General features: G+C 38.8%; 2 protein-coding genes across 5 annotated transcripts; one reads left to right on the top strand and one right to left on the bottom strand.

The window, feature by feature from the left end:
* Positions 1 to 51,242: 51,242 nt before the first annotated feature.
* DKK3 (dickkopf Wnt signaling pathway inhibitor 3) lies at positions 51,243 to 78,994 on the top strand. Its single transcript, XM_086472229.1, has 7 exons — positions 51,243 to 51,431; positions 53,430 to 53,567; positions 54,072 to 54,155; positions 70,707 to 70,799; positions 73,566 to 73,710; positions 76,216 to 76,372; positions 78,544 to 78,994. Exons 1-7 carry the CDS (start codon positions 51,243 to 51,245, stop codon positions 78,785 to 78,787), a joined length of 1,050 nt encoding a protein of 349 aa, XP_086328355.1. The 3' UTR covers positions 78,788 to 78,994.
* Positions 78,995 to 81,805: 2,811 nt separating this feature from the next.
* On the bottom strand, positions 81,806 to 138,459 carry USP47 (ubiquitin specific peptidase 47). Of its 4 annotated transcripts, none has more exons than XM_086472443.1 (28): positions 138,405 to 138,459; positions 121,358 to 121,561; positions 120,306 to 120,419; positions 119,020 to 119,158; positions 117,244 to 117,340; positions 116,559 to 116,704; positions 115,682 to 115,761; positions 114,632 to 114,781; positions 108,388 to 108,483; positions 108,145 to 108,297; positions 106,566 to 106,733; positions 104,151 to 104,282; positions 102,815 to 102,891; positions 102,417 to 102,472; positions 99,559 to 99,671; positions 98,573 to 98,677; positions 97,508 to 97,715; positions 96,965 to 97,080; positions 95,791 to 95,910; positions 93,738 to 94,515; positions 91,802 to 91,977; positions 91,536 to 91,616; positions 90,345 to 90,460; positions 88,846 to 88,964; positions 86,416 to 86,546; positions 84,444 to 84,491; positions 84,225 to 84,355; positions 81,806 to 83,217 (listed from the first exon to the last, which is right to left on the bottom strand). In XM_086472443.1, exons 1-28 carry the CDS (start codon positions 138,441 to 138,443, stop codon positions 83,043 to 83,045), a joined length of 4,068 nt encoding a protein of 1,355 aa, XP_086328569.1. In that variant the 5' UTR covers positions 138,444 to 138,459; the 3' UTR covers positions 81,806 to 83,042. The 4 variants fall into 4 exon arrangements, with proteins under 4 accessions (XP_086328569.1, XP_086328571.1, XP_009946818.2 ...); XM_086472445.1 differs by lacking the exon at positions 138,405 to 138,459 and adding an exon at positions 124,366 to 124,401 and having other exon boundaries at positions 120,306 to 120,422; XM_009948516.2 differs by lacking the exon at positions 138,405 to 138,459 and adding an exon at positions 124,366 to 124,401.
* Between the last annotated feature and the right edge of the window lie 5,720 nt (positions 138,460 to 144,179).

Below are 144,179 nucleotides of genomic sequence, written 5' to 3'. Positions count from 1 at the left end.
GTGCACATTAACCTATTTTCCTGTCCACTTATCTAAGCATCAAAGTTACAAAGAAGATGTGGCTGACCTGTAGCTCTGCTCGTGTCTACTGTACTGCACGGAGTAGCTCTGCAATATGCGCTGGGGAGTATTACATCGCTCATCACTCCTCTGCTGCAGTTTCAGCTCAGCTACCTACTCCCAAATATATACCAGGTATCCAGGACAAGACCAGTGCTTCATTAAATATTTGGCACATTGTCTCAAATTACCTTTGACACACAGGTTTATTTATACATCAAGGCACATTGCATGCCTCTGCGACAAGACAGCATCACACAATACTGTCCGTCAGGAACGCAGGCAACAGATTTAAACCAATCCCCACTTCAAGACACTTTTTACTAGGAAGCAGGTCACAAACTGAGTAATATCCGTTTTGTGCACTGAAAAATGTATTCTATTCACTTCCAGGAAATAAAGTCAACCACCCTAATCGTTCTTCCCTCTCACATACACCTCCCATCAGAACAACAGAAAGATGGTTTCTTTTGTCTTAACAGGTTTGCTGTTGGGATGTATTTAGTTCTTTAGCCAAGCCTTATTCTTCCTAATGCATTTGCTAGGACATCTAATGTTGACTCGGTGCAAGGACAGTTTCAGAGAGTAATTACAGCTTGAGGTATTTGGTTACATCCAGTGAATTCAGTTTTGAACATGCACCAATAGTTCATATCTATGGAGCTTGTTTCCAAGTCCTAAATGTGCACATTTCTGATATTCGTTCAACCACATTAATGTTCTGAACACAAATATGTACAGAGGAGTGTCTCAGCTGTTACTTTTAAAAATCCATAGGTAGAAATGGGAGGAACCTACATTCTACATTCATCTTATGAAGCAAAACTCTGAAATGTGAAAAATGGCCCCAGACTTCAATAATCTTCTGTCCCTACCACCATGCAATTACCTAAACAATTTTCTGAACGGATAGAAACAGATGGCTGCATAGGTGGCAGCAATAGAAGTTTGTAGCACTTAGTGAAAGCAGAAAACAAAATACTGAGCAAAAGGCTAGGAGTTCGGATCTGAAGGAGAACACATTCACATAAATAATCCAAACCCAAATAGCTCATTCCATCAGCAGTTCCTTCAGTTCAGCTAGGATGGAAGTCAGACCTGGAGAAGTAAGCTCTCTTCTCAGGATGCTCACTACTTTACAACCTCTAACAGGAGAAAAGCAATGGCAACTCAAGTGTACAAGTACATACTGTGCCAGATCCACAGCTAGGGTGAAATGATGATGACAAGAAGATTTTAAATTAATTAATTAATATTCAGCACTGACTACACACTTACTACCATGAAGTCAAACCCAAGTACTTCCTGCAACACAGGCCCGGAATTTTCTTCTAATCAGCTCAGATTGCTACTTAAAATTATTCCCCAGCTCAGCACAGAGAAAATACATAATAAACAGCCTGATAACAAGCGTACAAGAAATGAACCTGTATGAAAGGAAGCTGATCTCATGAGTAAGCAGAAACCAAAAACTACCCAGGATCTTGTCAATTAAAAACTTGTGAAGTTCATTAAGGCTAATGTTTAACCAGAGGGGTTTTTTCAGCTGGAAAGGGTGTCAGCAGAGAACACTGTGTTGCATTATGAATTTCTGCCTTGCTTTCAGCAACTGCCTTCAGAGACTGCATTTGCTTCTCTAAATCCTTTTATGCTGCTCCCTATGTGCACAAGTTTAGAGGTCAAGGGTAGTGCACATCCCTAACACCACTAACAGATGGGACTCACCTCAGCCAATAACACAGATTACAGTTATCGCGATATACTCTCATCCAATTACACGCAAAAAAGAACTCCACTATCTGCCAAACCATGTCTTCTCAAAGAGAGAGGAAAACTCATCTTCAGCTCCTGTGTCACCTTCTGCTTTGCTTTTTTCAAAACTGTTAATAATTTTTGCTGAACTCCATCATATATGATTTGCACATGATAGACTAGGAAAAAAGCCTCGGAAGATTTAAAAGCCTTCCAATTGGCTACTAAAGTTGCCTAGTCAGGTAAGAAAATGGCAAAATAGTTATCTGAACCAAGTATTTTAATGTGCTTAATCTTTCAAAAGTAACATATTAAAAAAAAATATGCAGAAGAGTTAAGATAAGCAATTGTACTACCATAAAACTATTTAAAGTTGATTACAAAATATGCCCGCATATTCCCAACAAAAATTTCACATAGCTTTGGAAATTCTATTTTGATGTTTGGCTATGGCAGCTACACAGAAGGACGAACTGTAACACCCCGTTGGGCATTACTGCAGTCTACAGAGGCAATAAGCTGCAAGCTTAAAAGGTCTGAGAAGGATTTATCGTGGACTAACGGATCCAAAGAACCTACTTTTTAGGAAGCCAAAAGTCCACAACACACACTTACAATGCCAGCACAGTCATTTTAAAAACCAAATTGGTTAATATCCACTTGGCTGAATGCAGCAAGTGGAGAAACCACTGGCATTGTTTGTACAGGCCAACACAGATGAGACAACAGTGACAATAACAAAAGTTTGAATCTAATCCGCATATTCCCATCACAAAATTCAACAAACCATCTGCCCTAAGGAGTCAGGGCCCAAATAGAAAGCTTTCAGGGACAAGTTAACAAAATATAGTAAAGTGTCCAGAAGCAGACAGGCAGATGATCTCTGAACCCATGGGTTGGCTTCAGAATTATTCCCTCCTCACCAGGTCTTATAATCACAGCTTTAGGAGGAAAAAAAGCGAGAAGAAATGAACCCAAGTTACATCCGTGTTACTAGGACACTGAAGTAAAAATAATCAGAACTTGAACTGAATTAAGCCAGGACAGTAGAGTCTATTATAATTAGCGTTGTCGTAGGGTTCACCTTTCCCAACAAAGAATCGGGCTTCTCTTCCCCCCTTCCCCATGAGGTAAATTGTCCAGAAAATTTGGAGAGGATAATAGAATCAAACCAAAAAACCCCAAATCAAACCCCCAATTTTTACGGCAGTCCAGAGTAGGAAGAGGGGTGATAGCATACACAGCTCAGATTTAAGCACAAGTCAGATTTTTTTTCCTTTCATGGAACTAAGAGTCTAAATATGACTAAAGATCATTTTGGAGAAGTTTTTACTTGCTTGTAAATGTAACTATGCATAGATGAAAGAGTTATTCTTAGTCATCTTCTCCATGTCAAAAATAAACCCAGCAATTTCCAGAATGTGTCACAATACAACATTAACTATGTATCTGCACGGTCACTGAATCAGTGGACACTTAATAGCCTTAACATAGAATATCTGTATTTTCTGGAAACAGTCTAATGTACCGTGCTGGAATACCCCGAACTACTAATACCACTTCTGAAGGAGTCAATTTGCAGCATAAACACCTCTAAAACTGGTCCTAGTGATGAGCAAAGCAAACAGCGTGCCATCCCTTAGCAGCCAGGCTGCCAGACACAGGGCAGAGGCTGTGTTTTTCAAATTAATGGACTCCTCACACAGAAACAGGTTGAAAAGGAAAGGTGCATCAAAGATGCTCCTTTGCTCATGTACAAGAAGCACACGCTAAACGTGTATTATACAGGTACACATGTATTATACAGATATATGCATGCCGGGCTGCCTGTACAGCCATACAAAGCAACCCCTCAGCCTTCCTGTAGCTTGTTGGCGCCAGATACAAGACGCAAGCAAGCTGAGAAAACAGAAGGACTGTAAGGAGAGGCAGACCTCAATTTCGGTCATCTGAAATTGTCTTCATTTTAAGTGAATCAAAACACACTGTGCCCCTAAGAAGCAAAGCCTCATCCACTAGAAAACAGTTTTTCTGCTGACGCCAGGGAAATCAAACTGAGACAAAAGACTCCTAAGGAACAGAGACACATCACCGAAGACTCACCACAAGTGTTACAGCCACATGGAAGAGTCCCAATGGGAAATATATAGCATTTAAAGATTTTCCCTTTAGTTTTCAAGACGTTAATTATAAAATACCAGAGCAGTGAGACAGCTGGAGCAGATACAAGGTACATGCTAAAAGAAGTGAAAGACTTAAAGCATACTCACAATCACCTCTCTTGTTTTATGGTTAAAGAATATCCACAGCCAAAAAAGTCTCATCTCCACAAGGGATGAGACATGGACACCAGACAAGAAAACTCCACTTCAGAATATCTTAGAAAAAAAACAAAATCTTTTCAGATCATACTTCTAGATTTGAGACAAAACTGAAAGAAATACGAACTCCTCACAAACAGCAGTGCAACCACTACCCTGATATCGGGGATATTTTCCTGCTGTGAATATTTAGGGCAGCATTAAGGCAACAAAAAAAACCAAAACAAAACAAAAAAAATTCAAAGTTTCAAATAGAGACAACTTCCCATTTCTGTATTCTTTACTGGTTTGCTAAGAATTCATCTAGGTTTACAGAATGGGCAGGGAAGTCACGTCACTTTCTGCAGGCCACATGGCAAGAGGAATTTGGAAGCAGTATCCTTCAGTTTCCCATCAGAACTTCATTTCTCCACCACATAGTATAAGTGGCATCTCCAATATCTTTTTCTAGTACTATGAAGAGAATAGCACTAACCAATGTCAAGGAGCATTTAAAAAGCTTTATGTCAGGTGTCAACTTGACAGGTCTGTTTAAAGTGGTGGATAATGTATGTTTTTCAGTAACAATCTAGAAAAGGAGAACTGAATAAAATGCACAAGTTGAACGTGCTGGTACCTGGCTGGTCAACCCAGTCATACAGCAGCCTCCCAGCACACGGCCTTGCAGTATGGAGAAAGCAAGACATAGGAAAAGGACTGTGAATTTCTCAACCCAAGGCTTTAGCTGAAAAAGACCATTACGCCTGTACTATAAGTACGTGTGTCCATTCACACCAGCTGATTTATGCAATACTGATGCCTTCTGGCGTGTGTCGCTCGTGACCCCAGCATCCCCCAGCCCTGCCACTGCAGGCTCTGCTATCTGCCCTAGGGGGGAGGCAGCAGCGATAAGGAGAAGGTGGGGGGAGATTCAAGTCAGGGGAGTAAAGTGCAGCAAGTAAAATGGTTACAAAGATAAATCCAGCACTTGTATTTTAAAGACAACTTGTATTTTCAAGCAGAGAATCATAAAACTGTTGTACATTTTTCCAGTTTCTAAAGAAGTGAAACATGACAAAAACTGAGACTGAACATAAGATTCAGTCTGAGTAAGACTAACATCAAGGATGTGTGGAGTGTTAAGTGAGTCAACATAACTTTAATTCTTAAAACATTCACCGACCTCATAATCGACAGATTAAAAACGGTGTAATATCTCTAGAGTTAGGAGCAAAAGTTTGCTGATGCTTCAGTGCAGTATTTTAGAAGAATACTTTTCATATGCATCCCCCAGAGAACATAAACCCCACTGTATTTAGAGAAATACCCAGACACTTCAAACTAAGCACACATGGACATACATTTATTTAGAGTGCTTGTGTAAATGATAACAGACATAAATTCCAGTTTCGTTGTTGGATAATCTGTTTTCCACCCAGGTAATACAACTAGCAACCAATATAGAGTGGTGAAATGAGGGGAGCGATGCCCTCTTTTCTCCCAGATCAAGGCACTTCATGAACATCAATTAGACGTTAATATCCCTGGGAGGCAAGTGTGACAAGTCTTATTAAACCATTTTAAAGATTAGGACACTGAGTCACAGAGAGATTAAGAACTTCCTCAAAACCAAGAGCAGAGTCAGAGAGAGGGGGAAAGCTACATCCCAGCTGGGCCTGGCAGCATGAGACTGCACTGCTCCACCTTACTGAAAGATTTAGAGTCTCTAAGGCCACCAAAAAAAAAAAAAAAAAAAGCACGTAGTTTCCTGGCTATGCCAACGTGCCTCAGTTTTGACCTGCAGTGACCATCTTTAGGTAGAAGAATGCAGCGTGGTTTCCATGCTCAGATCACATTTTGGCCAGAAGTACCCAGCAAGATTGCCAATTGTAAACAGTTTTTAAAGTCGATAGAGACCTCCAGATCTCTTCAGATAAGCTTGAGAGAGAACTTAAAACTTTTGATACTGGTTCAACCCCATAAGCCTAGGGGCAAATAAATCTACAATCATCAGTCTTCGAGCCAACCCACAGCCAACTCTCTGAATTCAAGTCACATGCTGAATTTACACATTAAAAACGCAGTGAACACGACAAGACAATTACTATCATAGGTTAACACATGCTTCAAAGCACAAAGAAAAACCCAACAGATGCCATATTCAATTAGCCCAAAAGGTGAGCAGAGAAGGATGTAACGCTGATTAGAACCCTCGTTAAGACACATCCAAACTAACAGCCCACTTCAGCGTTGTAACCCGTTTGGAAAGCATTTTGCTGCTTTAATCGCAGGGTACTCACGAAGCTAAACATTATTTTTACTTTTCCGGCGTCGCCCTCCGACGCAGCACCGGAGCGGGCCCGCAGACTCCCCCGCCTTACCGCAAACGCGCGGGGGGGCAGGTACAGCCGACAGCCGCCAACAACCCGAATCCCCCCCCAGTAACGCCCCGCCGGGCACCAGCCGCGCAGCCCTCCGCGCCCCGCGACGGGACGGAACGGCACGGCCCCGAGCGCCGCCACCCGCGGAGGACGAGCCCGGCTCCGGGTGCCCGCACCCGCGGAGAGACCGCCCCGGCCGCCGCTCCCCGCGGGGCGCCCGGCTCCCACCGCACCTGCTCCGCCGGCGGCAGCGCGCCCCCCGTCCCGCCGACCTACCGATGGCGACTGCGGCGCTCCGCATGCTGCCCGCGGCTCGGCGCGGCTCGGCTCGGCGCCGGGCGGCTCGGGGCGGGGCCGGCGGACCGGGGCGGGCCGAGGCGGGCGGGCCGGCCGCCCCAGCCCCGTGCGGGCCGCAGCCGGGCGCCAGGGTGCTTCGAGCAAGGTGCATTTCCCCCCCGCCCTCAGGACTGGGGTTTTTTCCCCACGCCCCCTCCTGGCTTTTCGGGACCGGCTGTGCCCCATGCCCCGTACCCCGCAGCCCCGGCTGGCGGCAGGGGCTCACCTGCGGGCCCGGGTCCGGCCCTGAGCGGCGTCTCCCGTGGCTGCTCCCCGCGGCGCCACCGAGGGGGCGGTGGGGAAGCCGCCACCTGCGCGCTGGGGAAGCGTGTCAGCGCACCCGACGGAGCGTGAAATAGGGAACCGGCAAACCGTTTCTTTCGTCTGTCTCCGTTCTATATTTGAGGAAGCTTAAAGCTTGTCATATATTTAGGAGATTTAAGAAGAATTAGGGCAGCGAGCAAATGGAAGACTGCTGGAAAGAAAGTTCAAGATTGACAGGTAATGTAACAGCTCCCTGACTTTTATTAACAATAACAGCATCTGGCTGACGGCAGAGGTGAGGTTTTATGGAAAATAAAGGTAACACTTGAACTGCTGCAACAGGGACGGTAAAGTACTCCACAGCTAAAGCTCGTATCTACTAACCTAAAGGTTTGATAAAAACCTCAGCAGGTCTACTTTTAGGTAACTTAAAACATTCATAAATATTTTGACATGTGCCATGCAGACACTGTACCTTAAGTGACCTTGAAGAAGGCTGTGGCAAAGCAAGGGAGCAGGACCCTCGTCTGCCATGACACAAGCTACCTGACCTTTTTCACACTTGCCTGCTCTGAGGCAAAGTTAAAGCTGGTTTGGATAATGTGGAGAGAAAACAAGTCTGAATGTGGCCCTATTTATCCATGCACAGCTGAATGTAACACAATCTCGAATGAGCCAAGCATTTAACTAACTCTCTCAAATAATTTGTTGACCTCAAGGTAAGCATTTTGGTGTGGAAAATACCCCTCATTCAGATTGAAAATTTGTCTTCTAGCTTCTTACATCCTGCTTGGCTGAATCCAAGTTTTACTCAATCATTAACTTTTGAACTGCAGTATGTTTATCTGCTTATTTAACTTTGGGAGATTAAACGTACTTTTTCCTCAAAGTGATAAAAGCTCGACTATTGAAATAATGGTGCATATCATTTCCCTGTTATCTAAAAGGCCATCTTCTTTAGCAGCCTTGAGGAAGGCAAGAACGAGGAATGAGAAAATGCTCATGGCAAACTTCCAGCAAAAGTGATCTGTAGTTAGCAAAGGAGGATGTGTGTATGAAAGAAATAATATCTATATGATTTGTACAACGTTTTCCTAGATTCAATCCAGCATTGAGAGCCACATGAAGGCAAGATTCCTCCACAGAGAACCCAGAAACTACGAAGTCAAAAAGAATTTAACCCCTCCTGGGAAATGTTCCAAAACTTCCTTCTTTAGGAAAGATGTTCCTTCTTGATTATGGACGATGCTTACAGCACTGGCCTCCCATGTATCTGTTCCCACTCACCAGCTGTCCTCTTCCCTCCACTCCCCTCAGAAAAAGTTAGTAAATCCATAAAAAGACAACCCTCTCCTGCCAAGCCCTTCCAAAATGTCCAAAGGGAGATATGTCAGGGGCTGCATGAAGACCACCAAGGACATTGCTATTCTAATAACTATAATTAGTATATTTACTGATTGTCCTTAAACATTTGACCTTTGAAAATGGCCAAAAGATGAATGCATAGTTCACAGTCACTAATCTTTATTATCTTAACCATCTTTTAAAATTATGTTTCATTAGATGCTACTTAACCAGAATTAAGAAATTCTTTATTCATAGTCACACCTACCTCTCTCCAAAGGAAAACATAACTGAGATACAGTCTAATCACTCTGGGCTAAGATAAACACACTTCATTAAAGATTAGATTAATAAACACTAATCAAGAAACACAAATTTGTCATTACATGTAGCTCTGTTGGCTACCCTGTCCCACTCTCCCCAATGTGAAGTGAGACATGCAACCATAAAGGGAAATTGTGACTTCCCTGGGTGCTGCACAGCCTCCCCTTCCAGTGAGACCAAGATCCTAACCCATTATTTTTAACAGTGCAGCTGCTTTGTAAATTTTTTGTGTTCTGTCCTAGCCTGTTCTCCCCCATTGAAAGGATAGGAAAAAGGAAAAAGAATAGCCCTTATGAGAAACAATCCAGCCTTATCAATCAGTATAAAGCCAAGCCTGCCAACCCCACTGTAGGATGTTCATCCTCTCTCTGGCTGATTATGTAAACACTCTCTTTGCTGACATATGCAAGCCTATCTATTCAAATTCTTGCAAATACAATACTATCTACATATCCAACACAATCAAAGCCCTTCTTGTGGTATTTAAACAACCTGTCTGATCTTTTCTGGTTAATTGTGGATTTCTTCAAACTTAACTGATTTTTTTTATGCAAAAGAGATGGTCTGGTTGATATGTCACAGCCTAGGTCTCAGGAGACGATGCTGAACTCCCTCCACCACCACTCGTCTCCTTTGACTTTGAGAATTCACACGTATGTGGTGTGTATCAGTTTGTGATCTATAGGGTGAAGGTAATAGGACTTCCTCACCTTATGGGGTCTTACGAGGGTGAAACCTTGACATTCTACTACATCACGTGAAAGGCCATTAGGGGCAGCATAGGTATTTTCCTGCTCTTGGTTTGTCATCAAATTAATCTCTGGTGAGAACCAGTACTTAAACACAAATTTTCATATTCTCTTCCTTCAGCAATGCTTTTTGTTTTAAATGAACACATAAAACGATTAGAGTGGTTCTTTTAAAGGAATTTTTGCTTTATAGATTGAGGAAAAGAAACTAGATCTAAGGAAAGGAAGCGGAGTTCTTTATGTGGGAGCATATAATTTTCCTGGAGCCTGGAATAGGTGGATTTTCTTACCACATGTGCAGGAAATCGCCCTTCCTACCCGATCCTAAATGTATCAGCTAATACCCTTAGCATACAATGGAACTATTCTATTGTGAGACACCTTCTAAGCAACACTTCTGTCTGAGTTTCTAAAGACATATACATGTCTATTGAGGAACAGTTCAGAACACTTTGGTTCACTGGTAAATAATGAATATTTAAACTATTCCACAGGATCCTTATTTCTTAATTAAAAAAAAAAAAGAAAAAAAAGGCAGCAGTACCAACAAAATATTCCTAGCTAATTTTATAGCCCTCTTCCCACAGATGACTAAAAGTTCATTTGTTAGTTTGGGGATAGGTCCTTCCTCATATTAGCAATTTCTTATACACTCACTGCTTCTGCTGCAGGAACAGTCGTAGGCTCTCCCGCATTGGCACAGAACTGCCAGCATTTGTATTTGCCCTGTGTTGCCTCTATCCTTTAAGAGGGCAAGCTCTAACAGCCTGTCCCACAGGACATCTGGCCACTAACACATCCCCAGGTTGGTAACACTAGTCCTCCTTTCTTCAACACAAATACTCTTGGGTGTGTACAGGGGTGGGTTGGTGTTTTGTTTTTTTTTCCCATATGTGAATATTTTCTCTAATATTTTGACAAAAATGAGATAGAGCTTGTCTGATGCAGGTTACTGACACAATCTAGGAAATTTCACTGTTTGGATCACGTCTTCACTGGTTAAATCTCCCTGAAGCTAGAAAGGACTATACTGCTGTGAAATTTCTAATAATACACCAAATCTGAGTACAGGATGATCTCTTGCTCCCAGTATCATTCAATATTAACTGATTAATTTCCTAAGACACTTTGATAACTGCCAGCTCATATAAGAGTACTCAGCTGGCCAGCACCAGCCTCTTCAAAATCTTCAGTTCATTAATCAAAAAATTTCTTCTTTGAAGGTAGAAGAAACAAGCCTCACGCTCTCTAGGATAACTGTCATTTTAGTAAGGCATAAAATTATAATCCCATATTTATTCCTACAACAGAGTCACATCTCAGTGTCATTTCACTTCATGTAAGGGATAATGTCAACTTTGGTGATGTTGTAACTACAAATCATGGAAACACTTTTTGAGTCCTGAAAAGCAACAACCAGAACCTTAAGAAGTTTGAAACTTTTCTTGGGGCACATATAATTTTGTAAGGTATATTTGAATTTTGAGAAGATTTGTGAGATAATCAAATAAGGTGGACATTATGAAAGGCAAAATAAATCATTATTAGATCATTTCTCCTTCTTTTTCTGTCCTTGTTGTAGGCACTTTTAGTCAGCTGTTAAAAGATTTAGTCTTCCATAGGGATGTATTTGGATTTTTTTCCCTAAGGAATATCACTAAAACTCTTCATTTTATTAATGCTGAGTCCTCAGTGCCCTAAGGGCTTTATTCCACAGATACTTTATATTTTCATTTCTAACAATTGGGTTTGTGTGCTCAGATACAGTTTTGATTCTGCTTTGACTTGCAGAAGTCACTACTCTTAGAAATACATATGAGAGAATATCAAAGGCATAGAGCTACTTCTGTTGAAATAAATGTCAACATCTCACTGACTTCAGAGAGAAAAGGATCAAGTAATTAAATGTTGTTTTGCATGGATTCCAATAGGCCTTTGCATCAGGCCTCATTTTCCTAGCTAGTACTTGCAGCTTTTCTGCTTTGGATTCTGCTGACAAACGTTTTACACTAACCAACCAAGCTCAACAAAGCTGATAAGGTTTCCTTCCTGCACTGCTGTGCTAACACCTTCCCTGAAAATGTACTCTGAGTTTGGTCGTACTTGATTTTAGATTAAGACTTTGCAGAGCAAAGTGAAACCTAAATGTCAGCTAAAGTGATAAATTTAAGTTAACGCAGTCTTTCAAGCCAAATGATTCCAGGCTGCATACAGCTGGTAAACAGATTCTGCTTTGTTAGGCTGCTAAAACACCTGCATGAGCCAGTAACTGTCAGCTGCTTAAAGGATGTCACATTGCAAAATAGCCAGCTAGGTTACTTCAGAGATGTTGTGGAAATTTTGTGGAAAAAAACCACCAAAAAAACCCAACCAACCAAACAATAAAAACAACACAGAGGACTTGTGTATTTAGCACACACCTGCATGAAACAGTTCCTAGAATGTGACTGTCAGTGAATAAAGGGAATCTTCTGTAAATACATGCTTAATACAAATTAACCATTCTGTATGTGTTGTCAGCAAGAACCCGAGATTATTTCTCGTCTGTGGGAAACCTTCTGTCAGAGACAAAGATCACTTTCCAGATGCTTTGATGTTAGCGTATTAACATTTAATTGAATAAAGTCTCTGCTAAGGTTTATTTATGTTTTGTGGGTGTTACTGAACAAAGTCTTCCCTGAGTAACATTAATGTAAGAATGAGAGAGAGTTTGAAACAGTGAGGATCATCATGATATGTCTGAGTGCAGTGACAGTCTCTGGTGATATTTTAGGGAAATTACTGTTTCTCAGACAGGTGAACACTCAAACAGACTTGCCTAGCTAAAGGATGAAACCACAACACTTCTAACTGCCATGCTTCCAGTTGCACAGATTCTCATTCCTCATTTTTAAGTTAAACACATCTAGTTAGCCTGTGCTATTGTAATTGTTTAATTAATATGACTCCATTTGCATTAGCAAACCCATGTTAGAAGTTTAATGCTAAATCTCTTTTTTTTTTTTTTCATTCTCAAGGAAGGAAGTACTTTCTTTGGCAATTCCAGAGTTTACTTTGGGAGATTCTAGTGACTGATCATATACTGTGCTGCATCATGCTCTATTAGAGAAGAGATGACCTCTCTTCTCATGCTTAGCCAGGAAGGAATGGCTAGGAAGATGTAGACTTTTTTAAAAAAATTATCTAACACAAATGTTTCTAACTTGCTCTGTGGAGATAGTAGAAAACAATCAGCAGCTGCTGGGTATCAGTTTTGTCTGTTATACATTATTGTCTGTCTTGACAGCATAAAATAAATAAATTATATGTATTCAACACTGCTTTGTTTGAAAAATAAGCTTGCTAAGAAACCAGAATTATGCATGTTTAATGCCATTTACAATGAGCATTTATATAAGAACATAAAACGTAGCCATGATGCACTTGAAGCCTATTACAGTACAACTAAAATGCAAACTCGTGGTCTGGGCAAAGAAGAAGAAATGTGAATTTTAGTGCCATGTAGTAATTAGGACTCTGGCCAATGTATAATTACAACTTCAAAAGTTCCTTTCTATTTTCTGGATTCTGTAGGAAATGTCAATTAACATCACTGACATTTTTACTCTCATATTTACTCTTTCTTCAAGATAATGTTGACACAGATTTCCAAAGGATACTGTCAGTAAGAGTGGAATAACTACGGACCTATAGGTTCCACAGAAATTGTGCATATTATGGTTATACATAGTTCAGCAAGAAAAATGTTGATGCATACAAAAATTTGCTTTACCTGTAGGTTTGCATTTCAGTCTGATTTATAGGTGCTACAAATATTTGCACATCTAAACTTTGTTCAAAAATTCTCAGTTGTCATGGTTCAGGAGGTAAGTGGGTATGCTCAATGAAATATGCATGTTAACATTTTTCACTACTATGCTTATTAGTAAGAAAGAAAATTTCATCCAGCCTCCTACCTTTCACTGGAGTTAATCCTATGCTCATTTAAACCAATAACCAACATTTCTTCTGACCTCACTCAACTGCAAAAACAAAAACAAAACAAAACAAAGACTGAGACATCTGTTAAAAGGCAGGATTCCACAGTCCTCATCGGAGGCCAAATAGCAGCACAGCAACACAACTGCTAAAGCTAAAGATATTCATGGCATTGATAGGCTGCCCACAGTACAGACAGAAAAGAGACTTTTTCCTAAACCTGCTGTTACAAAGTTGTGAGTTATAGGTCTCTAATCACTACCTTAACCTTAGGAAAATTATCCTTAAAAGATTGGACTTGTTTCTGGGTAAAAATTACAACAGTGCTTGCAAACTGCTACTCAGGAATATGTTCTTGAAAGTTTAATTGCTTTTTAACTACCCACTGCAACTTCAGTTCTTTTATTTTATATCAGCTACAGCAGCACTGCAGATTTCTCTTTCTTTCTTATCTGATCACAGAAAAAAAAGCAGCTTATTCCTGTTTCCACCCTTTCGTCCCTGGTGTCTTAAATGGGGCCTAAAGCCATTTACCTCTTTAACCTTATATGATAATTAAGTTGTTCAAGCTCAGTCAACTTCAGTTTTCCCAGTTAAATTGGTCCCCTTCCAGCATTGTCTGTTTTCCATAAACCTATAGGGAAATTTCAGCCTTACATAATGCTTCTGCTCCCAGAGGAGCTCAGCACTGCCGTACAGACGCAGGCCATGCACAGACAGCAGCGCTACGGAATCCATCTGCCAAATTCAGAGTGGCTTGGGAGGACACGACCCTTTTTGACATCGCTTATGAGAGGAAAGTCAAGTGGTATAGCCCACCTGGCAGAGCAAAAGAAGTTTTACAGCAAGCGTTTGACCTGTTGAGACCACATGTGGAATAAGGCCACAGTCATTCTCCTCCCTGCCATAAGCTTTGGTGATTTCAAAGACTGCAGGTAATTCAGCCCCCAGTGCTGCCTCCCCTCAAGAAGGCAGGCTCTGCAGCACCATGTTTCCTACCACCACTGGGCTCTTGGCTTAGTGCTTGACAGGGAAATGCCACCTCATGAATTGCCAACCAGCTCCCAGAGTAACACTAAGGCTTGTTGAACAGCCTCCTTTCTGTTGCTTGGGTTTTGTTAGCTGATGTGATCTCACTAGATCACAGCACAAGCAATATTGTTCTTGACAACCTGTAAAATATTTTTATGAACTCCATAATTCAGTATTTAAACATGTCACGTTAGCAACTACAAATAAACAAGCATAGCTTAAAGAGAGACCTTTTCAGAGTTGCACCATCTGTCAATAGCTTTCCAGTCTCAATGCCAGCATAAAAAAAAAAAAAGGTATCCTTTTTTCCTTTTTTTTTTTCTTTTTTTTGAAAAAAAAGCCCCTGCATCTGCAAATTTGTCAACAGGGCAGCTGGCATCCCTCCACCCGTCCTGCTTGTGCATACCCAGAGTTTGAAATATCAGATTTCAGCTGGTGACAGAGGAGCCTGAACACACCAAGAGCACAACCACTTTGAACTCTCTGGAATGGCAACAGCAGCATTTTGGGAGAAAACAAAGCCTGGGCACAAGAGCGTTTTCACAACAGCTGAAATGAAGACATCTAACAACTGCCACATTCCCAGGGGAAATCTTGTTGAACAGAAACTTAGTCCATCAGCTTGTTGTATGATTGCTTCATGTTGTTCATAGAACTGGCATATCTTTTCAGTGCCCTTCACAAGTTATTTAAATTTCATACATGAGATTGACCTGAGAAATTCAGCACAACTGAAAAGTCTTCTTTTGGCACTCAGCCTTCCTGATTTGAAAGCACTTCTTTCTGCATGTGAAGTGCTTCTTTTAGCTATATTGCATCCTTGCAATTTTCTTAATGAGCAGCAATCATGCTGCTCTTTCAAAATATGCACCTGGCATCACACATTCACCAACATACTGTTTAACAATGTATAAGCTAAAGAATAAAAGGTATTTTCAGTATTTAAAAAAGTCAATTTGAAATAACTTCACAGGATTTAAATGCTTTATTTACAGTACTGCAATACTTCCTGGTGATCTAGAGATCACTGTCTGGCCTTTCACCCACACAGAAAAACATTTATTGTCAGACAGTAAACAAAAGTTTAGATATACATGGATAATTCATATTAAATTTCAATAAAATACTGTCATGGTCTAACAGATGGTTTCAGAGAATAGTTTACTGTGAAACTTTACAGATAAAACTTCCTTATTAAAAGTTCTACATTTCAAGCAGACTTCTGTCTTTAATGGAATTAAATAGCTGGTTTCCTTCATGAGCCCTGCCACTTCTCTTATTGTTTACTCCAGGCAGTGATAAGAGTAGGATTTTTTTTTTCTTAGTGTACAGTAGTAGGATTTTTAGCCAACACATACATTTCACTGTGTGCTTATGGAGAGAAAGTTTATATGTACTTTTTTATTTCACAATATACCCAGATTTTGGAAACTTGCCCAGTCTTGCCTTCTGTTTTCCTTAAAACATTAGCCTATATAGCATCAATAAGCATCTTTAACTAAACTAATGTCCACATGTCATTGTTTATAAATGTGTAGGCGATTGCCTGAAGGCAAAACAGTCCATAATACTGCTACCATTTACTGTTATTTATATTTTACCTTTTCTTTTTCAGTGAGGGTTTTCCTATAGCATTTTTTTGTTTCAGGTTTTAGTTCAGCTTGTCCTTGGGACTGTATGTTGTACCATTTTCACTCTAGCAGCTCTGTACACCAGCCAAAGGTCAGCTGAGAGCAAGAGGTTGGAGCATCTCCCAGGGCCTGGCTGGGCTGTATTACTAGCACTTCTGTGGACAAATATGCAAAGTTTAATGAAGTCAGTGGAAAGACTCCCACTGGCTTTGGTTAGTTTCGGATCCAGCTATAAGTTAAGAAAGTTTGATTTTAGTTCCATTACTTGTCCACAATGTATTTTTCCCATGTTAACAACATAGCTCCTCTTTAAACAATGACAGAACTGCTCTTTTCAGTCAAATGATCAGTTTGTCAGTAAGTTACACTGTAATTATGACCAGATAGGGATCCTAAGGTTGCTGCTAACTGGAGAGGGGGGAAAAAAAAGACACCCCTTCTAGTCTTATGGACAAAGTCATGGACTTCAAGGGAATCATACAGTATCCTATTATGCTTTGTATTCAGGATGTGGTAAATTACCATTCTGAAATAGAGATTAGCTGTTATCCTACCTTTCCAGAAGGACAAAGTGAAGACAAATAAGTCCTAGGAAAAGCTAGGGAAATTATAGGAAAACTTGTCTAAGGCAACTCACTAATTAACAATGGCAGAAGCAGTATTAACACAGGAATTCCTAGCTTCTGTGTCCCATTCCTTGCTCCGTCTGTACACATGACATACAACATATACATACTGTATCACAGAAGAAAGCACATAGGAAGTGCACAGTAAATCAGGATTTTGTCAGTTTAACAAGCGTAAGTCTAAAATATGATTTCTTGGAATCAAAAGCATAGGCCTTGAAAACAGAAGGACAGCTATCAAGGCAGTTTAATTTGAAGTTTAAAAGTGATTACTGTCACTACACATTCATCTGAGTAAGATAAAGATATAAAGCAATCATATTAAGTAATTAAACTTTAAAAAATAAATAAAATTTTCCATTAAAAAATACTGGTCTTGTACAACAGACAACATCTATGCAGTCGTGTATCAATAGAATTTGCTTCCTGAGTAATGATTTTCCCTCAGAACATTTTCTATTTATAAACCCCCTTAAGCCTTTTACAGTATGTTTCCTGTTCAGACATACCACTTAATCACCAGAAAATGACTCAGCCAATCAGCCCAGGCACTTCCCAAACACAGGATTCAAAACTAGGGAGAAAATTACGAGTATCTTAAAACTTGACTGATGAGACAAAATACTGTTTAAACTGACTCTTTTTTTTCTAGATAAGGAATATGTTAGAAATTGTTCACCTTCTCATTGAAAGCACTTAGGCACTTGTTCAGCAAGAATAAGAATATTTTGCTCATTCATTCACTCTGAAATGCTTTCTATTTCTGTAATCACCATAATATTATATTTCAAAAGCAAACAAACAGACATGACCCAGATTTGTAACATGGATAACTCTCCCGCTGCTCTTCTTTGGGCTGGGGTGGATGTTGTTACAAAAAAATGCTTGATCTTTTTAGCTTGCATAAGAAACTATCTTGGAAACACAAAGACATAACTGGCTAAAATTGTCCTTTTCAACTTATTTACTAACTCACTTCTAATTTTTCAGCTCTAGAATATCAGAGCTCTTGTTACATTTTCTATGCACAAAAATGAATGCTGTTTAAACATTCATCTATAAACATCATCCGGCATATTCATCTGCAAAAAAAATTAGAGATGGAACTGGAATACAGAGCACAAGCAATCTCACTTCTCCTTTAAAGAGGAGAAGCATTATCAAAAACTAAGGACGGAGTTTCATCCTAAAACATTAACTTGTGCATAACTACTATCTGCATGATTCATCATGGAAACAACCACAGAATTTCATCCACACACCACAGTAAAAGAGCATTAGAAGTATTTCCTTTTGTCCAGATGTAAAACTGCCAAATTTCTGGCATTTCAACCAAGTATCTTAAAGACAGCCCCACCTGCATGCATTGTCCTAATCTGTATGCACTAACAACCCCCCAAAATATTCCTGACCCTTTGGAATCTCCTCAGGAACACAATCTACAAATAAATCTCAGATCTGTAACACCTTAGAAATAGTACCATAGAAATAATAGAATTTGCATTATAAAGGACAGTTTTTTATTTTGAGGACTCTTGAGTCTCACCCTGTTTTGCAGCTGTGGATGTTGTGGATGAAGGAAATAACTTGCCCACAGTGCAAGCCAATGGCCAGGCTGAACGGAACTGACCTACAGTCCTAGCTTTCACCCTCACAGTCTATTCACCAAACTCTCGCCTGGGTTATTTTCAATGGCAGGTAGGGAGAGGGAAGCGATGGAGATGATACCCAAGTAACACCATTTACTCAAAATCTGTCTTTTAGATAACAGCTTCTTTTCTGTTGTTGTTTTAGGTGCTTTGCAAATCTGAGGCAGGAAGGAATAATCACTTACAGTTTCTGAGACCTTGATCTGTTAAAGCAGAAAAATACCCATGATCCACAGCAAGAAAATTATCCTCTTTTTTTTTTTTTTTTTTTTTTAGAGACAATAAACAGTACTTCTCTAATCCCAGTGGTTTCTTTCAAGCAGACTTTTAAAACAGGTTGGAAGTGACAGAGGAACACGTTAAATATCTACACACAAGAGGACTTTTGAAATTAAACTTTTCTCATGTTAACTAAGCTATCATCATATTGAGTCTTAATATGCCATTTATGGGTATATGCATGGCAGTATATGCCCCCATCCTGAACTGACCTGTTTCCATGCCAAAAGTGGTCGGAAAAATAAGAATGCCGTATCGTCTGACAGACGATGTCATTCTGATAAACGTCCGAGGTCACATTCCAGTGCTATCACTGCTGGCCTTTCATCTGCAGAAGCTGTTCTCTCACTTTCACAGCCAGCAGTACAGCAAAGTGACTCAAAAGCAGCTGAAAAACATACAAGGATAACTAATATAGCACCATCAGGGAAAAAAATCAAAATACTAGAATATTTTCAGCTACAAATGCAGCTTCGAATGTGTAAACATCTGCTTCTACTCAAAGTTTTGTTCAAAGTATCTACTTTTCTAGAGCACTACAGACATACCACAGGTTCATATGGAAAACTGACAGAAGGTGTGAGCAATGATCTAGCGCTTACAAAAGCTTTGTATATCTCAGTATCTGCAAAATGCCATGATTCCTCCCATCTCTGAATGGCATTTCAAGTTCCACATTTCTCTGCCTCTGATATCAAGTGAAATGATGGTAATAATGAAGCTGCTTGTCAACACTGCAAAATCTAGAAATGCTTTACTAAGTCTTTGCTGTTGATCAGGAAAAAATTAAGCTTCTTAGGTAAGATATGCCTACCCTCCCTCCTTTTTCTGAGCCAGAGTTCTTTCAACTGGTCCTATATGGGACAAGGTAACCTCAGCTTCTCCTGAAAAATAACATTTTTATAGCTCTACATTATGCATGTATTTACTGGGAGAGGAAGGAGAGATGGGTCTGCAACATCATAACAAGTTTTCCTGTTGACCCCGGGAAAGTACATGTGACCCTCGCCCTATAGCTGCAAGAAGTTTTGATTTAAAATTTTGTTTTAAAATAGATTTGGACAACTGCCTAAGTCTGAATGCCTGGGGCTGTGTCTGCAACAGATGGGGAAGAGGGAAAGAGGGAGGAGGAAAGAAGAGGGAAAGAGGAAGGAGGAAAGAAGAGGGAAAGAGGGAGGAGGAAAGAAGAGGGAAAGAGGGAGGAGGAAAGAAGAGGGAAAGAGGGAGGAAATCGGATTTAAAAGAATTCTCAAGTAAACAGAAGTGAAAAAATTAAACAGGGAGCTTGGCAAACTATTTCCCTTAAAGTTATTAAGAAACAAGGATCTGAAAATACATGCAAGTCAGCCAAAGTATAATTAAACAGTTCAATAGTGTACCTTTTATTTAACAAAAAGTCACTATGCAAATCCATTTTTTAGAGTAGATGGAGAGAAATTAGATGTATACAGTACAGAACAAAAAGTAAACTAATAACGGGCACCAATATTACTTCAAAGGCCCCTGTTTGTATCGTGTTCTTAAACAACTCCTTCAGCCTCTTCTGTGGAAGGTAACTTGCTTAGTTTCTCCTTTCCACCTTCCCTGCTATTCTGACATGGTAAGTTCAGAAGTGGACGGAAAAAGCAAGCCAGCTAGAATTCAGCTTGGTCACATCCCATCCATAGGTAATTCAGCGTACCTTTCCAGGGAAGTCACAAAACCAAACTTCATCAAGACAAAGCAAATTAAGAAACACAACTAACTGCTATTAATATATGTTCTGTCAGATAGAACAACAAAAGCAAACACCAAGGAATAATGTATCAGTTGGCCTTTGGTTAAGAAATGCTCAAGAAGCAAGGATCCATCAATTACACCAGAAATAGTTCCAAAAGAAGCACCAACACCACAGACTCGGAGACTCTTCCTTACGTAGTAATTTGGGAAACTTGTCACCATAGACTGCTGATTTAGGTAGGAGGGAGAGAAGACTTCCCAAAGTGACAAGTCAGATTAAAGCTTCTTCTGTAACTTGACTCTGAAAAAGTCTCGCTAGCCCCAGAGGGAACTCTGTCTCTTAACCTGAAGGGATGTAGCATGAGCACATTTTTGCACATACAAAAAGTTCACAAGACTAACATCCATTTAGCTTCATCCCAGTTCCACTGACCTCGGTGGTGCAGGACCAGATCTGCATCTGGGTAATAAGAAAGTAACTTAATTTCTTACAACAAATTATAACTTTATTCTTCAATGCTCTTTTGGGAAATGCTCACATATGACAAAAAGGTAAGGCTGTAGATAGCATAGGTTAAGTGATTCTAAACTCAGTTACGTCCTGATGGCTAGGAGTTACTATTCCCTCAGATGCAGCACTTCATCTGACAGTAATGTCATTGTCATGCAAAGTAAATGGATAATCTTAAGTCATGCTTTTTACAGGAACTGATCATTAAGGCACTCAAAGTATTGGCTTATTTTAAAACCATTCACTACTCTTGCTGGTTCTGATAAACTGCTGTGTGAATTATTGTATGTGTCTGTGGAAATAGAAAATAACAGGAATGGAGCCATGTCTTCTACTGTTTCAACATACATTGACTATACCCTTGATAGCAAAGGTGATTAATAATCAGAAGGAAAACAGGTTTCAAAGGAAGATATATACATACATTAAGACCTGAGGAACTTTATCATCATTTAACTTGACTTCCTATCTAACATGGGCTGTTAATTTTAAACCATATACTTTCTGCTTGCATTATGGTATCCATTTTAGAAATATTTCAGTCTTTATTAAAAAGGCTCAAGTATTAAAGAAGCTTCTGCATACCAAAGACAGTTGTACCAAGAACTAGCTTGCCTCAGAATAAAAAAACCTGCTGCTGCAGGTTATTTGTGGCTTGACTGTATCTAGTTTCTGCTTCCAAATTTAGGGTGTTTTTTTCTGCTTGATTATAGAACTGACAGTCACCTTTCCTTTACTTGTGGGCTGTGATAAATGGTAACTCTTAGATTAAACAAATAAATTAGTCTTTATTAGACTGTTCCTCCATAAGCACTCATTAATATTCCAACACATATTACTCAAGTGATCATGCCTTATCAAATTATTCAGGTCAGGTTTTATTCAGATTTTTATGTGGAGTCATCAGCATTTTCCCTGTTGACTACAATGAAAACATGGCTTTTCATCGGAGCAGGAACAAATTCTTGGGAGTAACAGAAATAATTCAAACTACCTAATCTTCTAACAACTTTTTTATCCCATCAAGGCTAACTAGCTATTTAATATTGCATTTTTCTCTCTCTCTTTTTTTTTTCTTTTAAAGAACAATTTCCAATGTCCTTAGGATGACTGAATCATATATTAGATCAACAAAGGTATGTTTATTAGCCATACTTAAAAATGCACATTACACATCCATTGTCAAGCTCTATCACCCTGAATTTCACGATCCATACTTTTTCCCAGTTTAAATACTGGAACATCTTCAATTTTTTTGTCCATCATATCTTACAATTTGGTAAAAATGCCACTTGATAAAAAAAATTCTTTAACCATCCCACCTATATCCTATGAATTACTGAACTATAGTCAACGCTGCAACCGGATCTTTTTATATACAACAAATTAAAAGTAGGAATCAAGAGGCACACATCATCACACAATGCAAAGAATCAATAATGGAGTAATGTGACTTGAAAGTTTGAAAAGATTATAAAGTTCTGCTTTCAATATATTGACTCTAACAAAACCTTTTAATAGCAGTGCCTGGCCAGGAAGTTTGGCAGGAATCACAGTAATCCAGTCTGCAGTAAATAAAGGTGTGGACAAGTTTCAAAATATCTTCGGTGGTGATAGGGTCAAAGCCTAGCACTCTTCTACAAATGGTAAACAGAAAATGTTCAAATGCTTGAAACACTGTTCTCGAATGAGAAGATTCAAAAATAACACAACAGCCTGAATCCGAAAGGATACAGTAGCTGAAAAGTAATTCCATATAAAGAAAAAAAATAAAAGTCTGTAAATTCAGTAAGTGGTTATATTTAGAAGGCCTTAGTGCCAACTTTTTTTCTGGTAATGAATTGTTGCCAACCCTCCTCCCTCTAAAGATAAATAATATCAAACAGGTAGCTTTTTGGTCATGAGAAAAAAAGCACAACGATGGCCAAGACTTAGCAGAAAAAGATAGTGAAAAGCTGCACTGGATCACATGTAGTAGCTATGTAAGGGATCAAAACCTGATATCGTGGATTTCTATGGCAGAGTTAGATCAATCAGAAGAAAATATTTCATTCACAGAGTTGACATCCTTGAATCTTGGACAGTAAGTCCAGGTTTATACTGGCCCTAACGCCATTCACCCTACAACAAACAAATGTGACCCTAAACTAAAATCAGTGCAAAATCAGAACACAAAGCATGACAAGTAACGTTTGACTTTGAAAATTCACAGCAATATTTTGTCTTTTATGAAGAATTTAAATCTTCCAGTAACTTGCAGTTAATATTCTGAAAGGTTTTTCTGAGTTAAGCTGTGTTCTTGTCCCATTGATAGATTTTTTTTTTATACTTTCTCTAAACGGAGTGATTGAGTGGATAGAATCGCTAGTTATTCACACGGGAGAAGACTATTCATCTGGTTAAGTATTCTTCTTGTCCCAAACACTGATGACCAATACGCTAGAATTGGTAATGCATATTGAACAAAATCCAGCTTGTGAAGAAAGCCATTTGTAAACCAAACAAATAAACCAGCTGTGATTACATGCAAGACAGGACAGATTTTTTTTCTCTACAAAGCAACAGAACAAACCTGTGTCAGCTGGAGATCCTAAATTTAAACCAAGCAGCATCAGGTTTCAGATATGCACCAAAACCACGTATATCTCAATATTTATTGGGACTTTTGGATCTGTAGATGCATTTGAAAGGAAGAAATATGCTTATGGAAAGCAGATGTAACGAGTTTTAATCCCAGTTCCTGTCTGGGTAAACTTGGCTTCTTCTCTCATCTTCAACAGGATATGACAGTATTTAGAAATGTTTCTTCTATGTGAGGAAGACCTTACTCATGTGATTATTGGGTTAAGAGGTAGAGATTAATGATTGTAAAGTGCTTTGAAATCCTGAGATGAAAGGTATATGCAAGAATGATGAATTTATACCATTTAATATCAGTTTGTTCAGGATGATGTCATGTAATGAGAACAGAAGTATTCTTAAACTGGACACTCAGATATGGCAAGGGAACTTGTATTCTGTCTGCAACAAATTTTCCATGTCCATGTGGCAAGCTGTATCACAGACTCTCACCTTCTTCACAACAAAATAGAAGTGATAATACTTTTTTCTTTTTTTTCCCCCCTTAGTGTTCTTAAGCAGAACTAATGCATGTTTGTGATGGCTGCAAAGCTGCTTGGGTGGAATGGCCTTATAACACAAAACAGCAGGATTATCATCATATCAAACAAGACAATGCAATTTCTGTAATCCTGAGATAAATTGCAAACCACGTGGGGAAAAATAAATACTTTTTTTTTTTTTTTTTGTACATGAAGTCTTCCAGTCTAGCACATTGCCTGCCTTTACTGGGCCTTTGGCCTTTCTAGTTCATTAGCAGATTTCTCACACACAGAAAAAGAACTCACCGCAAAAAAAAATTTTTTTTTTTGCCTAGTCTTCAATCACCTGGTTCACATTTCAGCAATACTCCCCAGACATTCAGGGCACCTCTCTCCCGTTGTAGGTCATCCTATATCTCCTGCCAGCCAGTGAATGAAAAGAGTACTGAATCTCTCCCTGTATCATTTCCCTAGTCCTGCTTGCCACACCTGGGAAATAAAGGGAAGTTTCTCCTAACACAGGAAGGGTAGAGAAGTAAAATGAAAGGATACACATAGATGGAGGAAAAGAGAAGACCCCAGAATATTTTTGTACCAGCAGTGGGAAAGGGTTCTAATGATTTTCTACTTCACTTTTTACAAAAGCCTAATATATACAAGCTGCTGAAGTGCTATAAAGTGTAATTCTACTTCTGCGATGCTGCCCTCTCTAAAGAAAGGCTTAGTCTCCTGGAGAGCTCTAGGCACAGCAGTCACTGGGACAGGGCCACGGCAGCCTGCCTAATGCCTCCATGTCACTGCAGTAGGTAACCCACTCATCTCAGACCGACACGAGCAAAAACTTTACGTTTCTCCATGCAATTATATAAGTAAATACATATTCTCCTTGCACATTATATAAGTAAATACATATCTCTGTGTATAGGCACATAAAGGAAATATTTACACTGCTAAGTATTTGGATTATGAAAGCATAAATAAAGTGAAGGCTACTGGAGCCACTGTAAACCATCAGTTATGCTAGCCTAAGTGTGATGAGACACACTATATAGTATGCACCATTATGTCACATGCTCTGGATGTGTCAATACTAGACTACTGAACTGTGGTTTCAGGAAAACTGTATCTTCAGTAGGACTGGCAGCATCTTAATCTCTTTAGTATGGCTCTGATACACTGATCATCAAAATCTAGGGCAGGCCTCTGAAGTAGCTGGATCAGGCTCTAATACTCCTTTAGATCATAATCCTGAAAAGATTTAACATTTACAAATAACTTCATCATGTGAGTAGTTAAATGGGTTGTTGGAGGACCAGGGTCAGAACTGGAACATTCAACAAATTCCAGCTTTGGCTATATCTATCAAGGATACAACAGAAACTAGAAAAAAAGTTAGGATGGCTTCTGATAGAACCTGAGTCTTAGGAATATGCAGCCTTTGAGGATTTACATATCAGCTTAAATTCACCCACAACTGTTCAGTCCTACCAGCTTCAAAGGATTTTAATCAGCATGCAAAGCTAAGTACATCTACAAAAGAAAGAGACCTAGGCTGTAGCAGTCTTTCTTCTGACACAAATGTTCTGCACTCTGCTGTGTCCCTCCCAATGCCTACTCTAGTGGATTTTGCCCCTCTCTTTCTAAGCCATCTTTTTTTTTCTTTTTTTTTTTTTTTTTTTACCTTCATCATCCAAACCATCATACAGAATACCTACCTGGATACCTCAAGAGCACAAATGCTGTGGGGCTTTTAGCTGTAAGAACACCCAAGATAAGGTTAGACAGATGCTGCTCTTCAATTTAAAAGCTAAGCAATGAGTGTTTATAGCCCTCAGCTGAGCTAGGCTACCTTGCCACCTCGAAAGTTTTGGCTGTAGATTTGGCCTCTTGCCTTTTGTGTAAAGCATTGAAAGTTTAATTCGAGAGAAAATAGTTTCATTTCTTGAACAAGTTTTGTATAGTTTTGCAGAGAGGAGAAGAAACAGCAGAAAAAGAGGTTTCCAAACGAAATATATTCTAAAACATCAGAAGACTATAGATGTGTCAGGAGAGAAGTATTTTCTGAGTCATTGCTAGGTTTGATATTGTATAATTAAAAGAAATTCACTATTTCTCCATGAATGTTTCTACCTGGGGATCTGCTACAGCCTTGCTGTGTTAATTTTGGTGTTTGTTGTTAGAAAGCCTCTGCCCTGATGCTTACACATCTGCTCTCACAGAGATAAAATAATATGATATTTTTGGAATAAACACTCTCAGAAAAATGCAAAGTGTTCTGGAAATAAAAGAGGAGGAAAACAGCTACCTGGAATCTAATTTACTCAATTTATACATGATGAATGAATGCCAGTTATTGCATATTTTTTTTTACTTTTTCATTATGAAGAAAATAAGACCAGAGAAAAAACAACAGTGATTACTGCTGGGTTTGTAGATCAGTATACAATTAAGATTCAGATACTATTGGGAGAAAAACTGGCCAAGACCAGAGTATGAATGGTAAATGTAGAAATTCCTGCGTATCAGAAAATTACGTATATAAGTGTTCAAATACTGAACAGTGCAAGTATTGCATGTATAAACGAACAATCTTCAGCAAGTTACCAAGAATCTAATTTTGTGCAATATCTGCCCTTTATTTATAAAATAAATCCATCTATTTTATAAGTCACATGTAAAAAACACTTTCACTGGTAATAGAAACATTTAGTATGAATGCTTCTTTAGAAGTTATCACTTCCTATTATCCTTTATAGTTCATTTCTAACAGTTGCATAATGGGTCAACTCTTTTTTTATAGTCTGCAGTGATATGATGCATGTAAAACTGAGGTTATGAAATGCAAACTATTTTACAACAACACGTCCCTGCTATCAGAGAGTAGCTTCCACAGCAAATTCACAGCTAAATATGTCTGCTGTGCTCGTATATTGATTTCACTCCTGACAAACAAATAAAAGTCCCCCTCTATCATTACAGGATGTCTGCTGCAAAATTCAAGGTTTTGAACAAACCTTTGCTTGAAAGTAATTTATTAAAAGCATTAATCTTAAGGTCTTGAAAAGCTACACAAGTCAGAAATACAGTAGCAGTGGCTAAATGCAAAATATGTCATAATATAATAAAAGAATGTTCATTTCTAAATGACATTGTTAGAGTTCATCAAGATCCCATATGTGCTTAAAACCTTGCAGACTGAAGGCCTATAGTAGTCATTTTCCAATATTTTAAACAAGTTTCTAAAATTTATTTTAGACAAAGAAACCCCAAGGTACTAATTAAAGTGTCTTTCTATAGTTTCTGAATGAAGAGTCAAAGGAGATGCTACCATTATTTACTACAGAAAACACTGTGTTAATTAGATTAGGATAGAAAATTTGAATGCTTATTTACTTGTTTAAAATAAAAGTGAGAAGGTACAAAAATAGGTTGCTACTTCCAAACCACACAACAGCCTGGTAAGAAAAAAACCCAACCCATCCAGACAAAGCCCTGAAAGTTGGGGGTAAGTTTGGTGGGGTTTACAACTCTATATCTAATAACAAATTTTATCTCAGAAAGTTTTACAAATCCTATTTTTTCTAGTCATTCCTTAAAATACAATGTTCAATGTAGAGGTTTCCCAGGAACTAAAGGCCACACCCATTTCCTGGTTTAGAAAAACTTATAAGAAGGACATCATCTGACCAGACCATAAAAATAGATTTAATTTTCATAGTAATTGGCTAAATTATTAGTCACATTTCTAGATGTACTGAAAACTACCATGTGCCTAAGACAGCACAGTCAGTAAGTCATTAAATTCCTAATCCGAAATTCTCCACTACAGAAATCCTGTCCTGTTGCTTATCTGCTACTAAATGACAAACAACTATGTATTAAATACCACCAATCCCAAGCATTCTAAAATCATGGCTCAGGCCCCCCAGTCAGAAGTTTTTTTCACAATAAATATGCTTTTAATTTGCTTTTCACATGCAACTGAGCAGGTTATTAAATGCTTTTCTGCAACCACAAGAGCTTGATATGTAAGCTATTTTCATGTTTATTTTAAGGAAAAAAATCCAGAAGCTAGAGCTTAACAGAACCCATGAAAAATCATGACATTCGTGATATTGTGAAATCTAGTGATGAGACATATGGAAAAATGAAGTGATACCTTATGTTTAAAAAGCTGCTTATTTAGTTTCATCATGGCATGTCAAATAGACCTATCCAACAATTTCAGCATGCATAATAAAAGAGCTCTTTTATCAAAAGGCATTAAGGTAAGACAAGCAGGCTAAAAAACAGAGTTCTGAGAGATCAAAAGGGAAAAAGAAAACAATTTGCTTGCCTGCAGGAAAGGGAAAACATCATTTAAATAAACACCCATGAGAAATGGCAGCACCTACATAGCTTGAGAAATGCCTTCAGTGGTACAACCTATCCTCTTGAATTCATCAAATGGTAAATGACTGTACATACACATAAGGACAACCAGCTACATTCTGTTCTTAGTTGTAGTCACGCAACCCAGGCACGAGCACTAGAGCTTAACCAGTGACTGCTTTTTTACCTCTCTGTGTTCAAACACGTTCATCATTTCTGTGGATGTAAGAGGCCACAGTATTTGTCCCATATTTCTTCCACCACTGCATCTCTAGCCATTCTTGTAAAATTCAAGGTACTGTGGAGACAAGAACAACTGATACCGTGGGGATTTTAAATGGGCTCCCCAATTCCCTGAAGAAATGCTGGAAATGTAAGCTGTTACTGCTCAGCCAGTACAAACAGGCTGTAGTCCAGCCCTGTCCTCACACGTAGCCTCCATTCACTACAGCAGGATTTCACAAGAGCAACTGGGGGCAGAGTGCAGCCATTGTGTTTGAAAACATTTGCAGAATGTTTGGATATAATTCTTTGAAGAGGATTTAATTTTCTTAATGAGTCTTAGTAAATCATTAGCCTTCATAGTTGCACAGGGAATAGTTCAGGAGATTTCATTAGGTATACTTTAGCAGAGCAAAAGACAAAGTCATACTTGTTGAACACAAGATCTCAGAACAGAGCAAGCTGTTCATCTAATATTTTAAAATACTGAACAAACCAGTCACACTGATAATTTTACTATACCAGAGACTATACATAAAATTTTTCTTGACAATATATTTAATATTCCTTCTCATATCGTGATTTTACCATGAACATGGATATTGAAGTGCCTTCATCCCTGAAACAAAATTAAGGAATTATTTTGATAAGTGGAAATGTGGAAATGTGGAAATCTTAAGCAGATGCCTTTGGAGCCAGGTCCAGTTCACTCAACATACAACATTTACTCGCTTTCTTTTAGTGACCAAAGATCTGAGTGTTACACTCCAGAAAACAACTGTCACAGTGTCTGGATGAATGGCATTGGCCACGAGTCCACCAGTTCTGGACTCCAAGTGAAGGAAGCGTGATTTAGCTGTGCGGTTCTCCACGTGCCTCCTTCTGCCTGACTCACCTTTTTGATACTTTCCCCGCCCCAACTGGTCATACTCGCACTCTGCCATCTGCTCAGCCTATCTCAGCAAAACCCATGTCTTGTGCAAGCAGCAGTCTTTTGCAATCTCTCAGTGGGAAACAGGAGGCCCATGGGAACAGCAGGCACCCTCCACAACAGGGCAAAAAGCTTCCTAAAAATAACTATATCTATGACCCTGTTGTAAAAACTGTCTTTCCTGGGGTTTATTCCTCATTGCCTCTCGCCTGCCAGCAAAGAACCTGACCCTTTCAAATCAGTATCGACTTAGGTGGCAGGGAGCCATAGGAAAGCTAGCACTTCAGGTTAGCACTCCCTTCCCCCTGCTTTAACCTTTATAATCAAATATCAAAAAGAATGAAAACAAACTGTGGCTGCAGTCATTGGTGCATTACATTTTCCGTTCTCACCAGCATATTTTATAGGTCACTGGCCAATGAAACATAACATGGTGTTCCTTTACCACTTCCCCACATTTGAAAACAGGTATCTTCTTCCAAGCCAAACACTTTTAACTACTGAACTTCACAGAAAAAGAATGTCACAAGCTGACTCATCAACAGCCATAATAAATGTTCTAAAGATCCTGGACAGGACATCAGATCATGTAAGTTATATGAATGCCAGGTACAGAGATACTCACCACCCAAGAAAACAGGTGTATGTGTTCTTAAGGTTTACTATGATTTATGAAGTAATAAACGTATTACTTCAGGCCAAAATGTCCTGGGCTTGATCTTCTACTGCTTGTCATCTACGTACACCTATATACATCTTCTACACCCCACGCACAGAGTGAGGTTTCAAATAAATCAGAGCGGAAGGGACTTATATCCCTTTGTGTGAGGCATAAACGCACAACTGTTGACTTTTAGAAGCCGACCTGCCAAGTTCACAGAGAGAGAAAAGGACAGTTGTTAAAAAGAGCCTAAGAAACAACTGTAAAGATGCCTTCATCCAAACAATATATATTCCAAGCATGCAAAATACAGAAAAAATGTCCTTTGCAGTAACTATTTAGCACCACCAGCTGGATGCTCTAAGGAACTAAGAAAGAGATTTTACTGCTTAAAACTGGAAATACCAGCAACGTGATCTTGTGGTTTATGGTCCTGTAGACTACTTTGTCTTGCTGGTAAAGTGTCATTTGAAATATGTTGTACCTTCTGCACAAGAGAATGACCCTGCTGAATTTTATTTGTTGTGTTGAGCAGCAGTCAAGTGAAATCTTGGAAATACCACAGGATGCCCATCTGTATGTATGTCTGGTGAGATCTCATGCCAGTGGATGCAATATATACCAGGGTCCCACATGGAAAGGGATTGTCCATCTCATCACCTGCCTCCCCACCCCTATGGATGCAAGTGTTAGTGCAGAAGGAGCTTGGTCTTATGGCTCCCAGCCATACCAGTAGTTATGTTCTGGGAAAGCGGCCGAGCATCCTGTGTCAGGACAGATGCTCCAGAGTTGAGAACATTTCACTTGGGCAGATTGCTGTAACATGTTGTTGTTTCCTGCAGGGCTGTTTCTTACACCTGAGATAGTAGAGGGTGCTAACAGTGTCACCAGAAAAGTAAGGGGGAAAGTTTTACAAGTCTAGATGTAACCCTACAGGATTTTTTTGCAAAGCCCATCCTAGTCCCAGTTGGAGTCTTTGACAAACTTCCACTTTGTTACTGTCAGAAGAACTTGGCATGTATCACTCCTTAGGAGGAGTACACAATGTGAGCTAAGTAGGAGCAAAGTGTATCATTCCGTTTTCCCTGCTGGCAGAAAAACCCTGAAAGGATTAAGTTGTGGGTAACACAATATAGTAGAATGGTGTAACTTAAGTGATGCAAAAAACATTACTTCTTAATACAGAGCAGCACAAACATATCAACTGCACAGCAGGTTTCTGCTGTACTTACCCCTTTGCCAGGGGTGATGAATGGCATGAAAGGAAATAAAAATGACCTCCTGTAGATTCAGAATAGTTGTGGTGGTGGCAGGAGGTTGTATCTCCCAATCCTGAAGGCAAAACTCCTGCATACAAACATCAATTTTGTTTGAAACTGGATACTCCTCTCTACATAAAAGACAAAGTAGTTCTGTTACAAGCACAGGAAGGGGAATGGTGGTAACTGCCTGAAATATTAAGTTTTATGTCCAGTGAGCTCAAAGGCATCATCCCTTTCCCTAACAACTTTTGGTCTGAGCAGAGTTGGTTTCTAAAGCTTTGGAAGAATCATTTCCCCTTCCGAGACCGAAGTCCTGTGCACTGCATGGTGGAGCTACACAGTCCAGCCCTGAGGAAGCAGGTCAAGTGGCACAGTGACAAGGACTGAGGATGGAAAAGGATTAGAGAAGGTGAGTCAGTCATAGTAAGCAATGATTAACTTCAGGGTTCTTTGTTTTTGACATTCAGATCATGTAAAATCATGGTATTACTTCAGTGACAGTCAGCCCCATGTCTGGGCCCTTCCCTTTGTAACAGGCACCATGGACAAGACAGATCATACCAGCAGAGTAAAAAGCAAAAGCTGAAAATGAGTAAAAGGTATTCACGATAACTTCTGCTTCAATGGAAACATTGCTATACCTATAAACAAATAAACAATAAAATTTGGCACAAGAGGGGCCCAGGACTGGAATAGCAGGAATGTTGCAGATCAAGATTAATGTGCATTGGCAGAGCTACGCAGAGAAACATGCACAGCACCTGTCTCCACGGTGTCTGTCTTGAGCTAATGACGTTAATCTCCTGGTTTCATAACCACAGTAGTCAAACCTACATTTTAAAACAATACTTTGCAGATTGTAATGTAAACTATTTTGAGGGAAGTTTTGCTGAGAAGAAAAAACATGCATACATGTGACAAGCCAGCTGAATAAGAAAGTAATATAGATCTATAAACGTGTTTGTAAAGAAAGGATCTTACCTATTCTTAGAAATGTGTGTAAAACTGTGTATGTTCTATATGTGTTGATAACAGGATAAGCATTAAAAAGTGTGACAAGAGAGATAAGAACTTCTCACAATTCAAATACCTGAGGTGCTGCATAGTTCCTCTCAGAAACCCTTCTCATCTTCTACCTAAAATCCCAGAATATGCTGCAGCCTGGATTTAAGACAGAAATTCCTAGCCTGGATGGGATGCTGAAGAATCTGAAGCCTTGCTTACAAACATCAACAATAGGCATCTGATTAGTTAGATGCCATTATGTTATTCAGCCATCCTTAAATAACTATTACACTATTTCAGCCGCTAATCCTTTCTGAGAAAGACAAGTAAGAAAGCATTAATTGGGTGACCATTACATGAGTACTATACTTTCTTTAGGACTGAATGTGCTGCAGGTTTTGCTATGCTGTATTCCTTCCTGAAATATTCCCTCTAAGCCCTAACTCTATTAATGTCAAAACTCCTACTAATTTTAGTGGGTCTAGGAACAAACTTTTTCACCAGCTAAGAACAACTCCCTCAAAGAGATGGGGGAGAGAGCAGACACAGGATTTTGTAGCCATGTCTCATGTCAGGATAATATTGTATTTTCATGTTGCTCTCACATGTTTTGACTTGAAGATAATAATGAATATTTACAAACATACCAGCTCTTAAATCCCAATGAACTCCTCCTTATGTAAAATATATTCTGAGAAAAGCAGTACCTTTAACTGTGGGAAGACTATGTCAAGCCTGAAAACTTCAGTGTTTTTCATTTCTTTTAAAACTCGTTCAGAAAATTTCTGGACAAAATTTCAGAGATATTTTAGCTTATTTAAGCATAATGGACTCAGTATACCCTGTAGTGAGAAAAGCAGAACAGTCTATCATTGAAAGACTGTAGTAAATATTGTACATGTTTTTAGACTACTCCTGTAAAATGTGAAATAATTTTACAGATAATAGGAGGTTCCTACTTTTAATGTTTTCTGTCAGGAAAACAACAGAAGTGCAACGATAAAAACAGTGGACAGGCAGTGTCCAGAGGAGTGTCCTCAGCCCACTGACACCCACTAGATGGGGCTATTTCCATAGGACACTCCTGGACGGCGCTGGCCTCCTCAGCAGTGTTCAGTGCAACACGACTGTACCAACACCAGCTCACATTCACCTTTCAGATTCTCGACTTTAGATAGGATCAGAGCTAACTTGTTATAAATACTAATCCAGAACAGTAACATGCAGTTTGGGACGGCCTGGGGGGATTTTCTCTTTAAAGAGCAGCAGGTACAAGTAATTTTTTTACATTAGAAAGAACTGATGAACATGTGCCTGTGCGCGCACACACACACACGTACTTGCACACATACATATATTCAAGAGCCTAAATGGAGCACGGATCCTACTGCTTCTTAGTTGGAGTAAGTGCTTCTACAGCATTTAACAGCTAGGCAACTCAGACACGCAAGACTTTGGGCGCAGACTAATTTTTCAATGTGTTCGGTATTAGTTAAACTCAATTACAATCTTAAAAAATATTTCAGGTTTGCTTGAAAAGCCAGACACTTTTATTTCATTTATGTGTGTGCTTATGTGTATATGGTGCGCAAAAGACTGTACAATGAGTGAGAGATGTCTATTTACAGTCATCAATTAACGGTGAAAAAGGCACCACAATGCATTAATGCTGTTTGCTTTTTGTAATTTCAATGGTCTGATTTTTCAGGACTCCTTGGTACAAGCTACAGAGATCAACTAACCATGGTGATTAACCAGCCACAAGAGGCATGGCTTTTCCTATCTGGTACTCCTTGTTCTTTGAAAAGCAACATTCATCCCCAGTTTAAGTCTTCCATGGCTCACTTTTTCTTACATGTGTTCAGCCAAGGTTGATTTGCAGACCAGTATTTTTTTCAGACTGTAAGAATCTGCTCAGTACTTCCTATGCAGTGGTGTCCACAAAGAATAAGGAGTTACAGAAATGCTGAGCTTTATGAAGTCCTATTTTATGTATAGGTCTTAATTTCAGAACTGGAAATATCCCTTATTTTCACCCTGTGTTGCACTTGGGGATCTGCTAGATCCACTCACTTTCTGTTTGCAAGAGTCACAGAATCACTTAAGTTGGAAAAGACCTTTAAGATCATCAAGTCCAACTGTAAACCTAGCACTGCTAGTCCAGTGCTAAACCATGTCCCTAAGTTTCACATCTGCACATCTTTCAAATACCTCCAGGGATGGGGACTCAACCACTTCCCTGGGCAGCCTGTTCCAGTGCTTGATAACCCTTTTGGTGAAGAAATTTTTCCTAATATCCAATGTTCTAAACCTCCCCTGGCACAACTTGAGGCTGTTTCCTCTTGTCCTATCACTTGTTACTTGGGAAAAGAGACCTACGCCCACCTTGCTACAACCTCCTTTCAGGTAGTTGTAGAGAGCAATAATGCCTCCTCTCAGCCTCCTTTTCTCCATGCTAAACACCACATAGTCATGATTTTGAAAGATTTCTGTGTTCTTTTACCAGTATTTCATCTGTGCTCTCTCCACTTCTCAACCTCTCGGTGTTCCTAATCCGTCACACCCAAAATAACTGTTGTTTAGTATTTTTTAAAATCACTTACAATTAAAATGGTCTGTCCATGAACCTCAGGGAAACCAGGTCGTATATGAACTCTGCAGATCCTGTATGAACTCCACAGGTCCTGCACAAACTTCATACATTCCAAAGCACAAAACAAATTCCAGAGACCTAGGAAATCATCACACATACCGCTGAGCTGAATCACTGTATAAATGTTATCTTTGTTAACTATTTATTCTCCTACCCCTACAAGCTGGATAAGAGCACAGGAACCCACACCTCACTATCAAGAGGGCAACACTGCTTTTATTTTTTTTTTGTCTCACCCCTTTCCCATTGCACTGATAACTGTGGATTTTTTCCAGCTGCAAGTAGTTCTTGGCTGGCACCTGAGAAATAACTCGGCTGGTGGCTGGGAAAATTATGTAGGGATGATCCACAAGAACAAACTAACTCCTTGGTCTCTGCTGTATTTTTTTGACACAGCTAGGATTCCTTTAAGTATTACGTGCTATTCAAATTCTCTGAAGTGCTTTCCTTTGTCCCCCTCCTAATTTGTTTATTCAGAAGTATTTCAAATGACAAATTAGAGGCATGCATTAAACTAGAGTGTATAACACAGGGAAAAAACCAACTTACAGCCCCATCTCATTACTTGTATACATCATGACTAAGAAAACTGACTATCCACAGCCTGCAATTTTCCCGAAATAAACCATCAGTCAGGAGTCAATGCAAGCTTAATTCTGGACAACTTTGCAGCACCAGCAATATAACTCAGTGGAACTGCCAGAAAAAGTTGTCCAAGACAAGCTAAATCAGCTTTTTATTATGAGGCAAGATGACCTTTGTAAAATCCTGTTTCCAGAGAAGTGCCCGGTCTGTTTATCAGCAAACAGATACTTTTTCGAACTGTACCATCCCATTAACTTTAAAAAAACACTAATGTATTCAAAGTGTTGTGGGGAACATCTATCTCAGTTTGAGTACACACCATTGCAAGAAAACAATCAGAAACTCCATTAAAAATGTTGTTCTTGATACTTACGTGGTGTTACATGTCCTTTGAAATGTGCAATGTTGAGATCATTTCTCAAATATGTAGAGTGAAAGCCTTCCAAAGACTGAAATACCATTGGTGAAAGCTTGCTATGAAGTATGTAGACAGTATTAGATATAAACTACACAACAGATTATAATCACAGCCCAGCAACTGTGACTGAAGGAAAAAAAGGTTAGCATCATGGGATAGGCCGGATGATGGTACCAGGGACACAGTTCAGCAGTCTTTACATTAAAGCAATGATGAGACTGTGCATGATGCAGACTCCCAGGTGCCGTGCAGCCCTCTGAGACATGCTCAGGCATCACAGAGCTCAGCTGTGCAGTTCGACAGAGGTTACAGAATCCCTTAGATTAAAAACCACTTTCATCTTCCAGTCTTACAAGGCTGAAAAGAGAGTGATGCACAGGCAGTTGAGAATCTAGCCCAAACCAGCATATGAAATTATACAGAAACAACAGTAAAGACAGTAATTTCTAATGATTCATTTTTTAACTCTTGTCACTTATAACAATGTATTAGTCACTAGAAAATGCTTTTGTTACATCTTTGTTGTTGTGCTCCACACTGCAAGTATGACCCTCTCTTATCTTTTTATAAAGATGCTAGCAGTATCATGGTTTGTGTTGTTCAACAGCAGTTCTCATTTTCACAGTTCCTTATCACACGAACACATCTTTATGCTTCCACATCATTCCCACCACATGGGGGGAAACAGTTTTAACCAAACAAGTGCAGAACCTATAACAACTGACTGTCACTTAAAAACCAACGTCACCTGCTGAATAGCTGTAGAGATACCAATCATATCAGATTAATCAGACCCAGTTCTGACCCAGGCCTGGGTCCAGGAATGAGCTGCGTGTGCTCCACTGATCTGTCTCCAGCCCACCCCTCCTACCCTAACTTCAGTGACATCTGTCCATGCCAGCCAAAGCCCTGAAAGGGAATCTCAAAAGAAAAAAAAGGGAAGCTGTAACTGAAATCAGCACCAAGAGTTTGCATGTTTCTTAGTTTTCATGTCAACTTCAGAATACCTCAAATAAAGAACAGGGTGCCACACCAGTGAAAATTAACTAGTTAGGGGGGTAGTGTAGGTGTGCTACACCAATGTTACGGCTTCCAGTTTAATGGCGTGCTTTTTGCATATAACCACAGGCTCCAAATGGGGCAGCCAAGAGAAAGAAAGGAGAGCTTATTCAACACAAACACATATAGGAATGACAGCCCAATACATGGAAACAGCTCTATACAGGAGCTGGCAAAAAAGTATAGAGTGGTCATTGCTAAAAAAATTCAGAATGGATTAAATCTAACGTAGCTGCAAAAGTAGATAATTCAGGGTGAAATCCTCTGCCTTCAAAGGCTGACACGGATGTGTGTACATGCAGCAAATATACACAAATCTACCCACTTCTGTGAATTATGCTGGAAAGAAACGTATGCATGTTAAAAAGTCATAGGAAAACCTGTGCTTTGCGTAGCATATAATTTTACTGAAGTATATTAAAACCTCGAGATAGATGGCTTATTAACCTATCTTTTGCCCTAGGAAATAGTGTAGCCTTCTGGGAAATAAGACATGAGATGTATCTGTCCCTTGCCACATCTATATCACATATATATCATAGAAAGGATGAAGGATATAGCACAATCAGAAATTGCGCTTTGCTTTTGCAGAACTTGACAGATCAGTAACATTGTGAAAGTATTTGTCTGACTGGAGGCTTGGGAGCAGTCAATCAGAGAATATGAAAGGATGCAGTCTTGTGAAAGACAGAAGCTGAAGTATAAATGTTTTATTCCGGTTAAGTAACAGTGACACCTTCCTAGCCAGCTCCTGGCCACCGGGCTGCCTGCCTTAAGCTGTGTGAGCCTAGAAAAAAGGTGAAAACTCAACTCATAAATCACAAGGCAGTTGCCTTGAAATTTGTAAGGGTATAAAAATCATTACTGTAAACCACAGCAAGATTCTTTGCATGCTCAGTGGACTCTTTGTTCTGACAAAAAGAAAATTGAATCTTCTTCCTGCATTTGCTTTATTACTTGTTTTACTTCCACAATTACCTACAGCAAGATGTGTTTTCATGACAAAGATAAAACAGGATTATCAGGTAATATGGTCAAATTTAAAAGTTACCAAAATCCAAATAAATCAAACCTCTTTTTATTTTCCTTCCACAATTTTGTTCCAGTGTAGAGATATTAGCAAGAAAAATTCTCAGCACAGAATAGAATTAACTCAAATTCCTACAGGGCTGTGCCCTCACTGTTTATTACTGCACTGCAGGAATTGTTTTCTGTCATTGCTGCCTTACAGTTCAGTCAGCTTATAGGGATCTGTGGAGCTGTCAGCCCCCTTTGCAGATGCCAAACTCCTTGTTGTCCCAGGATAGGCTCTGCACAGTCATTAGTCTACACTGCAATTGGAAGGGTAATTAAAACCTGAAGCATTCACTGCAGCTAGCAAAAAACCATTGTAGTAAATGCAAAAGTTCAAGATAAGCATATCATCAGATGAAGCTGCATTAAAACAGAAATCACCTTTTAATATGCTGGAGTGTAATAGTGAAGAGGTTCTGTAACATATGCCCTTTCAACATCCATCAGTGCCATCAACAGGTGCCATTAGGAGCCACTGTTCACAACAGGTACGTCCAGCATAGTGCACATATGAAATGGCACACCAAAAGACGTAGAGATGTAAAGAGAACAAAACAGTTAGTTTAACTCATTATTTATCGTAAGACACATAAAGAATGCGTAGGAAATGTTTATATTTGTTTTATTGAGGGACTAAACATTCAGTCTTTAAATACACTAAAAATTATTAATGTGCTCTCAGCATATACATACACACACAGATACATACATACATACATACATGCCTATCTACTGCTTCACCCTGAGAATTACAGTTCTATATTCCTTGTTGTCCAGCAATCTTTGCAAGGTAAAAAGAAAGTTATGTAAGAGTTTTAAAATAATCCTGTATGTTCTTTGTTTTTCAGTCAAGAGTAGAAACCTGTTAAATTAGTAATCACAGGGGGTAGCATTCTAAAATCAGTTGAAAAATACAACCTAAAGGCTGATTAGTTGAAAAAAATTCCACTTAAATACCTTAAAAAACCTTTGGAAGTGAATGTCATTTCCATTATGAAATGGTATTAGAACTGAACAGAATGGTGTTACTTAAACAAAACAGAAGCAGCAATACATTTTGTTAAAATAAAAGTAAATTGAAATACGGAAGGAAAATACATCTTCAAAGTCCGATCTCAAATCCCCAGGGAGCAGGAAGGAGGGAAACTGCAAGCTGATTTTTAGACAAGTCTGAAACAGGGCAGCTATGGACCTGCTGACTAATATCAGCAGAGATTTTCCCTGCGGGCAGCCATAACATGATGCAGAGAGAATAAAAGCCGAGACTTGCACAGGGGTATTAGGGTGGGCACAACAAAGAAAGCTTTGAAAGAAGATGATGGTCTGTCCCTTACCCGACCTGCTCCTAGGTGCTAGGCAGTCCACTTGATCACAGGGAGAAGGGTGTGACCCAGAAGAATTCAGGGATCACTGAAATCTCACCTCTACCAGATTGCATGGCATTGCCCTAAAAAGGTTTTCAACAATGCTGTCAGTACAAGGGTTTTCTCCTAACCCCAAAGCAGAGTACACAAATCAAAGGTCCTCCCACACAAATCAAAGGTCCTCACACAGAAATAAATCCTCAGCAACTGACATTCTCCATAAGGACAAGGATATAACTTGCAGCATATTTGCAGAAATATATTCAAAGGTGCTGAAACAAAAAAGTATGCTCTTGGAAGAGTAACACACTTCCAAAAGCCAGAGAAGTCACATTATTCAAAAATTTAAGGGCTTCACAGATGAAAAGAATGTGATTTGAGTCACTGGCCCAGAAAATGATTCACTCATCCTGAGCAAACCACAATGCAGATGAGCCCATCATTGCACTGTCTCTGTGTAGTTGACTAACATCTGCTCTGCACCCATTATCTCATCTCATTAGAGGATGATCTAGAAAGTTACATTGACTTATTTTGCTGTAGGCTGACAATGTTGATTCATCAGTTTAGTTTAAAATATGACTGATAGTTGTATGTCTGTGTTCAAATCAGTCACTGATTGCCTGGCTCTGTCAGACACACCATTAATGTTCCTTCAGTTCCCCCAGATTCTGTCTTTGTTACTTTGCACAGATGGTAATTTCTTTTATCCATTCATTCATTTGGGGCAAATTACAGGTGTTTCTTCCTCTCTTGCATGAGACCATATGAAAGTGCCCATTGTTAATGGTTTTGAGAAGTTCTTGGTGAATTTTAGTTGAAATCAGTATATTCTCTTCTTTCAATAATTGCTCTCTTTCCACAACTTGTACTTTTACTTCTAGTTCTTCCCTACATCTAATGAACATGTTGCTTTTCTGCGGGCATTGTGATTTTATTGGTTCTTCTTTGTTTAAAGCTTAGTCACATCATCCCTCTTTTTTTATTCTGTCTGACAGCCTGTTTCTAAATGATAAATTCGGTGATACGATGTAAACGTCTTCCAACTATACTTCCTTTTCCTGTCTTTGCACAGTGTAAGATCAGCAATGGGAATGTCTCTTCAGGTCAGGGCTTGCAGCTTCCTGACAAGTCATATTTTTGTAACTTTCAGACCACATGCAAAAGCTAAATGCTTGTCAATTACACTTTTTAACCATCTGTGATGCTCTTCGACTGCTGCTGTGCAGCCACACATCTACTGATGACATTCATGGCACCTGGCAACAATGGCAAATCACTCCTCCATTCGAGCTGCTTTGGTGTCACCACTCTGCCACTCCTTCCAGCTGCAGTGTTGCACCATCTGCTGTTTGTAAAGCATCTCCTTTTGGTGCTTATTTGTAGTTTCTGATGATGGGTTTTAACAGTGCTTTATGGACAATGGCAAACTTCATGTTTTGGGAGGTCTTGTATCGATTGCTTTCATGGTACCACTTGCTGTTTATTTTTTCAGTTCTTGCAGCAATGCAGCAATTCTTGTGGCCATTGCTATCCATATGCCACTCTTCTAGCACATTTTACCTCTCCTTCGGGTCATTCGTGATGTTAACGCCACCTAGACTTTATTTTGTACAGGGCTGGTGGCTCCTGTTCCTAAAATGTGACCACAAAAATGTATTTGCACTCCACAGTACCGCTCTGGCCCATTCACATTTAAGTACTTCAAAATAACTTGCAAAACAAAGTACGTAGAGTAATTTTCATAGTTTGGTCATTGCCTCTGCTCCCAGATCCTTTCTGATTCTTAAATAACATAGGATTGAGGCCTCTGTCAAAAGTAGAATCCTCCCTTGTATTGATGTGCACAGAAATATTTGATTTTTTTAAAAATCAAGATGCTTACTAAAACCGTTCCATATAGATGAACCAGTCCCAATTCTGTTATTTCAGTAGGTTCCTATTTTATTATGTAAACAATAAAAATGTTGTTTCAAAATCTGCAAGAGATACCACAGTCCATTAATTTAAATTTTAAAATATCCTGAATTTAAAAGAAAACTCTTTAAAAAAATTTGTGTGCATAACAATTTTGTGTTAAAGCTAAATAATAATAACAGCCCCAATAAACTGCAGATAGTGTGAATTTACAGATGGATATGCAGCAATATTTTTTAAAAAAAATATATTTCATATGGATTATGAACTTGCCTTTCATATTTCAACAGGAATTTAAGCAAGCATCTTGCCAGAAGAATATTGGGCAAAAAGCTAGAAAATAGCAACTGAATACACGTTCAGGACAGCATGCTGGTTTGAGTTCTTTCATCTTATCTCAGAAAGTACATCTCAGAATGTTTATGAGAGTGTTGCCAGCTCCTGTAATTATTTGTTGCTGTTTTTGCAAGGGGGTTGGAGTCAGCGATGCCAGAATTGATGCCTTCTCCCAAATGCCGCTTTTTAGTGCAATCTCGCTCAGATGTCTGCCACGCTTGGGGATGAGGAGCAACTGAAATGCTGCAGGAGAGAGGCAGATCTCTCCCAGGCAGCAGGTAAGTGGAGGGTGTGGTAGGAGATGCAGGGAGGGACACAGGGAGAGCGTCTCCCAAATCTCAATGGTCTGTGAGAGGGCTACCAGGGTCCATCACCTTTTCCTTTCCCTATGCCCTTCCTGTGTCCTCAAATGTAAGTGAAAACTTGAGTCACTGGTAATCATTTCTCATCAGAAAAGGAAAATTGCCAGAGAAATTGAGTGAACTGGTTTCCACAGAGAGACCCTTTTTCTATTGGCTTCAACAACAACCTCGAAAAGCAGATGATGTGGGGAAATCGTGTACCAAAGTAGAAAAACATATCCATGAAAAAATGGATCATGTAATGATTCAAAAACTCAAGTAAGGCAAGATGGAGGAAACACCTCTTTTTTCTTAATGAAATACAATTCTTTGTTCTGAATCATTCAATGGCTTTTTCTTGTCTACTGTAACAAGGACCATATGCAAGTTAAATGTCAGTGTACCAATGACTTTGTACTTGCACCAGCAACTTTGAAGATACACAATCGGATGAGAATACTGGCTAGTTCTAGTTTGAGTAAATGGATTAGAGCATCTTTAACTTACAAAATTTAAAAGTCTGATCTTTCCAAATGAAGGATTCATATGTTTTTGTAGCCTCAGGGAAGCAGTCAGCTGTGAATGGCTAACCTTTATTGTGGGATTTCTATCCTCTTCTATTTAATACACAAACTTATTCACCATAACAACCACTAAAATCTGTGTGGCACAAAACCAGTAAAAAACCCCAAAAAGGCAGCAATACCCATCCTTGAAGGAATATTAATTCAAGCAAACTTCAATTCCATAATGGACAGATGTACAAAATACCATCATTCAGGATGACAGGCAATTTTAAAGCCGGAAATATTGAGGCTGTTCCTCTTACATGGACAAAAATAATGATAAAGCTGCTAAAATATGTGAAAGATAAGTACAATGCCCAATTTTAGCTTAAATTATGTTCTGTCTTTTGTGAAATAATAAATAAATCATAATTGCCTGTGATGCTAGATACAGAGGTACAGGGGCAATAAGTTCATAAGATATATTTAGAATAAGAAATGGAAAATCAGAATATAGGAATGACTGCATTTCTTATCAGGTTTTATGACATTGTTTGCATTTTTATTTTGAAATGACAATGACATTAAACTAAGTTTTGACTACGTACTAAACCAGAAAAATTGAATAATGAGGTTTACTTATAATGTACCATTTAGAGAGCAGAAGTCTGGTAGGGAAAGGCTATATATGTTACGGAAGACAAACTACCTTGTTAGTCTTAACCAATTATACCTGATGTTTTTGATGATGTTTTAATATACAGCTTTGTCTTTCTCCTGACTTCGCAAATGTTTATAAGATATGTGGCAAAACACCACCTAGCATAACATTGACATAGCTTCACTAGATCTACAAGAGGGAAGATTGGATTGCTTGTATGATTAGGCAAATCCTTAGACAACCTACTGGCTAGTGAGTCATCTATGAAATTGTTGCTGCCAAGCTGCAAACTTCATATGTATTTTGTCATTGCTTACTTGCTTACCTTTTTGAGAAAGGCTTGAGGAATAAATGATTGCGTGACCTTTGGGGGATTTCTTGGATGCCTAGAATCTGCACAAATCAAAGTAGATGGCTGATACATGATCTATACTGTTTTCCTAACACAACTATTATCTTTGCAGCTTTTGGTAGCAGCAAATGCAATTTATAGCATGAAAGAGGAGAAAACTGGCCAACACATGACACACGTTCTTGGTCAAAGGATGAAAACTTTTATCCTCATACGATAGCACCAAAGCACTATTCCACATTAGATTCCCTATATTTTGTTAAAAATAGAGGCAAGCAAACAATTTTTTCCTCAAATTAAGTATCTCTTCTTGTGTATTAATATGTGACAAGAATTCTACATTTCTCATTGTGCATTTGGTTCTTTCTTCCCCTATGTCCTTTAACCCATGCAAGCACATTTTCTATTTTCATTCTCCTTTAAACTAGCTTCAGGTTTCCCTTCCCCCAGTCATTTGCTTTTCTGAACTGGCTTTTTTGTTTCCCTGTTTTGTCCATGTGACTTTCTTTCATACAATCACTTCCAAGTACTTCTTCTCTGCAGCTTTTCCTTTACACTGCTTCTCTTTCCCCATGTCCCAAGCCAGTCTTCCGACTATCACTTCAAAAAAACTCGCCTATTGCTCTAGAAGTTATCTCTCTTTTCAGTTCTCCTTGTATGAGTTCCTGTCTACTTCAACCCATTTAATCTCTTACTATATTTAGTTCCTTCTCCTGCAGGCACCTTCTTCATGAGTTACTGTTGGCCCAATTTCACAGCAGCTCTTTGCCTATTTCTTGATTCTTTTGCCTCAACTCTCATATATACGTTATGTTCACCTATATTACAATTTCAAGAACCAGAGCAGGGTAACCGGAGCTAGGAGATGAGATCGGTACCAAGACTTAGCTCATACCTAACTTCATGTTATGGAGTGCTGAAGCTAACAGGACTGATCAGCAAGTAATGCCATAGAATAGACTAAAAAATGTGACTCTAGGATGGCTTCTCTCTATACAATCACCTCTAAGTAAAAGGGGACCTGCTTCTCTATCCAGTCCAGGCAATATGATTCAACAGTGGCCTGGAAGGATCCCCTCTGATAATGAGAGAACGGCTTAATATTTGTGGATACTCAATCCTCTTGCTTATTGCAACTGGTATCAACGAATTATCAACAATCTATCTGCAACAAACTGAGTGGAGACATTGATTAATTTCATATGAATCACTAAAAACTTTCACCACTACTTACTGATCTGAAATACACTCTAAAAAAGATCAGGAGATACAAGTTCTGTATTTCACTACCAGTTTTCTTAACTACCAAGTCTTAAAAGCATGAAATACTATGACAGTCCTCATGAGAGTGTTTGTAGCTACGAACTGTCGGTTGACACTCTCCCCCCTCCTCAACAAAAATGTATATGTGCACATTTCTGTAAAAAGAATTTACATTTTCATTTATCAGATAATATTGCAATTCCTGGATAGTTTGAATAATTTGGCATGTAGAAGTTTTAAATTGCAATTTGATTGTATCAGATTACAGAACCGTTTAGGTTGGAAAACACCTTCAAGATTGAGTCCAACCATAAACCTAACACTGCCAAGTCCACTGCTCAACCATGTCCCTAAGTGCCACATCTACACATCTGAATGCACATGGACAATACATTTGAGCAGCAAAAAGACTTCCATCCATTGCCAAGGACTTATGCATTACAAAAAGAAATAAATACTTTCTTACAACTTTCAGAACTTTATTGCCACAGGTCATTATTTTTAAACAGAGCCAGTGGCTTGGAATGGCATTTAAAGTGTCTAGGACATGTGCTAGAATACAGCCATTTGCTTACGGACATAATTTGCATTTGTGATTGTAGAAAAGAGTCCTTACCAGGCTTTGCAGTTCGCCTGAGTCAAAACAAATTCAATATGCTGTATTTCCATGGTCTGGAAAGCAGATACAACTTAAAGGTTTCATCTGGTTCCTTGTTGTCACAGCTCTAATAAAGTCTGGGAGGTGACTCACTGCTCCATCCGCTCTGGTCACGAGTAACTGTGACAATACAAGGCACACTAAAAAAACAGGCATTGTTGATTAGTTAGGTCTTCACCAGTTAAAACCTGGAGTACCTTAAAAGGAAAATACAGTCCACAAAGCAATAAAAACGAGATCAAAGCATGTTCATATTTCAAATGTGTAGCTGTTATCTTACTAAATAATGTGCCATTAAAACTGAAAAATATTTGTATTTGCATAATTCTGTTTTTCCTGAGTAAATTACAGCTGCCACATGATGACTGTGTTTGAAAGGACTGTCAAGGATTTACTGTGTGCTGATAGGTCAATATTTCCTAAGTCCCTGGCATAGGATAATCTGACTCCTAGAAAATTTTACGATCATCCATGAGAAGGCCAAAAGGGGATAATAGAGCTCCACTCTAAACTCTGCAGCTGTGAAGATAAAACTGGTACAAGTCCCTTTCTTCTTTAAGAAAATAAAATTAAATAAACCACAAATCTCTTCTTCAATCTGTTAAATAGAGGCCCGCAAGGTGTTCAGCTACACCTGAACGTTACTCTGGTTCTGATGAGGCACGAAGTTAAACATAGTGACTCCTCATAATCAAATCTCTGTGTGAAACTCTTGTGTTTTTTAAACATGGTCTTACTACTTTGTGATTTAATCAACTTACAGAGCAAGTTAAATTAAACTAGAATGGGGCACAGTAATTCCCAAAAATTCTTAAATGATGAATTTTTCAGGATGCATAATTGCAGGAAAACTCTGTCTGTTGATGTTTCTCCCATTGCAGTCAGGTTTCTGCCAAACATACGTTAGCATTTCAGTGTCCTTAACACCTATTTACTTGAGCTAGATTTGACAAAACTATGATCATTAAATGATTCTGCTCTAATTGCTTTAAATTCCTAAATCTTTCCTGAAGCTTCTAGATCTCAGACTGAGCTTTAAAATGTTATACATGTTTAACATATAAAAATGGTCAGAAAGTTAAACACTGAGCTGACCCAGCAAAATAACTCTGTGGTTTTTTATACTTAGTTATTCAGTCCTGACATTTACAAGTTTCCATACTGTAAAACCTCATGAGTCGAAAAATATTTTTACTACAACTCAGAGCTTTGTAGGTCCAAGCAATCTGATAAAGCAAATGACCAGCAAAAAGAGCAGACAATCAATACTGTTATCACACCTTGATCTGTCTGGATAGTGTGTCTCCCATGAAAAACCCCTAACTGATACTGTACTAAGAAAGCAATCAGTTTCACCAGGGAATTAAACTTATTGCTGACATGCTAAACAATATTTTCAAGCCTGCAGTATGGAAACATAAATTCACTGTAGATCATAAGCATTCAGTTTGTCCCTTGTTGTTATTCCACTTTGTCAGTTAGCTGCACTGAGTTTGATTTGCCCTTGGCTGCTGTCACACCTGGCCTTTCAAGCTGCCGTTAGCAGGGACTCATTGGCACAACAGCCTCCCACAGGATGTCAACTACAATCCTCCACTGACCACCTGCTGCTGAACCGGCCATCTTTCCTGTGAGACTCAGACCAAAATCATCATGGGCCAAGTACCATACGCACAAACGGGTACTTTGGTGTAGGTGTCCTGCATACTGGGGGAGTCAGGGAGAGGAGCACTGCAGGGAGTAAGGGGAGTGAAGGGAAATGCGCTCTGCAGGTGACAGGGCCAGCCCGGCAGCAGGGCGATCCCTTGGCAGTATCAGCCTCAGCAGCCCCTCCAGCCTGACTCCAGCCAGATGGTATGGCCTCTGCAGGGAAATTCACATGAGCAGCCGAGACAAAACCAGTTTGAAATGGTAGAAACTGCAAACTTCACTGGCGTTTATTTTGTCTCTTAACTCTGCTCTCCTGCTCTCTGTTACCCTTCAGCAGGGAATTTAGGCTTTCAGTTTCTGGAATTTTTGCCTGCTGGTGACAGACTTTTGTCTTTGTTATACAGATGTTTGATGTTTCTACTTACATACTTCAGAAGGCTGCCTTTCCTTTTCATATTATAGGTTGTACATTAGCCAGACATCTTGCCATTCTTTTTTTCTACACTTCAGGAACTGATTGAGTGTTTGCAGTACAATTGTTGGAAAGGGAAAAGGACTCAATTAACTAGTAGAAAACCATGAAAAATAACAGATGTTTGAAACATAGAAAATAGAATATAATATACTGCCTTTAAATGAATAAACAATGTGTGGGAAAAAATAAATCAAACATGCACAACTCCCTATCCTGCTGCTTTCAGGATCACGGTCTTTTGTCTCAAAACTCATCCAACCAGAAGGTGGCTTCTATTCTCCAGAATCATTGATTCAGATGATGTCTGCCTTTGACAAGAGTGCATTCACCATGATGGGGGGCCATTTTTGTCTCAAATCCACCTTAAGGGTCTTGTATTGAGGCTGACCTAAGTCTTACAAATTCTTATGTAATATCTCTGGGATATGCTTTTACTAACTATGTTTCCAGATAAATTATTCCAGCTTATTATGTCCTTTCTAAATAAATATATTAATGACTACAAATAAATGATATCTTGGCAAAAAGATCATATGTGTTTTTGTGCAGTGTAGGGGGTTTTGTGTGATATATGTGTTCAGGAAGAGAGGCTCTTTAGCTGTGTTTGTCTTAGAAAAATATCAGCTCTCTGGGCTGCACCTTAGCTATGAAAATTTGTTATAGTTCAAAACATATTCTCTGACTTCTTTTACCTAATATAATTTTAAACAAGATTTGGCACCAACATAAGAACATACTATTCATAGTTAATCCTGTGGCCTCAGAAGTATGCTTTTAAACAGAAGCAGTATTTTCAATACAGTCACGGCTTGCTTGCTGCTGTAAAAATACAGTAGAGATAACCTAATTATAGGGTTCTGTTACATTAAATACAGATAAACTTTGATCTTATTTTGTTTGTTTGTTTGTTTTTTTTTGTGGTTGTCACTGTTGCTTTAATCATACAAGAAAAAAACAACTGAACAACTGAACAAATAACTGGAAGAGGTGATCAATACTGCAAGCCCCTTACAAGCTCCTTCTCAGTAACTCTGTTTAAAGACAGAATGTAAGTCCCACTGAAATTTTTGGGAATTTTTCCACTAACCTCAGTGGGAGATAATCTAAGTTTAACAATTTTAGTATAAATAATTAAAGTACCTAAGGCCCTGATCTAGATTGTATGTCACTATAATTATACAGGTGTAGCTATTTTCTGCACTATTGTACACACAGCTATAAATTTTCTACACAGGCATTCAAATTCTGCTGAAAGAAAAATAAAGCAGTAACACCTCTCATGTTAGCTACATGCTTTGTTATGACTTAACTGTAAATCAAAAAAAGTACCTGGGTGCTAGAACAGGAGTACAGACTTGGGGGTTTATAGTAATGGAACCATATTAGAATAAATGCACACCCCCAGAATTGTCCATGTAGGTGCAGAGGCACTCAGGCACTGAGCCAAGAAGGAAGATAAAGATTAATCATTACAAATCCTAAGTTTTAGGTGCACAACCATCTATGACAATTTTTCCTTCTTAGCGTGCAACATCCCTAAACCCAGCAGATCAAACGATACTGAGGGGAAAAGCACCTCGCTCCAAATGCAGGGAAGAACCTAATCGTGCCAGGAATCACATCAGGCTGCTAGCACAGCACTGTGCCCTAACATATATACCTGCCTTTCAGTAAGGCTAATGAGCTCAGGCACAACATTGGGTCACTGTGAACTAGACCTGGTTCGTGTCTCGCTGGCTCAATGTACGAGCAAGGCACACCACCCTCGTGCCCATGGCTGTCCCTGCAGATGCAGTTAGGGGCACAGGGGACTTCAGCAGCTCCAGGGCAAAGTGCAAATCTAAGCAGGTGCTCTAGGGTGCTGCAGGTTGAGCTTATAAGGCACCATTTGGCTCACCTGACTATATAGCCAGTCTAAAGCCTTGTGTACACAAGGAAGTTAACTAAAGTAAAAGTAGAACCAAGGTGACAGCAGAAAACCAGAAGAGCTATTCTGCACTGACTTCAGGTACAGATCTTCCATTCTGGGATGCAAGTTCACCCTCAGCACTCTGCTCAATCCCTATCCAAAGAAAGCTCACTCAAAGGAGTTAGGAAAACTGAGTTCAAATCTGCGAAAACAGTCAGAGTAACTGTGATTGCATTGTAAGCTTATTCCACAGTATTTCTTTGTATTGAAAGATGAATGTAGTCTTAATTCACTGCAACAATACTGAATAAAGTGTATGCTACAGCATCTTGTTAATTGGTCAGACAATTCATGACTTGATATCCTGTCAGCCCTGTCAATGTCAGGGTCAGTTTTTTTAAACCACATTCATCAAAGGCAGCATGGGAGGGCCTTGCTAAGGCAGGGTTAGGGACTGTGGCCCTCATCTCACTGCAAGAGACTGAGGCTTTAGCTCTTCTAAAGTATTTAAGCAATTAACACTTACATATGTTCAGATGGTTTAGAAAATTGGTTTGAGGCTCAAATTTACAAAGATATTACAAAGAACTATCTAGCATCTATTCAATCCCCTTGGGAGTCCGATGACTAAATAGCTTCGGGAATTGGGCCTCTGGGGACACAGGGGCTTTCCCATCTCCCCTGTTCTCTCCTGCATTTCTGCTAGCATTCAGAACTGACTGAAGCTGCCTTAGGCTGCCAGTAACACTGGATTTTGTATTGGTGATTATTGTCATAATGCACTTGCAAGAAATTTTCAGGATTTAAATAGTTTCTGCAGGAATACTTTACTCACTATTACCTCTCACCCAGGCTCCAAAATAAAATGTGACTTATAGGCCAGTTCTCCCTTGGCACAACAATGCTGTCCTGGAACAGCGAGGTGACTGCAGCAACATCTGTCCATTAAATTCTTGGGCTGCAGCACGAAGAGGAAAAAAAATGTGGAAACTGGGGAAGATGCACACAGATACAAAATGATGTTGTCTGAAATTTTTTAGAAAAGAGTTTGAGAGGAAACCATCAGGGAAAGTGGGGTGCTGGCCAGCCAGATGCAGGATGTGTCACCTCTCAGACCTAGCTGATCCTCGAGCTGAAAACATCTTTTGAAAACCTTCGCCGAAGACTGGAAAGCAAAATAGATAACGGAGACGCCAAGCAGCTCCCAGCACCCTCTTCGCATTAGACCTGTTCAAAAAAATCAACAGACGGGTCTGAACGGGAAACTCCTACCGCTCCTTTCCCTCAGCATCTCTGCTTCCTCAGCCTCTGTCCTCTTTGTCCCTCCCGCTCCCCCCGGGACGAGGCTTTCTGCCCGGGCTGCCGCACACTGCCTTGCCTCTCTCCCGCCCAGGGCTGAGGGCTCCAGCGGGGGGCTGCGGAGGCCGGGCCAGGCCGATGTGGGCCGGCGCTGCGGAGCCGCCCGCTCCCGCCCCACCCCCGCGCCGCCAGCCCGCACCGTTGAGGGGCAGCGGCAGGAGCGGAGCCACTGGGATGCGGCGAGGAGCGGGAGCGGGGCCGCGGCGGCGATGGCTGCTGCTGGCGGCCCTGCTGGGGGCTGTGTGCTGCGCCGCGGCGGGGGGCGGCGGGCGGCGGCGGGCGGCCAGCCTCGGCGAGATGTTGCGGGAGGTGGAGGCGCTGATGGAGGATACGCAGCACAAGCTGCGCAACGCGGTGCAAGAGGTGAGGGGGCGGGTGGTGGTGGTGGTGGGGGGGGGCCGTCTTTCCCTCACCCACCGCACCGCACCTGCGGGCAGCGCCGCTTGACGCCAGCCTGTCACCCGCGTTCGTCGCTCCGCTCGGTGGCCGCCTCTCCGCGTTCCTTGAGCGGGGCCGGGCCGACGAGGGCGACAAAGAAACCCGGCGGCCGGCACTGCCCGCGCCCCTCCGTGAGGAGCCGCTGCCCGAGGCGGCGACCTACGCGCCTCTGGGCTGGGGGAGCGCGAAAGCCCTTTCAGCTCCGTGGCCGCCGCCCGCCCGCCTGAGGCGGGAAGGCGGGAGGCCGTGGGGCACCGGCGCGGCCGCCTGCTCCGGCGGCAGGTCTCCCTCCGCCCTCGGCAGACCTCCCCCCCCCCCCCGCAGGCTTCTCCCCCCCGCCCTCGGCAGGCTCCCCCGCGCCGCTGCTCGCATCGCCCGCGCCGCCTCCGCGCCCTTGGGCTGCTGCGCGGGGTTCGCCGTGCGTGTGTATAGCGGAGCGGGGGGCTGCGCTGGGAAGCCACCCTCTTACGGCAGTGCAGGCAGCGAGGAGAAACTTCAGGCCAGCAGTCCGTCTGGACCCTAAAGTGAGAAGATAACCGTGCGTGGCGAGGAGAGGAGTGACGAGAAGAGTTATTTTATTGCCTTTGTACAGCAGGAACTGAGACAGAAGAGGTTATCCCAAACCAGGATTCAAAGGTGTGAGACAGTCCTGAAAACGCGTGTGGAGAAGCAGCTTGCTTTTGATGGAATTTCCCATCTTGATCTCAAATTGCTTGCCCAGAATTGCACAGGACCTGTTTCAAATTGCCTTGTATCGCTATTAAAAGACCTTGATCCTCCATTCCCCTCATTTCTCTGCTTTTTTCCCCTTCGTGTTAAGAATCTTCCTTCTTTTCCTCTCTTTCAAAAATACATAGTCTGAAAAAAACGTTTTACTGACAACCCACCGGGGAAACATACCTTTCTTTACTATAATTAGATAATTTCTTAACTTTTACTGTCATCTGGACAGTTGCTGAAATCTGCCTCTGTCATCCACTTCATTTAGACTGCAAACACATTGAGACAAACCATTTATTTTAAAGTATTCTTTACAATGCCAGAATTATGCTTAGTTATAGATGAGGATGTAGTCAATATTTCTCCCTCTTTTACTCTTCATATAGTCATTTCTAGATTGAGGAATTGTCTGTATACAGCACAAAATGTGGATTATCTGAGCTGTGTCATAGCAGATAAAGGCTTTACACTTTAAAAGGTCTGCAGCTGTTGTTTAAAATAAACAGACACACCAGAAAGGGAAATTTTGTCCTGTGAAAAATTATGTTGTTTGGCCTGGCTGAACTTGTGGCCTCCTAGCTGTTACAGGAGTTGCAAATAACAAAGGGACACAACTTACTCAGGGTTTGTGTTGTTTACAAGGCTCATGCCCTTTTGCTGAGCTTAGTCTGTTTTCTGATTCCGAGAGCACTCCTTTACTGTGTTCAGTCTTCGTCTGGCAAACAGTGGGAACTGAAATGGAGAACAAAATTCTGGACATATGTTGCTTCTGTTGACTTCAGGGGGCTTTGGCTACATCTCTCCTGCCAGAATATTTTCTCGTGTTCATCAGATGGGAAAGTCTACCTTGAGTGTTCAGAGGTTTTCTGGGAAAAATGGAAAGCTGAGCTCTTGACCAGCACCAGCCTGTGCAGATACCAAATTGTCACTAGTCTTCACACACTTTCCTCAGAGGGACTGACTTTGGCTTAAACACTCCCGAGCTCAAGGGTTTAGTTCTCCACTGTTTTTCTGGTCCATTAGGAGAGCTGCCACAGTCACTGTCTGAAACAGCTGAACAAGCGTTGCTGTACAGAGGGATCTGTACCTTTTCGTACCACCATGTAATTAAACACGGCATTGCTGAGTCTGCACAAGAAGTGTTGCTTATTCTCTTTTGTGTAGTTGTTGCTAATTTTCAGTTGGTTTATTTAAATTTGGCAGATGGAAGCTGAAGAGGAAGGGGCAAAAAAGCTAGCAGGAGTAAACTTGGAAAACTTGCCTCCCAACTACCATAATGTGTCCAACATGGAAACCAGAATTGGTAATAAAACGGTTCAGACTCATCAAGAAATTGATAAGGTATGAGAAAGCATATATAGCAAGCTGCTGGTTCTTACATAACCTTTTCTTCAAAAATAAAATCAATTTTGCATGTTTTAGAGAAAAATAAGTCATTTTGAGCATAAACTTTCCTGATGATAATTACTTTGGGGTTTTATTGTATTGTATTTCCTTGCCTAATCACTGTGTAGGGCATATGTCACAAAAGGTTAATGTGAAATAGTAAGTTATTTGGAAAAAATTGCCTGCTAAAAATAGAACACAGGTACAGCTATTAACATGGGTCATAAAAGAATGACCATCTCCTGCTCAGCTTCGTTACAGGGACATTTTAAATGGATGAGGAGGTAGCCTTGTCATCTACTTTTCCCACCCCGAGTAGGATTTTATACAGGTGACAGAAAATGGGAAAAAAAGGAGGGGCTAGGGGTGGGTTAAATATTGCAGAATGTAGGACTGAAAGTTACAAAAGACTAATAAAAAAATGCAGTTTGATATTTTGTTCTTCTTTTGCCGTGTCAGGTTACAGATAACAAAACTGGATCCACAGTTTTTTCTGAGACAGTTATTACATCTATAAAAGATGGAGAAAACAAAAGAAATCATGTAAGTGAACACATTTTTTCCTTTTGAAAATTAAACAAATACTTTGTGTTCATCATCAGAAGGCGGCGGTGTAGTTCACCTAGTGACATTTCTGAATGCATTAAAACACAAAACCATTAGAGGTAAGCAGTCAAAAATGGTTGGTTTTTTTTTTAATTAATTTAACTTAGGAATATTATATTATGAACTGGAAGCAGAGTTTCAATGTTGTGGTTAACTGAGGCGCTTGATCTGAATATGCCGTTTGTCTGTCAAATGTAGATACTGTACTCAAATAGCAAAGATAGTTACACAGCCCTTTCCAGTGAGTGTGAATAAACCCTTGGTATAACAGTGCTTCGTATGTGTCCTCTCAGTGCTTTTGGTTTCATAAAAGAATTGCTTTATAGACTTTCAACGCTAGAAAATAAACCCCAAATTGTCTATCGTGAGAAGTCTGTGGAACAATCTATGACTCTGTTTGCTTCTCAGCCTAACCTAGTCATGGACAACAGGTTGTGAAATGTCACTTTGGGGAGGGGGAGAGGGTTTGTATAAAGAAGAGGTTTGTATAATTGTAGCTGTAAGTATTGACAGTCATTTGAAAAGGGTGATGACTGACATTTTGTTCTGGGGATGGAGTATTTGGTAGCAGAGGCTGTAGGGAGCCAGCCATTGGGAACAGGACTTCTGTTCTGATGCTACTTCTGTAGCCTTCAGGTTGGTGCCTCTTTAGAACAGCGCTTTTGTTTTTATTTTCGGTCTGTCAAGTAAAAGAAATACGCACATGCTATCACCCAAGCTCAATTTTTATGCTTTTAGGGAAATGGAATGCTGAAAACTAAACCTGTTTCATAGGTTCAATTTATAGGCTTAGCTTATAAAAATTAAGGATTCCCACAGCTCCTTGCGCATTAGGTACAAAATTGGGTCATAAATACAGGAATTCATCAAACACCTCAGCAAGTCACCTGCTCTTTCAATGTAAACTCTATATAATTTATTACTGCAGTAATTAGTAGTAACTGGAACCCTACAGCCCTCAGTTCACATTTATTCTCTGAGACGAGTTAAAAGCCACTGAAAGTTTTTCCAGTGACAGTTTTAGGCTGTGAGACATGATGCGAAAGCCTCACAGGTAGGCAGAGATGTTTCTTGTGATGGGTCTGTGTTGCAGTAGTAAATCTATATACTGTCTGGAATGAAATTTGACACTGGAGAAGCAGCTTCATGGAAGATGGTTGTGTCTGCTTTTTAAAATCACAGCACGTGTGCCACCCCTATGTCCTCTTGCAAGCAGGTACAAATATGCCTGTATATAGTACATATAAATATGTACTATACACCTACATATAAATATGTAATATACACATACATTTAGTGCAGAACACTATTACAGAAACATAAGGCATAATCTTCTCCATAGACACATTTTTCGCTCTCACATCACAAAAGTATTCTCTTTAGACTGTGTTCTTTGTTACTGAAGACTTGACTGTATTTTGATGTCCGGAAGACTATCAGTATTTTAAGTCTCCAGAAGAGGAATTGGGCTGCTTGCCATTTCTGGCAATGCAATCCAGTTCTTCAGAGGTGCTGCATTATTTGAAGGTGCCATTTACATTCCCAGACAAACATTCACTTTTTCAGATGGCAGTGACGACAGACAGTCACCAGCATAGGTGTCAGGCTTTGATTCAACAGTCTTGTATCTTTAAAGAGGCAAAATATAGGCAAGAGGTAGCTGGATGTCCATGTTTTTATGTCTGTGCAGGGTTTTACATCCCCTTGCTACTGGGTTTAAGGCTAAATACTCTATACTTTACTTCTCTGGGGAGCATTAGTTAGCTTGCAAATTAATAGAGTAATTCCAGTAGTAAGCTCAAGCACAGAACACAGGTAAAGTAACAGTACTCTCTATTACCATATGAAAATCAAAATGTTTTCCAGCTTGTTGACTGGTCCTGTATCAGTTGTGATGCATTAGCCTAAACAATGAAAAGCAAGCATGGAAAATGAAACAAAATTGGTACTGGTAAGATTTGCTGCACAAAGATCAGTTGCATTTCCCAGTTGTGTTCAGAGTGGTATTTTGTACAAGCTTTCTCTTCTAATTCAAAGCCAGTGTGCCTAAGATCTTTTTTTTCCTTGTCTGTATTAATTTGATAAATAAAAATAGAAAGAGCTTCTCTTTAGCAAGGGTTTGTTTGTTTTCCAAACTTTAGTAGAACTGCATCTGGTTGCTTTTAATTCTCAAAAGAGATTTTTTTAAAGATGTTAGCATCCTATGATGCTAAAAGATGTCATCCCCAGTATCTAGGGAGGGTGTACCAGGGAACTGGAAGAGTCTCATGCATTTCTCATTTGGCTTTGGCACTATAAAAAACACTCCTTTCTTTTGCCTGTCCGCGATGAGGGAGGCTTTTGAGGGCATGACTGCACCTTCTCATTAGTTACACGGTAGAGGTCAAAGTTTCTTTGTGGAAGAGTCAGGAGAGGTGCCTTCGGTGTGATTCTGTGCAAGGTGCTTGCTCTTCCTCTGCAAAGGTGGGTGTGTGCTTGTATGCACACAAGTAATTGGCACCCCCCTTCTGCAAATACAGCAGCTGGTTAGTAGGTAGTTTCAAACATGCTCATGTCCTTAAGAGAGAGGCCCTGTGATACCAGGCCTTTATTTCCGTGGCTAGAGGCTGCAGCACTGGGCAGGAAGAGCCGTATCGCTGTGGAACTGCTTTTAGAAGCTGACTTGGCAGGTTCTGGAAGTGACTGTCAGTCAGGTCGCTGGTTTATCTGTAGAGATGGAATGGATAGCTTTCCTGTTATAATGGCCTTATTTAAAGCATTTTTTAGCCTTTATCTTTAGTATGACAGTAAAATAGTAAAAAGAAAGAAAATAGTAGAAGAATTAAATGTTAATCTCTGGGGTTCTATTTCCCCCTTTTTTAGAGGAAAAGCTGTTTCAAATGGCTCAGCTGTAGTACTTTGTAACTGCTAAAGTAACTGCTTGATTTCTATTTGAGCAACTTTTATATGATTTCACTAAGTGTGTTCTCAGCCACATATACTGGAGTTGGTTTCTTTGAGATTCATACTGCTCCAGGAGGAGGAGTTCCTACCAGTGCTGAAGAGAAAAGGAGCTTTGAAAATTGAGAAGGAAGCATTAATGGAATGGAAATTGCAGTTTTTCAATCAGCAGCACTGCAGGAGAGCAGATGATGGCAGAAATTTGAACATACAGCAGCGTGGTGTTAACTTCTGCTCCCTTTGGCATGCTAGTGTCTCAGGGAAGACAGTTGTTTTGAGCATCCCAGTCCTACATTTGAGTCTAATTTTTTTTGTTTCATTTTTCACAGAACTTTTAGTCCCTAGTGACTTGGACTCAACAATAACTTAAAATATCAATAGACACACTAAGTGCATTTCTGGGTTGAAATCCTGGTCTCTGTCTAGCCATAAATCCCACAATATTGAAATCTGCTAGTTTTTGTATAGTTAATAATTTAATTCGTTGGCACTCTTAGTTTGCCTTTCTGTTAACTGTCCAGCCTGCTCTGTGTAACTTGTTACATCAATGATGTCTTGACTAGCACAGTTCTTTTCAAAACACCCCACCCTTTAGGTAGTTCTTAGTGTAGGAGTAGGTAAGGCAAACTCTACTTCCTAGCTAATGCTCCAGGAGAGAATTAAGAGATCTGAATGAACTGTATCACTGTTGTATACTAAACAGTAACTTGAATAGATTAGTACAGTTACAGGCTAAAGCTTTCTGAAAAACATGCATGAATAGCTTACAATGGCAATCAGTTAAAAAAGTGAACCATAGTTTCATGAGCCTTTTATAAGCAGAATACCTGCATGCTTTGCACTCTCTTTTGCCCCATTCAGTTAATACTTTTTAAGTAGTACGTCTCAAGTATTTGCAAGTCACAGCTTACATTTTAAAATAAAACACCTCTTGTAGGCTAGGTTCCCCACCCAGTCCCAATCCACTGAAATTCCTGCAGGAGAACTAATAGGCATTTCTTTTATCATCATACTGTGCCTGAAAAACTACTACTTTTGACTAGCAAATCTACGCTTAGTTCTTTCAGTCTCTTGCACAACCTCTCTAAGGCACTGTGATGTGTGCTTTGCCCTTCTGATGTTTTAAGTTTGCTAATCTGCCTGAAGCTAGCAATCTGCTAGTCTACACTTACTCCACGGAAGCTTGGTGTTGAGCTTTTTGAGCCCAGTTAGTGAAAGAGCATTCTGATGGTGATCCTGAGGCCTGAACACCTGTGTTTTGTTTTGAAACAAGCAAATCCATCTGCTGGCTTGTTTTAGAGAGCCAGGGCTCTTCAGCCAGGCAGGGTTCAGACATTCTGAACATTTTACTGAAACCCCCTTTTTTTTTTTCCCTTTTCAGTTTCAGTCTTGACGATGTGGAATATGAAGCTGAGGGGAAGGTACAAATATCTGATGAGGACAGGTGGCTTGTGTTTGTTAGAGTAGAAAACAATGTGGAGAAGGGTGCAAAGGGAAAGAGGATGTAGCCAAAGATGAGAAAAACTTTGCAATTAGTATTTTGAATTGCTGTTATTAATCTGGAATACTTTTAGGTTATGAGTCCCTTGTAGAGCAAGGGACATATCCTTCTTGTATGAAAGGTGTGATGGATTATGTGCATACCCCTGAGTATTCACATCTAACTCCATGAGCAGCAACTGCTTCTTAGTGATGCAAATACTATTAAGAGATTGATTTTAGCCTGTGGATGATAGGATGGCTTTATTGTCAGTCACAGTGTATCTCTAGGACCAAAGTTTTTACTGGTCATCTGATGTTAGCTGGACTATAGCCAAAAAAATCTGAATGTTAGCCTCAATGAATGGAAAGACCTGACATAAGGAGTTTGAAAAACATGTGTTGCCTGAAGAAACTTCTCCAAGGAAGAAGGTGGGAAACATCTGTGATTGCCAGCTGAGGCGTGTGTCATACAGCTCAGTGTCCACATCTTTATTTGCTGAACTTGGTGCATTCTGAGTTGGCTTGTTTTCTCAGAGTGCTGGGTAGAAAGTTAGAGATCCACACAGAGAATCAGAAACGGATAGTGTGGACAAACACAAGATGGTTTTGTAATACTATAGTGTTGCAGTGGCCATGATGTGGAGAAAAGTGAGACTGCACTTTCCGTGGACTCAGATGTCATACTTCGTGACCCTGAACAATCAAGCAGGTGTGAACAGCTGCTAGACCTTAACAGAGTGAAGAGAAGCAAGGTGTCTTTTGCTGAGAGGTGAGGCAAACTAGGCAGGTGTTTTGGCTGAAAACACAGCAACCAAAGGTCAGAGAACACACATCATTATCACATTTTTTTGTCTTAAATAGTGGCTTGGATTTACAGGGAAAGAACTGATGAAACAGCAGCTCCTAATTAAAGGTATCAAATCCTGCTCTTGTTTGTATCAGTGGGAGTTTGAAGTAATTCAGGTAACTTCAGTAAATTTACTTTGCTAGTAACAAAAAAAAGTTTTGAAAGAGTGACTAGGATTTCTTTCGTATTTCCTCTTGAACTAGCTTAGTGTAAGTTTTTTTTTTTTCTGTCAAGTTAGGTAAACAAAACTATGTAGTACTAATTGATATTCTGAAAGTAACATTCTTCATTAGTAATTCAGGTCTATGCCTGTGTTTAGAATTATTTTAAAATTTGCCAGATCCTTATGTGCTATAATGTGGTATCTTTATTCCAGTTAAACTCCAAAGAAAAAGAATATTTTTCTGCAAAATCAAGTTGGCTGAAGAACTGCCTCACCATTTTTAGCTATCTGTCTGGACTGTTACCCTTTTAGTAGCTAAATATTGAAGGGAGAAAGATTTTCTTGGAATAATTTTCTCCTCACCAAAAATAAGCTATTACTGTAACACAGCCACAGTGCCTAGAATTGATTCCATGTTCTAGGTGATTGTGTTAGTAAAAACATAACAATAAACCCGTAAGTTTATCTCCAGAGGGCTACAAAATAGACTTTCTCTCAGAAAGCCAGTGCCTACCCACTGCTTCATCACTGTCCGTCTGAGAGCCATGCACCACTTCTAAAGGTTCCAGCACTCTTGTTAGTTGTGGAAATAAAATCTGAAGCTTTTCATCTGTGAGGAGGTATGCATCATGTTCAGTTTTCTGCTTCTTCCTTGTTTGCATATTGGTTGGTACAACTCTTCTGCAAATAAACTGTGGTAAGGGCGTAATGTAAACCAAAGAGCAGTTGTTTGTCTTTTCCCTACTTTTAGTTCAGTCTTCTCACACATAACATGGTGAATTGAGGGAACCAAGGCTGTCCAAATGTCTTTTACACATCATGTCCAAGTTGTAGGGAGGTATAAAAACCTATCATCATGAATGCTTTTACTTTCTGCCTCTTCTGCATCTACCTATTTATCCTAAGAGAAACTAAAGGGGTTTTTATCTCCTCTATAAGGTAGCAGAGTCAGGAGAGTAAATCTGCGTGTGGGCTGGTGACAATTCTGTGATCTACTGATGTCTGTTAAAGAGATCATAGTATGGACCGTCTTTAGACAGCGGTGAAAGTTCATCAGCAATGTTCCCTCCGGTTAGACCCGTGTACCAAAATTAATCACATGATAGGAAAAGCTTTAAGGCAGAAGAGAAGGTTTTTTCCACTGGTTTTGATTACATGGTTTAATCCGTTGGCTCCAGCAGATACTTATTTGAGATTTTAGCTGAAACCATGTTATCTAATTATGCAGTAAGCTTTAGCTGGTAGGTTAACAACATGTAGCGAAGGCTTTAGGAAATACAGGCTACGGTACTGGATGTTAAGCAGAAATGTTTTGTCTTTTTTATTTACATCTGTTACAATCTTAGAATGGCTGAGGTACAAAGGATACAGATGAATGGACTAAATCTGCAGCTGGTTTACATCTGTATTGTCATATGTAAGGTGGCAGAATGGTACCAATTTGCCATGGCTGGGTGGTTGGCCCAGTAACACGTAGTTCCATATATGATGAGCCTAAGCCTTTTCTAACCTTTTCCTGGACTGTAGGAGGGGTAGATTCATCACAATCAGTACAATGACACTGGTTTTACACCAGTGAGTAGGAGATCATCTGTGATTGCTTGGCCTTCTGTGCAGTTGTTCATGGTCAGGAAGACATATGCGATGCTACTAATCCAGCTTGATGGTGTTTTATATTACAATTCACTAAGGTAAACCATGGAAATTGAAGGAAAGCAGGGAATTAAACTCTGTTTCTGTTTAGTTCTGTTTCATCAAAGATTTGGCAAATGTGAGAAAAAAAGAACTATAGAATGGTGCCTTCAAATGTAGTCCCTTGAGAAAGGCCTTTCTATGTCAGCTGAGTAAGTCTCACTTTGTCCTTCCTCCCATCTGATTCAAAACCAGCATTTTGGCATCTTTCGTGGTGTGAGTGTCTGTCTGACCTTTTGAGGGGCTGAGTCACTTTGATAGTTAGCGCTGAGGAATACCACACCAGTAAATGCATTAGCTGTCAAATCATGGTTGTTCAGCACCGCAGCTTATAGAGAGAACCTCCCTCCAATTTTTCTACTGTCTTGATTCTTACCTTAGCAATAAGTCCACTTCTCCCTTCCAATTAGTAATATAGCATAATATAGCATAATTGGTTAAAAGATACACAGGGTGGGGTGGGAGTTTCGGATTTGTTTGCTTGTTATTCTGTCTGGAAATGAGTCAGAGACTGTTGTGTGTGTTACATCACATGAGGAATCCCTCAAACTTGCTCCCTTAGAAAGTACACTCATCCCAGGAGGAGGAAGAAGCATCTTACGGCATGTAGGGAAGCTGACGCCATGGTATCAGGCAAAGGGCAACCTTAGTGGTCTTTCTGTGTCTAAGATACTTCATAGCCATCCTTTCATTTCTTCTTCACTGGAGTTTGTTTAGGAAATGGAATGAATATTCATGAATAGTGGTAATCTCATGTTGATATCCTCTAGACACATGATTTCAGACAGGGAATTAAATTAAGGGGAAAAAAAAAAAGCTCTGTTATAATCCCAACAAATGCCCAAAAGAGGAGGTCTGAAAGAAGCCTCAAAAAGTCAACATCTACAACCCAGATGCCTACTCCATCCTTAGGCAGACATTTATCTCATCTGTTCTCAAAATCCTCAAGTGCTGGGGAGTATTTATTCCAATGCTTTTCTATACTCACTCTAAAGTCTGTATTCCTGTAATTTAACCCCCTTCTTCTTCCATCTACAGCTCATGGAAAATAAATTATTCCCTTTCCTGTACAGTAACAGCAGTCTCCCACATTATCAACTCTGCTATAGGCAAAATCCATTGTATATGAATTCTTACCCATGTATTTCTGTTCTAGTATTATTTATTTTTGGCTGACACCTTAAACCCAGTAAATAAGTCCATTGAAACTGTAAACTACCAAAAAAAGTGTATCATATAAGAACAAAGACATAAGATTCAGGGTTTGAAATAAGTTCTGTGATGAGCTGGGCACGGGTTGGGGCTGGGCACAGATACTCTTGGTGTGCTACTCTTGATTTAGTGATGAAGATTAGCAAGCAGCTATTAAGTACAGAAATCTTGTTTTGAACTGTTTTTCTTTTTGCACAGCTGTTTCACATCCTTGCTGTGTACAGCTACCCTGGATTGTTTGCTTTATAAATTTTCAAAATGTACGTAGTTTGGTAGTGAATCATGGAAACTTTGTAGCTGCCAAATGTAGAGACAAGAGACTCCTGCATTAAAATTCAGCCCCTGGGCACACTATTACATGAAAGCTGTATCTTTATATGATTACTGACTACTTAGAAATAATGGCACTTCAGAGCTTTGTAGCACAGTTTTACAGTGTTTCTGTAACTGTTACTGTCTCTCAAGACATTTAGCATAAAACCCAAGATCTTTTAGACCACATGGTTTTGGACCCATCTTCTGGCTATCAAAGGTCAAAGAATTGTTGTTCTCCGATTAAAAGATCCACAGGTAGATGCATTTCTCTATTAAGACAATTAATTGCAAAATCATTAGGAAACTTTGCTTATAAACGTGCGTCAGTATTTTGACCTCATTTGATAATCTCATACTACGTGAAAAAGGTTTTCTTAACATGGAGCAATTAAACATGGAGAACATGACTATTGGTTTTGGGTCTCAGATTGTCTAACTTCAGAATATTCCTTCTCTGTCTAATTAGGGATATAGAAGATTATAGTCTCTTAGTCTCTGTGTATTTAAAAAAAAAAAAAAAAAGGACTGAGCACATAGCATGGCACCAAGTTTCCAGAAGGCCTTAAGGGAAGATTGTGTTGTCAGAATTCCTACCATCCTGCTCTGCCTACGGTACACCTGACAAACAGGAGAGAAGAAGAGAAATTTCGTGTTATAACCTGTCCTGCCTGCTTTAGGGCAACTGTGTGGGATGGGACGAGACTTCTGCTATTGCGGACAGCCACTGCAATATGTAGCCCTATATATATATATGGCTGTATACATATACATACATATATCTATGTATATATACACATACACAGACCGCTGCTCCTTTCTTAGTTAGAAGGCTCTTAGTTTCCAGACTAAGTTAATTATCTGTCAGATGATAATTTGTTGGGTTTTTCTACCGGCTTCGAACAGTTCTTCTAGTGTGCCTCCTCTGATACCATGGCAAAATAGAATGAAATAAGTACTTTGCATGGTGTTTCCTACCCAGGAGCATTTGCAGAGGCTGTAGTCTTGCCAGGATCAGCTTACTACATTGCTTACTGAGAAAAAGAGGGGCTGAGGGAAGAAAATAAAGTGATGACTTCTGCAGAGTGACCTGCCATGAAATTATTACATGACATACAGAGGTTTTGACCATCCGTGAACACAACACGATCTGTTAGAGCATCTAGGCATCATTTTTCTCACTATCCTGACACATTTGTCAGGAATCTTTTAATTTTTGCTTTCATGTGTAGTTTCTTCTTTCATTGAAGTCTCAGTTCCTTGAAGCTGTGGGTAATACATTTTATTTTTTTCTTCTTTGAATTGGAACATTAACTGCATAAGAGTCTGCTCAGTGACAGGATCACTGTATTTGTGGTGAGAATAAGCAGATGGTATAGAAAGGGGTGGACTTCTTACACTAGCTTTGGTGGCGGGCAGTTTATTGAGTGACTACAGCCTGCTTCAATTAATTCCCTAGGCTTTTTGACAGCATGTTAAGGCTAACATAGCTATGTTGCTTTTGGTACCTAAAGCCAAGCTGCAGTGCCTTTGGACCATCTTCAGTTATGTCATGTGACATATTTTGCATTCATTCATATTGTACCATCTGGAGAGCCAGAAATGAAGTTTTTCCAATTAAAATGTTTCTGTTTTCTTGACAGGGGAAAAGGAAGTGGGTGAGATTAGATCTATGGAGAAGTTCAAGACAAAACTGAGGGAGTCGCTTCTGTTTTCATATTTATTAGTTTTGAGCTCAGAAGTCACATTCCTGTTGGACAGCCACACAAATAGCTGACTTTGCCACAGAGCCCTGGGATGTGACTAATACCATAGTTTGCAACTCACGTCTGCTCTTTTTAGTATTTCTGTTTTTAACAGTAGTCCTTATTTTTATGAGTGCTATGTACTTGGCAGGAGAGCAGTAAGAGGTTTGCTCTGCTGGGAAATATTGCAGAGGTTTTAAGGTATTTCAAGGCAAAATAATTCATATCTCATGAAAGACAAATGTATTATATGCCCTGTCTAGACAACTAAGAGATTAGGAACTGGAGTGCTACTGCAATTCAAATAGTAGTAGTTTCCATAAAACAATATTCAATTCTATGTAATTCTGCCATTTTTCGAATACATGCAGGATATAAAACAGTTTTTATGCATTTTTCCTTACTACTCAGCAGTTTTTGCCATCTGCTGCAGTAATGGAGACTAGCCCTACTGCAAATGACTTGTAGAAATTAAAACAAAACCTAGAAGGGGGTATGCAAACACAGAAGTAAACATTGACTCTTAGAAGTGCTAATTGCTAAGAAATAGCAGTGTCAATGTGAACAAGTGGTTTTGCTAGAGCACTTCAGCTATGGCTGAAATGATCATCATCTCACAGATACAGTTGGGTGAGCTCTGGAACTGTTTGGGAAGGATCTGCAGCTACCCTTTATGGATGTTAACATTGAGTTTTACTTGAGTTACAGGGTTTTGAAGAGGAAATAACTTTATATCGGGAGCTTTTAAGAAACATGTAAAGGGGCTTTTTGTTCAGAGAAGCTTTTGAAGCATAGTTGTCCCAGTAGACTGCGAGAGATGCCCCCACGCAATTCCAAGGTTGTTACTAAAAATCATTTTCTAATTGTTGCACCAACCGCTTTTGTAGCTTTGCTTCCTATATTGTGTACCTGCTGGCAAAACTTCCTTACCTCTCTGAAATCAGTGAATTTTGCCTCTGTACTTTATGGCCTCTGAACTTGAAATCCTTAGAGGGTTAGGAATGAGCACTTTGGAATGGCTGTGTTGGCTTACAGCTGTACAGACAGTGCCAAGGCAAAAAAAAAAGCCTGCCTCTCCTTCAGCTGTCAGGCAGTGTCAAAAGGTTCGTGGTCACAAACTGCAACTGGATCAGAATAAGCCAGCAAACTGGGCCATATAGCTTACACAAGAAAAAAAAAAAAGAAAAGTGGTTCTCCCGTTTGAATCCCACTTACTGTTCTCATGTCAGAGCAGTCAGTGACCTTGGCAGACAACTGCTCCAGAATTTCTCCACTACAGCTGCCCTCTACCCATGGGGGTGTTTTCATACACCACCACCCCCAGCCTTAGTGTTCAGTGTCTGGCTTTGATAAATGTATTAATCACTGCTTCCTTGGGTTCTAAGCTAAAGTGTAAAGGGATCAGAAGGAAAGGAAAGCTCATTCCCTGAATAGTGAAGACAGAGATTTGTTTAAAATTATCTTTGAAGGACTTTTAGAGAATGTATGAGGTAGGCCGAGTGTGAGTGGGGAGAGGGAACAGACGAAGTAAATTTTGAATTTAAAATCAATGATTCCATTTTGAAAGTCAGACTGTATCAGAATAGACTTGAGTGTATTTTCTAGTCTACACTTAGGGTGTTAATTAGGGATTAAGGGGAAAAGAGTAAAGCGAAATGAGCATGATTTCAGTACATAATATATCACCAGCCAAAAAGGGTATTTAAAATATTACCATTGTGAGGTATGGTAAAAACGCTGCAAATGAGAGTGGGTTTCTATGTGAAAGTAGGTTAACTCTGGCCTTGTAGTTCTGCTTTCGTAACTTCAGCCAAGAAATTCTTTACTTCTCCCTCTTTATCCTTAGCGTGTTATGTGGGCAGAAGATAACGTGGTCCGCACCATAGCTGGCTGCACTCCACCAGTCAAGTACAGTCTGCCAGACGGGCCCGTAGTGCCGTCTAGGTTAAAGAAGTTGACTATAGCTCCATGCTGTTGGGTGGAGTGTGAAGATTGTCGTATCACATTGAAAGAAAACTTTTTTCTTCTGTGCCTTTCCATGTATATGTAAACATTCAGCCAAAAGGAGAGTACTCTTGTCAGAACCTTTTACACCAGTTCTGACCTGTACACTTCTGCACCAGCTTGCACTCAGGCATGTTGCAGTTTTCTGGTAGTTGTGGTACTACCATACTTCACTGTCTCTAACATCGGTCGGTCACTTTTTTGTTTGATTTTTTTATTTTATTTTATTCTCAAGCGTGGAGATTAACCATTCTTTAGGGAAGCCAGTGATAGCTTGGCATAATCTGCAAAGGACAAGAAAATGGAAGTTTTTTTCAGCAGTAGTTGGTTCAGGGTCTTAAAATACAGGGAAACTTTTCCATGAGTTTCAGTGTTCTGTTGTGTTGGGGTTTTTTCCCCCTGTTGATTTTGGAACAGATCCTAACCCCCAAATTGCTTTCACGTGTTGCAGGATATTCCAGGTAAATATCATGCTTTTCTCCATCCTGGCTTCTGCTGTTTATAGGTCCTAGTATATCCATTAATAAGGAGACAGTCCTACTTTCATCTTGCATAATTCTTTAGCACTTCTCAACCAGCATGTTCCTTTGCTGCTATGTTAAATTAACTGGTATAACATAGTAACGGATTTCAGAGACATGTACAACCATTATAATTGTAGCTAATTCTGTCATTAAACTGTCTGCCCAAATTGCATGCTCTGCTGCATGTCAGAAGCCAGCACCTCCTCTCCTCATTTTACACACTGTTCCTTTTGCAAAGACAAAATATTCTGAGGAATAACTTAGTTTGCAGAATTCCAGAAGAAAATGGATTGTTCAGAATGCATTGCAGCTGATGAAGATGTTTAGGTTTGCTCCTTGTCCAGCAACTGTTGTGTCTCAGGGTAGCCTGATTAGAAAAGGTCTGTAGCCTGATTAAGGACAAAAGAAGAAAAAAAAAAAGAGATGAGCAATTACATGTCCACATGTTTAAGCATGACCGAGTTCTGCATTGACTATGGTTTGTAAGACCTGGGTGAAGGAAGTTGGTTTGGAGTGTGGCACAGAATTTCACAGAGAGCATATGAAAGCAAGCTTTTTCCATGCCAGGAAAGAAAACGTGAAGGGATTTTTTCCCTAACTGAAAACCCTCATAAAACTGAAAGTCTGAACTGGTGGGACACAATTCAGTTAAGAGGGGAAAGAAGTTTTTTTGGCAGGGGACTCAGTAGTGCAAGAGAAAGTGGTGACTGGAGAATTGCAGCTTTGATGTTAGGTGGGTTTAGACCTAGAGAGAGAGTTATTCCATGAGCTTAAAACCAATTATGGCAAAGATTTCTCTGTGGAAAGGGACAATTGGAAAAACTGACTACACTGAGACCTGGCTGGCTGCCTGAAAGTGGATGGAACAGGAATGGAACAGTATCATTTATTCTGAGCATGGTTTATACAGAGGAATTCATAAAAGAAGCTGACAAAGCTACAGACAGAAAACTGGCCAGAAAGGGTATGGCTGCTGAAGAGAGGGAGTGTCTAACTGCTAACTTGGAACCACAAAACCTCAAACATACTATCTAACATTTGGATTTTGACCCACCTGATTATGTAGCAACACAAAAGCAAAACAAGCACAACACACGCTGTTCTGGAATAACGAAGCTGCAAAAATATTATGATAATTTATAGCAGCCTACACCAGGTGATGCTAGCATCTCAAAACAGCTGAAATGACTGCTTCTTAATTATAAACATATAACCTGAGTATCATGTATCATGTAACTGACTTGAAAAGAATCAGGCCTTAGACTTTGTTTGGCTTCCATTCTATGTTCTGGGTAATCAAACTGCTTGAAAACATCTCAGATGGCCAAGGTGGGTAACAGACAAGGTGTTGCTCTTCATGCAGAGCAGCCTTGTCTTACACAGGGCAAGACGCTTCCATAGGGTTTAATCTGGAGAAGATCTGAAGACAGTGTAGCTGTTTCTCAGTGTCATCTTTTCCTCTTCCGGTGATTATAGTAGTTTAAGACTTTCAATTAAACTTCCTGCTGAGCTAATTTTCAGCCCAGCTGAAATACAAAACTCATCTGGAATGGGGTGGAAGTAGTCAGCAGTTTGGGGAGAAATGTTCTAAAAAAGTAGAAATAGAAAATTAAAAGTTTAATGGAAACTTTAAATAAAGGTTGTGCAGATGACAGTTGATCTGCTCCAGCAAGTGAGATTAATATCTGCCAAAGAGCAGTAGCATTCTCTTCAGACGATTCAGGAATTCAGGGATTTTTGTATAACTCCTTTTTTTTTTTTTTTTTTTTTTTTAAATTTATCAATAGCAAAAAGATTGCATCAACATTACAATGGTACAAACCAATCATGGCATACAAGCAACACAGAATGGTGCTATGAGTTACTTTTCTGTTGGCTAGATTGTTTCCAGCCTGGATTAAAAACATTTTAGAGAACAGGGTTAATCACTCAATTTTGGTAACCATTAGATGGGAAGAGGAAACACCTTGGTCCTGTGAACCAGACACTTCAAGGATACATAAATGTAGACATTTACCCTCTGTATTAGAGTTTCTTCCTCACTGTCATACCTGCAGAGCTGTATTCTGGGAAGACTTTCTGACCAGTTGGTACGTTCAGCCTGTGCAGCGTGAATGAAAGATGAGCCGTCTCTGCCAGAGTGCTTGTGGGACCACTGGGTGAAGAAACTTTAGTCTGGGTTTCTGACTGAGGTGGGAACACAGGTATCCCTGTCACATGAACATTTTTATTAAGGACATGAAGTGATTCCAGGTTTGAAAAGCTGAATGTGCTCAAGCACCTTGCTAGCTTGAGGCCTGCTCTAGCCTGGGTAGCAAAGGCTGATGCATTAGGGAACTGTGGGGCTTTTTGTTTCCCTCTGATGTATGTGGCTCTTCAGTACTTGTCAATCTTAAATGAGTGTTCAAACCTGTCTGCTGAATGCTCATGTGCAGCAAACAAGGAGGGAGGAAGCCTTGAGTTTGTTATGTGCATTTCAAAAGCATGCAGTGTGGAAATCATGTTCTTTGACAGGCTAGAACATTACTAAATGCAAATTAACTCCGTTGACAGCAGGGGGGTGCCAGAGGAATGGTGTCAGCTGAGAATCTGCTCCTGCATGTTTTTCAATATTCAAATTAAATTAATGTAAGGATTTAAAATTTCCATGTGTGGGTGTTTAGACATTTGCAGCTGAGAGCTTGCAGGTGATGGGCAATGGTGATAGGTGCATGAGAGGCATGCCATCATCCAAGAAAAGGAAATCAAATGGTGTATGACATCTACTGCTTCCTAGAAGTTCCAGCTTCAAGGTAGTGCTGCTGCTGCCATAACATCCCAGGAATGTTTAACGTTACCAGTCCTGTGGAAAGAAGCACTGCGGTTTTCAGCATAGAAGCTGTTGCCAACAAAAATGCTCAGGCACTGCGAAGTTGCTTATGTTTGCTTGAGAAGAATTTGTCTTCCCCTTGCAGAGGGGAGTAGAGGAGCAGTTAAAAGGAAAAGGAAACACATTTCCCTTCTCCCTTAGAGCTTTCCTTGCTGGCTTGGGGAGCCTAACCATGCTGTGGAGTTTCTGAGGTGAGCACAAATGTTGGTAGGGAAGAGAAGGGAGGACAGCATAAAGCTACCTGGCCTGGGATCAAGAAAGCGGTTGCAGAATGGTCTCCCAGAGAGCATAAAGATATTCTTGGCTGCTGCAGCTGCTGTAGTGTGGCCTCTTCCTTTCAGTCTTGCCCCTCATCTGAAAAAACAGCCAACAAGTAGTGAATCACAATTGTACTCTAAAAAAACCCAAAAAACCCCAACAACTCCAAAAAGCCTGCAGAACAAGATAGTTTATCTTTTTGAGGCTGCTGGTTTTAATGTTTATACAAAAAATGAAGCCACCTGACACTTTGAGGCTACAACATATAGGTGTGCCAGGGAGATAGCACTGTTCTATTACGGACTGGTTGTATGAAGAACCAAAGCAAGCTTTTTTTCTTGGCTCAAAGTAAGAACTATGATCAATCAAGACCTTCTGGTATTTCAAGGCATGGATTTCTGTCACGCCATGGCAAATTACACTTTTATCCTTTTCTTCAGGAGTGCATCATTGATGAAGACTGTGAAACAGGGAAGTATTGCCAGTTCTCCACCTTTGAATACAAGTGTCAGCTCTGCAAAACCCGGCGTACAGTAAGTCCTGAATGAGATGTGTCTTTAGAAACTCAATGTATAAGTTACTCTTGCTAATGTCAGCAAGTCAAAATTGATAGAAAACAAGATGCAGAACTTTCTGCATGAGGTTCAAAAATGGATGTGTAGAGTGTCTTGGGTTGGGTTTTTTTCTGCCTGTTAACTGAGTTTAAAGGTTTCTGTTCTTACATGGTTTAAAACCTTCACTTAGCTCCTCCTGACTCAAGCCTGACTTCTTAGGTGGGCTAAGGACAGTGTAAACTAACACATTGTAAGTAGCTAGTGGAATGGGCAAAGAGGAAATACTGTGCTAGCTCAGTAGGCTCAGCTGACAGTTGGTCGTTTCCAGCTCTTGCTTCACAAAGAGCATTGCAGCAGCCTGCATTCTTGCCTTCATTGGCAACTTGTACAATGCTGTATTGCAGTCGTTACTGTAAATGATCCTTTTACGTGGATCGTTTGCATTATTTGAATCTGTGAACCTCAGGAAGCAGTTAATTCCTGCCTTTTTGAGCTAAAAGATAAATATTCTTGCTAGTAGCTATGGTTAGATTATCTTCTGTAGGTGACAGGTGCCTGAGAAGTTCAGGCTTTTTCTGCGGTGTAAATGCAGTTTCAGAGCAGTCTGTCAAAAAAGGCCTTTTATCTGACTGTCCCTTTTCATTCAAGTTCTGCTTATGGCCTCTTGTGAAACAAGTTCATTCCTCAAAGCATTTGCAGACAGTTAAGACTACAAGCAAGCAAACCTTGCTGCAAAGTCATGTAATCAATAGGATTATTATAATCTAAAAGCAACAGGCTGTTCCTGAAATGATTTAAATACTTATCTTGACTACTTCAGGGAGCTCCATTGACTTTGGTGGATTGAATCCTTGCTTAAACACAAGTCCTGAATATATGCTCAAGTGTCATTAAGAAACCTTATTCTTCATATTCTAGAAAACATTAAACTGATAACTTCTCACATTAACATTGTCTTGGTTTGAAAGACAGGTGTCTGCGGAGGAAGGCAGGAGCCTCCCTTGAAATGGAAAGTGCAACCCCCTTCCCTCCGAATTACAATTTTGAAATTAACGGGCCTTCAGGCAAAGATATGGGGAACAGGAATAATAGTTCTTTACATATATATATATATATATATATATATATATATATATATATATATATATATATAACACAAGGCAAGGAAAAAACAAACAACCCACTGGTTTACACTGACAGAGTCAGAAATACAACCTGACACCCTGTTAGGGTGGCAGTAGCAGTCCGATAAGATGATGGCTGCAGTCCTCCTGAAGCGATGGATGCAGTTTTGTTGAAGCAGCGATCAGGTAAAAGAGTCTGGTCTTCCTCCGAAGGTCCAGTGGTAGGTAGGTAGCTCTTGTCCTCTGGAACTCCAGTGGGGGGAAAAAACTCCTCTGGGAATCCAGTGGAAGAAGGCTGCTAGGGTGTTCGAAATCTCAGTTTTTATTTAGCATGGACTGCTTGGCTCCTTCCCCCCCCCGGGCGGAGCATCTCACAATGGGATGGGGAGTGGTGAGGCAGTTCCTTGATGGGCCATTAACAGGAGATAGTCCAGAGGGGGGAGGCAGGGAGCACCGCCCCACCTGGTCTCAACAGCTCCTGAAGATGGTAATAGAATACTTTTTTTTTTCCTTTTGGCACATTTTACACTGTAACCTAGGACAAACATGGAATGATTAAAAAAAAATCAAGCTTACAATGACCTAACACCCCCTTACCCCTTTTCTTTGCAGTCCTCAGCAGAACATTTGTGAGATAAAGTAAAAATTGGGTCCTAGCTACCCTCCTGTTGTAAAGTGAGCTCAGACTGAAGATGGTGGGATCAATTCCCCTGACCTAGGACCCCCACAATTACCAAATACTTTTCTTTTTAATTAGCAAGTCTTAATAATGCTAGCGTATTCCTACTTCTTGCCCTGTGCTAAGCACATCCTGTGGGAGCCGCTGGAAAAGAAATTCTAATTTTGTATGGCTGCCCAGAGAGGGCTTTACACTGACAGAAAAAAGCTGTTAGAATGCTGACCTACTGGGAATCTTTAAGATGTTAGTCAAACTACCTAAAAAAAGAAACAAAGTGACACATCACTTTTATTAGGTTGATTTATTAGATGTATATAGTTGAAACACTGGGACAGTTATCATACAAAGCTATCTTTAGGTGAAGATTTGCATTTCTGATTTGCAAAGAGAATTTTTTTCAAAGAGATTTTTTTCAAAGATTCTTGGCTACAAATGAGGTCTGGTTCTTATTACAATTAAATTGGATTTTAGTAAGATTTTTTTTGCTTTGCTCTTTGAAAGCAATCTTTCCTGAATGCATTTGACAATGGGAAAAAAATCAGTAACATTTTCCGTTGATAATGTTCCTTTTTTTTTTTTACCTTGATTGCAAAAGGCTGCCCTGGAATCCATAGTACACTGTAGGATGTCTGGCTGCTGATCAGTTTTGACATAAATGCTAAAATAAGAATTCAGGTTTTGTAAGATTGAAACTGTAATAGTATAGAAGGAGCGCTGTTGCTCTGCTGCGGAGGTTCCTGTCTGGCAAATCGTTCTATGTATGCTTGAATTTGAGAACCTAAGTAGTTCTGTTGAAACAGTGGGAATATGACATGCATATATCTAAAGCACATCTATGCAGTTGTGGTCAGGACCAGGGTCTAATTCTGTGTTTAGCCAACTGTTAATCTATGCAGTCCATGCTAGAGTGACAGTTTTGTCACGTGCTCTTCCATTTGCAAGCACTGCTCACGGGATGTGGAATGCTGTGGAGACCAGCTTTGCGTTTGGGGTGAGTGCAGGGAATCCACTTCAAAAGGAGAGAACGGCACCATTTGTGAGAACCAACACGACTGTAACCCTGGAATGTGCTGTGCTTTCCAGAAAGGTACAGAGGTTTTGATTTTTATCCTATTCATGTTATAATACAGGAGTGATAATATTTAGCTCTTTTGCCCAGGTGAAGTGGTTGAATCTCCAGAATCAGTAAGTTGATCTCCCTTGGCCTGTGGAGTGCATTGTGTTAACTTTGTTGTAACACTTTAATAGAATTAGGAGTGAGAAACAGTCCGGCAGGGTTGTGCACAATGGGGAAAGAAAAGCCTATTGCACGCTAGAGACGAGACCAGCGGGAGAAGAACAAAAATCTACTGGTTCTAAAGAAGAGTCTCAGACATTTAAAAGTAGCAGAGCTCTGTGTGAAATTTTCACCCAGTAGAGCAAAAATAAGAGAATTAAAAGTGTACAAAAGAAATTACTGAGATTACAGAAAGTAGCTTTTCCTTCATAGCAGCGAGCAGACCGTCAGAATCAGACTGCAGATACATGTCATACTCCAGCTTTCTATGAGCCTTCCAGGGCACCATGCTATGCCAAACTGACCAGACAGCCAAGATACATATGTTCCAGATTATGTTGTCAGTCCACATGGGAATGGGAAACTTGATTTACAGAAGGGAGGAGAGGAGAAGGTACCAGGCCTGAAATCAGTCCTAAATTCTGCCTGGTCAGGGCCCAGCTTCTATGGTTTTATACCCACTAGTTCCTCGCTGCTTTTGTCATAGTTCGCCTTAATTTTGTAGTGACAGGATACAATTTCAACTGTCTTTCTACAACTTCTCTAGACAGCTTTTTTCCCTGCCTTTTGCTGTGAGCAAGAGGCGACCTTGTACCTTCACCGGTAGTTGGGCTGCCTGTCCCGCTGTCAGCCTGCTGGTGGATCAGGCTGCCAGGGCATTTCAGGAAAACAAAGCAGAAAGCTCAAACACCATTGAAAGGCAAGCGGGTCTGCTCAGCTTTTCCGTGTCAGTTTTGAGCATTACATAGCAGGCTTTTGATGTTAAGTTTGGTTTCAGGAAGTGTTGGTTAGAGCAGTTTTATTTTCCTCTTAATCGGATTTCTGCCTAAAGCATTTACAGATTTTGCCACGCTCCACCACAGTTTTCTTTGATTCTGAGATGAGACACAAAGAGGACTTTTAATAAATGCATATGACTTTTACCATGAAAGACTTGGAATCTCTGCTTATGCTGCAGAGATGAGTAAATCAGTAGTATGCATCCACTGGGGTAGTAGCACTAGTCTACTATGAAGGTAATAACTGCTTCTGTAGCCCTGATTTCCTATGGGATCTAAACAAGCTGTGTCTTCACCATGATTATTGCAGCTGCGTAAAGACATTCACACCAACTGGAGCATAAGTTAGTGCTTGGCTGGAAATGAATTTAGTACAAATCTGTAACTCAGGAAGAAAGAATACAATAGATAAGAATATTGACTAAAATTGATGGAACACTATTAATATAACTTTAAATAGAGCTGTTTATTAATAGCTATGGATTTTTATTCTCTACAGTTGTCTGCTTTAGCACTGCTTTAGGGATTTTCAGGTTAGGCTTAACCTCAAGGTCTTTTTCCATCACAAGAGTATTGCAAAAGGGTGTCCTAATGAAGACTGGACCCTCTTTACATGGGTATTTTTTATATAAAATTGTAGCAAACTACAGAGCATTTGCTGCTTAAGATGAAATCAGTTTTGGAATTAGGAACTGGTAAGTCATGTATGGTAAAGCATATGGCTGTGTCTGTGTATACACACACACACACACATACATATACTTTTTTTGACCAAGCCTGCTTTAAAAACTTAAATTCTAAACTCTCCGCATATTTTATTCTGACACACCACAAAAAATGAGGCGAATGAAAACAAGAGTAGGAAGGGAGGTTTGATAGGAACATCTGGAGGAGCTGAATTGAAGACTGACACTGTAAGTTACTAGCATCAGGACACCCAAACGATGCATCCTTCTTAATCATGTCTTATACAGGTTGAAATTCACTCTGTGCAGGAACAAGGGTGCTGAGCCCCAAATGCTGTCAGACAGCTTTGCCTGTTGTGGAATTACTATAAGAAATTAAATGGTTGAGTAGTTCTTGTAACCTCAGTATTTAGTGTCTGTATTTGTAACCTCTGCAAAGAAATAGAAGAAATAGGAAAAATAATGGGAAAATATTTAACATAGGTATTTCTCTATTCAGATTTTAAACCACTCATGCTATGCATTGCAAAGGATTTGCTGTAATGTTAGTTTTCTTGGGTTTAGAATAGTCTTGCAAATCTCCAGGGGATGGGCTTGTGCAGTACTACTGTATTGACAGTAGTCTTTTCATGAAGAAGCAGGAGTGGATCTTGCTTATTAAGCATAAACTTCATATGTCTTACTCCCACCTAGTGGAAAGAACATTAAGTTATGGCTCCCTAATAAGTAAGGGGACTTAAAAAGAGGTCAAGTGTCTTTTTGTATCTTGCATGTAGACTTAAAGATTAGGTCATCTCTGTTTAGCAGGCAGTTAACAACTTCTCATAAAATTAATTTACTCTGGCGTGCAGAACTGCTGTTTCCTGTGTGCACTCCATTACCTGAAGAAGGTGAACCCTGCCATGATCCTTCAAACAGACTTCTCAACCTGATCACCTGGGAACTGGAACCCGATGGAGTACTTGAGCGATGCCCATGTGCAAGTGGCTTGATCTGCCAACCTCAGAGGTAAAGATCAAAACTGGGCAGGCTGCTTGACATTTCTGAGGGGTCTTTATGTGGTAAATAGGTACAGAGCTTGCAGATTCTTTCATGCTATAAGCTTTTCTCATCAGTAGCCCTGAAACTCTCTCAAACTTACTGCTTTGTCCCACACAGGTTGTGCCTAATTGAGTTTGGCAACACCTTAATCTGGTGTGAATTAAGTTTGTGTATTGGGCTGGTGCTGCTTTTTAATCAATCAGAAAGTACTGTTGAGATGCATCATTCCATTCAATTCTCTACATACAGCTCTTGTCCACCAATTTTCTCTGTTAGATTTGGCTTCTGCTAGACATTTTGCTTTCATACATAAGATACTGAAGACATTTTAATGCATGTGCAAAGTATAAACAGGCATGTTCCTGCACTGCTGATCAGCTGTACAAAAGGTCACTTCTATCACAAGGAAAAAAGGTGTCTTTGCTGGCACCTCCCTTCAGCTTCAAACTAACCCGAGAAGCCAGTTTCCCTACTGCTGACTAAAGACCTGCTGTTCAGACATGGACCACTTCCTACTGTGCAGCCTCTTCAGTAGCATTTTGTTTCGAGGAACAGGAAGCGGGCTGACTCCGTATTTTCTGCTACAAGCTAGAACTGTTAATGTTGCATGCCTTTAATCATTCTTTAAAAGGACACTTATTTGCATTATCAGCCATTTCATTGGGAGAAGGTGAGATCATTTCAGTTTTGTGCTAAGAGCTTTTTTTAACCTACATATGATTATTTATGAATTAAACTCTCCAAGTTTGTTCCTGCACTACCATTTTCATTATATTAACTTTCAACAAGATAGCATAGCTGTGATAAGAGATGTACATTGGTATTTCTCTGTTCTTCTATGTCAACTCTGTTTCTACTTTTTTTTTTTTTATTGATGAAAAGTAATTAGATAACATTTTGTTTTATAAATGTGATCTAAGGAAGCATGCAGAGTTGATCCCATCATTACAGCACCAAAGTTTTAGTTAATGTGCAAGTACCATTAACCTCAGGGAAGATATGTCAGCAAATGTCATGTCTAGTAAGAAGGAAAATATTTCAGCTGAGGATATAGAAACACAGAAATTAATTAGGGTGTGAATTCTAATTGAAGTGTCCAGCTGCAGTCCTAAGAATTACCTGTTTAGGGTTATCACAAATACAGTAATACTGTGCCTGACACCTGCCCATGACTTGCATGGACAGTAAGATAAAGCTGCTTCTTTGAATTTACATGGTGAATGTGAAGATTCAGGTAACAGCCCATCTCTGCTCGAAATAGCCCTTGGCTAAGTATTACCAGTGCATGATACATACTGAAACTACCACATTATATTCTAGAGAATATGGGTACAGTCTGCCTACAAATGGAAGTATCAGACCTCCTAGAGAAAAACATACAGGAATTCAAAATGTACACAAAATAAGCTTCAGGAATATCTTTAGTTCATTTACCCTTTGTTTCCAGTGAAAGAGGCTGCAGCTTTAAGCAGTTGTTGAGGGGTGCCTGGCACAAGCAGTGGCGACCTTGCACCTTCACAAGGACCTGTAGCCCGGTCCTGGCCCATGCAGTGCAGAGAGATAGCGGACGCACTGTGATCAAGTTGTATTCCCCTGCCTCCTGTCAACAAACACGAATGGGTCTTGCTCCCTTTCAAAAGCTCCTACAGCAGCTGGGGGACGTTTGCTTGCAGGCAGCTGAAGCTACTTTTCAAAACAAAACCAGCAGCAAATACAGCCTTTACACTGTCCTCTTTAGAACCAAATACACAGCACACAGTTTTCTTAACTCTGCAGCCTGATGGCAAACATTTTTCCGGTGTTCCTTTTAAGCTGGAGTATCATGTTTCTTAACCTGGTATTATGAACATGAACAGAAAGGACTAGTCATCACAATTGCTTGTAGGTAGAAGGGCCAGATTATGCTGAGGTCCACTGCCATCTTGTGTCCCAGTATCAAACACTTTTTGCCCTGTACGTACAAATCTCATCTTTAACTCTCCAGCTGTCAAGCACGTAAAAATCAGATGTTTATTAAGTGAGCTAGAGTAGATCTGACCGTATTATGCATTTAACATGCTTTCATATGGGGAGGGAATAAAGAATTGTATTAGCATGACAAGATGGACTGTATGACCAGGTGTGTCTCTTTCCAGCAGCCACAGCACTACATCTGTGTGTGAACTGTCTGCCAATGAAACCAGGAACAAAGACAAAGAAGGTCCCGTAATCATGGAAGAAATGCCGTTTCTCAGCTTGATACCCAGAGATATTCTTACTGATTATGAAGAAAGCAGTGTCATTCAGGAAGTGCGTAAAGAGTTAGAAGGGCTGGAGGAACAAGCAGGTTTGAAGCCTGAGCCTGACCCAGCTCATGACCTGTTTCTGGGAGATGAAATTTAAAAGTCTGAACACCAGACAGTTTAGTTAGTTATTTCTAGAAATTTTTGTCTAGTGTCTTGCTTATATAAACCCTAAACACATACTGCTGGATAGAAGTGCAATAAACAAGGTCTTCAATGAGCATCTTTTTCTGTGCACCAAACCTGCATGTTCAAATTATCGTTGAATTCATTTGATCCTTGGACCAAACCTTCTGTCAAAGGCAAATAAGAAATAAATCAGTGCTTCTTCTGGATTACTATTTTCCCCTTGTACATTAGAAATAAACTTAATCAGTACTTGTACTTATTAAAAAAGACACGTAAGCATAAATAATCTTACATTATTAGTGACTGTAGAAGTGACTTTTGAGTACATATGCTTAGAATAATTTATTTTTCTAGGGTAGGAACCATCTACTTTGGACTGGTTTAGCCATTGATTTTAAGCAACTTTTTACTTCTTTAGAAAATACAAATCAGTGAAGCTGCAACATACAGATTCCGGGTGCCATGTCCCCGTTCCCCCCCCCCCACATTGGGGAATGACAGAAAAGATAAAGGATGCTTAACTCTTTTAGAGGAATATACCCAGAGCTTCTTTTCCGCTGCATACAATGGATGCCATCTGTCCTGCAGCAGCCTTCAGTGTCACTTAAGAACTGGTGTGCCACAGCTGGAATATCTCTTGAGTTTTATACTTTTGTATACAATGGTCATGGGCCTCCCCCATTACATTAGGGGCAAACTATCAAAAAAAAGCTTAAAACATTTTCCATATAAATAACAAAGAGTGTGTACATATGTATACCCGTGTAACACTTTGGTTTCTATACAGGAACTTTCACTTTGACTGTTCAGGGCGCTCTCTCTCAAGGGCAAAATACACTATTTAAAATTGCCGAACAAACAGCTAACGGGGCTGAACTCAAAGCGTACAGAGTCTCTGTTGTACACTGAGTATGTAACAAAATATACAGGAGAATGGTGCAGCTGCATTGACAAGGCTATGCCTAGGCTAGAGCTAAAGACAGTACCAAATACCTGGCAGCATTCTGCGCTACATGAACATACCTTCTTGGGTAATGTCGATGAAAGGATCTGTTGACTGTACTCCATCGTCACCTGCCCTTTTTGAAAGAGAGGCAGTGAACACATACTCATTACTTCAGTTCAGCAGTAAGAAACCTCAGTAGCTTCTTAACATTTACAGACTTGTGCTTCTCCTGCTTGACTGTTACATCCAGAGAGAATTCTTTTGAGAAATGGTTTGTGCTTAGGCATAAATCTGGGTGTGTTACAAAATGCGATCATCATTACCATCTTCAAGGTCATTGATTTCAGAAATCAATAGCAAGCTAAGAGTAAAATCTGATCCCAGCTGTCTCAAGAAAGTCTGCTACAGTGGTTCTTCCACTATTAGTGTTTTTTTGGGGTATAGATTTCACCATCTGTTACTGCACATGGTAAAAGATGACATGAGGCTCCAACCAAGTAAATTTTTGTGGAGCTTCTCCCCAAATAACCCCTACTGCTTATATCTAATTTGGAACAGTAAAGCACCAATAACTTCACAAGAGCAGCTACAAGACAACTGTGCTACAAGCCTGTAAGTCTTTCACCACTTCTGGTCTATGAAAGCTTTTCAACAAATTCCTTAGGTACCAGAATTGTTAATAACCATTACCATTAAGAACAGGAAGGATATTTCATCAGACTGGTCTGACTTTCAGTTTAAGGACTCATTTCTACCACCAATTCTCACACCAGCACATGCTCACACACACATGCTCTCAGGAGTTCACTGGATTACTTTTCCTTTCTATCTAATAAAATGACTGTGCCTTAGAGACAGCCCATCTACCTACACAGAGAAGCAATTAAATATCATTGCAATTTTCCTGTTAAAAAAATACTTCATGAGAGCAGTAAATGCTGCCCTATTTAAGGATAACATTATTCTCCCTTCAAGTTTCCTGATGCCTTAGTCTCTGAAAGATAAGTGTTATCTTGCTGACTCAGAAATTCAGCAAGATTTTTGCTGAACCAAGCAAATTAGAAACCAAACAAATTAGGCTTTGTTTCTTTAAAATGCCCATGGTCAAACTCCAAAACGTTTGAAATTATCAGAATATAAAGCACAGAACAACTTTGAATATATTCCAGTACTCATGCAGAGGAAAGTGCACCACTGGACCGAAAATCATTATAAGGATGCCCATCAGTCCTCTATTCAGATTTCTGCCAAGACTTCTGCCAAGATTTAAAATTAACTTCTTCAAATAAGTTCTCAATGGAAGTTTCCCAAACAGGGCTATAGATTAAGCAAGCAGTTTTTAGAATTCTTTTCTTAGCCCCGCTTTGTTCTGTCTCGATTTTTGCCTCTCCAAACATCTAAGTTGGAAGAATATTCATGACCCATTAGACAGACAATTTCCTCCTCTCTTCCAAAACCTCCAAGGATCCTTCAGCAGTCTGTTCATGAAGTACTCTGCCCCTTGGATGGTACTGATGCTGTGCTTCCTTTGCTCCTGCTTCCACCTCATCTGTGTCAGACAAGGGGTGGCACAGGTCAAATAGAAGAGGAAGAACGAGGGAATTCCTCTGTGCAGTGCCTGGTTCTCAAGCTGCCAGATTCCTCAGGATTTTAGGTTGTTGTAGGTCAGCATGCAAGGAAGAAGTGAATGTTCAGTTACTGAAAACCTTTTTTTCCCTTCTCTGCAGCAGAACTTAGCTGCCAATCATATCCCGAGCTTAGAAATTTCACTGGTGAGGAATTCAATTCCAGAAAAAGAAACTTACAGTTGAAGAAAATTTTGGTGTGAATGTAAGTAAAGAGGAGCAGCAGGCAGGCTGTAAACCACTTCCTGTAATACTGTGTACATGCATGCGGGGGGTGTGTGTGTGCGCATATACACACATACATACACTGCAGCCTTACAATTCTGACATTGCCTTGGAAAAGTCTGTATTTCCATGAAATAATTCCGTAATTTTTCAAATAAAACCCACAGCATTTAATGATTAAAATAACACAACAGAATGAACAAATGTTTTATTGGCATGTTCATTGTTGTAAACAGCATCTGGCATGAAAAAGTTTACCAAAATCTTTTGATTGTTATAAATTAGGTGGTTTTTCCAAAAACTAGGGAGAATTGTTCTCTATTGATCTTTATGGACCAAAGCAAAAAATTGCTGTTCCTAGGCTTTGCAATGTAATCATGTCAACTGCATCAGTCTTTGCACCACAACCTCAACTACCAAGTTTGTATGTTGAGGTGTTGAAGGTTGCCCCAATATTTGACTACATAGAGCTACAGAATCAACTCTTGGAAAAATGAAATGACTTTCAGCGGGTGGAGAAGATGCAAACTTGTAATAGTCTGAAAAACAAAATGTACAAAAAGTAGCCGAACAAAAAAAACTTCATTGACAAGGGGAAATACAACCCTAAAGAACCCAGCATTGTCAAACATAAAATGAATACATATTTAAATAGGCAACTATACTTCCAAATGTACACAATGAATGTTGATATGTGAAAAGAAATACCATGGTAAATAGCTGAACTGCGGTTCTGTTAAATGGATAGGGCAAATTTTATTTACACATTGAACGCAATAGAATAGAGCTGCTCATCGGCTTTCGTAACCTATTAAAAACCAGTTTACCTTACAACAGCACTTCTGCAAAATGAACCAACACCTGCTCGCACCTTTCTGCAGACGCCTCTCAAGACTGTTTTATGGAAGAGTATTCTAAAACCTTACACTTGCAGAACTGCCATTTCATCTTTGACCCTCTTCTGCTGCTTTTTTAGAACTAATATGTTAACATTTACTTCAGACTCTCTGATGAGGTAATGCGTGTATCAGTGAAACAAACAGAAAAAAGGATTCTTTCATGGCCTTTGCACAGCTTTTATTATTAAGCTATGGAGTATCCTGTTTGAAGCTAGTTTCACTAGCTACTATGTGCACACTGTCCTCAAAAATTTCCACTCATTTCCCTCCCCGCCCGCTTTTTAGTTCTAATCTTTTATTTGCACATCCCTTTTAGCTTTACAGTACATTTGACTATAGTGCACAACATGATTCCAAGTCAAACAGTGACCCAACGGGGCACTGCACTTCTGACTGGTAACGCAGCCCAATCAGTGCTGGTGTCAGCGCTTTACACCTAATGAGTGTCCTGCCGTAATGGCACTACACAGTAGTAGTGAACCTTCTTATTTTAAACAAAAAAATTCCCCAGGGAAAATGCTATAGTGAGTATCAGTCTTGAGTCAAATCTTTATTTGGTGCTCCATCCAGATAAATTTTTAGTGCTTTTTCTTTACGAGGAGAGTAGGTTACCCGGTGTCCAGTCTTCTGGAGTCTGCTGCTTTCTTTTTTCATCAGTTCATTTCTCTGCTCATCTGTTAATCCCATTAATTCTTCAGTTTTATCCCTAAAACAAAAAAAGATGTTAAAATTCAGATTAATGCAATGACCATAATTTGGACAGATTTGTGTAATTTTTTCACTTGGAGCAACTTTATCAAAAACAGAACTAAGCATAATACTCCTTACAGATTATTTTCTTCTTCTCTAGAAACTAACAATCTGCTTAAACCTGCTTTTCTAATACACACATTCAGTGTTTTAACTTACAGCAGACCCAGGGGAAAGCAGCAAGAAACAAGCCTAGACTCCTCCATCTACCTGATGACTCCTATTCTTTACAGACAATTACGACACTGCTCTTTATTCGGTCACAGTGCCAATAGCTGGAACCAGCACATCAGCCAGCCCCTACTAGAAACTACCAGCTGCTCTTCCAGATCATTTTCTTCCAGGCCAGCACATTATCAACCAGCTGTTTCCCCCAAACTCACGTGTAATTACGAAAAATCCTGTAGGATCAATGTGTTCATGAGGTTGCCCCACCCACCAAGTTTAGTAGAAATGACTACAGTCAAGCTCTTAGTCCTCTGATACTGCCTTTGGGCTACTGCTGCCAGCTGATGGAACATTTTTCATATTAACGAAATCTTTATCATAACTTCTTTTGCCAAAGATGACATACTAATTTCTCAAAGAAATAAACTCAGAAAACCCTTGCCATGTACAACCTATGGCAAGACTCTCAGAGACTCCACAAAGGATATGTTTCTCTTAAGAGATTGAATCCAGATATACATTCAAGCATAACAACTAACTTTGCACTAAGCATTATTTTCAATGGTTTGGGAGTGAGGACTGAGTAAAAGGGCACAGTGTTTATTTTCTTAAACCATAAACATAATTAATATTCAAGTTTTTAGGAAACTGAGGAGCACAAACATTTCAGCTCTAGGTTTTAAACTCTCTTTCCTTTAAGAAGAGTATTTTTATTCTTCTGTTGATTACATCACCCCTCAAATCTTACACACAGATTTTTCTGCATGGTTTATTATACTGTAATAAAATACATACCTATAAAATATTACTGCACCATCATCACAAATGTACAGAGGCCAGACATTCAGTGTAGATACTTTAGGATTCCAGTCCAAGTCTTGGTGAATCTCTAGTATGGAAATGTCGCATGGAAACGTTCCTCTACCCTAAGAAGCAATTACTGAGTGAATAAAATAGAACTCAATCACACATCCATGCCATTAAAAGGTAAAAATAGACAAAAATCTTACTTACCTTTGCAAATTCTATGTTTTCTAAGGGTATTTCACTTATTTCACTCAGCTGTAAAGTGAAGAAGAATAGTGGTTTTAATACTGTTCCACAACGTTACACAGTGTCTACGTGAAGTCAATAAACCCACCAAGACTAGAAGTCAATTAAAATATTGACAAGTCCCCCAATGATGCAAAGTATTAGTACAAAATTACAATGATAAGGTACAATTTTTTTACATTTCTGAAGTTACTAGCATGTCACAAGTGACACTTGCTGAAATAGTATTTACTACACTTCTCTTAACAGTGGAGGGGTGACAAAGAAGTTAATTGAAACAGTAACATCCAAGTTCCAAGATACAAAGAAACCAACTGCCTCATGGTAAACCTTCAGGTCCATCAGTCAGCCCTCAGCAGTTCCCTGTACAAAATGAAGCTATTATCCAGCCAACCTGGGAGCAGGCAAAGCCGTAAAAATACGCACAACTAAAAACCACCTCCATCCACCTGCACTTGCCACCACAACCACCCCACAACTCCCTGGCACGGCCTCAGTGGAGCCCTTCCTCTGCTGGGCTGAACAGCCTCACAGTGCGCACAGGCTCATCACTGCCTCACCCTTAACTCAAGTGTGGGCTGCAGTCTTGAATCCATGGCGACGCAGACACTAGCTTTGATTAGTGTTTATCTCTGACTGCTTATTTTCCCACCACTTCAAGAGACTTCCTCTCTAAGATTCTCGCCTCTTTCAAATTGGCTGTAAAAACAGACACGTTCAAATTAAACTGATGGTGAGAAAAGACCAACAGCCAGTGTGATTTTCTCTCATTTCCTTGGGAAACTAGGATAAACAAACAATCTGACAAAAGCCAGACAAATTCTGAACTGTGTTAGCCCTACACTCTGCTAATAAAATTTGTCTGAAAGAAGAGCTGGCTGAACACATCTGTTACTACAGATGTGTCAAATTCAAATTTCTGCTATTACCGATGGGCGTAAAAAGATTAAGGCCTCAGAGAATGCTGCCAAAATTGCTCCCTGCACATCAGTTCTTAAGATGAGAAAATAAAAGCATCCAACTCTTTCTTCAAATACAAACGAAGAGGAAATCTTGAAGACTGCATGCAAGAACCTGTAGTCACAAACTCATTTTTACCCAAATAATACGAGAAACCAGCCCATAACTTGATCTGTGTACATACACAAATCCAAGGCTGCTGCATTCTACGGCTGCTCAACAATGTTCCTCTTTGCAGCACATGAACTCTAACTTACAAATGCCAAGCATTTTAGTAAGGTGAGACTTTGGCAGGCTTCACTGATACTAGGATTTTTGCTGGCCTCAACATCCGAGGTGGTGGTCTTACATCTGAGTATTGCCACATACAAATAACCATTTCTCCAAGACTGGAACCCTGTGATATACTGGATTAATAAAATAGTCTCAATATGAGACACACTTCTCTAGATTTCTGCTAGGATGGCTTACCTGTTAGAGGGTTCTGGCCTTAAGGAAAGAAAAAACCCATACAAAAGCCGTATTTCTTTCCAACCAAAATATAGTTCAATAGTATCAATACTTGGTACAGTTACACTATCCCTGAGCAAAAGCTCTCAAATTCAAACTTGAAGAGCCTGAAAGGTTTGGTATTTTGGAATACCAAAATACTGGCTTGAATAAAACAAAGTAACAATAGTTTAGCTTCTCTTTCACCTGTGTTTTTCAAGGATAAGGGACACAGGTAATACTATGCTTCTTAAACTTCATTATATTACTTTATTTTGCATTCACCTGAATATTTTGATACCAGATCATCATATGAAACTAAGTAGTAAAGCTTTGGTAATAGGATGGGACAGGTTCTCTGTTCCTGGTAAAAAAAAAAAAAAAATTACTATGCAACAAGATTTTTGTAGCTATGACGTCTCTGTGCTTCCCAAGAGAGGACATGAATAAGGCTCTTAGATACTACAAGAAACTCGCATTTTACCTTCTCTTTTAATTCTTCAACGCTGCTGCTTTCTAGTACTACTTCCTGGAAAGAATCTAGTTTCATCTCTGATGGCCTCCATCGTCTCGATAAAACAGCAAGTTGTGACATGGATTTCATCTTTTCTACTCCTAGGAAAGAAAGAAATTTATTGTATTAACATCACAAAATGTCCTATTTAAAATTAGGGGGTTTCCATAGCATAAGCATACTCAAACATATACATCACAAACTAACACACACAGTAAGTGTGCTGCAAGTAGACCACCAAAAAAAAAAGGTGGAGGGGCAGGGAAGGGACTAGAATTTAGTTGTACTTCGTTATCAATGCCTTTCAAGGACTCCTTCATAGGCAGCATCTCTTCAAAGCCATGCCATTTATTCTTCTTCAGGGCACGTTTTTCCATCACACCCAGCTCGGTTATACATACAATATCTATCCACCTAACCAGAGACTGACCTCCAGATCTTGCATTTGCATGAGACTTTCCTCAGCAATCTGTTATTTATTCATACGTTTCACTTCCTTTACCAAACTAAGCTTTCCATGTTTGACTTCTAGATTTCACACAGTGACTACCCACTTGTTATTAAAGCCAACTTTACACCTACCACCCTGAAGAGTTTTAGTATATATACTGCCTCTGGCCTTTTTAGATCAGTTTCAGGTAGCAGAGCCTTCTCTGGTTAACAGGGTAATACTGTTAATGTTACAATCAGATAAGCAGAAGTGACGTCCAAGGGCTGATTTTATTTTTATTTTAAATCAGTCTTTAATTTTGTAATTCAGCATGCAGAACTTGTGGCTTAAACATGTATGTCTACCATTACATACTTGTTTTGTATGAAGCCACCACCACTGTTCAAGCTTCTCCCTAAACACCTTCTACAGTCTTGCCTATGACTACATTTGTGCCACCTTTCAACACTAACCTATTGTCCAAAATGAAGATACAGCCACCTCATGCTTCTTGGCATTTATTTCAAGTCTGAAACAATTACATAAATCTTCTTCAGAGCCAGAGAGTAACTAATTTAAATACATCTGCAACAGTGTGATGTAAAGCTGCTATGCTAAGAAAATGACCTGTAAATCTAAGCTGCATTATTTACCTGCCTAACGTCTTCAGTGTTTAGCTGAAGAACGAGATGAAAGCAATGGTGATGGTAAAGCAGTTGCCTTTACACTCTTCCAACAACCTCTGTGGTAGCAGTGGGTACATGCAACCTAATTTTCAAAGAATATAGTGGGATCTAGCTGCATGTTCTACAACTGGATTAAAGTAGCACCTTCTGGGCAGAGCTAGACAGTTATACAACATACTACAGAATACTTAAAAGCCCTGTAGTCTATAATACGACATGTCTGTGAACTAAGTGGGCTGCAGTGGTCTAGAAAGTAGTACCTCCAAGACCTGCTCACCACAGAAACAGTACAGCAATTAATCTAAAACTAATAAAAACATTTTTTAAACTGTGAAGTTTTAACTGAAGTGTGAGCTGATACTTATGTCTGTAAGAATCTGCAGGCCTCCTGAACCTTCTATGTTAGTTTCAAATTTTGGTACTTGCATTGGCACAAATTTGTTAAAAATGGAAAATAACAGGATTGAACACAGCTGCCAAAATACTGGAGTACTGGCTAGATAAGGGTTCTTAAGCCAGGCATGCTTGTGAAGAAAGTTCCTGACTGAATGGAATTCACATTCGTCATCTATCCATAAACAGCAATATCTGTTATCTAGAGGAAAACCAGCACTGCCTACTTCTTTCCCCTTAAACTATCCTTTTGCATTCAGAATAAAAATTTTAAGTGTATATGTGAAGGATAGCTTAAGAAATGCCATATTCTTAATAATATTTAAGCAGAATTTAAGAAACAATCTGCTCTCTAACATTTGATTACAAAGTTGTTTTGATGAACACTGTCTGTTCAAAAATTCAGCACACATCATGACAAAACATGAGGGTTTTACGTGAGTGTTTTCACTCCTGTCTGAAAAGTACTAAAAACTGAACAGCTCAGCTGTCTTTAAAAACGAATTATATACGTATTACGTGTATCTACATACACACGCATATATTTCAGCTAGCTACAAACATCACCAATACTAGTCCCAAAACTAAATACAAATAGAAGCATGACATACAGGCATTCCTACAGTTTTATGTACAAAGAAAACATACACAACAGTACTGCTATTAGACCTTTAGCACATCGCAGCCACAGGAAATCTGCACTCAATCCCCACTGGCAGCTTCACGTAGAGCTTTTATTATTTTTAATTCTTTTTGCTTCTACTTTTTTTTCCTCTAATAAAATGCTATTAAAATGTCAGTAATAGCCCTCAACAAAAGGAAGTTTCCCATGTTCTCTAAGGAAAAAATTTCTAACATTATCTTTACTTTCTTTTAACACTATATCATTACCATCAAGTATTTCTAAGAAGACCTCCCAATTGCTTGAAATATTGATATCTTCTTCATAGATATGATAATCCAGAAACACAGTGCCTGGGTTCTTCCAGGTTTTCTTTCGTAGGCGAAACCTGTAAATACATCACAAAAACCACCACTGAAGTGTTTATGAGCAGATAAAAACTAACCACTGCCAGAGATCAAAACTGAGTATTTTCTGACAAAACTGAAATAAAGCTCATCTATGTGAGGCTTAGTTAGGTTTATCAGGAACAAGTTCTGAAATAGTCCTGACAGCAAAGTATCACTTCTGGCTCTTAGTGCTGAATCATTCATAAACACAATGAAAACAAGCTTGTGTTGTGCTTGTTCAGTGCAAGAAATGTGTAGAGATTTAAAGGAAGAAAACAGGTTCCTATTTATCCTATTAGGATAAGAAAACAGAATATTCCCAACACTTCTGGCAGTTTTGCTGGTTTTTTTCCCATTTTTTTTTGTGAGGGGGAAGTGGGGAAAAAGGGTAAGTAGAGGATTAAAAGATTGGTGTCTCATTTACGTGCCTAGTTCTACTGCATCAATCCAGTCATAATGTAAAAGCACAAGCTTTGATTTGGATATGGAGGTAAATAAAGGTATGAACAACTAAAGTGAGGTTAAACATGAGTACAAAACTTAAATTGTAATGCTTTCTCCACACACAAAAGCAGGCGTAAGTTTTGTGACCTGCCCCCTAATTATAGGGCACTAGAGAACATAACCCAAGCACATCAGCCAAAAATCCCTTGGGCCAGTCATGGAAAGGAGGTGAGAAAAAGGAAAAAAACCTGGTCCAGATCTCAGTTTCTACTCAACAGGAAAGGGCCAACACTTGTCTTCAAATGCTTTGGTCCAGCCCGGTTTTAGGCATAGGCCAAGGCCCCACCAGCTTGCTTACCTACATCTTCCAGGTTTTTCTTCATTCCAGTGAATACAGAGCATCAGCTATTCCACAGTAAATATCGCATTGCTTCTGACCGACAGCAGAGAGTACAGGCAATCAAGGCCCCAAAGTGAGTTCAGCCTTGATGAGATAACCATCATGGGTGAAGGGAAGACGGGACTAGATCACTGCTGTACACATGCCCTATGATAACTGCAGTAAACTGCCTTGTGTGTTATCTACACTGGGCCTGAATATAGAAAGAAAGTGTTTTTTTGTGAACTAAACTTACTTAATGATCTCCTTTCTCCTTTCTTAATGATCATCAGAGAGAGTAAAACTGCTCTGATCTAAACCTGTAGACATGTTGCACACAGGCAATTCTATGTCAATATTATTCCCTGTATCATTCTACATGAGATGAAAGCCAAGAATTGCTAAATTAATGTTTGTATTCACAATCTGATTCAAAGACCACACTAACTTATTTCTGCTCCTTTCATGACTTCCTTTCTCCACAAAGGAAAAAAAAAACAATGCATTTTAAAGTAATATTTAATCATTTAACTTCAACAGATTGCAGTCTCTTTACCTGTCAATTGTCAAGTCTAGGCCACATTGTTCTCGAAGCTGAGGAAGCAGCTCCTCTTTTGACTGTCGGACAGTCATTCCTTTAGCAAAAACTGCATCTAGAAGAAACTTGCATGGCTGTGAACATGAACAGAAAGTGATTAAAGACAAATTTTTTTTAACAGAAAAAAGTAGATTTGCCTCCTGTTCGTGTTTCGTGACCAGTCCCACCCACCTAGCAAAATGCCCACTAGAAGACTCTTTGTAAACAAGGTAGGCAATTGATTGATTAAAGTTAGTTTTAACTAATTTGAGTGGCAGCAGCTGTTGTGACAGCACATTCAAACACTCTGACTGCATGCCACTACAGAAATAGTCTTGTGGCTGTATTACTAATTGCTACCATTATATTAACATTCTAAATGATTTGAAAGAAGCTTTAAAATTAAATAAGCCATATATATGATAATAAAAGTTATCTTTCTTGTCTTTCATCGGTCAGACAGATCAGAACTCCATGACTGGAAGTTACTTTTAAATTTATCTTATTCCCTGCTTTATCAATTCAGCTTCAGCCTCTTACGTTTATCCATCATTAATACGTATTCTGCAGTTTGGTCCAAAAAATAAAAATCAAATTAAGATGCATACAAAGTCAACTTTCAAAGACTGCAATCTATATAGTGAAAACACTTCTATACTTTTCATGTTCCAAAAGATGTAACAAGTGAGTGAGCTGCATTATTGCAAAAGAGGCATTTTTATTTCAGGCTTGTCTTATGCTGAGAGGACTATTATCCGGCTAACCATTCTGATAAGCACTGTCTGTAGTGCATGAATGCAACAAATTTTATCAGTACAGTATTACGGAAAATTGTGACCATAAGCAAACAAACAGTTTCTTATTTGGAAAGAATTCTACATGACTTTCATACATTTAAGGAAAACAGAGAAACAATTATTTTCATTTGTCCTCCATTTACACTGCAGAAATAAAGACACTTAAGAGAAATACTGTATATCACATTCCAATAGTACACTTGGAATGGTATAAACAGAAATAATCTCAAATTCCCTTTCTAAATGCAGGAAAACTTGCAAGAAAAAGCACAGAAAACAGGGAGTTTCTTTTTTTTACAAGATTTCAGAGAAAAATTTTGGCCAAGGCACATATTATTTCCATGAATCAATCTTAAAATATTCAACACCTTACCTCTGGCTCATTTACCAGAAGTTGATAGACTTTGACTCTGTATTCACCCTTCTTAAGGGCTCTTCCAAGTCTAATAGTTATCTAGAAGGCAAAAGGAGTATCTGTTAGAACAGACATAAAAATTAGAATTCTATTTTGTAACACACTACCAAGACCAATGTAATGATTTCACCTGGCAAGTTAACAAAAAGTTGTAAATTATGATCTTAAGTTTGTCTATATTGTACCAATATATCTTTAATGATTCAAAATAACTTTGGAATAACCTTATTGTCATCAGAAAATGATGAAAGTGTCTCATTCAGCCGAACACTCTCAAACTCTTGATTGCTGGCATAGACTCTAAAGACTTTGAAGTGAGAAGATGGAACTCCAACAAAAGGCTCCAAATGTTGCTTGAAAGCAGACAGTGTAATTCTTTTATCAACATGCACCATCAGCCCTAAGCAAAAATAAAGATAAAAATGGCATGAAACACCAGCTACCAAAAAAAGCACTCTAGTGTATTATTTCCATATATTCAGTTATCACTTGCAGCAGAACAGTACTGAAAGTCAGAATTCTAGTTAATGGCCACATTTACATTTTATCTGAGTGTATTACTCTGACCTTTAAGAGCTTGTGTTTTAAGTGTTTATGGGCAGACACCCATGGAAGACAAAGCAGTTCCAAACTGCCCTATTTTGCAATCAGTGAAGTAGTATCTCCTCCATTCAGTAAGGCAACAAACAGAGGATCAGATGGAGCCTTTGCACATAACCCCCCTGCCTCAAGGCAGACACAGAAGTGCTTCTGGGTCGGGGCTGGCCAGGCACATGCCACCCAAACCCTTCCCCCCGCCCCCCTTTCCTCTTTAGGGCTTGCAGAATGAAAAATTCTGGTTAACTCTGTGTTCTGGAAGGCCACAGGGGTATCACAAGGCAAGCTCAAGTCTAGATTAAGGAACTTTTTCAGGGAATAATTTTGTAATTAAAGTAAAAGCCACTGTAGTAATACGAAATTTTGGAAAGCGAAGTGAATAGTTTGTCTTCAGAAACTGTGTTTTGCAATTTGGACTACACTTCAAACTACAGTATGATTGTGTCATAAATATTTGGAACAAAAAAATTGCTATATATTCTGAATATTTAATTGAACAAATAAGATTATTGAAATGATAAATCTGTTCGTGTTGTCATACAAAAAATACATAAAAGCTTTTCCCTCAGGAAGATAATTTATACAGTGTACTATGAAAGCATCAAAATTACCATAAACGAATCATTCCTGTAATCAACTAGTCCCACAAAAAAAAAAAAAAAAAAAAAAAAAAAAAAAAAAGGAAAAAAAAAAGTAGCTCAAGATTAGCCCAAAGAAAGATTCTTCCAGGCTAAAGGAGTAATTCTATTCAAACGTTAGTAGCTGCAATTAGATTTCTCTCTGGTTTTAAAAATTAAAACTTGTTCACAAGTTGACTCTTCATCTATTATTATTACATCAGGATTTCTGGACTGACAGGAAAACTTTTGCCTTTCAAAATATTTATTTTTTTCTCTTATTATTTAATTATTCTTCTGTTAGTATTTGCTTATGTTCTGTAACTAAGAATTGTTTTAAAATTATTTATGACAATTATTATACTACTTAGGCTTTTACACCGAACTTGTATGGACATACTCATGTCAGCCATACACATCATTGTACCTATTGGACTTCAGGCAATGAAAAGCAACAAGTCTACTGCATTAAATGATCAATACCAAGTATATTTGAATTTCCTTCGCAGTGAAGTGACTAGGAATTTTCGGGTTTGTTAATCTAAATGTTAACAGAATTATTGCTCTGTGAACCACAGTAAATAACTGCATTCTGAAACAAGTGAATCATCATCAGATGCAACTATTTTCCTTTCACTGGAAGACCACTCAGCTTGCTCTCCAGAAAACACTTTCAATATAAAGAAACAGATGTATCAGAGGTAGCTTTTCATTTTCTTAAAAACCAAAAGCAAGACACTGTTCAAACATGTAATTACTTATTTCAAGATCAAAATTAGGCTAGCTTGCTAAACATGACACCATGTCCCATCTTTACACTTCCGTTAGCTTTAACTGGACATGAAATCAAGTTTTTCAGCGCTGTTAGACTTTTTAAAACAGCATATGAATTAAACAGTAACAAAACTTGGATTATTTTACAGGACTTAAAAAAATGAATACGTACATTTTTGTCCTTCGCCCAAACCTTCATCTGCAGCGTAGGGTTCCGACTTAAAGTACATGTATTGTGCTTCTCCTCTGCTCTTGCCACTTTCATCGTATTCACTATCTGTTCCAGAATCTTCTTCTGCTGTATCCCAGGTTTCTTTCTTCCCCTGATTTGCTTTTGATCGCCTGCTACTTGTGATACTATGAGAATCAAGTCCATTAGCCAAGGGAAGTGGGGCATTATCCACGTTGCATAAAGTATCACTGCTATGACTGGAGCTGAGGATATCACTGTCCACTGAACTTGTACTCCTGTCGTTATTTACATCTGAATCTGATCGTTCCTCGGACTGGAGATTTTCTGGATCAGAAATCTGAATTTGGTTTTCAAGTTCTCTGTTTTCTCCTGATGCTGAAGAGTCTATTTCATTTAAAGGCGATTCAATGTTTTCAAAATCACTTGCTTCTGTGCTTTTGCTGCTGTCTCCATTATCCCCTTCCTGCTGCTGCTGCAGGGACAGGCTTTTAAGCTTTTCGGTGCTTTCTTCCAGAATTGCCTCTACAGATTTCATATTACCTACAGGTCCTTTTACCCTTTCACAGGCTTCATCCAAGTGGCCTGAATCTCCACTAGACTTCTGATAAACTGCCCGTCTAAATTGAGATCCAGGTGATTGCTCTGGTAACGAAACATATAGTCTGATTGTATTTGCATGACGATCCAAAAGTTTCCATAAATGAGAACCTGTGTATGCCACATGACGATCTAAAGACTCCGAGCTTTCAATAAATACCTGAATATAAAATAACAGTGTTTTATCACGTAGTGTTATTTTAAATAAAAGTAAAAGCAACAATAGCAGATAGGATTGAACACACATTAGAAATCATGTCACTAAGAAACATCAAATTTTATTAAAAAATTAAAATACATGTTTAAACAAAGACAAAGTAGTAGTTTTAATCATTTAATAATTTTAATGTTTTTACTTATCCTTACTTTCATAATCATGTTACTATTGCAGTGAACTGTAACTAGACTGACCAGCTGCAGTAAACAATTTTATGTTCAGAAAAATATTTATGTATCACTTCATGTGTGCCCTTCAGCTGTACACTAACACCAGTTATGATAGTAACGAGCCCCACAACTACAGTTGGTAGTCTTTATTTTCTAATATAGCATCATAAATAAGAGATCTTTAAATGTACACATAGGTAAGTAATAGTGCAAATTAGAACACAAGGGAACAAATTTCTCTTTTCCCTTTGTCAAAGGCCACTGTGTTGCAGTGAATGCAAAAGGGCTTGGAGTAACTGAATAACAAGTCAATGCCATTGTTTTGCTCAGCTACAAGCCATCAAAGCCTTCGCTGATCTTTCATTATCAAGGACAGTGTGTTCTTGAGCCTAAATTTCAGAGACAGAGGACATGCAAAATGTGCTAAAAGATGTGCTATTACTACTGCAGTAAAAAGGGCAATGCTACAGATGTTATTTAAGTACTAGTTACTCGTTTTCTGAATGCATTACCCAACTATTACTGGAAACATTAATAGTCTTTTTGGAAAAAATGTAAAATTGGCTAGGGGAATTTGCAAAGTAAAAATGCCTAAATTTAAGACAAAAACCTACAAAAATCTTGCTCTTGGTTTCGACATTTATTTCTTAAGAACTTTAATACTGTTAACAAGCACAGCTGTTCAGAAAGTATAGAAAACAAATTAGTCAGGTTTCATAGTAATATGCCAACCTTTATTCCCTGAGAAGGGTTGACTTAATCTTCATCGTAAGACTGTTAACTTCACCATCATTTGAACTACTGAGTATCAACCAGATGTCTGATTCTGAATCTGCTCTACTTTGTTACCTACACTTGGCTTCATATATAGCCTATAATATTGATCAGCACCACAATATCTGCTAGTTAAAAAAAAAGCCCACAGTACACAATGAAATAAGCAACAGTTACCCATTATAAATTCTACACAGATATCCATACCTTTTACAACACAACAGCGTAGTCTACAAATGCATGAAATGAACAAGTTAAAAACCAGAGCACCTACCTTGTTACTTCTAAAAAAGCCTTCAGATTTTAGTGTTTTGCTGGAAACATTCAGAAGACGCAAGTCATTGTAGCACCGTTCTAATACTACCCGCATTGTGTCAGCGGGCAGGTTTGTAGCCTAAAATAAGACATTGACAGTGAGGTAACATGCGTATTGTACATAATTTCAAATACTGGAAAAAGTATTTAATTCTTTAAGACTATTCATAGGGAAAGGAGGCTTGTTTATTGACTTATAAATTGCAAAAGACAATACTGGGGAAAACCTCCCAAACCTTGCTCAGTCCCATTTCCTTTCCTCCATCCTTTGATACGTAGCAAACGTTAGTTATCCCAAAGGGTCAGTAGACTAAAATGGCTTGGCTTTGTAGAGAACTGGCAAATTGTTAACGACCAGTAATTTAAGGAATTGGTCTTGATTATTTAGGGTATGAACCAACTGAAAATAAAAAAAAAATATTCTCAAGCATCAGGTTTTGCACACTCTTCGCTTAATTCTTAATTAGACTGAATTCAAATTACTGAAACTATGTTTCATAACAAGTATTAGTAAGTTACACCAACCACTGAACTATTTCACACAGAACTGCAAGCAAAATGCCTGTCTCCCAGTTCAATGGAAGCAGTAACATCCCATGGTTTAAGACTATACAAAAATCAATCTGCATCTTAATAACAAGTAGCTGAAAAGGGGGGGTTGTAGGTAGAAGGTGGACAGCTTTGGATGTTAAATTTCTATTACTGAAGCCAATGGGGGAAGTTACATGTTGGTTCAGTTATATGGTAACAGTTCACTAGTTCTGCCACTGAACGGATACCGAGTGAGGTGGTTCAAGTTACTAACCCAAAGAACATGAACCCAACTCTTCAACTTCCCCCAAAAACTTATTATCTGCTAAGCTAGTAAGCAATATGGCCAGACACCAGCTAAGCTCGTGCAAAAGCCAGGGCAGAACTCTGGATGGAAGCAAGCAGCAGATTGCTGCTTTCAGCGGCAGTGAGCAGATAGACAAACTCCACTGTAACAGCTAACCTAACCCTACTGGAGATGACACACAGTATGAACTGCATAAGGTGCAGGCTCTCATTTTAGATAGTTAAATTATGACACATTTTCCCAGTCAAAGTGAATGACGACTCTGTAATACAAGTCCTTAATGACTGTAAGTTACCTTTGAAATTAGCTGTTTAAATTCTGAAACTGTTTGATTCAAATAAGCTCGTACACTTATTGGAGGAGCCACAGATTCAGTCTTTAGGTCAACTATGTGAACCTTTACCATGACCTCTGTAGGGAAGAGGAAAAAGAAAACAAACCACATACACATATATATGAGAGTTTGACAGGCAAAGAAAACACACATATGCTTGTCTGATGTACTGATTAAGGGGTTGCATTAAATACATACAAGCAATAATAAATTTGAAAAGCAGTCCAATTTCAATTTAATTTTCAGACTAATTTTAATGCCAAAAGAGGCAAAATGTTCCACAGTAATGAGTTTTAGTATATCTTAGAACTGCTTCAATTAGAAGTTGGGAACACAGCACAGTACCTAGTTCTGAGTACTGCCCTCAAAAAAATCTAGTACAATGAAGTTTTTCTTCTTTCACACATCATAATAAAGTTCTATGCTTTACAAATTTTATTTTCATGCTATCATGCAATATACAATTTTAGTCTATTCTTGTCTATATGTAATTACATGTCTTACCACCAGGTTTATAGCACTGGAAAATTTGGTCAGGTCTTCTTGTTTCCAACAGCAAGTCAAACATGTACGTTGATTTGACACCTCCAAGTAATAAACCCATTGGTGTATCCTCTTCTCCTTCATAAGATCGTTCCAAGTAGTCATGAAACTCATCATATTTGACAAGACGACAGCAATCCAAAGGAATGGTCTCTTCTAAATCCATTAGCTAAATCACACATACACAAAAAAACCCACCAAAACATTTAATAATGGTTTATTTGAGAGTTTAGTTTTTCCCTTGTAAGCTAGAAATATCTCAGTACATGTACATTCAGGAATCCTTTGAATTCACAAATTTCAGCTCGGTTTTAGAGAAAAACCATTACGCATTCATCACAGATTACATACACACATGTGATAAATATACACGTCTTCAAAATCAAAAGAGAAGCCTGCATCAAAATGCAGAGAAGGAAGTTTGAAAAGTATGTATATGAGCACATGAAGACAGGTCCCAGAACTATATTCGCCTATCAATCATATCAAATGGCATCTTAGAGGCCTGAGGAAGTCAGATCCTCCAATTATCTTCCATGCATCTCAAGATGTTCTTAATACATTCTAAATGTGTAACTGCCTTGCTGGTACTCTCCCAGCCAAAGACGCATATGGCAAGAACCAAAAAGCACAAGTAGGTAAGCAAGAGCAGATGCCTTCAACTTCTACATGTTCCTGGAAGGCAAAGATCAACAGATGCTTTGGTATCCACTGATGTTACTGTATTAGCTATGCAGGATGTTTCTCAAAAGCGTTCTCTTATTTCCTAATACAACATTTTAACTGCAATACAAATAAGTGTTCAGAAGTCTTTCAACCTACTGAGGCTATGGTGAGTTTAACAGCAAAAAAACCACCACACACCCAAAAAACCCCCAAACTAACTCCAAAAAATAACCCCCAACAAAAAAAACCCATAGCCAACCCCCCCAAACACTCCCACAGCATTAGAAATTTAAAAACTGAAGATACACAACTGCAGAAAAAATTGCATCTAACAAAAGTTTTTTGTGATGCGTAGCATACCTTGTAAGCTATTTCCACAGCTTCCTTCAGTGTCCTGTCCTTATGAACCTCTAATTTGTTCTCCATCATTATTTGTTTTGTAGGATGCATGCAGAACAATTTAATCTACGAAATATAAAAGGAAGAAAAATAATCATGAACATATCTACAAATACCTGTCATATTAGACTACATTTAAATTTACAACACTCAAACTAATATAAAATACATCTTTAGCTCTACTTCAGCAATAGGACAGTTTCCTTTCAGCTGGTTACACAACTGCAGATGGAAAACGCCAAAGGCAGGGTAGATAGCACTACTGTATATAGGTATATCTGTATCTTTTTGCAAGCTAGCGTACATTTATAACCAGAACATCTTTGAACTGTAGGCAGCATGCAAATCCTCCAAAACAAAATGCATATAGGAACAATAAATGTGAAATTCCTTTTTCCACATAGAGTTACATATTTCACAACCATAGAGAACCTTCTAATAAAACAACCACTTGATTCATAGGTAGACCAGCTGTCATGCTTGTAAGTCATAGATGTCATATTTTTTTTGTTACTATTAAATCTATGGTTGGAAAAAGATTCCACTTTTTCTGCCAAATAATTATTTTAAATTAGTTTAAGAAACATCATTTTACAAAGCAAAGGGCAACAGAAAAAGATTTAACAGTACGAAACACCTAACAGAGCATTACATACTCTTTGGAATTTATTTTGCTGAAGTCAAGTGATGTCAGATTACCTACAGTTTTGTTTTGGTTTTCATACAATTCAAATTCATATGAAAGATGTGAACTCCACAAAAACCTCTGGTGAATACCTCTAACAGACGCCTCCACTGTGTACAGGCTTCCAATAGGTGTACAATTCATTTTAAAGAATTATTAACACATTTATCACAAAAAAAGTCCTTTTCTTGTAAAAAAATTACTATTTACAGTAGAAACATTTCTTACTAGGAACACATTGTTACTTAGGAGAAATTCTAACCTTGCAAGTGTTGCGCTCAATTTCACGTTGCCTCTTTTCTTGTTCTTCCAATTCTCTCTCTTTCTGTACCAATTGTTTAATATGCTCTGGATACTCACGTGCCTCAAGAAACTCTGCCAGTAAAAACAAAGCAATAGTTTTAAACAACAAATTTTTCCGTAGCAGGCAACATCTGAGGAATTATGGGTGTATTTAATAGTTATCTTTCTTGCCTTCTTCCCTCTCTCTTCTCTGCCCAGATTTCCCACTATACCATGTCCTGTTCTCTTTTTCATGATTTAAATGAAATCAAAGCCAGTCTTTTATTCCCCTTAATTATTCCCCTTAATTAAGCAGCAACAGAAGAAAATTCTATTAGCACAAAATTAATATTCCAGTATCAGTAAGGGAAGCTTTGTTGTTGTAAAGTTCTGTTTGCACTTGAGCCTGTTTTTACAATAAAGGTAAATTCTGTTCTAGAAAGTGAATTAAAGGATAATAAACATCACAAGCTACCATCCACATCGTGATAAAATATTGCACTTAATACAGATTAGTGTACTGCATGAGATTTTGTTTCACAAAGAGGAACAAAACCAGAACATGCAATACTTAATCACGTTTAAAAAAAAAAAAAAAAAAAAATCGACTTTTGCAAATACAGTTGTCTTCCAATCCTGGTGTCACTCCTATCACAAGGAATTGGGCAAATAATTTCAGATTTAAAAATGGGTTTGGCATGTTGAAGAAATCTGAAAGCAGATTTAGTTTCTTTATTTGCTTATCGAGGAATTAACAGTCATTACACTTACAGGAAAATCTATTTCCAAAGAGAGCTCTTGACCCATATAGACTTCGTTTATGGCTGCTGTTTATTCTTAAGCTTCATACAATTTACAATCACTTCTTGTTCAGAATGAATAATATTCTTATAATTCAAATATTGAAACAATATTATTTTTTGTTGCTCTTAAGACTTGCTACTTTATCAAATTGTTTATAAAAGGCGTTGTTTTAACAGTATCCTTGTGTTGAATTCACTTCAAAAATACATAAAGCATCTACGTCAGATACAGTTACTTTAAAATGAAGTAATGTACTTTTATAATTGCACTGTCCCCTGTACCATGAATTCTCAGAAACAAAGAGAAGACAGCAAATTTGATTTTGTGAGATACTTAGTTTTTCCTCTCCCTATTTCCTCAAAGAAAACACCTTTGTTCAACTCTATGAAGAAAATAGTAGAAAAGTAAAAGAAAAAAGTAGAAAGGTAAAAAATAACAGCACTGAAAGTACTCTATGCATGATGAAATAGATCGCTGCTAAAAATAAATAAAATGGAATGTTGAAAAGAGATGACAAATTTACTCTAAGTATCATAAAAGACCTTATATAATATACTGATAGAGAAGTAGCTGCTGTACTTTTATTAATTTGGGATATTTAAAAAAAAATTTAATAAAATTCAGTATCAGCTTAGGGTTTTTTAGTTTGTATTCCAAAAACATTAAAGCTTGTTTTATTTATCCTTGCACTGGTAATTTCTTTCCTTATTCTTGTTAATAGTGATCCTCAGATTCTCATGGTGGAATTCAAAATTTTACCCCAAAAGCAGCAGTTAAAGGGAGCAGACAACTCTTCATCTCCCTCCTAAAATATTTACAGCAGCAGCAGCAAAACAAAATGTTACTTTCAAAGACCTTTTATTCCCTTCTCCACTGGACACATTACAAGCTAGTGTGTTACAAACTCTACACTTGCATATTCTTCAAGAAGAACGAGTGTGTGCCAAAAGGAGCTACACAATGTGAGGTGCTGAAGTTTTCAGCTGTGAGGTTCTACTCTTAAGTAATATGTAATTTCAGTTTACCAATTAAGAATACAATAAATAAAGCTAGGAAAATATTCTCCCTACAAAAGGTGATTTTAAGATTCTTGAGAGCTTGAATCTATTCTTTGGGACATGCAACCTCTTGAGCTTTTAATGAAAAAGAAAAAAAACCAAACCTGCCTTTGAAAGTTCATGTGGCTTCTCATTCGCTCTTAGGAAAAATTATTGACTGAATGGATTTTTTTGTGCACCTCAGGTCATTAAAGTTCTGAGTTCTGGCAACTGAACTATATACACCCTGAAAACAGAACAGTCTATACCATGTATCAGCCTAAGTTCAATCAAAGTGACAAAATTCCCTTTACCAGGGCAGACTACTGAATTCTTCCTTTAAGAAAAAATACATACAGCTTTGGAACTGTAAGCAAATTAATCTTTGGCTCAATTCAACCAGTTAGAATATTAACAAAATATTTGATTCTTCCAGGCACACTGCTGATGAACAAACGTGGCTAGGCCACTGCTCTTCTGGTTTCCTTTCCACAGCTGTGCTTCTAACAAAGGATTAAGAAGAAAGGGAAAACAGCAAACTAATATGCTTCCTTCTCCTTGGATATTACTTAGGAAAAGTTCTATCTATCAAACTTTCATTTACTGCTGCATCATTTATAAAATCCAAAACTTTATCATTATGAAGTTCTTACATACTCATTTTTAAGAAAATAATTTTTTGTTCCACTACCGATGAGTACAGCAGTACATTATAGTTTATTCAGCGTCACCCAGTATATCTTTTTCATTTCCATAATATCCAAAACACTAAAAATTTTGAAAATTTATTTTGTGATGATCTCCTAATGATCTATAAAGGTTTACTATAACAGGTGTAATGAAAAGGTATAGAATAAGGCTTCCTATATGAAAGTTACTTTAGCTTGGCCTAAATATACTGATACCACCATCTTTACAAAAATTAGTACTCATCACCTGTAAAACATCTTATTTCACAACAAAATCTTACTAATTAAGAACTGCAAAACATACTTACTTGCATTTCTTGTTGGATCCTTGAGTCTATATATCAGCATGTATGCATTCGTGGAACTGGTGGAGAAAAGAATAGTTACCTGAATTTATCAGATAGGATGACAATACTGACTTCAAAAGCTGGGGGTTTTTTTTGTTTTGTGGTTTGTTTTGGTTTGGGTTTTTTTTTTTTTTGTTCCAAGTAAGGAGCTATGTCATATATATCTTAGCAATACACTAACCAAAAAGGATTTTCAAAAATAAATACCACATTATTTTAATGATCTGAAACAGCAGTCAGGATATTGGAAGCATCTACTATTAATTTTAAGCTAACACGTTAAGCACAAGCATCTTGGCCGCTCATTTGATTACACTAAAACACCACAGAAAGAAAAGTAATGTTACAATATTACTAACCTAGCAAAAGCACTGGAATAATATCCTCTGCTTCCAGAAGATCCACCATATGTTTTCTTAATATCTTCCTGAGTTATCTAACAGAAAATAAATTTAATGATTATTTGAGAAACTTGCACTAATTGACATGTTTTTATTCTCATTAGGAAAAATGGCATTACATAATTAACACACAGTATTAATAATCATATTTTTAAAAATATTTCTTGTTATTTTCTGACTACCAAAAAAAAATCATAGAATGGTTTAGGTTGGAAGGGACCTTAAAGACCACCTAGTTCCAACCCCCTGCCATGTGCAAGGACACCTCCCACCAGACCAGGTTGCTCCCAGCCCCATCCAGCCTGGCCTTGAATACTTGCAGGGAAGGGCCAGCCACAGCTTCTCTGGGCAACCTGCTCCAGTGCCTCACCACCCTCACACGAAAGAATTTCTTCCTAATATTTAACCTAAATCTCCCCTCTTTCAGTTTGAAACTGTTACCACTCATCCTATCACTACATTCCCTGACAAACAGTCCCTCCCCACCTTTCCTGCAGGCCCCCTTTCAGCACTGGAAGGCTGCTCTAAGGTCTCCCCAGACCCTTCTCTTCTCCAGGCTGAACAACCCCAAGTCTCTCAGCCTGTCCTCCCAGGGGAGGTGCTCCAGCCCCCTGAATATCTTTGTGGCCCCCTCTGGACGCGCTCGAGCAGGTCCACGTCTTTATTACTGTGGGGGCCCCAGAGCTGGATGCAGCACTGCAGGTGGGTCTCCCTAGAGCAGAGCAGAGAGGGGGAATCACCTGCCTCGACCTGCTGGCCACAATTCTCTTGATGCAGCCCAGGATGCAACTGGCTTTAAGTAGGAACTTAGAAAAACAACATCCAGGTTCTTGATTGCAATAATGTTTATGGATACATGTAACACCAGAAATGCAGCAGCAAGACAGCTTTAACAGTACACTCTGGGTTGTAACAGAACCACAAATACACTTCTCCAAGCAAGAAGTACTCTTCACATGTATAGAAGGCAAAATCCTAAATCCAGCCTGGTCTGTACATGAATAAAGGCTTTGTTATGAACCACACCCCTTCACCATCAAGAACACTCCCCTGCCCCAATGCACAAAACCCCATGTGTAAATAAATAAAAACCCTCTAGAAATCAGTTAAGAGCTAATGACTGAAACGTATGTATATGGCAGGACGTTAGGATGAGAAAATGAAACAAAGTAAACGCTTGAAATATCTGCACATAAAACCAGCTTCATTATATGCAAGTGAAAAATCACATGAAAAATAGAAAGTTATTGCTTCATCTATGAATATACAAAACAACTAAAAATACTGGTTTTACCTTGCTAACATGCTGATCATTAAAGCTGTACCACTGGTCATCACTAAAAGATTTTATACAAGCATAATAATGGCCACCAGCAGCACTTCCAGAATGAACCATAACAGAGAAGAGCTCATACAGTAAAGAACTCTGGGGAGAGAAGAAAAATATGTGATATATATTAAGAAAAGGTGACCAAACGATCATTTAAAAAAGTTGTAAACCAGTTACACGACCCCACATATATAAATAGCTGTTTGTTACAAAACAGCTGTGTAACAAAAATGCTTTGCTGCAATAGACACTGAGCAAAATCAGAGCTGATACACTAAACATTACACAGGAGTATGTAATAATGGAAGTAAAGAGGAATTTCCCCTTTCACTGGTGGGAAGAAAGAGAGGAAAAGACGACCACAAACGATTTATGCCAGTTAAACATTTCCATGGTTTTTTCCTTAATGCATTACAGTTACTTCTTTTCTCTACAAGCTCTGAATTCAGGAATTCTCAGCTAGATAGGTATTAAATATATCTTCACACAAAGTGGAGAAAACAAAAGTAACGACCAACTTGCATGTAGCTACCAAGTCTAGGCTTATTTGCTATCACCCTTTGCTGCATTCCTGAAGATCACTTTTTTGCCCCTTAATGCATATTGCAAATGAGCAACATGTCATTCAACGCTTGGCAGTGCCCTAACTTCTCTCATACCACTCCCGAGTTTGCTGTCACAAACCTTTCTTTTCATAGATAAAAGGATGGAAATAAAGTGTACTAAGGACATATCTCTACAGTTGTGTATACATTTAAAAAAAAAATTCAAACTGAACAATACTGACTCATATGCATGTTACAAGAATTAACTTTTACATTATATAAAGAAAATGTTCTGTAAATTCTTAGCATATACTGCATCCATTACTAAGATATCCAAATGAAAAGCTAACAACATGGCTTGACAGCTATGTTCGCCTTGAGAACAAGTAGCATGAATTAATTGACCAAAGGTACTGTCAATACTAGGACATGACATTTGCACTACAGATATATTACAATACTCCGTCCCTGTTCCAGTCAAGTGACCATCTATTAATTTCTTGCTGCTTCCAGCTAAGATTGACAGTATTCAGAACATTTATCCAAAAACCCTCACAAACGGGTTAAGGTAAATTTAAACAGGAAGAGATGTGCAGATTAAAATCCAAGTTAGCCTTTAAATATTTATGAAAGTAACTATTACAGCCAAACAGCTAACAAGTCTGAATAAAAGCTATTGGCCAAATTTCAAATGAGTTCACTGAATAATGACATAGAAGTACACATTGTAGACATTACCATAGAACTCAACATTTTTGATGAATTTTGTATTAGTAAAAAAAAAAACTCATTCAGGTTTCTCGAAGATCTCTGCTAACCTTTATGTCCCAGGGAAGGATGACTGCTATCCCAGACTGACTTGCTGCTCAATTCCTTTATACTAACTCAAGATGACTGAATGCTTAACATTTAGACCCACGTCCTCATCTATCAACTGTTTTTGTAAGAACAAGAAATGGATAGCAGAGACTGATCAAAGCTTTCCAGTCTTCTCCTACTAAGCTGCAAGACACTTTTGCAGCTAAAGCTGGCAGACGTTTGACAGTGGGCCTTAAAGAAAAAACACTGCTCAAGACAAAACAGCCTTCAATTTGAAGGTCTGCTACCGAAACAAGTTAACTGGGAATTCTCAGTCTGACAAGCTGGGAAGACCTTCATTCTCAGGTGACCTCCAAATCAGTTGCATGCTATCCTCTGCTGTAGGGTCAATTTTTGGAATTTGAATAAAAATACACACTCCTGCCCCGTCACCCCACCCCCAATATCAGAATTAATTTTATTTTTATCATTTACATTTGTGGTGGCTTAACCCAAGCAGCCACCCAGTCCAGTCAGTCACTCCTCCCCTTGAGTGGGATGGCGGAGAGAACCAGAAAAGCAACAGTGAGAAAAATTGTGGTCAGAGATAATGACAGTTTAATAAGTGAAGGAAATAGGAAAAGAAAAAAAATGATGCAACGATGCAAAGGCATCACTCACTACCTCCCACCAGCAGACCAATGTCCAGCCAGTTACTTTGGAGAGTCCCCAGCTTTTACTGCTGAGTATGACATTACACAGCAGGGAATATCCCTCTGGTCAATTCAGGTCAGCCTTCCCAGCGATGTCCCCCTTCCAGCCTCTTGCCCATCCCTAGCCCTACTCATCACAGCGACAGAATGAGAAACTGAGAAAGCCTTGGTGCTGTGCAACACTGTTCAGCAAGAGTTAACATACTGGTGTGCTATCAACACTGTTTTAGTTACAAATTCAAATCAAAGCACAATGTGGGCTGCTATGAAGAAAATCAACTCCATCCCAACCAGACCCAGTAAAACATTTCTTTTAAAGGTACCTTTTCACTGCCAGCTTTAGAAATTCTTTCTGCTGCGCTATTGCTTTCAAGGCAGATTCCTTCATCAACTCCATCATCATTAGAAAAATCATTGCTCATCTGATCACTGTGACAACTGCCTTCATTTTCAGCTCCACTATCAGTGCAACTCTCAGTCTGAGGAGACTTCTTAAAAATAAGACATACAAACTAATATCAGACAACATTTAAAGTTACATGGAAAAAGAAATAACAATACGTTTGTAAAGTGAAAAAATTCCCATCTGCAAAACAATGAAACTTTTCAAAAAAATCTAGAGACCTCTGCAATTCAGCATCAAAACCAGACTTGTTTCTCTTAGTAACTGTGTTCAGTCCACCTCTTCGATCAGTATTTTCTGATTGTTGTTGTGTGCAACTGAATGGTAATTACCTGGTTTCATACTTGACAAGATTGTATCTGTTACTAGCCTATTCCATTTACTAGTTAATTCAATTAAATATCCGGAAGATCAGTATCAGATAACAAATCCTATTGTAACACGGTCCTGTTAATCAGAACTGATTTGACTGGAAATATTTTCATCCACAAAGATTGTTTTTCCATTCAACTCACGGGACAGAGTCAACATATTTCAGTAAGACTGAATAGCATTCTATTAGCTTAAAAGAGTGATGTCAACAACACTATGAATGCAGTTCATTAGTACAAGTCAGTATATCTATCTCTTACCTGATCCTCTTTTCTCTCAGTAATTCTTTTGATTTTCTGACAGTTGTTAAATTTGTCTCAAGTTCTCCCAGATCAATCTTCATTCTCATTTAGCCTCCCCACCCAGTAACACTTTGAGAAGTATCAAACTGCTTAAATGGCACACTTCATAAAACAAAGGTTTATATACAGTCAGAAAAGCCTCTCCATAGGCATATCAACACAGTATTTCTCATACCACTACAAGCTAGCAGAGTGACATAATGTTTTCAGAAATTGAATTAGAGGAATAAATTTAGTCTTTAATACAGAAGGCGCATTAAATACTCTTTGGTGAATGTCATTGCACAACATGAATTTTGGCCAAAACCAGGAGAGTTAAAAGCCAGAAGATAGAAATGAAAAATAAAGTTTTTAAAAATCTCATTTCTACAGCATACACAACATTGTGAGTCAGAGGGAAGGAATTAATCATTAATGTTTGCTGGACTAACTTCAGCATTCAGAGTTTCAAAACTGTACATCATCTCTTGTAACAAAACCAGATTTAGACACAACTTTTAAGACAGACATTTCATTCTGGATTTGCAGTTTATGTAGAAGCCCTGAGACTTGTGCTTTTAGATCACTTGTGAAGATACAAGAAATCAGAAACAACTTTTTTTATTGAAGCACGAAAATCCAATAGTAATTAGAGAACATGCTTCCTTTTCAATGTAACAAAAATCCACATTGAAAGATTTAAAAAATTCAAAATAAAACGTTGCCATGGCTAAAGAATATTTTACGTAGATGAATGTTGTTAAAATGGGTTTAATAGACTGACATTTTATTAATGAGAAACTTCAGCAAAGTTAAAGACTTTTTTTCTGAAAGCAAACACTTTACCTCATCTTCAACATCAATGAAGACGCTCATGTCTAACTCCTCAGGAAAAGTCATACGATCATTGAGTTTAATTCTGTGCATAGTGGTATAATCGAAGTCAAATCTCTTCAGCTGTAAGGTCAGCAGATACGGAAAGTGCAAGAAACGCAGACCCTAAACAAAGCAAATACAAGATCATGCTACCGTTGTCAGGACTGGTATTTACCAGAAGTAATTTTTGCAAATGATCTGGACGGTCTTTACCTTCCTTGCATCACATTTCTTCTTACATCGTTCACAAAAATACTGATTGGGGCCATCAAGAATCTCAGGCTGAATGAAAGCATGCAGTGCTTCTTCCTAATAACAAAAAGAAGTTACCTGATTTTTAAAGAATGTTTACTATGTAGGTATAAAACAGAACAATACATTTACAATGAGATTGCAAACACATACAAAGTACTTCAGTTAAACATACAACCAAAATATGATTGATAAAATTTGATGCAGGCACATAGTTGGGAAAATATGAAGAGAAACCCAACCTTTCTACCCAGCCCAGGGTTAGATAGTCAAACCACAATTACTGCTAACTATATTTCATTCAGTATTTGACAAATCCAAATTGCCTTTGTTTTAATAAACATACTGTAGAAAATGACATTTTGTCCTGTTATCTTGCACATCACATTTAGTCAACGTCTGTTCAGTCAGCTGCTGTGAAAATGAGCCTATTTTTCAACCCTGCTTTGGCCCTGTTCTCCCAGAATTTTGAGATGGTTTCTTCTGGGTTCATGAAGAATTGTTCCCAACAGATACCATCCAATAATTACTGGGCAGGGGGAGGTAGCAGGAAAAAATGTTACTCAATTCCTCAGTGCCCTGCCTGAAGACAGCCTTAGTCCCATTCTACAAAGGGACTTGGGAAACTACATTTGAAGATATCACTTTTAAGTGAGGTGGGGAAAGGATGGAGGGAGAGTATTTGAGCTTCGCTCCCAAAGAGGCAAGAACTAGATATGGCTATCTCCTGTAAAGATAGAACTAGTTTCCTAGCGTAAACATTATGAAGCAACTGACCAAAACCTGGAATTTTGTCTTCCGACAACTGCCCAAGAGCTCTGTCACTAATCCTTAAATCCAGGAGCTTAATGATTTCTACTTTGCTCCTCTCTACAGCAAACAACATTCAAAAATAAAACCAAACTGATCATTTGTCCTGCCCCTAACATAATTTGCAACAATGATACTGCACAGAGGTTGTATATACTTGAGAACAACCTTGTTCAAACAAAATTCACTAAGAATATTGAGATGAATTCAGTGAAGAATTTTACTCAGAGATTTTAAAAGTTAAAACCTTTAACCCAGCTGATATGCTCTGGGTTTCTGAACTCCAGGTGGAACCCAGAAGTTCGCTGATCATCTATGGAGGTGAAAACAAATACAACTTGCATATTTAGATGTTCAGTTTAAAACAAAGATTATCAACAGAAACAACGGTTTTAAAATCATCACCTCTTATGAATGACTGTAGCTGTTCCCTGAAGTCTGAACAAGTAAGAAGGGGCTTAACTGGGCATAGTAAACTCACCAATTATAACATCTGGCTGGCACAGAAATTAAGATTCCTATCTAAATCACGTTGTTTGGTAAGTCATGCTTTGGGAGGAAATCAAGGATATGCCAAGCTCTTCAAAAAGCCTCCAATTCTTCCCTTCTCCCTTCTTTGTTTCTGAGAACTCAGGGAAGTAGCAAGAACAACAATAAAACAAATATTTTCCAGAAGCTCTGTTGCTGTTCTAGGAGAAAGGACTTTTAAGAAGGACTGTATTCCAGGTGACAACTATTCACAAATGAAGAATATGCCAAACTCAATAGAACACTGAAGGCAGTTATCTCACTTTACCATTTTTGGAACCAGTCAGAAAAATCCTTGAACAGCCCTGAAATCACAGCTCTTTGGCAGACTCTCTAGACACGTGAAAATGTTTTAGTTTAGAGTCTGAATTGAACTGGCATCTATGTATTTACTTCCTAAATGCTACAGAGGCTGAGTTGCTTTTTACTCAAGGACAATCAATAGCTAACGTTTAGTAAGATTATGAACTGAAATGTGAGGAATCTCATTCTAAAAATGTAAGAAAGAAGACTAAGCGAGTTATAAACCTGCTTAAAAAGAACAGCAAACAAATAGATTACTGCGTTTTGACTATTCTTTAAACTAGTTAAGGAATTAAAATTCAGAACTATTTAAATGCAAGCAAAAAAGTTAACCAACACAGAACATATGAAATGTAGAAAGTGTCACATAATGACCACAGAACTCTCTCTTATGAATCAAATGCCAGTTAAGACAACAAAAATGTATTTTGAGTGTAAGTAAAAAGTTGCAATTCATGCATCAACATGAATATGAATGAATGGGAAGACAGGAATAGTGGGACAGAAATGATTATGTAATGCTTACATGTGATGTGCAATTTAACAGGGGAGCACGCTATAAATTTTTACATATGGGAAAAAGTGATGCACCTTCAGACCCTCAAAAACTGAATGAAGTATTATTATACCACTCTTGGGGTTTCATTGCTTAGCACACATAGTGAGCTGCGCTTTGAAAAACTTGATTAAAACTCCTGAGAACTCCACTATTTTTGAGCTATGTGAATATCCATGTATTTTTCAATCCCTGTATAAGGAACACTGCTGTTCCTCTGGTTTACTCATGTGTGTCTCCTCCAGAATTATTCTATATAGTCTTTACAGAAAAGCCAGTTCTGCTGATTAGGATGTTTCTTAATACAGTTCCTATTCTAATGCAGTTCACCATTTTCTACTCTGACTTTACTCAGCAAAACCAGTGACAAAGCTTCTATGCTGCGCAACCTATCACATGACGTCCCCCATTTTTGTGCAACTCTACTTTTAAATGTTATCTTTGACATTATCTTTGAAGAGGTAACTATTATATAGCCTTAGAGGTACTAAGCATTTCCAACATTACACACACACACTTCAAAATATACCATAAATGATCAAGCAATAGATTAGTATGCCAAAAGCTATTTGAACGTTTTTTTTTATAGTTCACAGAATCAAAAGAACAATATAGGCTGAAAGAGACTTTTGGAGATCATCTGATCCTAACTCCCTGCTCAAAACAGGTCCAACTCAAAGCACATTGCTCAGGGCCCTGTCTAGCCAAGTTCTGAGTATATCCAATTTTTAATATTCTGATTATGAGATTTGTAACACTTTGCATACTAAAATGCCATAACAAGCAGTTCAAACTCATTATTATCTGGCTAAAGATAGGCATTCCACAAGAATGCATTATCATATAGTAGTTTGACAGATATGTTACTGCAAGCATTTGAAATGTGAAAATTTGTAAAATCTGTGAACAGGAGCCAGAGAACCTTTATGAAAAGTTACACAATAAATATCAATTAGGCAAAATTGTTCTTGGAAAAAACTAGAAACTTTCAGATCTCATCTAGTTTTCCCATGCCCAAAGAATATGCTCAACTAAAAATAGAAGACCTTGTTGTTACCAATCTAGCTTAAAAAAAAAAAAAAGTGTAAATATCACACCATCCATATTCTAACAACCTTCAACAGTTTTAGTTTGGCAATGACACCACAAAGTAAGCTCACATCGAAGTCCAAATTAATTTCTGCCCCCAAAAAAAGGTCTACTTTATGCATACTTACACCCTCAAAAGGAAAGCTAACATACAAAAGATGGTGAAAACTAACAACACTTCACAAAACAGAACTGTACTTGCTACATCTTCAGCATACTTGTATTATTACTAGTCCTCTGGTACTACAAAGCAATTTCCACTGTTTTCTAATAACATAATTTCAGCACGCCAGCTAGTTCACCATTGCATTCACTCTTCTTTCAGCTGTTCTTCATCCTGCAAAACTGGTATGTTTTGCAGTCAAAAAAAAAAATCTTCTTAGGTTATGTCTAATGCTGTTAAATTTAGACATCTATACAAAAGATACTAGTAGCTACAAAAAAATCAGTATGTGAATTGCTGCTCCTGTTTACCTCCTTGAAATAAGCTATATACTTTTATGCCTATAGTTCTACTGACCTCAAGATTCAGGTTTTTTTTCAAACCATGTCCTTGAACAATGAAGACAGTTTAACTACTTTTCCAAAAACTCTCTTAAGATACATACTGACAAGATCACAGTGCCTCAGAGCTGCTCTAGTGAGTCTGTAGCTATGTAGTCTTACTACATGAACTTGGGGGATGGAGTGGGGAAATCAGAAAAATAAAATTCAAAATGCAAACCTTAAAAACATGCTGAAGAATTTCAGAATTAATTCACATTAGGAAATAAAGAAAGCATTACATTATCTTTCCCAGTTCTTCAATGTACCTATGTATTTACAAGTAATATACATATTTATAGACAAATGCAATATTTCAGGTATCTACATTTTTTGGTAGTACACAATGTCGAACAGTGGGATAATACACTTTATGTGGCATTCTACAGATTAACCTTACTTAAAGCTCATACATCCATTCTCTCTTATTAGAAAGTAATGGAAAATCACTTACCTCTAACTAGAGTTCTTTGAAGGTAGTATCCTCCTTAGATCCCCTATCTTGGGTTGTGTCGCCTGCTGCAAGTTCCCTCAGGAGCTGACTAGCAAGGTCTAAAAAGTTTTGCATTCCCTTCTATAAGCCCTATTAGCGCATGTGTGAATTTTTTGATCTCTCACTCATACCCTTTTACCTAAACCTACTAAATCACCATCACCTATGGATCAATGGAGGATACTACCTTCAGAGAATTCCATTTAGAAACAGGCGATTTTTCCCTTCTCCAAAAGCAAGTATCCTCCATATCTCCCCACTGTTGAAGACTAGAAAACTAAAAATTACATCTGCTATAGATAATACAAATGCAGGGAGGAAAATCAACTGAATATAATCAGAATATGAATTAAAAAAAGCTCAAAAAATTGAAGCATCAATACAAATTGCAACCATGTAACTCTGCATAACAAAAATCTTAAGACTTTTCCTCAATGTAGTAAACCCAGTAAATACTGATTTACATGAGAAATATCAAATACTACTAAAAGTAATCTGATATTTAAGTTCTTAACTGTTCAAGCTTTCTGTGTTTTTTCAAATATACAGGTTTTTTTTAATCACTCCACTATAGACTTCTAAACTAAAGAAAAAAATTCAATTTGAGACACACATACAATGCATTGTTAAATGCCGAATACAACTACCTGAACTGAATAGTTTCCATTACTTTAATAGATGAGAAAAATCTCATTATTGAAGAAAAATTACAATCAAAAATTTTGTTCAGGGAATATTTCTAGAAATGAGTTTTCAAAGGTGAAAAAGGAAGCCTTCTACATAAAATATCCATCTGTATCAATACAGCTTCAATTAGCTGGATAGTTATAAAAAATTTTAATGCAATCTTAAAAAGAATTCGGAAGACTTTACTAACTTGAATCCTTTTTGAGAGATCAACGTCCCTCATCTTTACTACTTCTCAAGATTGGTATTCACAGTTTTAAAATATGAAGTAGTTTCAACCTACATTGCAGTTTAATCTAACAATTCTTTTCTTAACAGAATTACTGTTAAGAATTATGGATGATTAGTGCTTAAACAAATACCACCAGCATACCAAATACAAAAGGAAAAATACTTTATACCCAAGAAATAATTCTGGTAAGCTAATTACACAGCAAGTCTTGTTTAAAACAACCTTTACTGAAAGACTTGTTTGATTTATTCTCACAACTTCATCCATAGTACGGGTATTTTAAGCCACAACAGTGGAACGTCAGTTTGTAATCACCTCTTTTCAAGGGAGTGGAAAAAATAAAACAAAAAACCTTCCATAGATTTATTAAGCAATATACATGCTTGCCAACATCAGTAATGCTGGAGCAAAAGTGACCAGGAACACTGATACACGATAGGACTTTTTATTATCATTAAATTGCTTGTTAAAAGCATTTGGTATCTGAGAAGTAAACTTTAAGAAGCACAGAAACAACATGGCAATTAAGTCAACGTTCTGTTCTGTCACTAAGATTTTCAACACTGCTATAAAAATTTAGCAGATGTGCCAATAAAGAGAACAACCCAAATAAAACTTACTGATCTCAAAAATATCTTGAGTAAATGCTGAAGACTTTTATCAGGAAGAAAATAATAATTGATTACTGCAGCCCTAAGGCAATAAAGTTGCATTTCCCCTCCCCTTATACATGCACCAGTAGGACTCATTGAAGGGCAAAGGAAAAAACAAAACAAAACAAAAAATAAACCAAAAAGCCAAAAAAAAATCTTCTAGAACTTGCTAGCTGGTTCACTGCACAAAGACGAACACCCCAAGATGGAGTATCTAGGATGATACTTACCATATAACAAATTATACCACTGTCGCATTATGTATTCTATGTGTGTATGGATGCACTATTAGTCAGCATAATAGTACACACCACGCTAGCAAACGCCTGGTTGGAGCCATACGGCCGGATGACCAAAGGAATATCCAGGTAAGTGTCAATTCTCCAGCCTTCATAGCCACATTCTAGGCATCTTACATAGTCCTTCAGTTTGCCTTGATACAGTTGATTTATAAGATCAGCCTGAAACAAATAGATATTCAACAGACCTGTAAACAAATGAAATGGAATATACTTCCTTTCTTTAGTTTTACCAAAAAATGCCTTTTTTTATATATACTAAGTATTAATTAATAGCTACATACAAAGCATAGCTACACATTTAAGAATACCGTTCCCCAGCACGACATCCGTCTCCTGATCTCTTGTTTTCCCCTGCCCCACCACTACATAAACCACTTATCAAATGAGCTTCTCAAATCATGTTATAAAAGCTTCACAGTGTACTTCCTGGTCATGTCGTAAGAGTGACTACAAAACTACCAAAATTGAAGTTTGTGTTTTAAAAACAAGCCTGATCTTGCACACATTGTTAACAGATTGATACTGCAGTCCTTCCCTTTGTATCCAGAGGTAGGTGCTGAAAGATAAAGGAAGTATTTGCCAATCTACAAAACTGAAAACTGACCTACAGCAAGTTGGCCGCTTATCAGAACACAGCATGTGATATGAATATATGCTTAACTTTCTCCTACATTAGAAGAGTAGGCTTGAGCTTCAAGAACCTGCAATGTAGCCTAATAAATACTGACAGCAAGGATGCTATCACAGGAGTTACACAATCATTTTCTGTGCTTCAAATAAAGACTAAGTATCCTGAGTACAGAATATTCCACTTTTAATTGGGAGAGGAAAGCAGAAGCAACACACTCTTGGAAGTCATACATTATAGTAGCTTAACTATTGCATCAAACAAGAAAACTGGCAGCTATGGCACACTTTCAACATCCCGGTCTTTAAGATTCAGTTAATATTTTAATATTAAAATATTTAATCATCCTTACAAAAAAAACCCCAAAACAACAAAACCTCACAACAATACCACACCACTGAATGAACAGAAGAAAGCTTTCATACTCTTACCTGTTCTGTTTGCTTCCATTTCTGCTCCAAAGCATCAAACATGACCCTACAAAGCTCCTGTACATCATGTTGCTGCCATGCTGGTAGAAATTGAAAATAATCTTAATTAAAACAAGGGATGTTACTAGCCTGAGAACTCTTCCTAAAAAGCTACCGATTTGTTAACTCTGTACCTATTATTTACTACACTATTCACTATTGGGCCAGTGTTCAATTCCACAAGCAGCTGCCTCTCAAGTTAAGTCAGAAAAATAAGCAGACAGCTTGGCCTTGATGTTTATGCATAAACAAGAATTGCGGACATAAGGAAGAATATGTAAAAAATACAGAAATGCTAATATGCATTGTTACAAAATGAACTGGTTCTGACTTATTTCCCACTGTGTTGACGCTCTAAAATTCAACTTTAAACTCCTTATCATCAAGCGATTCCTCCATGGAATAATCAGCAGGTTACGGGCTAAAATTACACTATACAAAGTGTCAAAAAGACAAATACAGTGTTTGATTTCATGGAATTATCCATATTGTTTTCTACTTAAATGGAACATGTGCACTTAACATTTGCAATTCAAAATAGAAGCAAGTTTCTCATGAAGAGGTACTTCTTTAGAAACAATTAACAACTGTAATTGCATCTTAATTACAAAAATATAAAGCTTTTTACTTTAACAGCCTAAAACTCACAGACATAATTTCTTTGAAAATCAAACACGCACAACAAAGTAACCATTTAAGCTATTTTGTTTCCATTGAAACAAAGTGGATGCCAATAATTATTTTTAATTATTCCAGTATTTTTCCCCATCAACAGCGGTTAAGCCCCGAACAGGCAGCTGCTGAAACAAATCACACAAGCTTAATAACTGCATATTACCCTCACTGCTATCCCATCCAAAACTCCGTGTAACATCTGTTGTTTCAATTGCTCTTTTTTTGCTGGTCTGCAGTAAAACAAACAGCCTTTGAAGTTGGTAGGGGATACTTGTCACAGGATCCTCTTCAGATTCTTCAAATTCCCATCTATTCATAACACAAGATATTTGACAATTAAAAATCCTTTGAAAACATTACTCAAAAAAAGGCATTTAAATCAGCATTTATTATATTTCAAAAGGTCTACCACACTACAGAGGTTAACTGAAGCTCTTTTTCTTGGGAAAAGTCAAATGAAACTGCTTTCCATTTCCACAGTAAATGACAATACTATTCTTTAAATGTACATATCTAACACAAACAAATGAAATAATATTTAAGCAATTCACTGCACAAATACAGACATGAAATGCACTTAGTATCAAACTTAAATTCAAGTTTGATGTTTTCAAGATGGGACAAATGCTTTAAAAATCTTGTCCATGCCACAATCAATAACATATCTTAGTATTTTAGTAAAAACTGAAGCTTTTAAGTTTATAATTTATATAAGTCTATCCCACTTGACTTCAAGTATGCTTTTCAGTATCCAAACAAGGAAATTTTGACAGGAGGCATTCAAAAGGGTCTCCTACCAATACATACCAGCACAAACTTAAGAACAGGCTTTGACTATATATACTCACTTATATAACGCATTTCTAAATTCAGGAGTCATGAAAAGTGTTTGCAGAAGGCTGTTCAAGTAGCAAGTCATTGCTTGATTTACTAGCCCCACATAACCTACAAATACAACACGAATGAGATGGAAAAACACAAAAAGATGGGGAATCACTTTAAGAGTTAAAGCATTTGACAAGAAAATTTGTGATAAAGTTTACTTAAGAACTGCATCCATCTGTTGTCATCTATTGTTATCTACACTATAAAAATTGAGGGACTATTACAATTGCTCATTTATGAGAGCAATGGAGAGTAATAGTTTCCACCACAGAAATAATTCCCCTGAATGACACAAAGCTATTTTAGCGATCCTGAATTTCACAGCAATAAATATTTAATGTTGAATACTGCACCAATGGGGATATAGGTAACTGTAAAATTTTAATAGTAGTTTTAAATACTTTACAGAATAAACTAGAACTTTATTTATTGTTATTAATTATTATATATTAATTGTGTACTAGCTTACTTATTGTCTGATGTCACCTTAAAAGATCCTACTTATAATAATGTAAATACAATTTGTACTGCATTGGTTTGTACTATCATCTCGGAACTATAAATAAAAAAAACCCCAAAAAACTCAAAAGTGCCCACATGCATCTATCTTCTAAAACCTTCTCCCACAATAATAAATTAAAACAGCTACTAAAAATCTGTTATTTTTTATTAGCTGACAAGGAAATTATTTACTTATATTCCTCTCACTGATCTTCTCCAAAATATACAATATTAACAACTGTTGACAAGTAAGCAGCATATACTGAAGCACAGTATAATAGAGAAATTAAGTATGCCTATTTATTCTCTGAAGCTCTTAGTAAGTATAAAAAAAAATTTCTCAGTTCCATACAAGTAATGAAAAGGCAGCTATTCCATGCAAAACACAGGTGTTTTCTGTGAAGAGACCGAGTTAGAACACATATTTTATTTATTACTCTACCCTATGCAGATCACCTTTTCACAGTTATATTAAATGAAAAAAAGTATGTGGCAGACAAACTTTCTTATAGCTGGAAAAAAAAAATGGAACATGCATGAATTGGTGTAATATGAATGTCATCTTTCTGTCTGCTCAACAAATTTAGTATCAGGAGTTTGTGTCATTACTGAGCTGTAACTTGCCATCTCCTCCCACCTCACTGCGCAGCAAAGGCACCCAGCCAGCCTCCCGGGATCTGCCCTGGCACTTGCGTGGGAGGCAGAGCTGCACTTCCCTTCCAGAGGGAGGCTCCGCTTGCTGGTGTGGAGTCAGGCAGCAGAGGATGAATCTCTTGGGGACCCATGGTGCAGGCAGAGAAGCTGCAATCGGGGGCTATAGCAGGAAGAGTTTACTTAACACGTGGAGCGCAGAGATTTGATGATAGCCCCTCTATAACAGAATATCAAGTACTCATTAAGCTGTGAGAGAACACACAGCTTGAGGTGAGTACTTTTTGGTCATACAATCCTGACTACTTAACTAGGGATGCAGAAGCAGATTAATACTGAAAAGGAGGCCCCTGACAGAGAGGTGGAATTGCACTGACACAAGTAATAAATCTATGGGATACAGCTCTTCTGTTCCAAAATTGATAAAAGAATATTGTAGAAAAAATTACAAAAAAATGTAGTAGTGATGTGGGTTTTTTTTAAAAATAAATAGCAATTTATTTCAAAAAATCTTGAAGTGCTGCTATTTGAAAATATGCCAAAATAATTACAAATTAGTATTGCCTTTACAGGAGAGAACACTATACCTGTCTCTGATTTGCTCAGGACTGAAGAGTAAGAATAGCTTTGACTGACATAGTCATTCGTACAGCCAACAGAGCCTTCTCTTGGAAGAGGTCCTATAAATCTGTCTTGCACGCTGTCATCTGTTGTACCTGACTCCTCCTGAAAACGTAAATACACTGGTTTTATGCAAAAATTAGACAACAATTTTTTACCGAAGCACCTACAAGTTTTACTTCTTACCCTTGTGGCTAAGAAATCAATTTTGCCAAGCGTATCACACGAATGTTACAAACTTGCAGATACGCAGTTACTTGTGTAACTTTAATTGTGCCCTCCAAATTCTCAACCTGTGAGCAATTATTCTTCATATTAGTGGAAGCAAGTGCCTTTTAGAATACTATATAATCAAATACAGTAATATAATGCATACAATAAGCAAGTTTGCTATTTAGCATCTCCTATGTATGAAGTTTTCTGCAGAAAATACAGATAAGGTTTTTTATTCAGGTACAAAAATTACAATTCAATATTCTTTCAGAGTCACCCTCAAATTCTGATCTTGTGCACAATTATTTAAACTCGGATTTTTTCCTTCCCCGTTCAGATAACGAAGTCCGCAACAAAGGATAAGTAGGCCAGCATTATGCTGACATGAGAGCCAAGCAATAAATCTTAATATATCATTATTCTATCCAATCCCTGATTTAAATAAACTGCAGCTGTGTTTATCTTTCACTGCATCACTTTTGAGAACTAGAAAGTCTCAAATATTTTGTTATGGCAGACAGTTGCTTCTAGCAACACTGACAACTCCTTTTATGTATATCTATTTTTTTTTTTTCTCCTTAAATATAAATTTGGAAGCAGGTAACTACTGTTAATACAGGGCTGCCCTTTCTGAGAATTCTGTCAGAGTAGCCTAATATTGCCTTCAAAAGTCCAGAGGAAAAGGTTAGGTATATGGTTAAACTTGTATTGTTAAGACTTGTCTCTAAACATGTCAAAGATTAATTAATTATATAATCTTAGAAAATTACTCAGCAAAGCATTACATAAATATTTGACAAGCATAAATAAAAAGCGACAGCAAATCTTTACTAATGGAATCGGTCCTACTCAGGAGAAACCTAGAAGTGTAAAACAGTAATCTAAAAGTCTGTCAAGAAGCTTCCTGAAGAAGTTTATTGTATGAAATATACAGCCCAGTTTTATTTCATTTTCTGATCTCACATAGGCAATGCACAGAATATACATCTCTCTCCTCACAACACTACAGCTTATGTAGCTGAGTGAAGATTTTACTTACCGGCATTATATGAGGCTGCTCACCATCCTTGTCTGTCAGATGCAGAAAGTTCTTCTTCTCTGGCTCAAAACCAGCATCAAGAATAGTTTTGTCACTGTTCTGATCTATGGGAGTCTGCTAAAAAAAAAACAAAACAAACCACAAAACCAAAACACACACTTTTTAAAAAAAATAAACAGATCTATAAGCAATTAACAGGCTCCCTACTGCTTGAAGCAGCTTCTGACACACTAAGATGAAATGAAAATAAATAATTATCCAGTATAAGCAAAACATACTTATCATTAATATTGAAAGAACTTGGGAATAGTTTAAGAAACAATGTAAATTAAGTATTACAGTACAGTTTAATCCTTAGAAGTTCGTTAATCTATTCAGAAGTCAAGACACTGGTCTATAAGTTTCTTGTGGAACACCAAACCATCCAGTGTCGTATACAACTTGCATACACTTTTTTTTTTTAAGAAAAAAAATATTTCAGCAAGCATAAATATTACTAAACGTTACTGTCTATTTCTTAAGGAATCTTACAAAGTTTTCCAGGTGCATCTATAGAAATTACATTAACTAAAACCAACACTGATTTAAAATAAAGCACATAAGTGCTATTAATCAATTTTTTTGTAGATAATAAATTCAAATCAGTATAAAAGAACATGGAAAGTCACTACACAACATGCTTCTGTTGAGAAGAAATGATTTCTCAAACAAGACCACAGGAAACAGGAGACTAATTATCTTGGGTATTATTATTAAAAATACATACTGATAAGGAAAACTAGCATCACATCTGAATTATCACATTAGTTTCTTTCGTTTAATGATTAAATACATATATCAATTAAGAGCACATTTTGAGACTAAAATATTGATGATATTACAGAACAAAATTCAGCCAAATCAAACTAGTGGTGCCAGTCCCCTCTGGTGCATCTACTACAAATTTTTACAGGAATTAAATGAGTACTACACAATACAGACAGTACTTTTCTATAATATGAAGATTTAAAATGTTTGCTATTCAGGGGAAATAAAAAGCACTTTCGCCATACCGTATCAGTTACATTATCTCCATTTCCCCACATTAAATCAAAAGTTCCATTCACGTAGCCCACTTTTGAAGCCACATCTTCAAATAGCCTTTTAAGTGGTGTGGAAGCTGGCAGGTTCAAGGTAACACGCTCATTCACTGTCTTGGAATTTGTGGTATCTTGTATTATACACAGCACTCTGGGCTCCTCAGCAGCACTTTCCACCTGAAATGACAGCAGGCAACAATCAATGGGTAAAGTTAAGAACATTTTGTTTTGATTTTTCAACTAAACTCCAAGACTTCACCAATAAAATGCACCAATAAAAACCTAAGGATCCTAAAACTGGACTTCATTTTTGAAAGCAGGCGTAAGACAATTAAGAACCTTCCAGGTTTGGGAAATGTATGTAAAAACGAGCTCCATTTTCATGGAACAAGAAGGAATTTGTACGGGTGGATCACTGTGTAGGGAGATAAATTGCTCAAGTTCTGCACATAATTTCAGCCAGTAAGCAGACAGAAGACTGCTTCAAATCATGAACAGACTTTCAAATCACTACTTCAAGCTTATCTTTTGCTTTGATGTGATCATAAATCCTGCTGAAGTAGAAGTATACCTTTTATGATTTTTAGAAATGCAACCCAGAAGATCTGCAAGCTTCCAAATAATCTTGGAAGCTGACCATTAAACAAAAAGTTTAGTAATCAAACCACCAACTTTCTTCTACTAAATCCACTGCTACACGAGTCACAGGAGAAATTCTTCTGCCTGAACAGAGTAAGAAAATCCACATTGCCAAATGGCTACTAGACAAAGTAAAGAGATGTTAAACAGCAACTTCAATATGTCTGAAATCAGAAAAGTAACAAACTTGAATGAAGGTGGCAATGGAATAGTGATAAAATTTTATGGACCCTGGTAAGCTAAGAAAATGGCATTTCCCCAACACTTTCCAACACTGAAAACCCAGAAGTCAAGTATCTAAGCACAATCAATTAATTCTGTCAATTATCCAAAGTTGTAGAACAATAAGGAGTAAACTAATATTTAAATACAGGTCACACAAGAAAACATCAGGTCAGTAAAAGGAATAATTAGTCCCCAAGGACTCAGCCTTTGCTACTTGTAACACACAGAAAGCATTAGTAGTGCATGTCAGAGCACCCAAATCTCAGTCCAGGGCTAAAGGGCACATCATCTAAAAGGGCAAAAAGATACATGCAGTGCTATCACGATTTTCGGTGGATAAACCCATTAATAAATAGCAAGAACTGTGTTCATGCTAAAATGGTAAGCATGTCACAAGCATTTTCTAGAGAATAAAGAACTGCAAAGAAGATCTAAACAACTTCAGCATCCCTTGTATTTCTACACAACCACCCTCACAATACAGATGACCACCAAAGTGGTATAGTCCCTTATAAGAGCTCTTACATCACCAAACCATTTCCAGCAAATATGCAGCACTTCATCTTCATATGTTTAATCTTTACCAGAGAATTTTCAGTTTATGAACTACTTTCCAAGAAGACAGACAAAACTATTCCTGAAACATTAACTACGCATTAAGAAAAAAACACAATTTAGAAGTCTAAGTAATTTTGACATATTACATCCTCACTTTCATCCACAGCACCCAGACACACACAGGGCTGTACTCGAGTAGACTAAAATTCATTTTCACCACTGATTACTTCTCCTGAGTTCTTTCCTTTAAATGTCTCAGTACAGCTTCATTCTTCAGTTTTTTTCTAATTTTTTTTTTTGGAAGCGCTAAACAACAAGCACACAATGTGTCTCTCTCATTGCGTGGTTACAGAAGAAAAGATGACGCTCCTTCAGTGGTCTACTTCCTTGATTTTTCTGGAGAAGGTAAGCAACAGCTAAAACCCAACAAACTCTTAAGATCAACCCACACATGACAGACTTCCCAGCGACAGCAGAGGCTTGCTCTGGGTAGAAGCCCACCCTCCTCTATAGAACAGTGCAAGACATTTGCTACTAGCCATACAGCTTCGTCCAGGAAAGTGTAAATTAACTCAGATATGATTCCCACAGTAATTTTCTAGTGAACCTACAACTTGACCTGCTACTATATATGAGCAAGTCAGGAACAGAAGTTCTCCATTAGAGACTCAATTCCTTGTTCTCCTACAACCTTTACATAACCAATACCTTAACTCCCCTTCTCTCTGCCCAAGATACCTATAAATTCAACTCCTCCTACTCACACTGTCCCCACTACCTTTCGCAGTGAATCAGTTGACTTAAATTGGAGTTGCTACTGAAAATTAGACACACGGTATCTGATGGATGGAAATTATATTAAGCAAACAAATTATAGAAGATTACAGAAGATCTGCTGGTCGGGTTGCTGGATGTTCCATGTCAAGCAAATCCTCTCTTCCTTGTTCACAGATGTAATTCTGACAGACTGAACTGGTTTAACTCAGGGTTAGTACAGCAAAGGGTATTAAGCCAGCATTTGTGCTGCCACTGCTTCAAAGTTATGCATAGTAAATAGACAAAGCAAAAATAACCTCAGCCCAACTCTATTCATGGCAAGCATTCACGCACACCATCTGAACTATCAGACAACAATGCAAATACTTTGTTTGTGGCTACTTTACTATAAAAAATAATGTAAAAGGCAATACTGGCCAGTGATAGGCCTCTGAACTATTTTCACAGGCTGTTATCAAACAGAGTCCACAAAGTAAACACAAAACTTAATTTTAATCATTACATAGTCTGATATATGATGACAGCCACACAATTCCATTTTTTTATGAAAAGCTACAGAAGGCAAAAAAAACACATACCAGTGTAAAAGCATATAAACACATACATAATTTGAAGCTTCTACTGTTAAGGCTGCACTTAATACGTACATAGTCTTTGTATTCAAAAACATGCACAAAAAATTCAATAGCTCATGCTTATGTTAAGAAATAAACAAAAGCTACAGCATCATGCTGTTAACTATGTATTTCGCTTATCATTTTATGAAGTTGTCATCTGTCTACCTGTGAAAATTTCTTCTTCATTTCAGCAAAGATACTTTGTCTGCAACTCCAAAACATATCCTATAGTATATAAAAACAAAATTAAGTCATAATCCTTAAAAATAGTAAATTGACTTTTTTGTATAGTCAGTTTTATAGTGTAAGTAAAATATTATTACTGCATTTGAATCCACCATTCACCGAACAACTTTAAAAGGAATAGCCTCCAAATACTGTAACAAGTTCTCTATTAGCACCAAGTTCAGTGCACACTATTTTAACATTTAAATTATCATAGGAGCAGTGTTAAATAAAACGTCACTTAAGTTGTAATACAAAACAGACTACATTTCATAAAGTAATAAAAGAAGCAAGTGTAAACAACAATTCAAGATATGAATTAATATAATCCTTCAAATTCCTTCATTATATGAAAAAAGCCCTCCGGACATAGGTAAATGTTTCACCTCAAATGGCTCAAGTGCAAGATCAGCACATAACCCTGTAATTCAGCTTATAATTGCAATTATAAATTATGAAGCTATCCAGTTTTGTATGAAACTGTTCCTTCGTGCCAGAATTATTTCCTGTAGGAAATTTTTATTAATATGAACCCATTTTGAAGTATGCAGCTGAGGGTAATAAAAACATGAAGTTACTGACTTTTCTTATTCCTAACAAGCTTAAAGAAAGTCTGCCTTAGTACCTCTGTTGTACCTTCAAAAATGCAACAATAAACATTACCTGTACAAAACTGTTTTCTGACTATGGACAAACATCAAATTAACTAGTTCCTGAATCTGAAGCATGGCACTTCGTATTTTTCAAGAAAGGAAACACAGGAAGCAAGAGTGAAGTTGCCAGTAACATCATTGCTTTTTTCCAAATGTCTTCAACTGCGTCCTCAGTCAAGATTATAAAACCATAAAATACTGACATAATCTTTACTGACGTGCTCTATTTGCCCCACCAAATGACCTACAAAACCAGCCCAAATTAGACCACTGCATTTAACTTCTCAGCAGGATGACACATAAGGCAAGATGCCTTTCTTCGCATGGAGAGAATCTAAGTTCCAGTTTTGAAGTTTCAATAATCCAAGATTAGTAATTGTATCTAGCAATTGTATTCTTTACACATCAGTTTGTAATTTCAGAGATGACAGCAGTTTTAAAAATTATAAATAAACACAGAAAACAAACACTACCACAATTTGAATGTTCTGTTGCTTACGAGTTTTACCTGCTCTCAATTGGAAGTTACAACATTTTGCTAAAGTGACTTAAAGCGTAATGAGTACCAGAAGCATAATTTTAAAACTGCTGATTTATAATACTATCATAGCAATCAAGTATATCGCCTTATGCCAAAGACAAGTCTTCCAATTTTCCTCCTAATAGGTGTCTCCTTACTAAAGCCCTTACTTTAGCCCGAATTCCTTCTCTCCACAGACAGGCAAGTTAAGCCCAGTATACCAGAGCACGTGCAATTTTCTAGTGTGCCACTTTACTTGGTGCATGCAGTGGAGGTGGAAGGGGAGGACATGCCCCATGCATTAACTGGACAGAAATATCTACAGGTTGCTTCTTTTATAAGAACAGTCTTACACTGGGTTTTCAGCTCTTGATTTCTTAGTAAAGGTCTGCTGGAAGATTTTCAAGAGTTATTTCACTCAGAAGAAATTCTGAATGGCAGATGTTGGTTTTCAGTACTCCACAAAACACATCAAACAAATCAAATTTACAAACCATAGAATCATTTTGGTTGGAAAAGACCTTTAAGATCATCAGGTCCAACCATTATCCTACACTGTTTATATCATCAGGAATTTCAGATGTAACTAAGAGCCTTCAGCTGCTCTGACAAGATATATAAATCACAAAATCAGATATGTCAATCTTACAAATGCAGCATTCCCTACTTTTCAATGAAAGCATTCAAGCATTCACCCTATCTCTCTATGAATATACTTTATAATAACAACTAGTTCAATTCTGCATTTTACAGAAAATCTTTCACCATGGAAATGTATTCCTTCAATTACAACTAAGAGAACAAAGATCGTACTATACATAGAGTTGCTTAAATTTTACACTGATAAAAATTACTCTGGAATTCACCAAATCAATTATTTATTACACCTCACAAAAAAGATGAGCATATTAACTACACAGTTCAAGGGTTTTGAGCTAACAGACACCTGGTATTCACAGGTACATAACAAAAATATCCTACTGCCTTTTCCTCAGAAGAGACAAGAGCAACTACTAAGGTAGCAAGCACATCTGTTCTGTACTTGTCAGAAGCCCTCAAAGCTAGATGAGGTTGCTACTTTGCCATACTGTGACATAGTATGCACACCACCAGTAGCTTAGTAAAGTAAGTTGCAGACCCTCAACTGCCTAAGCATCTAAAAAGGCAAATGCAGACTGCTGCTTTAAGTCTACAATTTAGGAATCCATCCTATCAAGCTAATATCTTGGTCAATAAATACTTGAAATTGTAATTTCAAATGTTAACCTTTTAAAATATTGAAACACTGATACTTTCATCCCAAGTCACTCCGTCTTTTACAGTCTTCCATTTCTAAAAAGGAGGTGACATTCCCAAACCCGCATGCAGAAGATTTCTGACCACGTATTAGACCAGACTTGCAAAAGACTCTTTATAATACAAACATGCAATCAACACACAGGTCTGACATGGGTGGACAATCTAGAGCACCATTCTATGTAAGCATTTACCTCATGCGTCTTTCTGAAAAATATTTCATCTTTTTTACACAAAAGAGCTGCATCTGTATGTTGCAGAGCATAAAGCATATTGTAGCACTGAAGTAATTCAAGCTGTGATTCTGTATATACTAACAAAGGAAGCATTGTTATTACTGCCATCTGCAAGACTGAGACATTAGTTTTGACCATATAGGCTCTGTATTTGTTGAAAATAGAGGAACAAAAAAAATTACAGTGTTACTAGATCTGTCAAAACAATATTCAAATGCAAAACTGTCATGGTTTTTCACACTGCATTTAGATGTGGCTTGCTATTTTTCAGCTTTGAATCACTGAACTCATTAAAATTCTATATCAGCATTTTACTAGCCTTACGAGGACAAACAAATACAAACATATTTTTATTTTTCAAATGACAGAAGATTCTTCCAAGACTTGAACTCCTGCTTCAGTTCTTTTATAAAGTTATTTTCAGAGATTGAAATCGAAACCTAAAGCTAAGCTCAAACTTCATGCAGATTCTACCCAACATTTTCAACAGGCAATGAATCAGCAAGTAAAATCACAAGTTTCAGATCAAGAATTTAAGTAACAGATGCACAAAGCTTGACTGCCGGGGAAAGTTAATGGCCTATTGAGACTTAAAATGACTACCAATAGAGAAGTTCCTACACGTCCACACCCCATAAATAATTTTCACAAATCACTGCAATACAGAGGAAAGACAAAGAGATCAGTAGCAAGTGGCAATAGCAGACATCATAATTACATTCACAAAATGACTTGGATGATTAAGCCTAAGAGCAATTCTCAAACTTCATGCAGCTTCAGCAACTTAAGACTACCATATGAAATGCACATGAGTGACTACTGCCTATCACATTACTGCTGGTCAAATTTTGAGGTGTACATTCCAAGTTGGTGTAACTGACTGGGTGCACACTTCCAGCAATTACGAGTATAAAGTGGAATTTCGTAGCTTCAATCACAAAAGCCTGCACTTGTACCTTTTACTTCTAAAGTATCATCACATGGAATAGGCATTAATTACAGTTCAACTGAAGAGAAGTTTTTCAACTCTCTCAGAGATGACAGCTATCAAATCAGCTTCTTGAGAAACCACAACCATGTTTCAGGAATTCCTTCACCTATTCCGAGGTCTAACCTGTTAAACACCACACTGGATACGGTGCTGTCAGCGCTGTATTCTCCACAAAATGTGAAGGCCAAAGACTTTTCAAAGCAAGGGGAGAATAATCAAGAGCGAGCTAGGTTACAATCTCCACTCTTAAAAACTCTCTTTACCCTGCGAATTTTGAACTATGAACTTCAGAGAGTCCTTATAGCCCACAACATCCTTCTCCGCCAAGCCAGGCTAGTCTTGCTCCATGCTTTTTCCCAGACCAACAAAGCTCTTTTTACAGAGGCCAGCTTCCCTGATGCAGCCAGATGAGCACGTCACTCCCCTGGGAAGTAAACAAAGGTCCTCAGAATGAGTGAAGCATTGAGCAGGTGGTCTCCATTGCTTTGGACACTGCTTTAGTTACTCATCTACTGAAGAAAAGAGAAACTGGACTCACATTTGGCTTTATTTTACAGGAAAGGAACAACTTTCTTTGAAAGGCAGCTTACTAGACTAATTTTGTCAGAGCATTGTGACCTGTTACTCCCAGGTGCCTCACTGCAGCCTAGTTTGAGTTAATGATGGAACAGTATACTTAGAATTCTGTTACAAATTCCTGAACCACAACATACTTTACAAAGAAGTATTTTACAGTACGCTTGCAGCAAACTGAATGCACTTTTTTTTTTTAAACACTGATCCCAGGAGGTCTCAATAAACAGAATAATTTTGAGCTGTTAACTTGATATATCTTGTGTTGGAACACTTCCTGAAGCAAAATAATTCTGAACAACTGTTAGACACAGCAATTTAACTTTGAATCTGACTGACTGACTTTGTGGTATCAGGTTCATAAATACCTGAATAACATACTTCATCCTCAACTTAAAATTCTTCATTATACCCAGAGAGGCCTCAGGTAAAATCCAACAACTGTGCTTTGAAGCTAGTGAAACTAAAGAGAGGTTTTCTGTCCCATTACTAGTGAGGAAAAAAAAATACTTCACACCGAGGCTAAAACATCATCCACATTCAAGAATATATAGCCTGACTCTGACCACGTACCTAATTACTGAACCTTCGCCCCCTTCATTTTTTTTTTTTTTCCCCAGGATGGGATATCAAGGATTCACAAAACTTCAGAAAGCCCTTTCAGTCTATCTTCTTGACTAGGAACAAGACTGGAAAATAGCAAGGAAAACTACCAAAACAGTGTGTACTGGGCCAGGCTGGGGTACAGGTAATGTTTTTTAGTAGAAGCCCCTAAGGTGCTGTGTTTTAGAGTTGTGACTGACAAAATGCTGATAATACAATAATGTTTTAGCTCTCACTGAACAGCGTTTGCACAGCATCAAGGCATTCTCCAAGTCTTACTCTGCTTGCCCACCGAATAGATGGGGGTGCGCAAGAGGCTGAGAGGGGACATGACCAGGCAGGTGACCCAAACTAACCAAGAGATAATCCATGCCACACAACACCATGCTCAGCAACAAAAGGGGAAAGAGGAGGTTTAGTTAGATTCCATCTTTGTTTAGAAATTGGCTGGGCAATGGTCTACCCATAGGACATGGTGAGTGATTGCCTTTGCATCCCTTGATTTGCTTTGTTTGGTTTTGGTTTGGGTTGGGTTTTTTTTCCTATTCTTTCACTTCTTCACTTTTTAAAGAATTTCATCTTGACCACCAAGTTTTCTTGCTTCTACACTTCCTTTCCTCTTCCTCTGTCCCACTGGGGCTGGGAAGTGAGCAAGTGGCTGCATGATGCTTAGCTGCCTACCAGGGCGATTTTAAAAAATAATCTCGAAAGTTATTGTTATTGTTTTACTTTGGCATACCTGAAATGTGGCTTTATTTTTTGTTTCATCTTTTAATACCCATTCACCTCTTCTGGATCACAAAGTTTTCAAACAATTTCCCCCCACACTTAGAGACACATCAAAGACAGCTCAAGGAAAGGAGAGTCAATAAAAATTGCCAAAATATTTTTGAAAACTGTCAACAGAGTAAAAAACTGAAAGATTTAAGAAAACCTAACATATACAGGCTAGCTCAATAATGTCCCCCATCACAAAGTCTGAACTCTGATTTCAACCTTGTGCACCCTCATCTATTTCAGTTCACACAAACAGCTTCACTGTTTCACTTAAACACATTTGCAACATTATGTCCTTGGTTATACTGTTTCCCCTTCAATCTATAGCATTTAGCCATGCTTTCCTTCATAGTACTTGATATACTTTAAAAGAATGAAATTGATGCCTGAATGAGATACCTCATTAAGACCACTACAATAAAAAAATAATTATGATGCCCTTTTACAATAATATGAACACAGCTATCTATTTTGGAAACTCAACATAGAATCACAGAATCATTTTGGTTGCAAAAGACCTTTAAGATCATCAAGTCCAACCATTAACCTAACACTACCAAGCCCACCACTAAACCACGTCCCTATCCACCACATCTATACGTCTTTTGAAACATGTAAGACTTTGACGATTTTACAGTGCATTAAGTACACTTCGCACATACACAGCAGCCTAAAAACTTCAAACAGCAATGCTTCAGTTATACAAGCAGTTAAAAGCCTGAAGAGCTGCACCTGCTGCCAGAAGCAGCAGTCTGGCTCCCACCTGCTTATTTCTACCCCCACACTGTCCCCCTTCTTGTGCTGGCCCAAATAGTCATACACCTACATGTTGAGCAGGCTCACATAGCTAATCCTTCTTAAAATTAATCATTTCTGGTTGCTTTTTCAGTGGGTTAGCTTTAACCTGAGTCAGCCCTCTGGCTTCCGAACAGAATACTTAACTCTCCTGGAAAAGGACCAAGTGATATAACTGTATCAGCAAAGTAGCAGTAGTAGTATTTTAAATGCAGGTATTATACATAGTAGTACTTAAATTATTAAATACCAACACCACCTGGACATACTGCAACTTTTAGTACCCTGAAAGACTGAAATGACACCCTTCATCCTTAGCCACGAGTCTCTGTAAATGTCAGTGCTGCTCACAGGATAAGAGGAACCACTACCCTTCTATCTTGAATGGCCTACAAGACCAAACAGTGTCATTACTGCAACAATCCTATTGCTTTCGCCCTCATGCCGTGCTCACTCTGTTTTCCAGCCTGCTATAGATACAGGATAACTTGGGAGAGCACGGAATAAGGCTGGGGCCATACTGAGACTAATGGCCCTGGTTAAGCAAACCCTAAGAATGCTTTCCTAAGGGGGATGACCTAATGCCAAAAGGAGAAGAGGTACAAAGTAAAATTCTGCAGCAGGGCCTCTGTGACCTTGTTCCTTTTGGACGTTTTACTCTCTTCTCTGCTTCATGTACATTATGGATTCATTTGTTGTTTTCAAAGACAATCTCCTCAGAAATGCTTCTCTAGTAATAAATTTTAATAAAAAAATTTACAAAAGTGTTTGTAGCCTCACTGAAACAGTTGCATGTCAGCTGTTAACTATCACTCTTGGAAAATTAATATGGATAAAATAGTTATATAACACATACACATTTTCAACTACTTCCAACTTTCTAAACATGTCCAAAAATAACACTATGCCTCAGAAATAAAGACTATGTTATGAGTCTAGCATTTACCTTTGAGAGTTTGCTCCTACTATTGTGGATTACTGGGTCATTTGTAAAAAGCATTTATAAAAGTATAGAAACGACAACCAGAAAAAGTTGGTCCAGAGACAAGTACCTGTATCCTGGGGGTTCAAAAGACTATAAAAAAAGGATATGGCGGGGGGACGTGTCTGGGCACAGCTGAACTGGAGATCAAAACACTTAGTTTTCAGTTTTACAGAGGCTATTTTCCATCCAAGTTCTCTGTTTTAAAGGACTTAAAATATGACTGAGGAATATCTTGAAGAACCAGTCTTATGCTTATCTCCTAATGGTCTTTTAAATATGGTAAATTAAGGTGATTCAAGATTAATTACTTCCCTTAAAAATCAAACTTAGCAACTGTCAATAATGAAAGAGTACAAACATTTCCTGATCATGCCTACAGATCACACAAGAAGTCTAACAAAGTTTCCTGTTATTAAATTAAGGAAATTAAGGAGTAACAAAGAGTACACCCACAGTAGTGACAGACTGAGTTTTAAAATCTAAAGTTTTCCCTTAACCACTGGACATTGAGTATTCCAGTCTCTTATTCTTAAAAGTTATAATTTCAACTGATAATATTTTCTTTCATCCTATGACCCTGAATTGTTTAATTTCCCAGGGTTTTTGTAACCAGACTAAAGTAATTGTGAGGATTAAATGTAAATTAAGTTATCTATATTTGCAAACTATCTGTCAGCCTCTATACATTCATTACAGTACAAACTTTATATTCAGATTTAAAACAGCCTCATCTTTATACGGTTTCCTTTTGTTTGCATCTTGTCTCCACCTTCTTAATTGCCATGCTCCTTGTTTTTCTTTCAAAAAAAAATCTGAAAAAAGGGGACGCAATAACATCATGAGATGCTTATTACACTTTTATATATTGATCTATAATCATGTCATCTGTTTTCTATGAAGAGTCACAGGAACAGTAGCAACTTGTCCTCCATTCCTTCAACTATGGAACTCCCATGAATTTTATTGAAACATATTCCTACGCTGCTAATACTCTAATGGACTTTTTGCTGGATTCTTTTTAAGCCAACATTGTGTTTGTAACTCAAGAGTTTGAGCACAAATTTTAATCTTATATTAATATCAATACATTCTATCAGCAAAAGAAAGTTGGATAATAATGCTTTTCATCAGTATTTGTGTGGTAGGATTCATATCTGGAGCATGTCTCATATGAGGAACGGCTGAGGGATCTGGGGCTGTTTAGCCTGGAAAAGAGAAGGCTGAGGGGAGACCTTACTGCTCTCTACAGCTACCTGAAAGGAAGCTGTAGCAAGGCGGGGGTCGGTCTCTTCTCCCTAGTAACAAGCAACAGAACAAGGAGAAACGGCCTTAAGCTGCACCAGGGGAGGTTCAGGCTGGATATGAGGAAAAATTTCTTTACTGAAAGTGTTGTCAGGCATTGGAACAGGCTGCCCAGGGAGCCTGTGGAGTCACCATCCCTGAAGGGGTTTAAGAGACAGGTAGATGTACTCGGGGATATGGTTTAGTGGTGTTGGTAGAGCTAGGACAAAGGGTGGAATCGATGATCTTGAAGGTCTCTTCCAACCAAAACTGTTCTATGCTTCTATATTTTAAAACTATGATGTAGGGCCACGTTGATCTAAATCCACAGGTACTTTTTTGTCATACACTGCAACTCTGAGAAAGACAGTGTAGAGTGTAACACTGACGGATCTTCAAGTTACCTCTGACTTCAGATAACTACTACACAGCTTAAGAAAAAAGTCATTACTAGTTTGAGAAACAGTATGCGGCCGCAGAAAAAAATTAAGGATTATACTTACACTACTGTACTCATTTGATTCAGAAACTTTAATCAGCAGTGACCCACAAAACACTAGAGAAAACTGCATTTCTTGTTTGTCGTGATGTTTAAAATGTATTAGCACAGGAAAAAACCCCAGATTGTCAGATTATTCTACTGAGTAATAACTTTAGCTAGCAGCATTTAAAGACTGAAGTTCCAGTACCAAGTACTACCTAACAGGTAGTTGGCACCTCTTAGGCAAAAACTTTTCATCAGATGATCTCGAGGTGCTACTAGATAATTATCCTGACCATCTTTCTTATGCTACACATTAAATACCAAGATGTGTATAGCAAGGGGAACTAAACTGTGATGCCGAGTGGCTGAACTAAGCAGGGAAAGATCTCGCATTCTATTTGCATGCCTTATTCACCAAACTAAATTACTACCTGAGTATGACTCAGAAACCATCTGTTTGCAAGGAACAAATGACTTGGTGGAATTCTGTGTGGATTTTCTGTTTGTTTCCTAAATGTGACTTCCAGAATATCTGTTCCATCAATGAAGTAGTCAGCTTGTCTACTTGTCACAATCAAAACCTTATGTTTTACAATGGACCACATAAGAAGCAGGAAAAACTGATAAATTACACAAGCTGTAACCACTTGTAAAATCTCTGAATACATAGGAATGAAAGAAAAACGATGTCACCCACATTGAAAAGAACAGCATCCCTTTACTAAACAGAATTGCAAAATATTCTAATCAGATTCTTGCTTTTCTAATGAAGAAATTAGAGCGATACCCACAAAGAAACATATTTTATGTCTTCAATGCAGGAGATTAAAATGGATTCATTAATGTAGGGATGAAAAGACACTAGTTAGCTGAGACAGAACTCACGCCACCTTCTCCAATTTAAAGGCAGCAAGTACAAAGCATATGTATATATGTATTTATTCTGACAGGTGTACTTCCAATAGTTCATGCTGGAACACATTGAGAAAGTACCCGCACAGCATTTATTTAATTAGTGGCACAGACACTTCAAAAACCTCATAGCAGAACATACTTTTTATATTCTGACCAACTCTGGCTAATATTCACCAAGTTCTGATACATCTTGATTTTCAAGAGAAGTCTCAGTAAAGTTCACTTATGTTACCAGTAAACAAACATAGGCATCTAACTTTCTCATCAACCCTGTTGACTAGAGTATTTCACTATTTTCTATTTGAAGTATATTTGCCCAAAATAAGTTTCAAGTCTACTTTTCCTCTAAGAAACACTGAAAGCCATAGAAGCACTTACCCTTTTAACAGCACCTTTTTCTTATTTCCATTATTATCTTACTTATACCATTCCTCCTCCTCCCCTAGGGTTATTGTTTCACTAGACTAACAGGATTGACATCTAATAACAAAGCAATTTTTAAAGAATTATGCTTAGCATTTACTGCCAGCATGCAGCAATGTCCTGTATGTTACTCAACACCTTCTGATTTACTGGATATAAAAGATGACTAAATTGAATGACTTATCTTTCAGATGAAGAAAAGGAATTGAGGATTGGAAGGAAAAGGAACATGGGCCAGTTCACACTGAATCCCAGATCTCATGAACAGGGATTCTCATTGCCCACACAATAAGGAATCATTGGTCACACAATTACAGGGTCAGGAAAGTGTTTGGCAGTGGTAGGGATGCAAGAACAAATTTACTAAATGCCTGCGGAAGTTGGGCAAAAGCCATAACATAAAAAGAAATCCCAACACCAGGTTATTAGAAACTGCTTTAGTACATCTGTTCCAAATGAAAAATAACTTTATGCCAAAGTTATGAGCAAGAGAAAACAATAAGGTCCTGATTACCTGTACTTCAGAGATGCAGCTGAACCTATGCAACATCCAAAAGAAAAATTTTCCTAAGAGACTAATAAAAGACATTCTAAGTGCAGCAGTGAAGCTACTAATATTTTGTATCCATGAAAACATGCTATCACTCTTTACAAAAGCCGATGAAAAAATCCACACAATATACTTTAAAAACAGCAATCTGAGCTCCTGTTAGCGTACATGTGTATATATACACACGCAAGCACAAAGTGAAGACTTACAAACAACCTAATACCTATCTTTCCATTTCTGAAACACAGAGACTGTTAACATAGATACCTCCTACTACCGTATCTGCCATGGCATGGCGTAAGTTTGTAGACAAGAACCAAGATCCTTTTCCCATCCACTCCTTTAGCTGTTTAGTCATTCCCCAGATCGGCCTAAAGCAAACAACGTTACCTTTCTTCTTGCTCTTTTACACTGGAATGCAAATGAAAAATATGGTTTAGCAGACATTGGTTCACATCCCAGTTTAATCTTTGAAACAGCACAAGACAGTGAGCTATACAGGCAATACCACTCAGCCCTTTGGCAGGGGACAAAGCCCATGAACTGTAATCCTTTATCCACCCCTAAAGGGCAGAATTGAAACTCCAAACTATCTGCTTTGCCTCCAGCTGCTGATAATGGCATAATAGGAATATTAAGGAGAAGGCTGTTGAGAACTCTGAGACCTGGAGAATTCTGTTTACCCATAACTCACAGTGCAATGAGACTATTAATGAATCTCAGAAGGACTTAATGTGCATGCTGCAGCATAACATTTGTTAAACTTCCTATGGCTGAAAAAAAATAAAAATAAGGATATATTGAAAAACATTGGAAAAGTTGAAGATAAACTTCTATTACAACACATCATAAAAAAAAACAGATAGGCTTAATACAAATAGTTCATCTATTTTCCCACTCGATTTGATTTTTCTTATATTCAGTTTCATTTACTTACAAAATGCATAGGGGCACAATAGAGAAAACTTGCTGAGAAAAAGCAAGTCACACTAGCGTTATCACTGTACAAAGTTTACAGCTTCCACACTGTGTGTTTAAGATATCCATATCTATCTATAATAACATGTATTCATTTTTCTTTACCCATACTTCCCACTCCCTACAGACAAAAGTGCATTCAAAATCCTAGTCCAATGAGTCAGTTAAAAATACACATCTGAATCATAAGTATATTCTGAACATAACTTTAGAGCCAACAGGGATACTATTAATACATATAACTAAAGAAACAGTCTCAGCTATCTGCTTTTATTAATCACCTTGTCTGTTCCAGTTAACTACAATTAATGCCACAAGGTTTCTCCTGCCAGCCTCCTTTATCTCTATGTTTGTTTGCTTTTAAAATGAAATATTTAAGTATAATAACTACCATCTTCTATTCCTGGTCTTATGTTTTTGGAGATTTTTTTAAAAAGCAAATATTTAAGCATACTAGCTACTACACTCCATCTCTTCTTTGAAGTTTCTGGAGATCTCTCTTTCCTGTAAGACATAACATAGTCCTTTAAACCTTAGGATTTTAAGAAAGCAAACAAGAGGTAAAATTACCTTTGTCCTACATACACCCTGTACAATTGTACGCATAAAAATTTGTTTCTAAAACAAAGTAGTGTAAGTAGTGGTATTTGTTTCACAATTCTGCTCAAGGATATCATTTGAGGATCAGCACCTCATTTTGCTAAACTCCACAAAATTTAAGTCTCGCCTCACAAAGCTTCCCATAAGAACACACAACGGAAGAGGTAGATATAACAAACGAATGACATTTGACAAAAAACAGGAAGGGTTTTAGTAATTTATCAAAGCAGTAAAACTGTCCAAAAAGTTGGCTGAGCATGCAAGTGTAGCTGCTCATGAAATAGTTTCTGCTCATGCTACTCTATGAGTAACTGTTTCTAAACATTTCACACCATCACTCGAAGACTCCTTCCCCTCAACAGTATCGCTGTTACTTGACACGTGTCATCTGCCTATCACTGCAGAACAGAGGCTTAGTCTTCCTCTTTCGCGCAGGCTCTTATCTCCAGCCTATGGCCAAAAACAAGCCTTCTCCCTTCCTGCCACAGCAGAGAAGAGAGGAGAGACCCACGATAAAGGAAACTCAATACACCACCGAGCTGGGCCACACTTTCTCCGGCACCCACCGCAGGAACTACCGCCCGTTTGCTGCACTGCTTCCTACCGGCGCCGGGGAGGCACGGAGCCGCCCCACAAACTCGGCAGCGGCCCCCTCCGCTACCATTTCGCACGCCTGTCCCTTTCCCTCAACCAAGGCCGCTCTCGGGCACCCAGAGACCCGCCTCCCTTCGGGGCCTGCTCCCTCCTCTGCCCCCTCAAGCTCACGGCTCTCAGCCGGAGCCTCCGCTGCCCCCAGCCCGGAGGCGGACTACCCTACCGGAGGGCTCCGCACAAGACCTCTGACACGGGGAGTGGCCCAGCCCGGAGTCGAGCGCTGGCGCCGCCAGTCCGGCCCCAGCCTCACCGCCATGGAGGCCGGCCTCCCCGCATGCCGCGACACAGACAGGTGCAACCCTCCGGCCGCCTCCGGGGCCTTGCGCAGCCCAGGCTCGGCCCCGGCCTCCTCCCCCCCCACACCAGCCCACAAGGAACAGCTCCTCTCTACCCCCCGTGCACCACCATTCACTCTCAGCCCGACACCCCGCGAACCAAGGACTGCTTGGCCCCCTCACAAAGACGTGTCCTCCCTCCCGCCGGGCCTCACAGGGAGACAGCGAAGCCAAGCCGAGCCAGACCAGGCCGGGCTGGGCCTCCTCCGCCGCCCTCCCGCTCGGCCGGCTCCGGCACCCCGGGCCTCCCGCACGCTGCAGACGCAACAGCCACCTCCCCCTGCGGCGCCCGGCCCAAGACTCCCCCGGCCCGACCCCGCTCCACCTTACCTCTTTGGGAACGACCTGGTTTTCCTCGCTGGGCACCATGGCCGGTGGCGCGGCGCTAAGCCCGCAGCAGGCTGAGCTAAGCGTCGTCGTCAGCAGCGGGAGGCGGAGAAACGCCAGCGGCTCATCCTCCTCCCCCACCACCGCCCAGCCGGTGAGGGCAGTACCACAGCCCCCACCTCCTCCGCCACCGCCAATCAGTGGGGAAAATGGCCGCCGCCGCCGCTCTCGCGAGAGCCGGCCCAGCCCAACCCGGCCGTGCCGTGGCGGGGCGCGTCTTGCTGCCGTGCTCGCGTGCGTAGTGGGCGCTACTGCGGGCTGTGCGCAGCGGCTGTGCGCGCGCTCCCTGGTCCGGCGCTGGACCTGCCCCGCTGAGGTGGGCGGTTGTCGACTAAGTACGAGAAGCGGCGGGGGAGGTGCAGTGCGTAGCCCTCACAGGCGGCCAGGGCAGAGCCGCGCCGTGCCGTGCCGTTCTCCCGCCGGCTGCCGTGCTCCACGCTCGGGGGCCGTAAACGGTGCTCGGCTGCCGCACACCTCCCCCCCGTATCCTGCCGTAGAGACTAGCGGGGGGAAACGCCGTCTGTGGGTGGGCCGGGTGCGGAGGGGGGCGGCGCTGCCGCCGCCGCTGGTCTGCCCGCTTTGTCGGTGGCGGTGGGGTGCGTCTCGCTGCGCCGCAGGGGCTCCGGGCTTGCAGCGGCCGGGGGAGAGAGTAGCAAGTGATTAAAATGGGGTCGCACTAGGTAAGCGAGGAGGTAGCTTGTCCAGAGGTCACTGCCCGCAGGTGCGGGAGAGAGCTCGTCTCCGGCGGCCATGAGGGTCTTCAACCGCTCCGGAGAGCGGGGCTCGTCAGCCGGGCCGTTAGTGTGCTCGGGTGCTGGGCCTCTGTCCTGAGGCAACGAGAGGCGTAGGAGCCAACCAGCCCACACGCCACGGAGGCCTACTGTCCTTCACATAGCTTCCCTCTCTGCCGTCTGCGAGGTGTCCTTGCTAGAGCCAGGGGGTGCAGAGGACACGGGCTGCAGTTTCAGTTTGTTTCACTCGTTTTCCTCTCATCTGGATGTGGCTTGCGGTGCTTGGCTGTGGGGTTAAGGAGGCCAGCAGGAGTGGAAGAGCACAGCGTGGTCCCACTAACATGCAGGCCCTCTTCTTGGCACCCAGAAGTTGTTCTTTGAAGTTATACTATGAACTTAAGCATGTGTTTTCTTCTCTGTAAATTTAGGCTAAATAGTTTATTTTCAAATGAAGGCTATTTCTGTGGTGAGCCTGTTTCTGTGGCATCACTTAATCGTTGATTTTTTGTCTACAACAAGCTTAAATACATCTTTTTTGTGCCACTTGGGGCACACAGCCAAATACTAATCACTAGAATGACTAAAATGTACATTAATAGAAAAGTAATTATACATTAATGTCTACTTCACTGCAAAACAGTTTTTAAGTGAAGAACTTTCTACTTTGCTAATGAAGAATGGTACATGGTAGCTGTACGTTTTTGTACAACTATTTTTCTCATTATTTTAGTGTCCTCTTGTGGAAAAATGCAGAATTGAGGATACTTTTTGGGTTTGTATCCAAGAAACTTTGCATTTGGGATAACTTTTGAAGCTCATTGTACTGAGTGTTATTGGAGATCTATTCTGAACATTTAGTAAAATTAAATTACCTCTTCTCCCTTTTCATGTTTAAACTGTGTAACTTCTGAGGTTCCTTTCCATGACCCTGCTTCCTCAAAGGTGAGATAAGTACCATGTTTTGGAGTCAGGTTATGTTACTAGTATTTGTATTAGTATAGTATTTTAACACTTTAAAAAAGGCTTCAAAGCGGTCATTTCTGTGAATAACATCAGTGATTTTATTTTCCTCTTTCAAGTGTGCTATGGTAGCTGCTAAGTTTCATTCTTTTTCTTTTTTTTTTCAGCTCTGTTCCTTGAACTAGGCACAGAAATCCCCTTGTTGAAAACTTACTTAAAGCAGTTTTGAAGTGTATTTCTGCCCTGTTTTCTATTATATAACTTAATGGGATCAAGTTATTTATATAGTAAAGGTCAGGTGGTTCTTTGAGACAGGAGCTCTTGCCCTCTGGTTTTAAAATATGTTGCATCTGAAAGCCCCTCACCTTAGATATTTGAGCTCTAATATGAAGAAATCAAGCATCAAGGTAGGAACCTGGGAGTCCCTTGCTTTTAATGGTGCTTTATGTTAAGCACAGGGTTGTATAGAGCTACCCCTCTACAGGAGGGAAAAGTATGTAAAGTAGTTGGGGTTTTTTAGTAGGAAAGACTGTATGGAATTAATGAACTTGTGCCTTTTCGATAAAAAGTTTTTTATTAATGCTTATTAGCTGTGTTGTTGATTAAAAATTTTGGGATTTGGTTGGGTTTTTTTTGAGTTTGTAAACTTTTGGGTTTGTAAACATCTTGGTATGAGAAAAGGTATAATTGCAGAAGTAGTAAAAAATGGTGTCAACATTTGTAGGTATTTTAAGAAGCACAGCTGCCTGCTGATCTTCTGTTGTCCAGTGGTGCCCAAAGATCCATGAGATTGTTGAGCAAGTACTTGAGTTGAAGAGCCAGAACAGAGACCTAAGCTTGCTGCTGAAGGCGATACAACCGTCAAAGCCTGGGAGCCTCCAGCAGTGGTATGTGACTGATGAACCTGGTGTTACTTTTTTTTTTCTCTCCTTTTTTTAGGCAACACACATACCAAAACCTCTGGAACTTGGGGAATCCTTCCTCTGTTTTGTAAGGAATCCAGAATTCAGGAATGAGAAGCTTTCAGAGATGTTACTTTTGAAAGTTCTTTTGACATTCTAAAGTGTTAGATTCTTACGGGGTTTTTTTTTGCAGGCATTTGTGCTTAACAAGGGGCAAAGCTGTGGGACTCAGTGACTTTAATTAAAATATATTGTTCTGTTGGGATAAAGAGGTAGCTACCACAAGTATGTGCCTACTGATAAGAATCAGGAGTTTGTTTTGTAAAGAAATACTCTGTTAGATCCTCCTGCCAACCTTTAAAACTGTGCAAACATCTAGTGTAGCATGTGTACATGAAACATCTTTAATGGAGTAATAATCTCTAGTTAATAATTAAGTCTCCAGGAGCTTTTGTAATTTGCGGATGCTACAGTATTTAATCTCTTTATGTGAGACTTCTTAAAGAATACGCAGAATTCAAGTTTCATGAAGGGAATCCTAGCCTTATGTAAAGACTGATTTAACATACCGCAGGTTTAACTTGTTAGTAGTGTGAAGGAAAAATATTGATGTCTCAGACTGAAAATGATGCTGGATTTGCAGTTACAAGTAAATTTCTTAGGCTGTTTATTGTCAGAGTTGTTCAGAGAAGCAGTAAGAGTCACAAGTGCTGAAGTGTGTCAGTTTTTCAGCCAATGACACTTGGCTAGTTTTAGTCAATACAGTACTTACCACGCTAATGTATGCATTGTGTTAGTGGAAATGTAGTTATGCAACATGCATGTGCTAGAGTAAATAGCAGGCCTTTATTATAAGAGATGATGAACTTTTAAATTGTTCTGTGGGAATGGGATACCTCCCCTCCTCTGCAGCCTCTTTAAAGTTTGTGCTTTAATAATTTCTCCTTCTGTGTAAGAATTCACTCACTCCTGTCCCAACATCTGTATCCAAGATTTGACAAATAATGTAGAAAGTTTTTAAAACTAGATGGAGGGAGTGCTCCCATCTAGCTCTTTCATAAGCATAGTTACATACTAGGAACTCCAGGAGTGCAAAATCTTAAGAAAACAGGTACATGTCAGCATACAAGCAGATACTGTCTTTCCCAAAGAAATACTATACTACCTGTTTGAAATAGAAAGCCTATGTAAAGAGGATCGTGTAGACTAATACCATTGATTTGAGATGTCTTCTCAGAAACACTTCACTTTTGATTTTTCAAGTAAGCTGTTGGTGGGAGATGCGTTTCTTGTTTCAGATGTTGGTGGCTGTATTTATAGAGCCAGCATTGCAGTGCTTGTTTTCTTCTGTATTTTTCTGTAAAAAAACAAACAAACAAAAAAACCCATGCCAAAACCACCCCAAAACAAAACCCCCCTGAAAGCCTCAAACCTGAAGTTTGTAACCCTTGGCAAATTTCTGATGAATGATCAAAACAACATAGCCATTCCATATTTGCCAGCAGTAAAAATGTCGCCAGTGCTGATGCGCTGTCCTTTTAGAGCTCTGCTGCATTGTCAGCACTTTAAGGAAAACCAGCTGAAGGCCTCTCCCCTTTTCAATCTTTGGCAAGTCCACGTGTACTGATAGAAGAAGAGATGTGTGAAAGTTCAGGATATCACAGTCCAGCAGTTCATTGAACTGCTGATTACTTTGCTCTTTGAGCCTCAACTAACTTTTCCAGAATTGCACAGGAAGTTTTGAAGCATTTCTCTGAATATCTGCAGCCAACTGACTGCACTATCTGGCCCTTTTGATAAAGAAAAAACAAATAAACTATTAATAAATTTGGCTCTTATATGAATGGGATGAAGGTAGAGTGAGGGGAGAACGAGAGGCTTTATTAGGGAGAACAAGTAGAATTAGTACAAGGTAAAGAAAGGAAAATTCTAGAATTCTGCATTTTTAAAGGTGCTTTTTGCTAGATTTCCATTTGTTTGATCTTAGCTCCCTAAATATGAAGCAGACCAATAAAAGGCTAAAGAACAAATTAAGGTCTCTAAAAAGGGAACATTGATTGGTTTTGATTCTTCTGTAACTGTTGTTAGGATAAGGCTTTTATATTTTAGCATTTTGGGCATTTGTTTCTTGAATGTGTTAAGTGCTGGTATCCAGGTATTAATTTAAAGATAAGGAATCATTAAATGTTTTTCTATGATCTGTATCTTAAAAAGAGAGAGAGAGGTTACAGTCTTCTGTGTCTAAAGAGGTGTATGCAGAATTTTAGGAAATAAAAAGAATCCATTTCTAAGAGTTGAGAATGCTGTGGGAAATTAAAGCTTTAAGTGGGAGATTTATTATGGAAGAAGTATTCTTTTGCTTTAGAAGGACCATTGTAGTAGGTCTTGCAGGTCTAGTAGGTAAGTAAGCAGCCCTCTGAAGTTACACTTTACAAGATTAAGAAAATTCATTTTTAGGTTCAGTGCTAAATGTTGTGTTCTACTGTTCTTAAATAGCATTTTCTCCTATAATCTTTATAAGCATGCAAGTACTTTTCTGCACTGGCATTGTAATTCATGCCCTTTTTAAACAAAGCCAGTAGGGGATTATTTTAATTAATTATAAATCAGCAGCCAAGATTAATTGACATTTTTGTTAAAGGTTATCTTTTTACTCTGGTTTCAAGACACCGAGTGTTCAGATACTAGCTTAGGAAGTTAGTTTTCTTTTCCATGATAGCATTAATCTTACGTATGAATCCCCAAAGGAGTTTGAGGCTGAAGTTACAGCTGTAAAGAGAAACAGAAATCCTGCAGAGAGTTTTGCAGGACCATGGGTTCCTTTATTAACACTAAATTCTTTTATCAGCTTGACATGGTGTTCAACATTGTGTACTTAAAACTACAGGGCAGTTCCTAGCATTAGTAGTCTAAACAAAACACAGTTCCAGGGTGTTTGACCTCTTGATGCACTCGTGGAAACCATCCTGGGGTCATTGGGAGTGAAACACATGCACTAGCAAGCCAACTTCCACTTTGTGCCACAAGAGTTTGGAAGCAGGTGTGGGCTGGTATCATGTAGGGTTTGTGAGATCCAAGCAGATCTCACATGGAGTTTGCTGGCTTAGGCTTATGGCCAGACTGTA

This window comes from Leptosomus discolor, chromosome 12, assembly GCF_034619465.1.
Source record: "Leptosomus discolor isolate bLepDis1 chromosome 12, bLepDis1.hap2, whole genome shotgun sequence".
Taxonomy (NCBI): domain Eukaryota; kingdom Metazoa; phylum Chordata; class Aves; order Leptosomiformes; family Leptosomidae; genus Leptosomus; species Leptosomus discolor.
Note: the sequence above shows the minus strand (reverse complement) of the source record. Positions and strands in the feature narration are given on the sequence as shown.

Coding starts and splice junctions, on each gene's coding strand:
- DKK3 (XM_086472229.1), top strand. CDS start 51,243: ATGCGGCGAGGAGCGGGAGCGGGGCCGCGGCGGCGATGGCTGCTGCTG. Junction 54,156..70,706: donor GAGAAAACAAAAGAAATCAT/GTAAGTGAACAC, acceptor CCTTTTCTTCAG/GAGTGCATCATTGATGAAGA. Junction 70,800..73,565: donor TCTGCAAAACCCGGCGTACA/GTAAGTCCTGAA, acceptor TCCATTTGCAAG/CACTGCTCACGGGATGTGGA.
- USP47 (XM_086472443.1), bottom strand. CDS start 138,443: ATGGTGCCCAGCGAGGAAAACCAGGTCGTTCCCAAAGAG. Junction 114,782..115,681: donor AATGGAAGCAAACAGAACAG/GTAAGAGTATGA, acceptor TATTTGTTTCAG/GCTGATCTTATAAATCAACT. Junction 98,678..99,558: donor TTGAGCGCAACACTTGCAAG/GTTAGAATTTCT, acceptor TATATTTCGTAG/ATTAAATTGTTCTGCATGCA.